This window comes from Pseudochaenichthys georgianus, chromosome 17, assembly GCF_902827115.2.
Source record: "Pseudochaenichthys georgianus chromosome 17, fPseGeo1.2, whole genome shotgun sequence".
Lineage (NCBI taxonomy): Eukaryota > Metazoa > Chordata > Actinopteri > Perciformes > Channichthyidae > Pseudochaenichthys > Pseudochaenichthys georgianus.
This window is the reverse complement of record NC_047519.1, coordinates 6,888,769-7,032,947: the sequence shown is the minus strand read 5'-3', so window position 1 is coordinate 7,032,947 and position 144,179 is coordinate 6,888,769. Positions and strand designations below refer to the sequence as shown.

The 144,179-nt window shown below is 43.6% G+C and overlaps 3 protein-coding genes across 4 annotated transcripts in view; 2 read left to right on the top strand and 1 right to left on the bottom strand.

Moving 5' to 3' along the window:
• dipk1aa (divergent protein kinase domain 1Aa) overlaps nt 1-19,207 on the bottom strand; it is a 22,198-nt gene extending 2,991 nt beyond the window's left edge. Inside the window, exons 1-6 of the mRNA XM_034104716.2 lie at nt 18,706-19,207; nt 7,102-7,236; nt 6,723-6,830; nt 6,460-6,636; nt 6,248-6,379; nt 1-97 (exon numbers count right to left, since the gene is read on the bottom strand). The exon at nt 1-97 is cut by the window's left edge and continues 2,991 nt beyond it. Of these exons, the coding sequence (XP_033960607.1) occupies nt 1-97; nt 6,248-6,379; nt 6,460-6,636; nt 6,723-6,830; nt 7,102-7,236; nt 18,706-18,759 (703 nt within the window). The 5' untranslated portion in view covers nt 18,760-19,207. The remainder of the gene's footprint in view (nt 98-6,247; nt 6,380-6,459; nt 6,637-6,722; nt 6,831-7,101; nt 7,237-18,705) is intronic.
• Nucleotides 19,208-37,157: 17,950 nt separating this feature from the next.
• Nucleotides 37,158-74,657, top strand: mtf2 (metal response element binding transcription factor 2). The gene is made up of 15 exons (XM_034104658.2): nt 37,158-37,394; nt 38,585-38,786; nt 40,536-40,617; nt 52,972-53,082; nt 54,533-54,633; nt 54,830-55,005; nt 55,683-55,778; nt 56,848-56,916; nt 57,200-57,323; nt 69,158-69,225; nt 69,348-69,500; nt 69,699-69,780; nt 69,902-69,960; nt 70,250-70,351; nt 72,555-74,657. Exons 1-15 carry the CDS (start codon nt 37,390-37,392, stop codon nt 72,928-72,930), a joined length of 1,806 nt encoding a protein of 601 aa, XP_033960549.1. The 5' UTR covers nt 37,158-37,389; the 3' UTR covers nt 72,931-74,657.
• A 7,303-nt stretch (nt 74,658-81,960) lies between these two features.
• On the top strand, nt 81,961-122,902 carry ccdc18 (coiled-coil domain containing 18). Of its 2 annotated transcripts, none has more exons than XM_034104543.2 (25): nt 81,961-82,052; nt 83,307-83,453; nt 84,039-84,145; nt 85,362-85,490; nt 85,739-85,835; nt 86,341-86,462; nt 86,601-86,880; nt 87,365-87,452; nt 89,075-89,292; nt 89,828-89,938; nt 90,458-90,589; nt 95,818-95,952; nt 96,499-96,573; nt 97,039-97,155; nt 98,643-98,810; nt 100,957-101,099; nt 102,924-103,087; nt 104,204-104,417; nt 106,163-106,262; nt 106,381-106,518; nt 116,528-116,668; nt 117,198-117,323; nt 119,084-119,485; nt 120,762-121,451; nt 122,637-122,902. In XM_034104543.2, the coding sequence occupies exons 2-25, from the start codon at nt 83,331-83,333 to the stop codon at nt 122,655-122,657; spliced, it is 4,041 nt and encodes a 1,346-aa protein (XP_033960434.1). In that variant the 5' UTR covers nt 81,961-82,052; nt 83,307-83,330; the 3' UTR covers nt 122,658-122,902. The 2 variants fall into 2 exon arrangements, with proteins under 2 accessions (XP_033960434.1, XP_033960433.1); XM_034104542.2 differs by having other exon boundaries at nt 96,496-96,573.
• Nucleotides 122,903-144,179: the final 21,277 nt, after the last annotated feature.

Below are 144,179 nucleotides of genomic sequence, written 5' to 3'. Positions count from 1 at the left end.
GCCCGTAGTGGACGCGTTCCGTCATGTACAGATCCCCGCAGAAGCCCAGGAGGCGAGGAGTGTGACCGCGGTCCTGCAGCAGGAGGCCCAGCAGCACCTGGAAACAAGACAGGAATGGTCTCACTGAAGAGCTAGAATCATTGTTTGTTTGCAGATCAGGGTTAGTACAGATCGAGGCAAGTAAGACTAATAAATACTTTTTTATTGAAATGAAATGTAAGATCAAGTTCACGATAACTCATTATCTTGGATTCCACCACCTTGATTCTCATCGTGCCAACTTCAAAAACACTTCCTGCCCTAGATACAGGTTTAAGCCATGCCTTTGAATACGGGTACATTCATTTGAATTTGCACTTTCCCATTTGCACATTCAGTCGTGTGGTGATGTTTGAGGTGAGGCAAGGACCATTAATGGTAAAGGTTACGAGAGGTCGTTGGGAAGCAAGTTCTCATTCATAACACTCCGTTCGATGTCTCACTATGGGATGCGCCTCATCACGGAGCAAACAGAAGCATCAATCTCATTACGCCAATCCTGATTGGCCGGTGATTCTTGACGTCAACGTCAGGGGAAATCACCCCCTATAAGTAGCCTGCGCCACGACGCATGCATCATTCAAACACCTCTTCTCGCTTCAGAGCACATCTCGAACGGTAGCCGGGCTAGCTTAACAGTCCACAGACTGACCCCAAAGCTAATTTTCGGTCGACGGGCGTTAGCCGGCTACCCGATTCTCTCACAGAAGAGTATTATAGTCAACCTCGCCGTTCTTCCTCTGGAGTAAGATAAGGTTTTGACTTCAAGTTAGCAACACACCAGTTGCTAACTTGTGTTTTTTCCCCTCACTGCCGACACCACAGTAGCGAGGACACTTTTTTCTTCTCTCTTCCACGGAGGAGAAAAGGATTACAGGAATATTACCATACCAGGTAATATCCTTGAGAGAAAAAGACCCACGCTGTCCTTTTTTCCCCCGGATTAACAACGTACCCGTAATGAGCAGACCCTCTCCACGCCTCACGGCGAACGAGATGGATGCCTCTCCCCCTCACACCAGAGGAGTCAGGAACTCGGAGGCTCGGCGCTGCGGTTGCGGGTTGAAAGTGTCAGGCACAGACTCACACCAGATCTGTTCGTCCTGCCTCGGGCTGGAACACGCCCAGGAGGCCATCGACAACCCCGGCTCGTGCGGACATTGTGCCCGCCTCACCGTGAAGAGCCTCCACCGAAGGTTAGCGCAACAAGTTAACCTGTCGGGACGGGACCCCCTCATGTCCACTGATCCGCCGACCGGCAATCAAGACACGGGGACGTCTGCCGCGGAGATGGAGCCCCTCACTGCGGTCTGGGGCTCACCGACAGCGGCACCCGCAGAACCGGAATCCGGCGCCATATCAGGCCGAGATCCGGTGGCGGCAAGAAACGCGGGAACGGGGCCCCACGCTATACCAAGCTGGGGCTCCCGACTGGACCTCACCATGGTTTCACCCGCGGAAGATATCCTGGAGTTAGACTACATGGAGGACGAAGAGTACACCTCTGAGTTCCTCCTGTCTGACTCGGATGAGCAAGAAGACGACGTCTTCGTGTCACCAGCTCAGGCTGCAAAGCCGGGAGCTTCGCCCTGTCTCAGTATGGACCTACAAGCCGTGTGTCAGCGCGCTGCAGCCAGACTAGACAAGTTGGCCGAGAAAATCTCCGGTTCCGGCTGCAGCTCAGGCTCAGCCAACCCAGAATTTCGGCCAGCAGTCGAGGAAGAAGAAGGGAGCGGCGTGACAGCCCCTCCTTCTCCCCTCCGTGAATGTGTTCTAGCCGCCTCGAGAGATGCCTAAACGCCATCCTCAAGTCCGCACAAACACATGTCACACGTTGGTTGATTCCTCTGTCATTAAACATTTGCCGCTGACGCATCCAGGCCGAGGGCGCAGCTCAGAAAAATGAATAGAAAATCAATAAAACCAATTTTCTCCCCTTTTGAGAGCAGCAACTGCATCTCTCAAAAGGCGGATTATTGACGGGTCTGTGAAGGCACCACGCGCAGTGCCGGCTGGAGCTGTCAGCGTGACATCTCAGCTGGCTCTAAGGAGCATGCAGCAGGAGATACTCACGACACCCAAGCTGCCTCGAACTCTGCTCGGTTTAGAACACCGAAGACGCAGAGGTCGCAGCCCATCCCGAGTCCCCAGCCCAGGCTGGAGACGAGGGCAAGTTGGCCGAGAAAATCTCCGGTTCCGGCTGCAGCTCAGGCGCAGCCAACCCAGAATTTCGGCCAGCAGTCGAGGAAGAAGAAGCGAGCAGCGTGACACCCCCTCCTTCTCCCCTCCGTGAATGTGTTCCCGCCGCCTCAACGTCATCCTCAAGTCCGCATAAAACACATGTCACATCTTTCTGTCTGAATAAACCATTTTCCGCTGACGCATCCAGGCTCCGGCCAAGGGCGCAGCTCAAAAAAAAATGAAAAGAAAGACAATAAACAGTCCGTTAACCATAAATCCCCTTCTGAGAGCAGCTACGGCCTCTCTCTCAAAAGGCGGATAATAAACGGGTCTGTGAAGGCACCACCGCCACGCGCAGTGCCGGTTGGGGCTTTAAGGGCACTACCGCCACGTGCGCACGCAGTGCCGGCTAGAGCTGTAAAGAACGGCGCGTCAATCCTTCCCCTTTCAAGAGCAGCTATGGCACCTCTCAAAGGACGGATTATTGACGGGTCCGTGAAGCCACCGCCACGCGCATGCGCAGTGCCGGCCGGGGGCTTTAAGGGCACCACCGGCACAGTGCCGACTGGAGCCGTGAGGGCACCTCCGTCACGCACATGCGCAGTACCGGCTGGAGCTGAAAAGGCACCTCCGTCACGCACATGCGCAGTGCCGGTCGGAGCCATAAGAGTGACATCCCAGATGGCTCTAAGGAGCATACAGCAGGAGATACTCACGATGTCTGCCTGGGCTTCTCAAAACAGTTATAATGTATCTGTTTTCACAAACCCAGAGAGAGTCAACCCACATTCTGGAGAGAGAGGCCCTCTCTCTCCTAGAAAGAAGGGTTTTATCTATAAAGCCCACCGAGCGGAGTCATGTCCTCGTAAAGCACCCGCTCAACATGGGCCTCATAATAAAACTAAACCCCGAACGCCACGGCTTACGGAGAGTATTGGTTATTATGTAATGCGTAGTGGCACTACACCCGACTTTTCCAGTGCGGGACGCGCCTACGGGTGCTGTCCTTTCACGGAAGGTGGTCACCACGGACGCAGGTCAGACGGGCTGACAGGGGACTTACGAAGGTCGCCCGGTGAGAGGTCTCTAGAACAGAGACTTCCAGCGGGCACGCGTAAATTACCCGGAGCTTTTAGCGGTGTTCCCCACCCAAAAATGCTTCCTGCCTTCTCTCAGAGGACTTCATGTCCCCGTGAGGATAGACAACACGATATCGTGTATGAACCGCCAGGGGAGGTTGCGTTGTCTCCAGTCACACACACTGTCACACAAACTGATCCCGTGGAGCGGCAGACGTCTCCTCTCTCTGAGAACGACACAAGTACCGGGTGTTATGCACCTAGGGACAGAATTACTGTCAAAGGGTGCACCACTCTATGCAGACTGGACTCCACATCCAAGGATCGGGAGTCCGCTGTGGGTGCGTTACGGCGGAGCTGCGTTAAGTCTGTTCGCAAGGGGAGAAAATGCTCAATGTCAGCTGTTCTCTTTAATGCACGATTTAAACGCACCGTTAGGCGGGGACGCACTCGTACACGATTGACCTCCGGGTCCTCTGTACACGTTCCCACCCCCGGCTCTGTTCCCCTTAACTCCGGCCAGAGTGAAGGAGCAACGCCACACACGTACTCTGATGTTTCCGCCCTAGCCCGCAACATACGGGCTGGCGGGGATATATCAGCTGTTGTGCGGGCAGCTGTGGCAGCCCCCACCACGCAGGGACAGATTGTCTCAGGCGGGGGGGGCGATCCTTCACCCACGCCCAGAGCACGGGGCACTATGGGCCTGACCCGTGAGTGGTACAATCTGAATACAGTGGGACTCCCTCAGAAGGTGATAAACACTATTCAGAGTGTGAGAGCTTCCTCCACCAGGTCTCTTTACGACTGTAAGTGGAGGGTGTTTGAGGAATGGTGCCTTCAAGAAGGACACATCTCTTTTCAATGTCCTGTCGGGGTGATTTTATCATTCCTACAGATCTTGATCGATAAACACAGAGCTTTCTCCACGATCAAGGTGTACCTGGCTGCTATTGCTGCATGCCATGTGGGCTTTGTAAGACGGCTAGCCAACATCCTTTGGTTTGCCGTTTTATGAAGGGAGCGCGCAGGCTCCTCCCTGTCTCCAGGTCGCTGGTGCCCTTATGGGACCTGGCAGTGGTTTTAAATGGGCTCAAAATGACCCCATTTGAACCCCTTGAAGGAGCTGACATGAAACATCTGTCACTCAAGACAGTGCTGTTACTGGCCCTGGCATCTGCTAAACGGGTCAGTGATATCCATGCACTGTCTGTACATCCCTCATGCACTCAGTTCGCCCCAGGGCAAACGAGAGTGTTGTTGAAGCCCAACCCTGCCTTTACACCAAAGGTGGTTGGTTCGTGTACCCCAATTGACATTGAGGCATTTCCTCCGCAGCTGGTTTCCTCCGGGGAGCAGCAGCAGGATCTGTTGTGTCCAGTCCGGGCTTTACACACATATATGGACGGATCAAAAGAGCTTCGTCTTAATGACCAACTCTTCGTGTCCTGGGCTAAACCTCACAAGGGTAAGCCTGTTACTAAGCAACGACTATCCCACTGGATCGTGGAGTCGATTGCTTTGGCCTATACGAGTCAGAATCTGCAAGCACCTTCGGGTCTGCGGGCTCACTCGACTCGGGGCCTGGCTACATCCTGGGCTTTGTTCAAGGGTGTTTCCATCCAGGACATCTGTGCAGCGGCAAGCTGGTCCTCGCCGCTCACTTTTGTCCGCTTTTACAGGCTGGACGTCTCCGCTCCAAGCCTGGCCCGAGCAGTGCTGGGCACCTGGTTGAGTCGGGACTCCACCTGTTAAATTCTGGTTGATCGGTGATCTTCGAGATAAGCTCGTCTGGCAATACGGGAGCTACAATATCCCATAGTGAGACATCGAACGGAGTGTTATGAATGAGAACTATAGGTTACTTACGTAACCCCAGTTCTCAGAGTAACATGAAGTGAGATGTCTCACCAGACGGCCCTCCTTGCTATGGTGAAGCGAGAAGAGGTGCTTATTTTGAATGACGCATGCGTCGTGGCGCAGGCTACTTATAGGGGGTGATTTCCCCTGACGCTGACGTCAAGAATCACCGGCCAATCAGGATTGGCGTAATGAGATTGATGCTTCTGTTTGCTCCGCGATGAGGCGCATCCCATAGTGAGACATCGAACGGAGTGTTACTCTGAAAACTGGAGTTACGTAAGTAACCTATAGTTTGCGAGTGTATTTGCTAAATGAGAATTACAGTCTAGATACGACCCTTCACCATTTTGCCGTAACTAGCAGACGAGGACCATCATACATACAGCTGTGTGAGGCTTTCTGTAAATTGTGTTAAAATAAAGAAGATACCAATTATTTGGGAGATTTTTAAATTGCATGTCAGATAAAAAAACGAAATGCTACCCACCATATCTCAGCATGTTGACTTTTGAAAGATGTATTGCAGACTTGTTAAAACATATTAAAACATATTTAAACATTAAAGGTAGGGTAGGTAATTTTGGAGAAACCAGCTCGAGTGCGCTAGAATTTGAAAATACACAGCCGGAAAAAAATCTGCCACTTCCTTCAGACTTCCTCACAGAGCCCCTCCTCCAACACACACGAACGCGCACATGACCAATGAGGGCATGAGATAAGTTTGTGCACAGATGGAAGGCTGACAGGCAGGTAGGCCATCCAGTTACTTTAGCCGGGCCGGCTCAGATGATTGGTCGTGCTTTTTACAGTACTAGAGCTTCCACTGATGAATTTTTTGTATGGATTTTTTGTCAAAGCACTTCAGATATTCATTGCTATCGGGATGTTCAGAGCATTCCATGGAATATAACAACAAGTGTATCTCGAGCCGGTTTCTCAAACTTACCTACCCCACCTTTCATTTCAATATTTTTCAAAGATCCACCAAAACATTGACACTTTTCCATGCTGAGAAATTGTATACAAAAACACCATATTTTGTGCCACAGATAACAGTTGCTAATTTCAGAGGCTTCTTATTCTACCTCATCCATCTGCAGGAGGGCCCACGCAGAGCGGGCTTCTGGTAGTGACACCCTTCCATCTGTGTTGCCGTCGGCGACAGTGAGGATCTGGCTGACGAGGCTGGCGAGGTTAGTCTGCTCTCCGAGCTTGGACTGGTGGAAAGAGAGGGGCAGAAACTTAGGGGGTCGTCCCGTCACACTCGAATGTTTGGTTCTATACGAAAGACCTTTACCTTGAGGTGATTGAAGACCATCTCTCTGAACTTCTCCACTGAGGTGCCTCTGGTGGGCTTGTCGAACACGGGGGATTCTCTCCGGGGCTCCGGCTCCTCATCCAGCTCTAAGTGCACAACCTCCCCCAGCTTACAGCGGATGATCCCATCGTGGTCCCCCCAGCTTCCTGTGTACACCTGGAGAACATTTAGCCACATAGTAAACAAGCTGAAACGTCTCGAGAAGTAGAGTTACAACTTAGTTTCCTAATTGAGCTTCCTACCTGGTTATCAGCCAGCGTTGACAGACACCTGCTCAGGTAGAGAGTGTCTTTGTCACACAGGCTGCTGCATGCAGACCCATCGATTATCCCCTTCCTGTATTTATCACACTTGGAGAAAAAGAGAAAATGTTATCATCGTGCATGTCTGATAATCCGAGAGCAGGATTATTTAATTTCTCCATTTTATCAAAAGACAAGACAAGGAGTATTCACAAAAATGTTTAGTTGCCACACACAGAAGCCAGATAAATGCATGGGGTTGGCCTTTAAACATCCTCGACCTCGGACTCGGTGTTCCTTGCAGTGGTAATTGCAAAATAAAAGCCCATTACAAAATAATCAATATAACACGGTGGAAACAAACAAAGCCATTACTCACGATGGCGTTCTTGCACTCGTGTCCTCTGCACAGCTCTGTGTACGCCGAGTACTGCACATAGAGCACCCAGCTGCCCACCAGCACCGCCAGCCAGGTCAGGAACAGATACTTCACCCGCACGAAGGAGATCCGAGCCTGCGGAGGGGGGGCACAAACAGAAACTAGAATTAAATAAAGAGCCTGATTTACAGTCAAGATGAGATTAGTATAAGAATGTTCAGCCTGCCGTGCAATCCTGAACATATCTAGTCATTGTTCAATGTGCATTGATGTATGTATCCAGACGGAGATGCACTGCATGGATTATCATGTTGGAGAAACGTGATGCTAAAAGGGATATCTCTTCAAACCGTGGCCTGGAATAAGGGGAAAAAAAAGGACACTATTTATTTTTGTATTTCTAGAGTTCATTTGATTTGTTGCGGGTAAAGTCAAACTTTCAGTAAATGCACTTTGATTACGTCTCAAAAATGTGACTTTGATCTTCACTTGGCAAATGTGCTGTGAACATTTATTCTCCTCTTTGATTCATTTTTTCTCAGGTCTTTATTAAACCCGTTCGTTTTTCCTGGGCTCTACACACAAATACTCAAGCACACAACACCCTTTCCACATAAACACAACAAACATGTGCATGTAAATTGTCCTCATAGGCAAACATCCCTTTAGGATTTCTCACACACACCCTCCCCCCCCCGCCTGAAACGCCTCCATTGGACCCCTTTGTTTTCTTCAGTAACATAGTGCCATCACTATGTAACACGCTCCAACCCGGCTCCAACACAGCCAGTTAACCAATCAGAGCAGACTGGGCTCTGGTTTCAGACAGAGGGTGAGCTTTTTGAACATTAAAGCATGGAGACATGTCCCAGTGGAGGCACTACATACAGATGTGAACCTGACAATGAGCATTAAAACGGCCCCTTTTTAGGAAAAAACAACTAAATGTATCCCCTTTTGCCTGGGCCGTAAACTCTTCTGTAAATAGTAGGTTACCACGGTGACATCATGGGGTTATCCCTGGCTGGCTGATAGGTGGTCATATGCAACAATAGCTCATTAAGCTGGAACATTCTTTGGAGGTGCTAATTCAGTTGCTACAGTGTCACATGCCTTTCTAGTTATGCCTCTTAATGGAATGAATGTAATTACTGCCGTGTCTCAGGATGCACACACGGTCACATGTCCCACAGTATGTCTGCAGACAGAGATGCTTCTAATTCAGTGCGGTATGTGATTTGTTTTCCACAGTTATAAAGCACAGGCATGCAGTGAAAAAAACATAGACTTATTTACACTTTGGAAAAAGTGACAACAGAAATCTGAAGATTTATAGAACACAATTAAAAAAACAGAACAAGACGTACACAGATAAGAGCTGCATTCAATGTGTCTGTACTGGAATTTTATAATTGAATTACCAAAAGGATTGTTTTTAAGTACTACTTTTTAGTACGTTTTCCGTTGTTTGACAAATCCCAATGATCATTTTATCAGAAAGTGTCTACAACGTAAGCAAGTAAAAAGAAATGGAAGAAGGAACGTTGTTGGAAGGAGCAGTGAAGAAGAATGTGGGTCAGGTTTGCTGTGTCAGCCACCGTCTTAGACTTTCACTTAAAACTGAACTGCAGAGAGCTTTTCTCTTTTCTGTAACTGCACTTGGGAGGATAAAGTCATTTGATTCTCGCTCTGATCACACGGCAGGAACAGCTTATGTTCTGTATATGTTGGCAGCCTGATGTTCCACTCACTTCAGACCAAGCACAGTTTCCAAATCCCAACGAAATATGGCCCAATGACGCAGGGAACAAGTACAAGCCTTTCTTTTTGTAATCTTGGATGTGCTGTATTTACTGCGCTTGGTAAACAGCTCTGATGTGGACAGATCTGGTTTTCTGATATATGTCCGACTTCAAATCCAAATCCAAATATTAAAGTGACAGAGACATATTCAGACATTCTATCTACCGTCATCGATTATTTTACCATTGTGAAGTTCTTGTTGGTTTGAAACTTTATGAAAAAACATATCATAGAATTTGTCCAGAACAAATTTGGAACACATATCCAGGTTTAGGGAGCAACGGATTACATATAATAAGATTACGCAAACATAACTGTAACTGTATTCCCCTGTAACTGTATTCCCCTACAGTTACAAAAATACGTAAACATAGACTGTCATTATCTAAGGAGTCTACATCTAATTTCTCTCATTATTTACATGTGTTCATTAACTGAACACATTTTTTAAAGTAACCCTCACAACTCTGCACATCCCCACATTGAGCTGCAGGGAGAACACAGGAGAACTAGAATCTTCCAATTCCCTTTGTTGCTTTTCATCAAACTGTCCTTCTGTTATAGCTTTAACAACAGCTTTGTGTTAGAGCCAAGCTGCTGGAGTTTTAACACCGTCTGTCCTGAAGAGATGAACAGTGGGCCTCCAGGGAGGGACCAGGAGTATCAGGGCAGTAAAGAACAACTACACACATCAGATCTGACTCCACTGGTATGCATGGGGGTGCCACATGCATAAAACGAACACACACATTCAACATGGTGGGGTAAAAGTCACATGTACATGTTGTCTATGTGTCTCAGCATGGTTGTGCAAACCCATGATAAAGCATCCGAGTTAAAGAAGTGAAACTTGAGCAACACTTTAGTAATTTACACTGCGTCCTCTTCCATGTTACGTGATACATAGAGTTTGTCTTAACTCATGGCGCTTTACCGGGCCAACAACCGGGCTGAATATGCTAAACTAGTGATGTCAACACTCTCGACTGCTGAATGGTCAGAGAGAATCACTGGCAAGGGGGCTAATGCTACAACAAAATGAACATATTTTACAGTGATTTAATTGTAATACACGTTTCAAAATTATGCCGAAGTAACAACATACTGATACCGGTCTGCATACAAGACGGCAGTTGAAAAACCTTTTTAAATGCGTGTTTTCTGAATGGAGATCGGATCGATCAGGCTAAGCTAACGCAGTATATGCTCCGTCCACACTCACAACAACGGCCTACAGATATAAATAAACCAGCGACTGTATCCGTCATGACACAGACAGTCTGTGGTTTGTACTCGTTTAACTTCTGTCTAGTTTCTGAACAGATTTGAGCTCTGAGTGTTAACAGCTAACGGCTGATGTTGGTTTTGTGTTTCGCATTGAAGATGACGTCACGGCAGTTTTACGCAGCGTCGCTCCGCCCGCCGAACAGCCGATCGTCCCGCCTAGCGCCTACACTGCGTTACCATAGTAACTACCCCAGTTACTAAACTGTAATGGAAACGCAGCTTAAAGTGAGCCTGGCCTTCCAAGGCCAAGCTGTGCTAAGTCCTGCAGTGGAAAAGCGCCATAAGATAACATTAGATAAACTGAATTGATTCCTGATTGAAGGGTCAAAATAGCAGTTTAATACTAAGTATAGTATAAAGTGTATACAAATGGCCCAGAAGTTGAACTGAATAGGTCAAGTACATAGGCTATTATAAGGAATAGAAATGTTACAATTTAAGAAAAGTGGAATACTTGAACAACAAAACCTCTTCCCCTAAAGTAAATGAGCAGTAACACAGCTGAGGCAGCAGAGCAGATAATAACACTGATGATAGAGGGAGCTTGTTAGTGCAGGCAGGAAGAATGTTACCATTGAGTTAAATGTGCAAAGCCCACATAGCACAAAGCCTGTGGTGCAAACTGTCGAGCTGTCAACAGGTAGGTCAATTTACCCAGGATAAACAAGACCTTGTGACCCCCCCTGAAGCTTTGGCAACCCCCAAAGTAGGTCCTGACCCCAGGGCCGGTCCTAGACATTTTGGTGCCCTAGGCGAGATTATGATTTGGTGTCCCCCCCCCTCCAAGCAATACACAATAGAATATATGAAGAATAAATGAAAAATCTCTACAAAAGACCAATACACTACAAATACTGAGACGTATTGACATGTTGGTTATATACTATACTGTCAGTCGATTAAAATATTTAATCGCATGATTGTCCATAGTTAATCGCAAATTAATCGCACGTTTTTTACCTGTTCTAAATGTACCTTAGAGGAATATTTTTCAAGTTTTTAATACTCTTAACATATGAGTGGACAAATATGCTTTATGCAAATGTTTATTATCATTTGAACAATGACTTTTTATTATATTAAACACAACAACCTCTGAACATTACAAATATTCGCCTCAATTCATTCTGGAACCTCTTTCATACAATACAAAGTGTGTGTGTGTGTGTGTGTGTGTGTGTGTGTGTGTGTGTGTGTGTGTGTGATGGATCGTTGGAGCTATGTGCAACTCAAGGCATATGCTCGAACGCTTCAATCATGTTGCATGCACTATCCGTGGTGAGTGTGCTGACTTTTCGTACAATGTCCCACTGTCTGGCTACCTGCATAAAGTTAAGTGCTCGGCGCAGTTGTCGGTGAAATGTCGCTCCTCTGTTTTCATTTAAACAGCTCCTTATATCTGTTAGCGCAGCTAGCTAGCACCAGATGCTAACAACAACAACAATACACGTAAGGTCTCTCTCGCGCCACACATACACACACCCTCCCGGTCCTCCTGATTGCCAGTCGGTGCCTGCCGGTGAGCGTGGAAGTGTGGTCTGCCGCAAGCGGACGGCAGGAGCCGGGCTGTCAGCATCAGCTTGTAGATGGTATTTTAAACTCGATGCGCTCTGAAACTACGGGGCGGCCGAGGACAAAAAATACACATGCGTTAATCGCGTTAAAATAATTAGTGGCGTTAATTTTTTTTTGCGTTAACACCTTATTAACCTCTTAAGCCCGAAGGTCCCCCCAGTGGACCCCTCCCACTGTTTTTTTACGAGACTATGTCTCAGGGCTTCTTAACATTTATGAAACTATTAATGTTTCATACCCTTTTAAAAAGGTAAGAAACTCCGCTAACTGACAATAAGAACAATTGTTAGCTAAGAAAAACACAAGAGTAATACCAAGCCTTTGAATTAGCATTGAGCGAAAAAATGCTAACTAATGCTAACGCTTTTTTACACAGAACTCACGGTAGAAATGACTTATTACTATCTTAACTGCACAAACAAGATATACGATTTAAAGCTGAGACTCCACAGATTCCACACATGTAATGTTATCACTGTACGACCTCGAATTCCTGGAGCTATCAGCCAGAAAAGAGAAAGTAAACAACATCCGATTTCAAAAATATTACAATAATTACGTCTTATCTTTTTTAATTTGTGATCAAAGGTTGTGTTCAACGGAATAAAAACGCCGCTCAAGGTTAATCCAATGTCTTTGTGTCACGTAGACATTTTTACTGATAATCCATCATCATATTTATGGCAATATACTGGGTATAAAGTTTTGCCGTCCAGGCTTGTACTTTCAGATATGTTTCGTTTGCTTCTCTATTACGTCCGCAATGGTAATGTTTACGTGGATTTGGGAACTGCCCATCGATTCTATTGGATGTAATGGTCACCCAAATCGACCAATGGGTTCCAGAGATATGGTCCTGCGTAAAGTATAAAGAATGCCAGCCAGCTTAAGTACATTACGCAGGAGACTTTACTTATTGTTTACTACGTAAGGAAGCAGGAATTGCAGTACCCAGAGCGCATGGAGCACAAAGCAGACAGCAGATAACGGAATTGCAGTTTTATTTCTTATAGATTATCAGAACATTTCAAAGGAGACACAGCCACATCGGATATTAACTATGGATTAACTACATCATCGTTTTAATGCCATTGAAGACCAGTTTAGACCAGCCAAAGAGGAAGGTGAGCCATGTTAGCCTAGCGCATTAGCGCCACTTGTTTTGATGTACGTTTTTGTTGATAACGTCGCGAGTTTGTATCTTTCAGTGTTGAGGTGGGCACCGTTAGATTTTGTGTCTTTACGATCATAAACAATGTGTTGGATGTGCAGCTAGGATAAGTAATAAGGGAGCGAGGAGTGGTTTTCGGTGCAGTAATAGGTTAGCATTTTTCGCTCGGGGCTAATTCAGAGGCTCACTGTAAGAGGATAACAGAGTAGGCCTATGTTTTATTTTATTTTTTTTTTTTTCACAACAGTTGTATTTGGATGGAATGAATACCTATAGTGATAATTCAAAGTAATAAAATGATTTTTACAGTGAAAAAGTTCAAATGGAACCAGGGGTGGACTGGGGGGAAAAAGTGGCCCGGGGATTAATTAATTGACAGACAGGCCCACTTAATGCGCGGCATGTATCGGCCGGCCGGCGACGAAAGTATGTTACTTAACAAAAAACCCTATGCATTTTATGTTATTTTGGACAATTATTCATATAGTAATCACATTACCTGAGCCCTTGAGTTGCCTAGAGCAAAATAGTTAGGGCATATATTTAGTGATTTTAATGTTAACAGATCATTGATGCAATAACAAGTTAAATGCATCAATCGGGTCCATTTTGAGAGCAAAATTAGGGACTAAATATTTGGCAGTCAGTAGGGGCTTGGACTGTGAGCCGTAGGGTCGCCGGTTCGAGTCCCCGACCAGACCTATTTGGAGTGTGGACTTCTACTTGGAGAGGTCCCAGTTCACCTCCTGCCCTGCCGTGGTGGCCTTGAGCAAGGCACCGGACATGCAGCTTGGGATGTGAGGACATGGCTTAGAAAGGGTGTGTCGCCTTCTGTCCTGCCAGTGTTGGCAGGACATGAATTAAAATGTCGAACTCGGACTTCATTTTAAGGACATTTCGGCCAGGGGTGTAGAGCTATATTTGTTTAAGCACCGGATTGGCAAAACAGGAGAGTGTGTGCACCAGTCTGCCTTGATCTATGAATTCATGTCTGTGAAACCTCCTTCACTTCATGAAATCTCTGCAGCACCCGGAGGCAGCGGGAGGGTTAACTCAGCCTCTGAGAAGAGGAGCGCGCAGTGCCTTTCACGCACCGCCTTCATTGTGTTTACCTTCAGAATCATTAGAAAGGCTAAAGAGCGGTGTGGCTGATGTGTTTTAACCACACACACACCTCTATATACACACACACACACACACACACACACACACACACACACACACACACACGCACGATTTAAACGCAGACTTTTGTTCCTCCATGTTACGTTGTTATTGTTTCACTGAGCGGACCCGCACATTTTTTTCAAACGCTCCCCTTTTTGGTCCATCTGCGCGGTTTTGTGCGCTGTGATGATTCGGCTGTACCTTTAGTAATGAATATTAAATGTTGGGAGGAAATCTTTCCACCAATAATTCCAATAAGTAATCCAAAATGTATTCACTTCAGGTTTACGAAAAGTAACTGTAATCAAATTACTAGTTTTTCAAATGTAACGCGAGCTGAATACAGTTACTTGATTTTTGTATTCTGATTACGTAACGCCGTTACATGTATTTCGTTCCTGGCCACACCCCACTGGGCTGGGCTGGGCTGGGCCGGAACACTTACAAATGTGGGCTGGGCCGGAACACTTACAAATGTGGGCCGGTAGGATTTAGGCAAAAAAAAAAAGAATTCTTTTTTTTTTTCTAATAAAGTTTTTTTTTTTTTTTTTTTTTTGGCCCTCCGGCCCACACACAGCACCGGCCCACCGGGGAAACTCCCGGTATTCCCAATGGCCAGTCCGCCCCTGAATGGAACTGATGGTTCCCAAATTACCCAGAGGTGAGTCCGCTTGGACTTTATTTTTAAAGGTCAAATTTCACTTGTTTTGCATCAATCTTGATACAGGGTACTTATTATATGTTATAGTTTGGATTCCTAAAGCTTTTAGTCTACTAGCCCATCATTCAAGGGTGGTTTTCACTATAAGTAATGGGTTTATTTTAGGCGGACATTAGAATTTACATGTAAAAACATGTAAATTCTAATGAGAGAAAATATTATTAATTTACCCCTGTTAGAAGTGAAGATATAGTCTTTGTCGTGTTAGTGGCATTTTCGAGCCTGAAACCTGAAAAACAGGCTCAGGGCTTAAGAGGTTAAGGCGTTAACTTGACAGCCCTATTATATACATAAAGAAGGTTTAAAATGTATTCATTATTTTTTTTAACATTTTAAAGTAAAATGCTTCAATCTGGTGCAATCAATTACTAGAGACTAGATCTAGGGGGTACAACTCTAAACACCCATATGAAAAAGATCGGTTTATATTTTAATAACCAAATAAGTATGTGAACATAACCAATAACCTACCATAGCCAATAAATGTAACGTATCTTATTTTTTGTTGATCATTTATATCTTATTTTACCTAGTTAAAATGTATTTATTCATGCATATTTTTTAATCTCTCCAGTTTTAAACAATATTTTTGGTTACTGTCCTATAGTATACATTGGAATGATTTCAAATCTGTTTTTATTTATCCTAATCATCAGTGGCGGCGCCAGAGTATTTTTGTTGGGTAATCTATGGTAGGGCTAACCCATACAGTGGTGGGGCTCAAGTCAGTATTTGCAATGCAATTACATACACACTATATCGCCCCCCTTGACAGTGAAATGCCATGAGGTTTAGATTATTTCCCTGTCTCAATCAAAATGGAACTGTATGAAATAAAACGGCACATTTGTCTTGTTGTAAATAAAAAGGGATCACTGTGAACGTATGATAGTACACGTTGAAGATCCAATGGGGATGCTTAATGGCGGTTCCGACTGATCTCATCAGTAATGCATGACGCAGACCCAACGTTTCGTTGCTCTGATTGGCTGTAGGTCTGACTCTATTCAAGTTTCATTCGGAGGCATTTTGATCCGACTGCGGCTGCGCTGATATTATAACGCCAAAGAATTTCCACACCTTTAGTGTATAAAACTCCCCCACTACTTAGACTATTCCTTGCACCCCTCTTCTAGCATAAGTCTGAATGGTCTAATCTATTGGTTCCCAAAGTGGGGGGCGCGCCCCCCTGGGAGGCGCAGAGGCATGACAGGAGAGAGACCAGGAGGAAAAATGGTTATTTAAAAAAAAATAAAAAATAAATATATATATATAAAAATCATAATTTGAAAAATTATTGATTCGAAAATAATATGATACAGTACAGTAATATTACATCTGGGTCTCTGTTTCATTACAACTCGGCTCTGTGTGTGTGAAACGAGCCATTTTGCACGAGCGAGAGCGCACCGGTACCGGAGATCGTTGTTGTTAGCTTCTGGTGCTAGCGAGCTACGCTAATGGATATAAGGAGTTTTTTCAACAACAAAGTGGAGGAGAGTCCTCTCCTGTCGGACTGAGAGACTCAGTGAGCTAAAGGACTCTCAGCGGGTCTCAAACGTTTTGGTCACTAATAATGTAAACAATTATTTCCGAGGCACACGTTTATATGATCATTATAGTTATAAAAGAATAAGAGAATATGTATGGCAGTAAAAAAAAGAATAACGTTTAAAAGGGTGATTTGTAAAATATCCATAATTATTTAACCTGTTAAGCACTGAGCCTGTTTTTCAGGTCTCAGGCTCGAAAATGATATTTCCAGAACAAATGACCATAACTACACTTTATTGCTTATGGATTATCAGAAATCATTTCAAAGTGACAGACACATTGGATTAACCTATGGATTAACTTCATGCCAAACAGGATGAGCCAAACATATATTTTCCCTCCCAGAACTACCAACGCAGCGCCACCCCAGATCTGGCGCCCTAGGCGCCGCCTAAGAGCGGCCAAAGACCGGCCCTGCTGACCCCCACATTGAGAAGCACTGATGGAGAAGTCCATCTAAAAACATCCAGGACATGGTGGAACCATACTTTCCAGCATGTGCACACAGCCCTCATTGGCCAATCGGCTCGCTTCTCCCTCACTGCGAGTGGCACCCAGGTACCCTTTCAACAAAAACACCTGTAGGCTATACTGGCCCCAAAATGGTGGAAGGAGCTCCCCATTGATAACAGGACAGCTGAAAGTCTACATATTTTCAATGCAGAGTGAAAACCCATCCGTTTTGCAAGTTGGCCAATACCAATTCTCACTTCTCTGCTATTAATGTTTGGTTTATTTGAAGCCAATGCAGTAGTAGCAATAGCAGTAGAAGTAGTAGTAATAGTAATAGTAGCTGAAGCAGAACCCGTAGTTGTAGTAAGAGTAGTTTCATGTGACTCATCAAACCCGGACTATAAAATAACTGTGGAAATCAAATGCCTTTTTGTCCTGCTTGAGTCAGACAAATGTTCAGAGGTTACGGGGACGTAGAGTTTAGTCCTGAAAATAAGTTGTAGGCAACACATGCAGGCGAAAATAGATAATGTTAGTATAAATAAAACTTGGAACACCTGATGAAATCCAGATAATGGAAATAAAACGGTCTGTGTTTTACTTTGCACAGTGATTCAGATAACCCTGTAGAGGGGACCATGTCCCTGAACACACTGATACTCCTCCTCTGCAAACACAGGTTGGTGTGTTGCCCTTAACCAGCATGTCTAACAAACTCAGCAGCAGTTTATGGAACCTACCTTACCCTTCTAGTAATGTGTATTTTACATAATTACTTTGGCTTAGAGTTTAATTTCCTTATACTTTATTAAGGTCCTTATTTGTATTTCTATTACTCAAATAGATTTTAAAGGTCTTTCCTTTCATCTATCCCAGAGTCACTTAAAATAATGTATTTGTTTTATTTATTTAACTCAATATGCCAGCACTTACTGTCTTAATATTGATTTAAAAGTCAGTAGGGAACAAAAATAAACACTTTTGCTCAAATATTATATCAACACTGAATATACTTAGCCAGATGTGTCCTTGTCCTACATACTCTGCACCAAAACAGGAACCGAAAACAACCCTAAGAAAATACGCAGCAACATAAAAAAAGAATAGTGATGCTTTTTCTATGTATAGAAAGGACTCAAATAAACCACTTCTGCAAAGAGTGTGTGTGTGTGTGTTTGTGTGTGTCGGTGTACAGAGTAGAGTAGCCTAATTGAAACCCTGGCCGGTGTAGTTAAATATTGTCTGAAGCCAGATTTAATCAGCCCAGCCATCACCTCCTGAACTAGTCCATGGACTTTAGACCGGGCACAGAGTTGTGATAGCAGTCTGTACGGTATGTTGTAATGTGGCAATATGTTTACTTCCACTAGAACAAAAGCCACCCTGTACTCGTTCATAATCTCCTTACTGTACTGGAGGAATGGCTGGCAGTAAACCACTGGAACCCAAAAGGGATTATTGCTGCTCTGGCACTATCAGAGGTGATGAAACAACTGTGAGTGGAAGTCTGGCCATCTTCTCTGTGAGGAAAATAAAAGAAAGTGATGCAAACAGAAATCCTTCCCAGGCCTGGGTAGTGGTGTTGGCATGGATTAGCAGTTCCTCCTCACATTCTATTCCCACCCTCAGTGGCAGGCCTGAACTCTGCTATGCACTCACCATTCAGGTTCTGCAGGGAGACGGTCAACTTAAGCTTTAATAAGCAGACACATTCCTCAGGTATGCTCAAACAGCCAGGCATCAGGGCGGCCCGGGGAGGAGTTGCTGCTAGCTGTCAGTCTGATGAGACCCCCACATTATACACAGGATCTCAATGCAAACACCGCCCACACCTAATCCGAATCAAACATCAATTATCAAACAGTTACATTACCTGGAAGTAGAACGACTTTTTCACCCAGGCCCGTGGAAACAGACCCTTCGCCATCACAAAAATAGATCATCTCACTGTGTGGACCTGGCTGTGGGAGATCATCCACATGAGTGCGCCCTCCATATAAAAAACGCAAAGGTCGTCTTTCTACAGAAATGGCTGCATGTTCGCCTGGAGCCCCGCTACGATCCCCTGCCCGGAGCTGTGGTGCTGTCCTCCCCGTGTGACTGGCTCTGATGTTGCACTGGGTCTGCGCCTCTGCCTCTGGTGCAGCTGCTGGTTTTAAAGCCAAGCAACATAGCGTTACCTCAAGCTGGGGGGACAAGTGGGATCACGGCGCACGCGCAACTCAGTCGTCTACATAAATAACGTTTTACGAGTTTTCAGGTAGTCATCCAAACTGGCGGAATGTGTGTCTGCGTGGATTCAGCAGTGTGCTGTTTTAATAGTCATTATGTGTGAGTAATGTGTGGTTCCTCCACTGAAGCTATGACCGGGTCAAGCTCGCACATTTTGAGTAAGACCAACTTCCGTTAGGTCTTTCACAATAAAAGCCTGAATGTTCAAGGAAAGCCCATCTACTGACCGTACAGGTAAGAATATCATTTATTTCTAACTCTACCGAACTTGTTCATGCTGCATCACTTTTAAATGTGTTTGGGCTATGTCTTCTTTCAGACTAGTGGAAAAAACGTTTTGTTTAAAGCCCATTGAGTGTTTTTTTTACCTCTATTTGCGTCTGTAGACATTCTAAATGACAACAGCCAACGTCAATTAAAAAGAAAACGTGCAATAGGTCTATAAATAAATGTTATTCATAATTATTATTAATAAAAAAGATTAGATACATTTGTTTTCTTCACCTGCATTCTCTTCTTAAAATACGTATCTTTAAAGCACGTTGACTCAAAATACGTTTTTCTTGCTCATATAAAATCCGTGTATCTACCGTCCATTTGTTTTTTTTTATTAAACAAGTAAACGGAAGAGCGTCTGAGAGCGAGGCCTTTTTGCTTTTTACCTTACTGACTGGTCTAATGGTCATTGGAGCGAGGGGCGGGGCGAAACTCACGGAAGTTATTTCAAAACAAAAGCACTCGTGTGCTTGGAACTGTGGAAATATTATAAACAAGGTGAATGTAGCGATCACAACGAAAACAGCCAAGGCACCCATTGAGCCGAGCAAACTAATGTTATTAAGGGCTGTAAATATAATAGGCCTATGTCTAAAATGGACAACATTGTTAGGAGATTTAAACTACAGCGATTCTGCACTGCGGTCACTCAGCCGTCTGTCAAGTTTGTTTTTTCAAATCAGCAGCTCTTAATTCCCCCCCCTGCTATATTCAATGAGTGATACAAACATTCTTTACCACAAGTTCTTAATAAAACGGACACTGTAAGAGCCATTTAGGCACATTTATTTTGGTAATTAATTATGGTTTTGTGAGCCAATTGAATATTCTTTAATTTAACTTAAATGAGCTGATTAACTATGAATTATTATTATACTGTTTTTGTAACGTGTCATCTTGCTTATGGACAGCTCTAGTTTATGTGTTGTTATTATTTATACAAAGCAATAGTAGGGGCGTGCTCAGGTATAAATGACGCTGCCAGCATGACACAGCAGGAAGTCTAGAGATGCAGTTGGAAAAAGTTTTTGACCGCACACATCCGTATGACCAATGGATCTTATTTGTTTATTTGTTTAAATACCGTGCAAATGTTGCACGTCGGCAGTGGGCCGCCGGCTGATCTATTGAACCTCTCAATAAAGCGCCAGAATGGAACGAGCAAGGTATCTGAGTTTTTGAATATACGCGAGTCAATACTCGAGCTCGCCTCCTAGACTAAGTGGCCTTTGAACATGGATTTCTTTGGACAATTGGCCACTACAGACACTCTTGGACTTGGTACTAATTTGACTGCTACCAGAAATAAAATGAAGTACTTTTACTGTGTACTTTGTGAGTAATCCTCTGTCAAAGTCCCCTTCATGTACATAATGCATGTTTATCTGCTATCTTTGATGAGTGATACAAATACAATTTTACCAGTAGTTCTTAATGTAATTGAAACGGTTTGACTTTGTATTAGTTAGCCTACTACTAACAATAAATTTATGTACTTTTACTGTGTATTCTTTGTGAAATCCTCTGTCAAAATCCCCTGCTGAGAACACAATCAAGCCACTTCTGCTCAGTTTGATGAGGGAATTATTTGTGTTGCCATTAGTTCTTCGTGAGATTGATCCTGTTGGACTCAGTACTACTGAAACTACCCCCACAAGTACTATAAAGTACTTACTGTGTACTTTTCCAGTAATCCTCTGTCAATGTCCCCTCCTGAGTAATGCATGTTTTTCTTTTAATAAGCATTAAAAAACATTTCTTCCTGAGACTGATATTATTGGACAGAGTATTTTAAGAGGATGGTACACTCTTAAAACTATTGGGTTAAAAAATAACCCAATCTTAACCCAGCTGCTGAGTCACTATAGGGCAGAACACGCGCTGGGTTGTCTTAACCCATCTGCTGGGCTGGATCATTTTAACCCATGTGCTGGGTTGTTTATTTGACCCAAGCTAGTGATTGAAATTGACTATATTGTTGGGATAAATATAATATAATAATAATGTATAATGAATTATCTCCAAACACACCGTATATATATAAAAAATAAATGTATTGATAATTTGAACAACATTCCATTTCCACTATAAAAGAACAATACATTTTAGCACAATACAAATTCAACATTTAACTCTTTAAAAAAAAAAAAACAGTGCTAGGGCCTTGAGAAATATCTGTGTGTATTATAACCATCACTTATGAGTAGGGTTGGGTATCGTTTGAATTTCCACGATTCTGATTCTACTTTTCGATTCCGGTTCTTAACGGTTCTCAATTCCGATTCTTTGAAGGGCAGGGTAAAAAAATTATAAATTGCTTCTTCCACCAAAAAAATTACATTTATTCGAGAAACTTTTACACAGGTTAGTTTACAGTATAATATTCACATGAATCAGTCTGTTTATATTCACTGCTATGTAACTGTAACCTGAGAACCACTGAAGCTACAACAGTGCAACAGTCCAACTTTTAAAGGAACCCCCCCCCCCCCCATTTAAAAACAGTTCTTGTTGAGAAAAACAAGCATATCTGCCTTCTCAGGCATACCGGGAAGAAATGTTTGAACATTTTAAAGTAAAATGCTTCAATCTGGTGCACTTTAAGCAGAATTACTAGATACTAGATCTAGGGGGTACAACTCTAAACACCCATATGAAAAAGATCGGTTTACATTTTAATAATTAAATAAGTATGTGAACATAACCAATAACCTACCATAGCCAATAACAAATACATGTAACTTATACATTGGAATGATTTCAAACCTGTTTTATCCCAATAATTATAAAGGAGTCCTCCTTTACCTCACTGAGCTGTAGTTATCAGCCTCAGTCTGACTGGAGAGGACTCTCCTCCACATCATTGTAGAAACATCTTCTTCTTCCGTTAGAGCAGCTAGCACCAGATGCTAATAACAACAGCGCCCTCCCTTTCTCCCTTTCTCCCTCACTCGCTCCCACGCTCACTCGCACTTTGGCTGTGAGCTGCGGGTGCCAGATAAGCCAACATCCCCCATTTTCATCACTTACAGCGCCCATCGTACAGGGCAAATGAAAAGTGTAACCGGGATGAAAAGGGTGTTACATTTACTTAATTATGAATGTTGTTACATCAAGGCCGAAAATTAGGATGAGCACCAACGGTCAAAACATTTGTTTTCCCTCCCAGAGCTGTCAGCGGGGCGCCTCCACACGCCAGTGCGATGGGCCCGATAATCCAAAAATCAGCTCCTAAATTCTAACCCTATCTCCTATTCCTTGACCTCTGAGTGAAACGTCACGGGGTTAAGGGATAGTGGATAGGAGAATTCAAAAGGATTTAGGAGAAGAGACTGCGGTACTTTAGAGAATCCGAATGCACTTTCACTATCCGACGTGTTTATGATGCGCCAGCGGACGTCATTGTGTGCGTCTGCTGCTGTGGGGAAACTACAGTTTTCTATACAGCGGACTACAACATGGATGTTTAATAAGAACGAGGGACTACTGTAAACTAGAGACTCTGCTCCGTGCTCTGATGCTGTTGTTTTATGCTTTATGAACGTGGACAACAGAGAAACATATTCTTCATGACCAAAGTTGGAATTGAAATAAAAAAGGAAAGTGAAACTTATGCTCGTCACCCTCTCCCACACACACACAAATAACATTAATACAAATGATCCCAATACGTATGATTGTATGAACTATGAAAATATCTTAAAATCAATACAAATGTATTTATTATAAACGTTAGTCCTTAACATCTATCACTGTGTATATCACCATTCAAACATCTTTTAAAAGTTGAACAAACTCCACACAGCTCAGTGAAATGTTGACTTTATTTGATAATTTCAGTAAAAACTAACGTTCATATTTCTCTTTTTGATTATAATACTGATGAACATTCAAAACAAAGCACTTTGGCAACTTACCACATACGTTTTAAAATGCTTGATAAGCACCGTAACTTTCATGATATAATTTCTCGGTCATAATCGGTTGTTTCCGTGAACGGCCGACTGTTGAGTAACGGCATATGCTGCGGCTGCAATGCATTGTGGGGCAGCATTTTCTCCTCTCCTTTCGGTTAGGGAGGTCCAGTGGTTCCTAAGCTAAAGGAGGTAATAAAGGAAGTTTGAAACCTCCTTTCCTTTCATTTGGAGAATTGGAACGGCACTTATCATGGCTGCCACTGAGGGACTTCCGGGTCATTTCACTTGGTTAGGAAGGTTCCTAAGCTAAATGGACTATTGGAACGCAACCCTGGTCTCAGGTTACGCTGTAGGAAGTGTAGGTACAACGCTACATTTCCGGCCCGCCGCAGTCATACAGTAGGCTACGGAGAGCGGCGAGAAACATTTCCTCAGGAATCGAAAAGCGGAACCGAAATTCACATTTCTAAATGATGCCGTTGGAATCGAAATGTTGGAACCGGTTCCGAACCGGAACCGGTTCTCGGTACCCAACCCTACTTATGAGTGAACACAATTTTCAGGAACAGTTCTGCGTATCAATTTAACACTTGGACCATAAAGACCCAATACATATAAAAGTATAAAACAAGATCTACGAACCGTTCTTCAACTCGAAGCTGAACAGTAACAAATCTGTCAATGAACACAACAGAACACAGATGTAAAGCAGCATGATGTAAACAGAGGAGAACAGTGTGTGTGTGTGTGTGTGTGTGTGTGTGTGTGTGTGTGTGTGTGTGTGTGTGTGTGTGTGTGTGTGTGTGTGATTGTTGAAGTGCAAGGATTAAACTGCCAAAAGCTTTTTCAGGCTCAACACCCTGGGCTTCAAGTTCCCCTCATCCAGGCCCATCAACACTTTCTGGGTGAAGTCGAAAGTGTAGCTCAGGTGCAGGGCAAAGGTCAGGGCAAAAAGCAGGATGAATGCGTCAACCAGTGTGGGGAGTTCCATAACTCCGTTACCCTCAATGACAACAGCGATCCTCTCTGGGCAGAAGAGCGTGGTGTCTGTTGACCTGGCTCTGATCATGAGAACTCAGACCGTGATGCCCTCTGTGTCTGGATCATCAGACTGCTCCACCTGATGACAAGAACAGATAAACGTTACCCAAATTGCCTTGGCTATCTCAGAAATGTGTTTTCTGAAAAATACATCCGTGACATATCACATCAAACAACCGTATGTTTTGTGCATAATGTGGGTTTAAGGAAACGCCTATTAGCATTGCACAACATAATGTTACAGCACCAGAAACGTCAGCCTCCAAAATAACCAATCAGTTGACATAAATGCTTTCAACAAAAAAACATGTATAACCTTCATAAGTGTACTATTCATTTTATCACTGTATTAGACTGTTACTATTAGCTAGTTGTACCCAATAAACTGGCAACTGAATATGTATTTACAGTATAATCTCTCCCTACTACACATACAAAAAAATATGGGGAACACTAGAGATTATTTTGTATTGAACACTGATGCTGCAGAAAAGAAAGCCCTCTCTTGATTGTGTATTTTATTAAATCACGTGAGCCCATTTTTTACACTGAAACCTAAAGAGCTTAACTTCAAATAAATCCTAAAGTAGAAATAATATTCAACACGTCTGAAGTGTTGAAGTAAAAGGAGATTATATTCAACATGTCCATTGTGTACCTTACAATAATTACAATTCTTATGGCAATATTCAAATCTTGGAACTAGAACCTGAATGGGATGTGAGCAACACAAGAGATAATGTTTGATTAACACCTCAGTGACAGAATCAAGCTTTGATGACACCAGGACAGTTCATACTTTTTCAAACTAAATCTATAATTTCTTACAATTTTTTCACTGTTAAAAATTCAAATAATTGTCTACCTGACAACAATGTAACAAGATAAACTATATTTTTGGATGATCTGTCACATACATTGAATACAGTTATTATGCTGACTTACATGCCACAGCCTCAGAAACGTGGAGTCATCTTCATGCAGATATGCAGGCAGAGCACGGAGGACAGCAGCACGTCGGACATGGACGTCACCTTGCTCCTTGAGTGTGAGAACATATCTTTGTTTTACTTTGGATGCTAAACAGTATAGCCACACAACAGCCTTCTTCCTGAACAGGCTCTGAAGACGGGGGACATGTCTATCCAACTCCGCATAGAAGTGGTTCTTCAGGTTGAGGTTTGTTATCCTGTGAAACTCTGCACAAATCTGCCAAAATATAAAATGACTATTTAATTCACAGTACAATGTATATGTGGACTGAAGGCAGCAGAGATAAACAGAAACATAACATGCTAAATCTGAGTAAACATGTCAAAGATATCAATGACAAAGGCACACAAAATAATTATATAGTTGTAATAAATAAAATATGTTCACCTGTGACTCCATTTTCAAGGCAGGCCAGCATTCTAGGATCTCTCCAACAGGTAGCTCATCATTGATGAAAGGTAGTCTGCATTAACTTTTAAATCAAGGGAATAATAATGTTATAATGTTCAAGTAACTCTGCTCTTGTATTAAAGACAGCAGCACAAAGTTTGCATCTCCAAGCCATTGGAAAACGTAACAATATTCACAGGCACCAACACAAATATAACATAATTTCAGTGTTGAGCACTAATTATTCATTCACATTTTAGTATGTGGAATAAACATGGACGCAGGAAGGGGCTTTGCTCCCACAATGCAGTTCGGCTAAGCGTGACGTCACCCCATTCAAAGTGAATGGGCAGAAGCGTCAACGCACGACCCCTAGTTTCCACCGGGTCGGCCTGCGTCGCAATGGCTGCGTCGCAATGGCTGCGCCGCGGTTTTGGTCCGGCCTCCTCCGGCGTCATACCCTACCGGGCGCGTTTCAGAAGCATTTCAGAAGCATTTCAGAAGCGGAGCGTCTTGCCTGCCGGCTCGCAGTTTCAGTTGATTTGAGCATATTTCCTGGACAGACTTTGTGCAGACAAAGTTAATAATAATTGTAATATCCCAGTTATAAACGACATGAATCAAAGATGTGTTGCTGTATTTTAGTGGTAAAATCATCATAATTATTCTATATATAGGCCTAGGCTATAATTTACACAATGCCTGTAAACCGGAGGAGAACGCTGGCATTTCTCCTCCTACTTGGACGACTACGGAGGGATAGGGTCTGCAAAATGAGTTTGTGTGTGTGTGTATATATATATATATATATATATATATATATATGCTATATATGCTCTGAACATTCCACTTCCTGCCTGCCCGACATTACCTAACCCCCAGTTTCCACCGGGTCCGTCTGCGCCGCACTGCGTTACGCCGCACTGCGTTACGCCGCGGCAGTCGTACGGATCGCGGCCACTCTAGTTACGTTACGGCTCAGACGCGTCCCAGAAGCTTCTCAGAAGCGGCCCGGCGCAGCGCTTCTCTAAAATTAGGATGAATCCTATTTTTGCCGCGGCGCTGCCGTAACGGCCCGTACACACGACAGGCGTCAGAAAAGCTTGAAGCGTGTCCGAGGCTTGGCGCTTTCTCGCGCCCAAGGCGACCAACAACCAATCAGAAATCTCCCGCCCGCCCCCGTCATACAAAGCAAAAAAAAGCCCGGCTCTTCTTCACTATTGCCAAAATGGATGCCGGTTTTGTAGCAACGGTAGCGTTGGTTTATTCAATGTCTCGCAGGAGGCCACGTATAGTGCGTCGCTGTTGGGTACATCCGATACTCAGAAAACGTCTGCAACGGGGGAATACCACGTTCTTGTCCAAGAGCTCCGCCTGGATGGTGTACTGTTTCAGCAGGATGAGCAATGATGCGTTCGACGAGTTGCTCGGAAAAGTCGGTCCACTGACGGCCCGTCTACACTACAGCGTCGACAGCGTCGAAAACTCCAATCTGCCCATTCACTTTCAATGGGGTGACGTCACGTTGCCTCGCTTTTTCGCCGAACTGAATTGTGGGTAGCAGAGCGGTCCGTCTCCGCCGTCTCCGGCGTCAGACGCCGGAGACGCCGGAGTAGCCAGCGCCAGCCAATCAAATCCCGTTTCTGAAAATCTGACAGCTGAAGCCGTAGCCAATCAAACCGCGTCTAAGCTGGGAGAGATATCCCGCCGTTCATTTCTATATTTCAAAAAAAGTTGGAGGAGAAACTAACTATCGCCGTAGCAAATCACCCGGTTTTGTATGACCAGACCCTCTTCACCTACCGGGATACAAACCGGAGGAACCAGGCATGGAGGGAGGTGGCAGAGACAGTGGGGGAAACTGGTAGGTTTTCGCATGTTTGGGGAGTTTATATATATATATATATTGCTCCCATAAAATCCCCGGGGTTTTTTGCTTTGTATGTCGGGGGCGGGAGATTCATGTGATTGGTTGTTGGTCGTGTTGCTTGAATAAAATCCCCAACCTCCAGACACGCCCAGCTCCAAGCTTTTTTTGAAGCTGTAGTGTGGACGCTCCGTGATTGCAAAGGCAAACACCCGTATGCGTTTGTCAATCGGACCCGCCGAGCGACTTGCCATCTGCCTACGGTACGTTTTGTGTATTTCTACTTCTTTAATATGACTCTGTATATAAAGAGAGAGAATGCATGCAATGGATGAATGAAGTCTGTGATTTAGTTCAGATGAATGACATTAATTAAGATAGCTAGGTAAACGCAGTATTGCTCCCCTGTGTGTGTGTGTGTGTGTGTGTGTGTGTGTGTGTGTGTGTGTGTGTTAAAGCAAACAGATATTGTTCTGAACTGTATTAAAGTAAACAGGTATTATCTTGAACTGTATTGAAGTGAACATGTATTATTTGGGACTGTTTTTAAGTAATCCTATATATATAAACCTTCTTACATACACTTTCCCAGACACCCTGACACACATACACTCCCTGACCAAGATACCAACACACACACATACACTTTCCCTGACACACACACAATACACTCCCTGACCCACACACACACACACACACACACACACACACACACACACACACACACACACACACACACACACACACACACACACACACACACACACACACACACACACACACACACACACACACACACACACACACACACACACACACACACACACACACACACACACACACACACACACACACACACACACACACACACACACACACACACACACACACACACACACACACACACACACACACACACACACACACACACACACACACACACACACACACACCCTGACACACACACACTCCCTGACCAAGATATCAACACAGTGGGGGTGTGTGTGTGTGTGTGTGTGTGTGTGTGTGTGTGTGTGTGTGTGTGTGTGTGGTGTGTCTGCCTGTGGTGTAATTGTGTGTGTGTGTGTCTGTGGTGTGTGTGTGTGTGTGTTTCTGTGATGTGTGTGTGTCTGCCTGTGGTGTAATTGTATGTGTGTGTCTGTGGTGTGTGTGTGTCTGCCTGTGGTGTAATTGTGTGTGTGTGTCTGTGGTGTGTGTGTGTCTGTGATGTGTGTGTGTGTCTGCCTGTGGTGTAATTGTGTGTCTGTGATGTGTCTGTGGTATGTTGGTGTGTGTGTCTGCGGTGTGTGTGTCTGCCTGTGGTGTTTGTGTGTGTGTCTGTGATGTGTGTATGTTGGTGTGTGTGTGTGTGTCTGTGATGTGTGTGTGTCTGCCTGTGGTGTAATTGTGTGTCTGTGATGTGTCTGTGGTATGTTGGTGTGTCTGTGGTGTGTGTGTGACGTGTGTGTGTCTGCGGTGTGTGTGTGTGTTTGCCTGTGGTGTAATTGTGTCTGTGATGTGTGTGTCTGTGATGTGTGTATGTTGGTGTGTGTCTGCCTGTGGTGTAATTGTGTGTCTGTGATGTGTGTGTGTCTGTGGTATGTTGGTGTGTCTGTGGTGTGTGTGTGTCTGCCTGTGGTGTAATTGTGTGTCTGTGGTATGTTGGTGTGTCTATGATGTGTGTGTGTGTCTGTGGTGTGTGTGTGTCTGTGGTGTGTGTGTGTCTGTGTGGCGTATTACTTTTTTCTCAGGTACCTGGCAACCGGTGACTCGTACAGGACCATAGCATTCAGCTATCGGGTCGGGCATACAACAGTGGCTGTCATCGTCAGGGAGGTTGTGGGTGCCATCTGGACCGCGCTGGTCGAGGAGACCATGCCGGTACCACAGACGGAGGACTGGAGAGCCATCGCTGCTGGGTTCCAGGAGCGCTGGAACTTTCCAAATTGCGTTGGTGCCATTGATGGGAAGCACGTGGTGATCCAGGCTCCAGCAAATTCTGGGTCCCTCTACTTCAACTACAAGTCCACCCACTCCTTGGTACTGCTGGCTGTCGTGGATGCCCAGTACCTTTTCAGGGTAGTGGATGTCGGAGGCTTTGGAAGGAGCAGCGACGGTGGGAGCCTGCGGAATTCCGCTTTTGGAGAGAGCCTCCGTGATGGCAGTCTGCAGCTACCACCTGACACCGTCATCCCAGGAGCAGAGCGGCTCGGCCTTCTTCCATGTGTTTGTTGGAGATGAGGCTTTTCCGCTGATGGACAACCTGCTGCGTCCGTTCCCTGGACGTCACCTCACAGGAGGCTGTTCAACTACCGCCTCAGCCGGGCCAGGTTGGTGGTTGAATGTGCGTTTGGCATCCTCTCATCTCAGTGGAGAATGTTCCGGCGTGTCATCACCACCAGCCCGGACGTAGCAGAGTTGTGTGTGAAGGCCACCTGTGTGTTGCACAACGTCCTCCGCAGGAAGACAATAGGAAGGTCATCACGCACACCTGTCGTCGCAGAGTCGAGTGATGAAGCTCCAACCCTGCGCGATGCACCTAGGATGGGCTCAAACAACGCCACACGCCGATCCATCCAACTGCGGGAGACCTTCTGCTCCTGTTTGAATGAGGAGGGTGCAGTGCGATGGCAGCAGCACGTGGCGTAGGTCCTATCTGAATGAGGAGGGTGTAGTGTCATGGCAGCAGAACGTGGTGTAGGGTCACCATGGCTCCTCCAAACCAAAAGCTCTTTTAAGAGCTACCCATTTTCTTTAAAGAGCAAATATTCCAAATGAGCCATTTTAAAATCAAACATTCCTAATAAACATGTTTCTTGAATTGATATTATTATATTATGATATGACTAACAACCTTTTTCTTTCAGCCCTGTTTTTACTGATAAACCACTGATAATTTCAATAGGTTTTCACTGAACAATTACAGAAGAAAGCACATTATATATACCGACATACATGAAGCTTCTGGTATGTTGCAACTGACAAACCACATGAACAAGTGAAGACACAGTATAGCCATAACATACTTGAATTTTTTTTTTATTTGAGTGAAGTGTGTGTGATGAGTGAAGTGTGTGTGATGAGTGTAAAAAAATGTAATGTGGATCAGTACGTGTGAACAAATTATAAAATTATAAATTGTCCTGCTGGTCCACGTCAAAAATGAGCTGGTGTACCCCGAGGCGGACTCTTGCCCTCTGCCCCACTTCTTTTGGCCTCTTTTTCCATATTCTTTTCCTTGCGGAACCTGTCCCTCAGACTCTTCCATCTCTTCTTGCAGACATTCTCTAATAAAATGAAATGAAATAATAAAGTGAATTTCTTGAATTTACTAAATTATTCCTTCATTAATGAATGCTATTTTTATGCTACATTCCATACTGGCTAAATATACTGTCTATGCTTGATAGCTGTGAATAAAATCAAGTTTTATTTATATAGCACATTTCTAAACGATTTTTGGTCGAGCCAAAGTGCTGTACATATAATAAAACTAGCCTACAGTAGAGACACTTTACAGCAAATACAACAACACAGATTGTTCAGAATATCAGTGTGAGAAAAACGACACCCTCTGCATGTATTATGTTATATATTATGCGTATACTTATTATATTATATATAATATTTTTTTATTAATATATATTATATGTTATGCTACATTACTAGCTGGCTAAATATACTGTCTATGCTTGATAGCTGTGCATGTATTATATGTTATGTTATATATTATGCTTATACTTATAATATTTTTTTATTATTATATTAATATATATTATATGTTATTATGCTACATTACTAGCTGTCTGTTCAATGCTAAAACGAAGTAAACTGGATATAAACTCCCCAAACAGTTGAAAACCTACCAGTTTCACCAACTGTCTCTGCCACCTCCCGCCATGCCTGGTTCCTCCGGTTTAGGTCCCGGTAGGTGAACAGAGTACAGTCATACAAGACTGGGACATTTGCCACGGCAATGATTAATTTTTCCTCCATTTTCTGACATATGGAAAATAGTCAAGACCTGCATACACGCGGTTTGATTGGCTAGCGTTTGTACTGGCGGGAATTGCAAAAACGGGATTTGATTGGCTGACCAGCTTCGAGCCTCAAAAGTTGAATATTGTTCAACTTTTGACGCCGATAGACGCCCGCGAGGCTTGCAACGCCTTGCCATGCTACCCACAATGCAGTACGGCGAAGTTTGAAAATATCCTACGTCACCCCATTCAAATGAATGGGCGAAGCGTTGAAAGCCTTTTTTGACGCCTGTAGTGTGTACGGGCCGTCAGGCAGGCAGCCCCCCCTCGCAGGAAGTGGAAAGGTGAGCATCCGGGCCAGGCCCATCCCCCACATATACTAATTTAGCAGACCCCCTCTCCTTCATCACAACACCTCCACTACGATACGCACAATGGATGACGAGGTTTTCATCATGGAAGTGGAAAAACACACAATTTTATATGATGTAACCAATGCTTACTACAAGGACAACATCAGAAAGGACAAGGCCTGGTTTTTAGTCGCTGCAGTTTGTGGAGTGGAAGGTAACAACTACATATTAATGTTTTAAAGTGAATTAATACTTGTAGGTACAGTACAGAGCCATTCAATAAACACAATTTAAACCGACTCAAAAATAAAACATTTAACTACGTAGCCTACTTACTTTCTTGTAGAAGTACAAATGTCCAGGATGCCCGAATCAATAACAAAACTGCGAGCCTGCACGCACGACGCTACGCTTCTGAAACGCTTCTGGGACGCGTCCGGTGGGTTACGGCCTGTCCACACTACAGCTTCGACAGCTTCAAAAACAGTTTCCAACGCGTCTGCCCATTCACTTTGAATGGGGTGACGTCACGTTGCCTCGCTTTTCGCCGAACTGAATTGTGGGTAGCATAGCGGTCCGTCTCCGGCGTCTCCGGAGTAGCCAGCGCCAGCCAATCAAATCATATGCCAGTACAAGCTCTAGCCAATCAAACCGCGTGCTTGTGTCCGGGGCGGGATATTCATGTGATTGGTTGTTGGTCGAGCTTCAGACAAGCCCGCCGCCGTGTGTGTAGGGGCCGTAAACTGCGAGGCTCCACTCACACCCCCCCCAGCGCGTCACAGTTTCTCCACTGTGAGGCTTACCAGATTGAAGAAGCCATATATCTGCCAGTTGCTTCAGTTTCCTTAAGAGAAAAAACATTGAAGGTTAGCTGGGTTGCAAAGTTTTCACAAAATGAGAAACACTATTTTCGAACCTAAAATGGCGGCAGGCGGCGCGCTTTTCTTCTTTTTTTGTTACAGCATGCATGTCTGTGCATGTTTTATTAACTTAGAGGCATAGAGGATTTACGTTAATTTTATCCACTAACGTTGTACCATAACCGTGCGTTCTGCATGTTTGTAAAAGCAAGCTAACTTGAAACACTAGACTATTAATCTGTTAAATCCGGCAGCCCCCGGTTCCGAGGGGTTCTTGTTCACGAAACTTTGTCTCAGGGCTTCTTAACATTTAAAAACCTATTAATGTGTCATACCCACTTAACAAAACTCAGCTAACTGAAGATACGAACCATTTTTACCAAAACAAAACACAAGTCTCACAAGAAGCGTCTAAATTAGCCCTGAGCGAAAAAATGCCAACGCACAGAACTCACGGTAGAAATACTTTATTATACTTATCGTAACTGCACATACAAGATATCAGATTAAAGCTGAGATTCCACAGATTCTAGAATTCAGTTCCTGACGGACGCCAAAAAAGCCAGAGATTATGGAATTAAACCAATAAATAAAAGCAAGGATAATTGTGTGTTATTGGTGAGTAAATAACAGTGTGTTATTTTGAAAAGAATAACAAATTAGAAGGAAAAAAAGATTTAAAAAATACAGATTTCAGTATTCTGAGGCTCTGAGCCCCATTTATTTTCCTCACAGGCGGCAACAAAAGTACGAAATTATACGATTTAAAATAAAAGCAATAATTGTGGCTTGATATTGAGTAAGAACATGTTTTTATGAACCACACAACTTCCGGTCTTCCACGACCCGACCGGAGAAAAAGACGTGCTGCAGCCTGCAGGCACGAAACACATTACCAGTAGAAATACATTGCTTTTAAAATCGTGCTGTGCAACACGAAAAAAAGGGGCAAATCGTGAACACGAATCAATAGATTAAAAATCGTGATGGTGAACACGAAATGCCATGAGTCTGGGTTGCCTCTAGAGTCTGAGTGCCAAGGACCTCATATTATGTCTGTCATTAATGTTACATCACCCATTATAACAATTTTCTTTCTTTTTTTCTCTTCTCTTAACTGAATAGTCCTGTCTTTAAGTATAATACAATGTAAAGTCCTTTTCCTGCACCATTTTAAGGTTTCAAAAACAGACATTTATGCTGTATGTGTTTGGAGAAATTACACAATCAATGGCACAGAACTGTACTTTATAAACTATAAATCTTGTGGTGCTTGAAAAAATACACACTGGCTAAGCCGGCCAGGTTATATGCCTTTTTTTAAGCCCTTTTTTGCAATATTTATTAAAATGTCACTAGTTATTTAAACAAACCACTATCTGAGGATAATACAAGCAAAAAAACGCCCTTTATCTAGAAAGCCATTGAAGCCCATGAAGAATGTATCCTTCCACAAATAGTTTCAACTGCTGTATTAATAAAGTTGCCACGTGTTTTCAAATTCAAGTTAAGGCACTATCTGTGCAGAACATTACAAATATTCTTCATTTGCAGTATTTTAATTTAAAAGTGTTCAGAAAGACTGCATCAATGATATGCTATCTATATAATATCAATATTGTTATTAACTTCAACCAAAGTCAATTTAAATAGCGGGCAAAAATGGGTTAATTGCCATGGATGTTTGATATAGTTTACGTTCAATTTGAACTATTTTAGGCAGAAAAACGTATATTGACTAAAGTTAACCCTTTTTAATAATTTACTATTTAGAAAGGTTTTTGTGAGAAATCATTTCAAAAGTAAACTTTTTTCCTTTTGTATTTAAATGTTAAATGTTTGCACACAACATTATTAATGTATAGCCTACATTTTTATCAATTTTTTTTAATTATGAATCCATTTATTTTATTTTATTTCCTTGAGGCTGGGGAAGATATCCAGCCTGTAGTTCAACATGCACATGTTCTAATACAAGTAAGTATATATTGTATAACATGGAAAAGTAAATAAAACAAGTTTAGTAGGAGGATGTGGATTTATTTTCTCTCACCTTGTAATTACACAATCAAACAATCTATAATTTAGCTCTGGCCTTTATTCACACATTTTTTTTAGTTGAATTGGACACATTTTTCGAAGCTCTATTGACAGACATGCAATGACTGGCACTGATGGAAGAATCTGCGAGGAATGAACTAGGAGCAGAGAAATAATCCTATTTAATGACAACATTGTCATAAGAGGCCAACAAGAGTCACAAGGGTGTGTCACTTTGCCGAAGGATAGTTGTGACCAGCTATCCAGGCCAGACTCTAAAGACTTTCCAAGGGGTAAAAATGCTGCTGCCGGAGTACTGACCATGTCCACCATATCCTCTTAAAATACTCTGTCCAACAATATAAGTCTCATGAAGAAAGGTGTTTTAACGCTTATTCAAAATAGCAAAGAAACATGCATTCTTGTACTCAGAGGGGACATTGACAGAGGATTACTCAAAAAGTACACAGTAAAGTACTTCATAGTACTTGTGGGAGTTGTTTCACTAGTACTGAGTCCAACAGTGTCAATCTCAAGAAGAACTAATGGCAGAAAAAATAATAACAAACTCTAGAGACGGCTGAGTGACCGCAGTGCAGAATCGCTGCATAGTTTAAATCTCCTAACAATGCTGTCCATTTTAGACATAGGCTAAATTCTCCTTTTTTATAATATTATCACAGTTCCAAGCACGAGTGCTTTTGTTTTGAAATCACTTCCGTGAGTTTCGCCCCGCCCCTCGCTCCAATGACCATAGATAGACCATTTAGTAAGGTAAAAAGCAAAAAGGCCTCAGACGCTCTTCCGTTTACTTGTTTAATAAAGAAAAAACAAATGGACGATAGATACACGGATTATACAACCTCCAGTCACACTTACATACACCAACTTTTCCAGGTTTATATGTTGAAGGTTTTACAGATGACTTTGTTCATTATAGTATTAAAAGTGGGATTTTTGGTACATTTTCTGATACATATTTTTTGATAGGCTAGATGTTCTGATATAGGGATTAGTACAATATCTAAAATCCCTTTGACTAACATGTCAATAAAAGAGAAACAAAACTTTGGAATCTGGCTTTATTGAATGTTCAAATTGGTGTTGTGAAACGTATGCAAATTAGAAAACAATAAGACGACGGCTCATTTGAATATGTAAACAAAGCGTGAAAGAACAAGATTAATGTTTTCTTAATGTACCTTTATTACCGGAGAAGTTTAATGCAGTACCTATAATATCTATTAATTATTATTAGTTAAGCTGTTACCCTATTCAGATGTAGTGTAGCCCATCTTCCGGTCTTACATCCAAAATAAAAGCAAAGATGATTTTGTAACCTTCTAAAGCGTGATAAAACATGACCTGTCAACAGTTCACTGGTTACATGATGTTGTAGTACTTCTAAGCTGAATTTGTGAATTTCTAGAATAAAAATAAAATCTGCCAAAATACCTGTTGATCAATAATGCTGGCATGTTAGTTTACATTTTACCTACACCGTGGTGGTAAAGTAAGTAGGCTACATTTACTCAACTGTAGTACACATTTGAGGTAACCTACTTTACCCGAGTATTTTAATTTTATACAACTTTATTATACTATACATTTTGGAAGACGATTTTGTAATTTTCACTCCACTATATTTATTTTACAGATGTATTTAGTAGTTGGCTTATAAATTCAGATTTTGACACAGATTGCTAATGAAACACTTTAAAATATTATTGTTAGGTATAGATTAAACCATACAACATGATATGTAAGTCGTCATAACCATAAGTGGGTTAACATTATTTGCAACAATTTTGAGAAGATGTTTTTTGTTCCAAAATATTTCACAGTTCCAGCTTCTTAAATGTGAAGTTTTGCTGCTTTACCTTTGAATATCTTTTTGGGTTTTTTCTGCAATGAGTACTTTTACTCCTAATACTGTAAGTACATTTTCCTAATCATACTTGAACACTTTTACTATTTAAGTAGAGCATTATTGATTCTATGGAGGAGGATACGGACCGGGTTGACTTTAATCTCAGAATTCTGGGTAAAAAGTCAGAACTTCTTTTTTTAAACTAAATGTTTTTTAAACTTTTGGTCACATCCCATTTTCTTCTCATATGGCCCTAATCCTCTTCCGTACAATGCAGTTATTTTACTTGAAATGTAGTATGTTTACAGTGTGGTATTAGTACTTTTATTCAAGTAAAACATCTGAATACTTTTTTCACTACTGCCTACAGAATAAGTAATGCTGTAAATATGCAGTGTTCGACTAAAAGCCAACATCTTCTTTAAGGGGCGGATATGCCTTGCTTTGTAAAGGGCCTGCCTACATTTTCAAATGTTTGAAAAAAGGTGAGCGTAGTAGCGACAGCAGTAGCAGTTTAAACGCTTCCCATAATGCACTCCCCGTTCATCAGCGGGAAACCAAAATGGCGAACGTGTTGGGGGAAAATGAACCGTTTGTTATCTTCTGAAGAAAGCACGATTCCCGCAAGTTTCCGCGACATACTTTTGAGATAAACTCAAACACAGAAGAAGCGGGATAACCTTTGTCCTTACTATTTTTGTTATTTTACCAGTGATTTGTAGAAGCGGAGGTGACCGAATGAGGTATTGTTGTCATGTTTTCCTCCTGTGTGTTGGGTGTGTGTGGGTCCGACGGTCAGCGACCTCTCCGGGGTTAACGTTGCCGCTCTGCATGCGGGTTATTCATGCTAATCCGGCTAAGATGCTAGCTGCTCTAATAGGTTTTACTTTGCAACGTTATCTCGAGCTAGCTATTTATCTTCAGAGGCTAAAATTGACCATGTTCCCCCAGTATCCGAACAAAGGGAATCCCGGGCTGACTGGCTAAATGGAAATATAAATATTAAAAATAAAGCTTTAGCTTAATTTAATAACTCAAGACTTACAGCAGAATTTAAACACTAACAAGGGCATACTTGTATTAATATATCTGACAAGGGTCGCTGACATTCAATTGCCAGTTTATAGAACGTCAGCTTTAAGTTGCGTTTACTTCGTTTTTGACGTTGAAAAGGCTATATAAACACTCAGCATTGTCCTGCAGCCATCCCACTGACTGCATGTGGTTGATTACCAATTAGCACTAATTATGAGTATAATCACCTGTTGTGTGTTTCCAATGGAGGGGAAATGGCATGCGTCTAATTTTCAGCAATTGTTTTGTTAGATCTACTGAAACCCAACAGTATATCCTTATTTTTGCCATTGAGATTATACATACAGGGCAGCACTTCAGTGGATATTCACAGATATATCGTATTGTATGTTATCCTTTTTGAAAGGAATGTATTAGATGGTCCCAATTATAGTGTGGATTGTAGTGTTGCTGTGATTCTACCAGAGTTACAATTATCAAGGGGGTTTGTGATGTACATACACTTGAGTAGTATTGGTTATAAAAAAAACAGTAGGTCAATTGTTTTTACCCTGACTTTGAATTAAACGAATCATAATGATGCATATTTATATAGCACTTTTCCCAGTGCTTAAAGAAACTTTACAAGAAAATAAGAGAACATGTAACCCCATACATTTTCATTGTTCATGCACTGTTACCTCCATCCTAAATGCATAAATAAGTTTGTATTGTTACATGAACACCCAAGCACCTGGCCTGCAGCATAGAGACTGGGAATTGTATAATGTGACGGATTTAAGTATTATCTGGAATTACTGTAAAAACAAAGAAACTGATTTGTCATTACCCCATTGGAAAGGCTTCGCTCTTCATTTAACTGCTGCCATCTTTCCCTTCACCTCCCTTTGTCTTCCAGAGACTCAGGGGTTGTGGATCACCTGTCTGTCCATCACAGAGCCCTCCCCCAGCGGCAGCAGCAGGCCGTGCCCTTGTCTCCCAGCAGCCTCTCTGCTCAGGGGGAGTATGGAGAGGACTACATGTTGGACAGGTTCACAGAGGGGCAGGACGTCTTGGCCCGGTGGTCAGACGGCTTGTTCTACTTGGGGACAATCACCAAGGTTAGTCTGGGGGGGATTTACTTATGGCACTAAATTACTTCTATTTATATACACAGTAACATCTAGGAATGGGCTGTATTGAGTAGGGCTGCATGATTTAAAAAAAAAAATACTAACTGCATTTTTTAAAACTGATATTGCAATTGCAGTTTGAGGCAATTTTCATTTAAAAAAAACAAAACAAACATTATTCACATTATCTTAAAATAAGGATCTGTACCAAATTAAATTTGATTAAATATGTATTGTAAGTCTGTCTATTACCTTTTGTAGGCTGGAATTTCTTTGCATCACGACAATACTTTTATTTTCACATATATTGCATTTACCAAATATTGAGCTTATTGCAAATTAAATATTGCACTCGCCCATATTTTGATTTTGATAACATCCCATTTAAATGTTCAGTCCTCGTATGGAAAGCATAAAAAATGACTATCTGAATAAATAACCCAACATTAATTTTATGGTTCACTATTATTGCTTTCACAAAATGATAAATATTCATCATATATGAGATTATTATAACTACGTGGGAATACGCAATTATAAGAACAGCTACGACAGCTGGGTAAGATCAATCAAATCACTTTACTAAAAACAGCCATTAAAACCAGGAAAGGATTATGATTCGTTATAGAAAAAGTCCAAAATGCAAGCAGTTTCTCACGATATCCATTATAATGATAAATTGCCTCACACTTGTACCACAACCTGCTCCAGTACACAAGATGCTCAAAACACTGGAAACAGCCCAGTGGAATAGCCCCCTAAGTAGGCCTCCAAATGCACATATCTGAGTTTCAAACCATTGTGCCCTTATTATATCCCTTTTTTTTTTTTTTACACAACTTTAGCTTAGCTTGTAGCCTAGTTTATTTTCAGCACTTTTGGTCTTAGGACGCAAGAGCCGCGTTCACACTGCGGTACTTTTCCTACAAAGGTTCATGCGAACTTAGTTCATGCGAACTCTTTAGTTCTCATGAACTAAGTACAGATCGCGTTCACACCAGAAAAAGTCCCTGGGGGTGGATTAGGCAAATGAAGCCGCTGACGTCACTTCTTCTTCTTCTGCTTTGGGTTTACTGGCAGGCCGCAACCCACTTCACGGCGTATACTGCCGCCCAAAGTCCCCGGCCGGAAGTCCCCGGAGTTGGGGACTGGCTTCAGTAGAAGCTGCTGGGAGTCCCAGCAGCTTCTACTGAAGCCTTCCGAGTAAATCGCCAGAACGCCGACACCTCCTCATCTCCATCGCTCCCATGTTTTATTTTGTGTTGCCATAAGTTAGTCTCTCTGCGTTTCTGCGCTGGGCTAATGCTAATGCTAATAATGCTAATGCGAGGATAATAAAATGGCGGCTTCACAAAACTTTTTGGGAGTTTTACGGGGCGTGGTTTGCAATCTACCCAGCCAATCAGAAATATAGCTCTTTTCTCAAAAAAGAGCCGCTCAAAAGTCCCTGCTTTCTAGCAGGGACTTTCGAGGGGGTAAAAAGGTTCGCATGAACTACTTTTAGTACCGGCTCTTTTTGGTGTGAACGCGATCATGAACTAAGTTCGCATGAACCTTTGTGGGAAAAGTACCGCAGTGTGAACTCGGCTAAGGACTCCACCTGGAGAAATCCTCAACATTTGGCAGATGTGACGTACTGGACTTGTTCAAAGATTCCAGATGCGTTGGCACTAAATAAATGCTTTAAGAACAGTGTGGCGTTAAGAAAGACATCCATCTATTTTGTTTCTCCTTCAGATAAATCGGGAGAAGCAGAGGTGCTTTGTGATTTTCGAGGATCGTTCAAAGTCTTGGGTTCTGTGGAAGGATATTCAGACAGGTGAGTTCTTCAACTTGAAGATTGACATGGACTGCTTTTATTTAACATCTGGATTTTACTGTTAAATAAAAGGGCCTTCCCCAACCATTCACAGGTAATCTAAAAGGTGCAATGTTTTATGTCCTGGAAGCATCTGGACTTTAGACTCTTTACAGCAGGGGTGTGGAACCTTTTTCCTCTCAAGGGCCATTTAAATTTTTCAACATCCTCCGAGGGCCATACAAATTATTGACCTCTGCTTAAAAATACTAAAATCACAGCCCATTCATTTGGCCTTTCTTTCCTGCTGTGCAAAGAAAAAAAACAACCTCTTAATCCAGATATCTTACCATGACTCGCGCATGCATGCATGTGCACGGTTGTGACATGACCACCCAAACAGAAAGATATGTGCAAATGTATTTAGTTTCCTATCCATGTGAACATGAATTAAGTGTGTGTGTGGGGTCGCGACGCGACCTAACCTCCTCTAGGGGTTCCGGGGTCATGCTCCCCCGGGAAGATTATTTTTGAAATGTTGAAGTCAAAAGCATCAATCTGGTGAACTGAGAGCAACATTAGGAGATCTATGGATACTAGTGCTGTAGCGACGCGTCGACAATGTCGACGCATCGACTTCAAAATATCGTCGGCGACACATTTCCGCGTCGACGCGTCGCTACACACACGTGGGTCACCCACAGCAACAAGCAGTTCTAGCTGTGGTGGCTACCATTAGCAGCTAGCATTTGATCTCCGATTTTTACATTAAAATAGAATTATGGATTATAAATTCAATCATTTTTTTATACATAGACGTTAAAAACCTATGGATTAACCGATTCAGCCGCGTTTTTTCTCATTTTAATGCCATTGAACACGTCTTTTGATCAGATTGACAGCTACGGTAGTGAGACGATCTCCCTAGAAGCTCTGTAAAGGTACGTGTTGTGATGACTGTATTTGCTTCCCCTGTCGCGAGTCCGGATCACTCAGTGATGATACTATATACCTACATAATCTGTGGAGTCTCAGCTTTAATCGGATATCTTGTATGTGCAGCTACGATAAGTAATAAGGGTACTTTTATCTTGAGTTCTGTGCCAATGTCCGTTAGCATTTTTCGCTCAGGGGTCATTTAGATGCTTCTTATGAGACTTGTGTTTTGTTTTGGTAAACATGGCACATATCGTCAGTTAGCTGAGATTATTTCCGTTAATCTGGTATAACACATTAATAGGTTCTTAAATATTAAGTTCCCCTGAGACACAGTATTGTGTAATATCAATTTTTACATTACGTTTTTTTTACATTACGTTTTTTATGAATTGAACAGAAAAATAATTGTTAGATTAGTCGACTAATCGATCAAATAATCGCCCGATTAATCGTTTTCAAAATAATCGTTTCCCCCCAGCACTAATGGATACATCTTAACACCCATATGAAACAGACCTGTAAGCAGATTTTCTTTTTCTTTATGGATATTTTACAAATCACTCTCCTTTCAAACTGTCTTCTTGTTTATTAATAACAACCTTTTTTTACTGTCATATAGTATTTTATACCGGTTTACTTTATTCTCTTATTTTTTTTATAATGATCATATAAAGATGTGCCTTTACCTCACTGGTTGGAGAAAAAGCTTCTTATATTCGTTAGCATAGCTAGCTAACCAGATGCAAATAACAACAAAGTTACTGACTGTATGATCAGTATGACAGATCAACAGATCGCCACCGGGCTGTCAACTAAAGACACAACCACGCAAAAACTGCGGCATGTGTACGGCTCCTTATGGGTACTGACATTTGTGAAGTGCCGGAGCGGCGTTCCAATGCTCTCCGGCAGAACTTCACCCCTGTCAGACGAGACATATACCACGTGATGACACGTTAGGCTCGTGTTGTGTTCAAGGACCCTTGTGGCCAGGAAAAACAGGCACTCGCTTGTTTAATTATTTTGCAGTCGATTTCTTTTAAAGGTCACATGTCATGCTTTTCCGGTTATTACCCGTCCCCTTGTGTGTTATGAAGTTTTTTATGCATGTAAACGGTGTGCAGAGTCAAAACCCTCAAAGTACACCCTGTAGCGAGTAAAACTCTAACACAGAAAATACCTCCCCAAAACGCCTCGTTGGTGAAACATCATCATCCATTTGATTCTTCTGGGGACATCTGATGTCATGTCGTACCCGGAACGAAATGGATCAATCCGTGGAGCCGTTACGTTACGTCCGCGGAGCTGTTACGTTAAGCCCCCGCTGATTGGTCCAAATGGACCAATCCACGGACTTCCTCACACACTCAGTGCATGCAGCTCTGCTGATCTCTCCTCCCTGGCTGCAGGCTGATAACAGACAGTTGGGATCGCGGCGAAATTCTCTCTGCAGACCCATTCTCACAGCGTTTATCAACCTTTTTCTTACTCAATATCAAGCCACACTTATTGTTTTTACTTCGGCTGTGACTTTGTGTGTGCTCAGGGTGAGTTTGGCTGTTTTTCGCTGTGTATCGCTAAACAAGGAAATCACACCTCCGGCTCAGCTCAGCGCGATTCACAACGTCCCGACTGGTCCCGACCAATCGGAGCACACTGGGCTCACAGGGAGGGGGGGGCAAGAGCTGCAACGAGCCGTTTAGTGGAGAGAGTGAATACACATACTTTACAGAGATGCTGTATGCGAAACCAATGTGAGTTTGGAAAATTGCACAGTATGAATCTATTCTAGTAGACCTCAACAATGGAATTATGATCAGTGGAAATGGCCATGACATGGGACCTTTAAGACATTTTAAGATTTTTTTTCTTTTCTTTTTTGCGTGCGTTTATAAATTACCTCGAGGGCCGTACTAAATGGTCTCGCGGTCCCTATACGGACCGGAGGCCGGAGGTTCCCCACCCCTGCTTTACAGTTTCTGAGGGATTTCACTCAAATTCTTTAGTTGGATTAGTTGTTTGCTCTCCAACCCTCCCCCTGTCTCCCTTCCTTATCTCCCCTCTCTTGGTGCTGGCAGTTAACTGACCACAATGTCTGGCATCAGTACAGTCCAATGTCCACATGTGAAAATAAGAATAGGGGAGAGATACACTGCACCCGAGTGGCTTGGGTCCCATTCCTCCAGATACATCAATTAGTCATTACATGAGTTTTGATGTAAAAAAAGAAACATTTTAACAAACATCCACCATTTAATTTTCTACGATCTTGGCAAGTTTCTAGTGACCGGATCCGGGCCCCCCAGTAGCACGACTGGTAGAGCCTGTACTCTGTACTTAGTTCAACGTTCTGGGTTTTATGCCAGATCTCTCTTTTTGCCCTGCCCTTCTCCAATCTGTTGCTATCTCACAAACAGAAATGTAAAATAAAAATCTCCAAATAAAATAAATCACTTGAAGAGATCCACATGTTCCTGCACAGCTGTATGTAAAGAGTTATTTATTACTTATTATTAGTGAGAATGGACTAATAAGTTTTCTCTTTAATCTTCTTCTTCTTATTAGGGCCCGATCACTAAGTGCGAGGAATTTATTGTTATTGGTGGAATTATTCTTCTTCTGCTGACGTTTCCTATTTTTGAGGGCTTTAGGACGCTTCAAAAGTTGTATAATTTTGCACGGACGCCAGGACCGGTGACAAAATTGACATTCTGGAGTCAATGGGTTCAAATTGTCCAACATGCTTGTTAGCGACACCTATATGTAAATAATTTTAGAAACATTTACATAGTCGCACCGTAAGTCAGTTTGACCAGACATTTTTCACACTGATCCGGGTGGACCTGCTCTACATATAGTCCTCTTGAACCTCTAAGCTCCGCCTACTTTGATTTTTTTTCATTACATTGCATTTAGCTGACGCTTTTATCCAAACTGACTTACAATAAGTACATTCGACCAGGAAGACACAACCTTGAAGAAAACAGAATCATATAAGAACATCAGGTTTCATAGAGCCAAGCATTTCAAGTGCTACTCAACTGGCTATAGATAAGCCAGTCCTTTATTAGTATATAAGTGCTCTGTTAGCAGTTCTTTGTTAGTAATTCTATCGCTCGAGGTGGAGTCGAAAGAGATGAGTTCTCAGTCTGCGCCGGAAGGTGTGTAAGCTTTCTGCTGTCCTGATGTCAATGGGAGCTCATTCCACCATTTTGGAGCCAGGATAGCAAACCCACGTGTTTCTGCTGATGGGAACTTGGGTCACCCTCGCAGCGAGGGTGCAGCGAGTCGTTTGGCTGATGCAGAGCGTAGTGCACGCGCTGGGGTGTACGGTTTAACCATGTCCTGGATGTAGGAAGGGCCAGATCCATTCGCAGCATGGTACGCAAGTACCAGTGTCTTGAAGTGAATTCTAGCAGTTACCGGAAGCCAGTGAAGGGAGCGGAGGAGCGGCGTGGTGTGGGAGATTTTAGGAAGGTTGAAGACCAGACGAGCCGCTGCATTCTGGATGAGCTGCAGAGGTCGGATGGCACATGCAGGTAGACCAGCCAGGAGGGAGTTGCAGTAGTCTAGGCGTGAGGTGACGAGAGCCTGGACCAGAACCTGCGTCGCTTTCTGGGTCAGCTGGGGACGTATCTTCCTGATGTTGTAATTAGCATAATGTTCAAAACAGTGAAATATTCACTTCAATTTTTAGTCTTTCGCCACCAAACTTAGTATACAGCATTGGTGGAGTGTCCCACACATTACCCTAGGAAATGAGCATGTTCAGTCGATAAATATGGCCGCCATTAATCAAACGTATTTGCAAAAAGGTGGGGCTTAGAAAGAAATGCTCATAACTCATCAACAATGTATCCAAATATCACAGATTTTGGTGGATAGGTTCCTTCTGTCTTGGGGAATAGGCACACCAAAGCATTTCTTTTTTTTAGACATACTCTTGGGGTGAGTATGAACTGAGATTTAAAGTGTTGCAACGAACGTGGGAGTGGCCTATCATTTTTTTTTAATTGCGATGTGCTAAAATGAGCTTCGGACGCAAAACTTGGGACACACGTCACAGCCCACGACCTTTTCGAGAATGTAAAAAAAAAAAAAAAAATCGTAATTTTTATGTTAAAACAGCTCAGTACCTATTGTGTGGTAGTCACATATAGTTTCTCCGAACTTCATACATTTTGGCACAGACATTCTTCATGGAATTGTGGACAAAAAATGTGCGTTTTTCATGCATTTTAAGCATGGAATTTTTTTTTTTTTATGAACGTGGAGCTCGTAGGCTAACGGAGAATGTACCACTTTTGACCATTTATATGTCAGATACTACCTTAAGCTACTGAGACCCACACACACACACACACACACACACACACACACCTACACACCTACACACCTACACACCTACACACCTACACACACACACATACACTCTACAAAACACATCTACACATTGTACAACAAACACAAACAGCTCCTAAAGCAGGGGTCGGCAACAGGCGGACCGCGGTCCGGATCCGGACGCCGATGCCGACCTATAATCAATACATAAATAGGGGATTTAAATTTTGACGGGACGATTCTATTTTAACCGCTGCCGACAGGGGGCGAAAGAGACAAGTGAGCGATACAGGGAGAGAAACACAGAAGAAGAGACGAGAGCGCGGCAGAGAGAAGCGGAGAGGAAAGTAAGTGAAGAGAATAATTAGCGATACAGGGAGAGAAGCGGAGAGGAGAGTGAACAGGCGTGTTAGCGGCAGACAGGAAGAGACACATAATTACACATGGCGCTCTCCAAGAAGAGGAAAGTGGACGGTGAGAACAGAGCTTTGAACCCTGAGTGGACTCATTCATGCTCATCCTGCCCACTGGGAGCACAGAACCAGTGTGTATCATTTGTTCAGAGACCGTGGAGCTCATTCAAAGTGCCAAAACGCCACTATGAGACAAAACACAAAGTGTTTGACCAAACATTCCCTCTCAAGTCAGAACTGAGGTCACAAAAAATAAGCAGTCTCAGAGCCCGATATGATCAGTCCACCAGGATCAAACTAAATATCGTTCCAGGGCAGGCTAACCTGCATGTGTGTGTGAGAATGGCCCTGACACCATTTCAGCCCAGATTTACAAACTCCTGGCAGGACAAGCTCAAGCTCTATTCTCACACTGAATTAAAAACAATGTGAGTGAGGGACTGCAATATAAGAGGGAAAGAAAGAGAAACTTTGAACTGCTCAATTGTTATGATGTAAAGACTGATATTGTTCTATAATCGGCTGAAACAGTTAGGTCATGATGTGAAACGGTTAGCAAAGAAAAAGGAAAACTCAAGCTGCTACGACACTTTATTTTATCTATCTAAAATTAAGCACTTTAAAGATGCACATATTTTCAAAAGCTATTTTATTTATTTTCTCTATTTTATTTTTAAATGCAGCCCGAGAGGAACATTACACATATCCACAGTATTTACTGTATATCTGTATAGTTCAATGTTAATTGACAATAAATATTGTTGTTTATGAATTGTACTTTCTTTATTTGATTGGCAGTCAGTTGTTGATTACATGCAGACGTTGATAAAGCTGCAGGCTACTTCAATATATATCACACTAATTCATGAAGCAATTTAGACATTTTGAAGTTCCGGACCTTTGCAGGGGGAGATTTTCTCTAACCGGACCTTGTTGAATTTTAGTTGAATACCCTTGTCCTAAAGCATATCATAAATATCAGGCTACAGCCCTTGTATATTTTATTATGTGACGCACTATATAGGGCTACACGATTTTGGGAAAAAAAATGTAATTGCGATTTTTCTGACCAATATTGCGATTTGATTTGCGATATTTGTTTTTATGCGACCCAACGGAAGTTTATTGTAAAATGCGGCCATATCTCCGGCTAGGAAGGTCGTATCAACTTGCTCACAAATGGCCCGCGGGCCGCCTATTGCGACCCATGTCCTAAAGCATACAATAAAGTGTGTAATGTAGGCCTGTTACATATATTATTGAGCGATATATATTATACACACTGTTCTGCTTTCTGCACTGACCTCAGCAGCTGTTCTCACTGTAAACATCGCGTCACAATGAAAGCAGTTGTATTTATAAAAAAATAAAAATAGCCTAACATCCAGGGGAGATGTGATTAGTGAGTAAACAAACGGTAAAGGGCAGAAAGTCTGATGCACATTGATCATCTTAAATAACTTATCACAACGGGAACAGTTTGCTGCCGGAGGACCGAGGAGTCGAGGACGTGAACATTTGAGAAATGACAAGCGGCTCATTTTGGAGGACTCGTGTGCGTCGACTTGACGCCTGGACGACAGGCGCATAGACGCGAGGGCCCGCTCATCACTGCACGCACAACTGTGATCGCAGTTTTAACTATTATTATTATTATATATATATATATATTAGGGCCGGGACTTTAACGCGTTAATTAAGATTAATTAATTACACAAAAATTAACGCGTTCAAAAAAAATTAACGAATTTTAATCGCACTTATTTTTGCACAGCGGAACGTTTCTCACTGGATGAGTTTCAGGCGTACCGATTATACTGGAGCACCAACTAACGTTCATGACTTCAGCATGGGACTTCAAACAACAACAAACCACGGTGAACAATAGTCAAACATGAACGAACAAGCTGATGAGACCGCTTTGGTCGGCCCCGTGGATGGGACATTTTGTTTTAAAAAACGGACGGATGGAAGCGTCGATAAGAGCACGGTTGTGTGCAAATTATGCAAAAAAGAATTTGCATATCACCGCAGCACATCAAGCCTAAAGTATCACCTAAATGCAAAGCAGCTAGCATGTAGCAGTTAGCCCGACTCCGAGTGCAAGGAACCACACCCTGACCCAACCCACACTCAACCAGATGACTGGTTTCAGGGCCAGGATAAGTAAGTCCACGTCTGAGAAAATAACCAACTCCCTGGCTCACTGGATTGCACTCGACTGTAGACCACTTGGAGTCAAATCCATGTGAAAATTGCTTCTCACTGTTCTCAGGTCAAATATGTATATTTGATTAAAAATGCGATTAATTTCGATTAATTAATTACAAAGCCTCTAATTAATTAGATTAATTTTTTTAATCGAGTCCCGGCTCTAATATATATATATATATATATATATTAGGGGTGTAACGGTTCACAAACATTTCGGTTCGGTACGTACCTCGGTTTTTTGGTCACGGTTCGGTTCGGTACGTTTTCGGTACAGCAGAATTTTTTTTCACAAAACAAAACATATATATTTTTTTATTATTATTAAACTGTGAATAATGTATTCACTCAAATAAATACAAAATATAATAAAATAAACCTTAAGGTGCAGCATTTCGATGAACTGAAATAATCTGTATTTGAACTTTACTGTACTAGTACTCACAAAACATAAACTATTAGTTTGGGGTTTTTAATTATTATTAAACTGTGAATATTCACTCAAATAAATACAAAATATAATAAAATGAACATTAAGGTGCAGCTTTTCGATGAACTGAAATTATCTGTATTTGAACTGTACTGTACTAGTACCTAAGCAGCCAGTTTGACATTATGACTGGCTTGTCATTGTATTTTCATGTTGTTTAAAGAAAGATGAACTTGTCCACATTGCTTGCTGAAAGGGCAGATCTGCTGGCACTAGCAATGTCTCCTGCTGTGGAGAACACCCTCTCGCTAGGGACAGAGGTAGCAGATACAGCCAGGTAGCGCTTTGCTAACATGGCAACATAAGGATATTTGGCGTTTGTAATAGCTTTGGCTCGGTCTGAACTTGTTGCGAGTGGTGGAGGCTTAAATGCTAGTGGGAGTTGGGTTTGCACTTCAGTCTTTTTTCTTTTGGTACTGATGATATTCACGATCGGGTGATGCCTTTTCAAGAGTGTGCAAGTTTGATGTATTGCCAGCTGCGTAACTAATTTTAGTTGAACAATGCCGACAAACACCTTTGGTTCGGTCCACCTGGCTTTGTCCGTCATCCTTGTTCGTAACTGCGAAACCAAAATGTTCCCAAACCGGAGACTTCAATGATGCTGGAGGATTTTCGAGCTCAACTTTATCTGCGTTCGCCATTAATTTTCGACAGTTCCTCAAATTACTGACTACATTTGAACGTATCCCTCTGACCACCTCTCATAGTATGCCTCTCATCCAATGAAATGACCTGCTCGCTCTATGACGCGTTGAACCCAATGTGAGCAAATTACTCTGAATGCTGCGATGCAGTACCTGAGATTACAAACAACAAAAGTTGTTCACGTTCTCAATTTTTTACGTTTAACGTTATATTCGTTCGGTACACTTCGGTACACACCTGTACCGAACCGAAGGGCCCGTACCGAATAATTTCGGTACGTGTACCGTTACACCCCTAATATATATATTATATTCCAATGTCCAGCATACTTGGAATTCTACCGAGCCCGGTGTACTTCGTTTGGAGAAATTTCGAGGCTGCACATGTGTATACTCCGGTCTTAAAATCCCCACAATGCTTTGCGCACGGACCAATTTCCCCAAATCTGTGGCGGAAAATGTAAGGCGGGGCCTCTCATATGACGCACACTTGCTCGCCTTTTCCACTCTTCGTTTTCCAAATACCAGGAAGTATTCTTGCCTCGCTTCCGAAGCAAGACGCTCGGAAAACATGTGCTACCAAGCAAGCGTACTCGACATTGAGAAACACCCTGGGTGTAAGGCGGGGCCTCTCATATGAAGCACACCTGCACACTTGCTCGCCTGTTCCACTCTTCGTTTTCTCTGTAAGGAAGTCTTTTTTTTCCGGCTGCGAAGTTTCAAATTCTAGCGCACTCGAGCTGGTTTCTCCATTCTTACCTACCCTACCTTTAATGATTAAACAAGAGCTTCATCACACAATGCTGATTAAGTCTCTGGCAACTAGTGTTAATTTCGTCAGCTATTTTTTAATTTAGTTTTAGTCTTAGTCCTGTGTTAAATTTCCTTTTTAGTTTTAGTCATATTTAGTCACCTTAATCCTGTTTTTATTTAGTCAAGATTTAGTCGACTAAAAGTCTGAGCATTTTAGTCTTATTTTAGTCGACTAAAACGGTAAACATTTTAGTCAAGATTTAGTCGACTAAAGGTCTGAACATTTTAGTCTTATTTTAGTCGACTAAAACAGTAAACATTTTAGTCAAGATTTAGTCGACTAAAAGTCTGAGCATTTTAGTCTTATCTTAGTCAAAGAAAACTAATTATTTTAGTCTACTTTTTGTCAATGAAAACTGTTGAGTCTTTTTTAGTCATCAGATTATATAGAACATTTCAGTCAAACTAGCCAAAACCAATAATTTGTCATTTTAGTATATAAATAAATAAGATTATCTTGTCCTTATTTGATGAAAAACACAGGTTGAATGATTAAGCAGCTTTGCAGAGAGTATCTGGTCAGGTTTGTGGTGTGTTTACCAGCTGTGTTTTGGCCACATTGCTTCCCTTCTGATGAAACAATGCATTCGCTTTTTATCTCCGCCTCATTGTAGCGAAAATGGGCCCAAATATCACATCGTTTCTTTCTCCCAAGCAGTGGTGGCTTTAGACTTTTTCGTTGTCAGTCATTTTGACAGGATCGTAACATTTCCGTCATAATCCATTATTATCCGTCAAGTGCACAATTTATCACTCACTCGCGCTGACGGGGGGGTATTCGGTTAACGCGACCACTGCTCCTAAACCCTGTTGTTGCCATTTTATTTTCTGTTAAATAAGGTTAGTTAGACCATGAGTTAGTTAGACCCGAGTCTTCCTGACAGTTCATATTGTGCCGCTGCCCGGTGTAATTCAAATGTACCGCCGCGCGCAGCACAGAAACAGCTGCTGCTCTGCCGCAGCACCGGAAATGGAACTGCTGGGAGAAAAACTGACTATCAGAGATGTAACGTTATCTTTGATAATATTTCGTCTCCTCATTTTTCGTCAACGAAAGTAAAGAGAGATTTTGTCATAGTTTTTATTTAGTAAACTACATTTTCGTCTCGTCACTTTTCGTCAACGATATTGCATGATGATTTCGTTACAGTTATTGTTTACTGCCGTCGGTGCCTCTCGTCATCGTCTCGTTTTCGTCATGGAAAAAAAGGTCGTTGACGAACATATTTCGTCGTAGATTTAGTCAACGAAATGAACACTACTGGCAACTCTGACCTTCAGATGGGCTCACTGCATCTCCCCAGGGAGCACTCTCTCTCATCATTAAAAAATAATTATTACTCTGACCGTTTAGTTTATTTTGTTATCTTCAGCATCTAATGTTACAGGGTTCCCACGGGGTTTTAAAAAGTCTTACATTTGATAATCAGAATTTAAGGCCTTAAATTTGATATAAAAAAAAATAAGAAAGGTCTTAAATATGATTTAGAAGGTCTTAAAAATTATCGGATTTGAAAGGGACTTCTGTGTTGCGATCGCGTCTAAATGTGTTTTGGGGGAAATGTCCGGGCTGCAAAGTAACCGGTAAGAGCCTTTCAGTTCCCCCCCAACAATTTGTATTGAAATAAATCCACATGGAACCAGTAATCACTAACTTTGTTTCCCCCGGCCCCTTATCGGAGAACACCCAGCTTGTAACCTAGCAACCAAGCTTCAGCTAGCAGCAGTCAGAAACTCAGGTATCTTCGAATCTACTTACAAATAAATATGGGGAAGTGTAAGTTCAACCGTATTTGGTTGGAAAACATCGAATTTAGTGCTTGGTTGAAACCAGTGGAGGGAACGTGTTTGAAGCCCGCTGCTTCAAACACGTTTGTTTTGCTAATGCAACATTAGCTAGTGCAGCATCTCCCGCAACATCGGGGGACCTCCGGGTGACGTTTGGGTCTACGTCAACCCTAAAAGCGGAGGTGCTGTGGACATCGTTCTTATGTTGAACATGAATACATTTACTTTGTAAGTAAATATGGGACGTATTTCTTCTTTCATAGCAATTTTCCTTCATACTTTCTTGCCGTGAAATCAGTCTTAAATTCTATTCAAAGTGGTCTTAAAAAGTCTTAAATTTGAGTTGGTGAAACCTGCAGGAACCCTGTGTTAGAAACATGTCATTTTTGTCCATCCCTAACTATCACTGCCAGATGGGAGGGACAAAGGTTTACGACTAAAGCTTTAAAAGGTCAACAGCAATTAAAAGACTTCTGATGGATGAAGTTCTTACATAGCTACACAAACCCAAGTCATTTCAGTGTTGCACTACACCCTGCCATCACAGTGTGGTGTGGTTACAGGTGGGTTTAAGATACTTTTAAGATTTCCATCTCCCATTAACTCGCGAAACAGTTTTTCAGAAACGGTGTGCTGATCAATCAGGATGATCTACAATAGAAAAAACTGTAACAAGTGAAACCAGGCACTCTGTTAGCCCTTACTCTGTCTCATCTAGCACTGTCTGTTTCAGGGGATGAAGATGATGCGGATGATGAGGACGACGACATTGTGTGCTCTATATGCCAGGATGAAACTTCCGACGAACCCAATGAAATTGTCATTTGTGACAAGTGTGGCCAAGGTAAAGTTAATTGACTCTGGTCTTTTTACCTAACGGTCAACAAAGCCGTTATAACAGTCCTTTGATATTATAATATACAGATCTGGAGAAAATTAAGAGACCACTGCAGCATTATCAGTTTCTCTGATTTGACTATTTAAAGGTTTGAGTAAAATTAACATTTTCTTTATTCTATAAACTACTGAGAACATTTATCTGTCGGAATTCAACAGACACTGGAATGTAATGGCTGCCATACATGTAGAGATTGAAATTTAAGACAAATTGAGGGGCCTCTTTTCCCAGAGCTGTATATTTCTTTAAGAGCCAATGTTTTACTTCTTATCCATTCTTTGTTCATCTACCTTTTTGTATTCTGACTTCTGGTCATTAAGGCTGGTTTCCATTCTATAAGAACCTGCACATTTGTTCTTTTGTTAAACCCTTTGTAATCACCAACTGCTCATTACATTAAATCACTTTTATAAGTCACCCTTAAAGGTGGGGTAGGTAAGAATGGAGAAACCAGCTCGAGTGCGCTAGAATTTGAAAGTACGCAGCCGGAAAAAAATCTGCCCCTTCCTTCAGATTTTCTTACAGAGCCCCTCCTCCAACACACACGCACGCGCACATGACCAATGAGGGCACGAGATAAGTTTGTGCACGAGATGGAAGCCGGGCCGGCTCAGATGATTGGTCGTGCTTTTTACAGTGCCACGGCTTCCACAGTTGAATTTTTTTTATCTATTTATTGTCAAAGCATTTAATATATTCATTGCTATCGGGACTTCTAGCAGTCACAACATCTTTTGTTAGGACTAGAGCTTTTACTGAGACACTTGAGCTTGCTTATCTTTCATAGGCTGTGATAGTTCTGGGTGGAGGACACCAGGCTAATGACATTTATTTTCAAATGTTTTTTTGTGTGGAAATATGTGAAGCTGACAATTGAGCGGCCCAGACCAAGCAAGGAGGCAGAGGCAGAACGTCCAAAATACAACCCGGTGTGGGCATTTATTACGTCATAAACATGACGCAGCATCAATCTGCTGCCCACGTGAACACAGTCACCAGCCACCACCAGGATCTCACACACACTCTCAAACAGAAAAACCCCAGAGCCTAAATGCACAACCCAATCAACCCAACAGGACACAGGTGAGGGGGGAGGAGACAACACAGGGCACCAGGTGCACACAATCAACGGCAACAGACATGGGGAAAGGGGAACACATTTCAAAATAAAATACAATAAACACTACATCAATAAATAGTATAAATTGTATAAAAATTCCCGAAGCCGTCAGTTCACAGTGACGAAGTTACCTTAGTCACAAAATATATTGCAATCTCTAATGTTTCTAGGTAACCCTTGTCATCCCCTCAAGTACCCCTAGGGGTCCCCGTACCTCCGTTTGGGAACCACTGCATTAGATGACTGCTGCATGTAAATGTGATGTTTGTCTTTTAGGCTACCATCAGCTGTGCCACTCTCCCATCATCGATGCCTCTGTCATCGACTCTGATGACAAGTGGCTCTGTTCAGAGTGTGAGCTCACTTCTTTACCTAAGGTACAGCTCTTTATTTGTATATAAATGCATCATACCTTTTGTTGAGTTGTTTTGGGAGACTCAATATTTACTCTGCTTTAACTGTGATGCAAAGTGAAGATGAGACACTAGATACTAGATAATCAGGGAAAAAACGGTTTGTGTGTACATAGTTTAATGCCTGTATAAATATGCTTTTTGTTTGTGTGGTTCACAGGGGGGGGGTGCACACATGAGGGCAGGGTCTGCTAAAGGCGTTCAGCAGCAGCAGCAGCAGCAGCATCACATGGGGCTGCACCTGACTCTCCCATACGCTCTGGAAGAACTGGTCTGGGATCAGGGCCACACGACTAACATCCAGCACTGCTACTGCTACTGCGGAGGGCCAGGAGAGTGAGTAACACAATACATACTTTAAAAAAAAAAAACCTCGGTAAACAACTCCAACTTTCTAATCATTGTTAACTTATTGTTGCCAGCATGCCAACAGCAGCTGCAGCGCTCTGCCGAACAATCATGTTATTTAATTTGTATTCACAATCAAACATTTGCTGAAAGACACTATTATTTATTATTATTGTAAAGAACTACATATTACAGAACGGGATCGGAAACCTTTTAAATGTCTGTTTTCTTAGTTTTTTCTGTTTGAAATAAATGCCATGATTTATTTAAAGCCATTCCACTTCTACAGTCTAAATGGACCAATTTGCTTAACAAGATAAAATAAATATGTGCTAATATTTAATTAGGGTTAGGGTACAGTCGTATCCCTTTCAAAAGCTTTGTAAAACCGCGTTGAATTCTTTGTGGAGAATTTTTCAAATAGAGCCTTCATACATTTTTCTTTTTCTAATTATTTGTACATTTTTATTGTAGAATCTTGTCGGCTCAGAAAACATCAAACATTGTGGGAAATTAATGGGTTGAAAGGCTTTTATTTTTACTTTAATTGCATTTTGAAAACTCAAGCAGTCTGTTTAATTGGGGTTCCTTTTTTAGAAAATAAATTGGATGCACATCCTGACACAGTTAACCCCTCTCTCTCTTCTGTTTTCCATTCCTTGCAGCTGGTACCTGAAGATGCTGCAGTGTAACGGCTGTCAGCAGTGGTTCCATGAGGCCTGTCTCCATTGCTTACAGATTCCCATGCTCTATGGAGACAGGTGCAAACACCACTATATTTATGTTTCATACTTGTTTAATTACATTTATATTCACACCAAAAGCGGTGGGAAAGACTTGTGATTGGCTGGCAGGGATCTCAGTCAACAGTTTAACCACCAGTGGCGGCGCCAGGGTATGGCTGGGGTAGGCTACAGCCATACCAAGAAATGGCTTATCCCCACCGTGAAAAATGATGTTAAAGTAAGCAAAATAAAGTCCGCCAACTCGCGCGGAGTAAATTGCACAGACAGCAGTTAGTGAGATTGATTTCAGCAGCCACTTGTCAGGAAATACCAAAGACTAGAAACGGTTTTGAAAACGTTTGTCACGTAGTGATCGTCTTCTCAATAGAACATCTTTGATAATGTCTTCTGGCCAATCAGAATCACGATAACGGGGTGGTGTTGTTGCAGGAAGTCCCGACGGAGAATACTTTTGCTGTAGTACATCTCTATATACATCGATACAACATTACGTGTTGATTTCTATCAACACGTAATGAAATAAGACCCCACGGTTTGATGATTGATAGGTGTGTGGGCTGTCTGTCATGTTGACACACAGAACAATGGGGGCTATCCACCCTTATCCACAATGTAAAGTAATTCACAGCCTCTTCCCTGTGTGGAGCAGCAGGTTCAGCTTTCAGAACAAAGTAACAAAAAACTAAAAATGGCATTCATTTTTTTTTTTTAAATGTCGTGTAGTAATAGATATATTTATTTTTCTTCTCAAGAGAGTACCAGAATGTGTATTTTATGTTAGTATTTCAAAAAATCTCAAAAAACAAAAATACTCTGGAGCCGCCACTGTTAACCACCATTAGAGAATAGAGTGCAAAGAAGATAAAAATGGCAGGTTCCAATTCATGCTACAATATAATGCATTACTGCAGAAACCATATTAAAGTTATATGTAAGAAACAACCATTTTTTGTTTCGAGATGTTTTTTCTGTTTACACTAGCTTACCTTGTGTTTTTGCTTGTATAACACAGGAAACCATAAACCCCAGGCCTTTGAATTATTGCATAATAATCTGACATGTTTTTCTGTTTGTATAACTTTAGGTTTTATCTGTTAATTTGTTCCGTTTGCAACGGTGGCCCAGAGTACATCAGCCGACTGCCACTCGGATGGTAAGTGAACCTCAAGATGTTCGTTCAGCTTTGACACAGGTACAAAGATAAACAAGGATGTGATGGCCTGTCTCCTCTTTTTCTTTAAATGCTCCTTTATTTATTCTATCATTAAGTTCTAGGCTATTGTCTCTTGCTTGTGTTCCTTTACGCTTTAACCTTTCCACTGTGCCTTCATAATGACCTTTCTTTTCCTAGACACATTGCCTTTTTCTTTGTATACTATTATTTTGTAGCCAAACTAAAAGTAGTAAAGAAAACAGCTTTTACTGAAATGTTTCAGGGAGGATGTGACACACCTGAGCCTGTACAACCTGAGCGTGATCCACAAGAAGAAGTACTTTGACTCTGAGATGCACCTGATGAGTTACATCAATGAAAACTGGGAGCTGCTGCAGCTGGGGGAGGTACTTTTAGCCAACTCTGGACACAAACAAACACACACAAAGACATCATGTATTTGTATAGCTCAGACTAAGAGGTATATCTAAAAAGAGATAATTGGTTCAATTCCCGGATGTGCCTTGACAAATATTTCTATATAAATTATGCCAAGACAGATGAAATTGCAGGTTCTTTTGTGAGTATGGTATTAAACAAACATTAAAGAACAAATGGTAGACAATCACTCCACTTGAAGCTCAAATCCAAAGATTAACTGTAACCATTTTGGAGAGTTGTAGCTCAGGGGTAAATGGGCACCTACCAATCGGCTGGTCTGTGCTTTGATCCCCAGCCCCTGCAGTCAACATTTTGAAGTCTCTCTGGGCAGGATAGTAACCCCAAATTGCTCTCGTAGACATGTTTACAGTAATGGAGTGTATGTAAATCGCTTTAGACAAAAGCATTGGCCAAATAATATGAAAATGAATGTAATGTGTTTTGGATTTTGCACAGGATGTTTGAAATGGGCAATCTGTTGTGCGTTAGCAGTTTCTATTCTAGTAGCTGCTTCATACACCAATACATCCCAGGTTGAGAGACCTGCGGCCTGTACTATAAAGCCAGTTCACCAGACCCTGGGTGTCTTACAGTTATCTGGCTTAACGAACCCTACTAAACGCGATCTCGCTAAGCGCGCCTAAAACGCTGGTTATCAACTCGGTAAGTCAACCCAGGGTTTCTCCGTCCGGCTGAGGGCGCGTTCACATGAAAGGGGAGGGGTTAGCAACATTTGACAAATCACAAACATGGAGTGGACAGCCGAGCGTTATACTTCATTAATGAACGTAACTTGTTTTCACACACATGTAAATAATATGTACACATGACCAAATATGTATATAGGTTCATTTTTAATTCATTTCTTATTTTATAGTTATTTATAATTTTTATCTTTGATTTTATCCTTAATTTTGTATTAATCTGCGTGAATCTGTCCTGTTTTTCAATCTTACCCTGTTGCTGTTAACCTACTGAATTTCCCCACAGGATTAATAAAGGTCCATCTAACTATAATATCAGTGTTTCCCCTACCAGTGGCGGCCGGCCCATAGGGGCCCTTGGGGCGCCGCCCCCCCTCTTCCCACATGTTTGATAGTCATTAAAAATAAAAAATAAATAAAATATTAAAAAGATAAAATAATTTATTTTTATTTTTAATGAACAAGGTAAATATGCATGAAAATCACTCACCTTTCGGCGAAATTTGCCGTTTTGAATCCAAAATAGGTCGTTTGTGTGATTCATGTAGATCTGCAATAAAAATATTTTTGGGGTATGGGGGGGGGTCTGGGACCCGGAGTAATCTGCGGCCGCGAGCTGTTATGTGCCATCATGACACACATGGTGTTCTTTTTTTATATATTATAATGCAGCGCGAGCTGTGTGCTCGAGTCTTCCTGCCTGTCGGCTCTGCTGCTCCGCGATGATGGTCTAGCTTCAGCAGCCACATTATCTACGGGTGCGTTCGTTAATATTAACTGTGCGGTCCGGAGTCACTGTGGCACAGACTGGACCGCTGGTGAACAGCTGTTAGAACGGGCCGTTCAGGTGTTCAGAGCAGAGCTCCCTGTCGGAGCGCAGAGCGTGATGTGCACTGAAAAGTTTTTCTGTCGCAATATTATCGTTGAGCTAGCTAGCTAGCATACATTGTCACTATCTGCTAACGTTAGCTTTGGCCTTTGTTTTCTAATAGTTTTTTTTCATAGGCTATAAACGGAGGTGGTATAAGTATAGATCTTGTACTTGAGTAAAAGTAGAAGTAATCAGATCTTGTACTTGATTAAAAGTAGAAGTACTCAGATCTTGTACTTGAGTAAAAGTAGAAGACTCTTTTAGTAAAAGTACTGCATTCAAAATGTTCCTCAAGTAAAAGTAGAAAAGTATTCTCATCAAAATATAGTGAAAGTAGCGACAGTAAAAGTAGTCGTTGTGCAGATTGGTCCATTTCAGAATAATATATATGATGTGTTTTTATAATGATTGATCATGAAAGTGTTCTCAAAGCTGGTAAAGGTGCAGCTAGTTTGAATGACTTTGTATACTGCAGGGTAGCTTGTGGATTTACTCCAGGTGGAACTAAAGTCTGATTCAACACTTGATTAGATTTCACATCATTCATCCACATCTGTAAAGTAACTAAAGGTATTAATACATGTAGTGGAGTCAAAGTACACCATTTACCTCTGAACTGTAGAGGAGAAGAAGAAGAACCATCCATCCATCCATCTTCTCCCGCTTATCCGTGGTCGGGTCGCGGGGGTAGCAGTTCCAGCAGAGAGCCCCAAACTTTCTTTTCCCTGGCGACATCAACCAGCTCTGACTGGGGGATCCCAAGGCGCTCCCAGGCCAGCGAAGAGATATAATCCCTCCACCTGGTCCTAGGTCTACCCCTTGGTCTCTTCCCAGCTGGACGTGCCTGGAACACCTCCCTAGGGAGGCGCCCAGGTGGCATCCTAACTAGGTGCCCGAACCACCTCAACTGGCTTCTTACGACGCGAAGGAGGAGCGGCTCAACTCCGAGTCCCTCCCTGATGACCGAACTTCTCACCTTATCTCTAAGGGAGACACCAGCCACCCGGCGGAGGAAACCCATCTCGGCCGCTTGTATCCGCGATCTCGTTCTTTCGGTCACGACCCATCCTTCATGACCATAGGTGAGGGTAGGAACGAAAATGGCCCGGTAGACAGAGAGCTTTGCCTTCTGGCTCAGCTCCCTTTTCGTCACAACGGTGCGGTAAAGCGACTGCAGTACCGCTCCCGCTGCTCCGATTCTCCGGCCCATCTCACGCTCCATTGTTCCCTCACTCGAGAACAAGACCCCGAGATACTTGAACTCCTTCACTTGGGGTAAGGACTCATTCCCTACTTGGAGTGGACAGTCCATCGGTTTCCTGCTGAGAACCATGGCCTCAGATTTGGAGGTGCTGATCCTCATCCCAGCCGCTTCACACTCGGTTGCGAACCGATCCAGTGAGTGCTGAAGGTCGCAGACCGATGAAGCCATCAGAACCACATCATCTGCAAAAAGCAGTGGTGCAATCCTTAGTCCACCGAACTGCAGACCCCCCCCCCCACGACTACGCCTCGAAATCCGATCCATGTATATTACAAACAGGATTGGTGACAAAGCGCAGCCCTGGCGGAGGCCAACCCTCACCGGAAATGGGTCCGACTTACTGCCGAGGACCCGGACACAGCTCTCGCTTTGGGAGTACAGAGATTGGATGGCCCTGAGTAGAGACCCCCTCACCCCATACTCCCGCAGCACCTCCCACAGTAACTCCCTGGGAACCCGGTCATACGCCTTCTCCAAGTCTACAAAACACATGTAGACCGGATAAGCGTACTCCCAGGCCCCCTCCAGGATCCTTGCGAGAGTAAAAAGCTGATCCGTCGTTCCACGACCAGGACGGAATCCGCATTGTTCCTCCTCAATCTGAGGTTCGACAATCGGCCTGACCCTCCTTTCAAGTACCTTGGCGTAAACTTTCCCGGGGAGGCTGAGTAGTGTGATGCCTCTGTAATTGGCACACACCCTCTGATCCCCCTTTTTGAAAAGGGGGACCACCACCCCGGTCTGCCACTCCTTCGGTACTGTTTCCGACTTCCACGCAACGTTGATGAGACGTGTCAACCATGACAGTCCCTCAACACCCAGAGCCTTCAGCATTTCCGGGCGGATCTCATCCACCCCCGGGGCTTTGCCACTGTGGAGTTGTTTAACGACCTCAGTGACCTCCCACCGGGAGATTGGTGTTGATCCCCCGTCATACTCCAGCTCTGCCTCTAACATAGAGGGCGGAGTTGTCGGGTTCAGGAGTTCCTCAAAGTGTTTCTTCCAACGCCCCAACACTCCATCAGTTGAGGTCAACAACGTCCCATCCTTACTGTACACAGCTTGGATGGTTCCCTGCTTCCCCCTCCTGAGGTGTCGGACAGTTTTCCAGAACAACTTTGGTGCCGCCCGAAAGTCCTTCTCCATGTCTTCTCCAAACTTCTCCCACACCCGCTGCTTTGCCTCGGCCACGGATGAGGCTGCTGCCCTTCGGGCCTGTCGGTACCTTGCAACTGCCTCGGGAGTCCCCCGGGATAACAAATCCCTGAAGGCCTCCTTCTTCAGTCGGACGGCTTCCCTGACCACCGGTGTCCACCAGGAGGTTCGAGGGTTACCGCCCCTTGAGGCACCTAGGACCTTGAGACCACAGCTCCCCACCGCGGCTTCGGCAATAGAGGCTTTGAACACCGACCACTCTGGTTCAATGTCCCCAACCTCCACAGGAATGCCCGAAAAGCTCCGCCGGAGGTGTGAGTTGAAGGCCTCCTGAACTTGGGCCTCCTCCAGACGTTCCCAGTTGACCCGAACTACACGTTTGGGCTTACCAGGTCTATCCAGAGGCTTCCCCCGCCACTCGACCCAACTCACCACCAGATGGTGATCAGTTGACAACTCCGCCCCCCTCTTTACCCGAGTGTCCAAAACATACGGCCTCAGGTCCGATGATACGATAACGAAATCGATCATGGACCTTCTGCCTAGGGTGCTCTGGTACCACGTACACTTATGAGCATCCTTATGTTCGAACATGGTGTTTGTTATGGCCAATCCATGACTAGCACAGAAGTCCAGTAACAAACCACCACTCCGGTTCAGATCAGGGGGGCCGTTCCTCCCAATCACGCCCCTCCAAGTGTCTCCATCATTGCCCACATGTGCGTTGAAGTCTCCCAGCAAGACTAAGGAGTCCCCTTCAGGAGCCCCATACAGGACTCTTTCCAGGGTCTCCAAGAAGGCCGAATACTCTGAACTGCTGTTGGGTGCATAAGCACACACAACAGTCAGAGTTTTCCCCCCCATAACCCGCAGGTGTAGGGAGGCGACCCTCTCGTCCACTGGGGTAAACTCCAACAACGAAGCACCTAACCGGGGACTTGTGAGTATCCCCACACCCGCCCGGCGCCTCACACCTTGAGCAACTCCGGAGAAGAATAGAGTCCAACCCCTATCCAGAAGTAAGGTTCCAGAGCCGACGCTGTGCGTAGAGGTGAGCCCAACCAGATCCAACTGGTACCGCTCCACCTCCCGCACAAGCTCCGGCTCCTTCCCCCCCAGAGAGGTGACGTTCCACGTCCCCAAAGCCAGCTTCTGCCGCCCGGGTCTTGTCCGTCGAGACCCTCCGCTTTCACTGCCACCCTTCTGGCAGCGCACCCGACCCCATCGATGTTTCCCGTAGGTGGTGGGCCCGCGGGACGGAGAAGCGGAGGTGTTGCCCACGTTGCCTTTTCGGGCTGGGCCCGGCCGGGCTCCGTGGCAAGCCCGGCCACCAGACGCTCGCCGACGAGTCCTCCTTCTGGGCCTGGCTCTAGAAGGGGACCCCGGGCTTCCTCCGGGCCGGGTATCCTCACTTCCTGTGTCGTCTTTCATGAGGTCTTTTGAACCAATCTTAGTCTGGCCCCTTGCCTGAGACCAATTTGCCATGGGAGACCCTACCAGGAACACAAGGTTCCAGACAACACAGCCCCCAGGTTCATCAGGGCACACAAACCTCTCTACCACGGTAAGGTGCTGGTTCTTCAGAGAAGAAGAACAAAGTAGCAAAACATTGAAATACTTAAATAAAGTACAAGTATCTCAAAATTGTACCCAAGTATAGTACTTGAGTTTATGAATTTAGTTACTTTACACCAGATGCCATAAAGATAGAAAGACTCAGCCTTGCATAGAGGCATGACAATAGATTTTCAAAATGCTCAACAGTGCTGCCAAAATGATAAACTGACTGCTACACAATTAAAATAAATGCTTTTATATATTTCTATTAGATGTGACTCTTTGGCGTTTCTGTTATTATTAACACTGCTGCTTTAGTTGTTTTGACTGCTAAAATCCTCTGTTATTCCTCATTTTAAAGCCGATATTCCGTGGGGTCGGGGGGCTTGGGTCCTTGTCACCTTTTCCATACCTGATGAGTTTGCATCCCTGATAATACTTAGTAAGGAGGCCATAATATTTTTGACTCATGGCTGAAGTTAAGTTTCTCCAGCTCTCCCCATGTTGGCAAAAAAAATGCATCTCAAAATGCATCAGATTGATGCTTTAAAATATGGAATATTCAAAATGTTCTTCCGGGGGAGCATGCCCCCGGACCCCCCTAGAGGGATAATATCCTTCTCACCTTTTTCACCCCTGACCCGTTTTCATGCCTGTTATATAGTTGGTATCAGTAAAATGTATAATCTACAATAAAATCTCGTTGAAAATTGTTTTACGATGTCTAAAGTTACTGATAAGTCACATGTTTCCTGCCTGGCCACAGCGTGCATCATTACCCTCTCTCGTCCGGGCGGTAGAAAGGAGCCCTCAGCCAGAGCAGCAGCAGCCAACAAGCTGACTGTTGCCATCTGTAAACTATGCCGCCGAAACATAATTTCAGCCAATCCGCGTCGTCAGATCTGATGCTCAAAGGGCGCCCTGGCCTGTGTGTCTGTGAGTTGTTTGGACTCGTATCCAAGGGGACGCTACAGTAGTAGGATGGCTGCGTCTACAGGTGGAGACTCCGGTGCTAGTGGATCGCCGGAGCTGTAGATTAACATTTACATGCTTATTGTAGTTGTAAGGGCAATGCTTGTAGCACTATGGAGCATATGTGTGGGCTGGACCTGTATTTTACAGGAAAGGACTGAGCAGAGGGTCGAGTTGTCGATTCTTGTTCAGTTTTCATCTTCCTCACCCTCTCAGACTTTGAATTGCGCGCGCTGCTAAAGAGACGCGCTACCATGGAAACCAAACAATGGTGTAGCTGTATTAAAGTCCGAGTGGAAACAGTCGTGAGTAAATCTGATTTTGTCAGAAATTGGTAGGGTTGGCAAGTATCACACACACACACACACACACACACACACACACACACACACACACACACACACACACACACACACACACACACACACACACACACACACACACACACACACACACACAATGTTCGTATTTAGTCTCCTGATTTTAAATGGGAATTAAATCATTTGAGTGTTCCCAAAGCACCAGTGTTCTGCAGTTTGTGTGGGCCTACTGTACTGTTGCACAGTTTTGGAAGATTCATAGCTAACCACACTGAAGATTGTGGATTATCTCATATTTTTAAGCCTCAATTTGTCCCCCCCCCCCCCCCTCTAACATCACCAGAAGTCATAATTTAAGGGGTCATATCTCAAAAATGTCTTCCGGGGGAGGGTCCCCCCGGACCGCCCTAGTATGGTTAGGTCACCATTTCCATAGGACAACACCTGACAGAGGGAAGTAAAACGTTTGAAAGAAGAAGGAAGTTATCATACCTTCATGGAGTCGCCACTTCTAGAGACCCGGGCCTGTCCTTCGTGCCCTGGCTTAATAGCGGGCGCCCAGCCCCACCACCTCTGTTTCGAGTGTTTGGGGGACCAGGATATGGCCGAGACGGTGCCATTCACGTTCGTCATTCCAGCGGGGCGGATGGCTCCGATTTCCGGGGAGGAGGATGACGAGGACTTCTCGTTGCCGGGCACTTCCGGGTCCGGCGTCCAGGTCTGTCCGCCAGGACTTCCCCCTGGTGATGACCATGGCGGCAGAGCGTGGCAGCCCATCTGCTCCCACAGGCAGCAGGCTGGGCAGAGAACCTCTGCCCCGGTGCCGTGTGACAGGGCGGCTGCAAATAAACACGGGTGTGTTGGGCGTCTCGCTGATTGCTCTTCCCCAAGATACCCCCACCTCACCGGATCAGAGCGATTATTTGGCCGCAGCATCGGCCAAATTAATATCATGGTCCACGGTGTGGCCGCCGCTGCTTGCCATGTGATGTCCCTGGCCACAGTGGGATCATGCCGGGTGGTACTTTCCAAAAATAAATAAAAAGACTGATGATCTCCTGGGAGCCCCCGTGTCTACGGAAGGGCTCTTTGGATCGATTTCCTCGGTCACGTGGATGAGGAGAAGTCGCTTCTTGGCCTATGCTGCTTCTTGCTCATCCTCAGAGGAGAGAACACTGTCCCACACTCGCTGCCCCACTGTAACTCCAGTGAAGGAAGCAGCAGGTGGGAGCGCGCGTGAGTGGAATAAACCGCAGAAAGTGCTGTCAAAGCACTGTGCAGGTTCAGAGACGCTATAAGCTGGCGTTTTGTTGTCAGAAAACACACCGCGTCTGGTATAATGGCTCCGATTTTTTGCATGTCACTGTTAATGTGAAACACAGCGTTAATGCGAAGGTGCGCTCGAGGACCTCCGCATAAAATCGGCCCTTTTTTTAATGTCGGTTCCCCATAAGCCAATCTTCCTTTTTATGGAAGGTTTGGCGGAGGAGAGGGCCACCAGAGAGTACCACAGCGTCTTAGCTGCAGCTCCACAGCTCCTTGCATGTCCCCTAAAACAGTTTTATGGGGAATGGAAGCTCAGCTGTGCACTGACAGAAGGGGTGGACAGGATACTGCGACTGGGTTACTGACTCCAGTTCTGCAGCATCCCTCCTCCATGCAGGGGCATAAGAGAGGCAAATCTATCATCCTAGGACGAGATGGGTTTCCTTTCAACAGAAATTCAGGCCCTGTTGCAAGAACGGTGGGTTACGTATTGTAACCCTAGTCCTAGTGGTGTGTGAAAAAAATGCATTCAATAAAAATGATTGCATTTATCCCAGAGTAAGGGTCATCTCTCCACATTTCCCCATAAATGTCTCGTTGAAATTGGCACGATCCGTTTAATACGATGTTAATTGGGCACCCATTTAGGGATGGGTATCGTTAAGGTTTTAACGGTACTACTACTTTTATCGATACCGCTTATCGATCCGGTCTTTTAACGGTACTCTTATCGGTTCTTTTGGAGAAAAAAATAAGGTAAACTAACTAAACAAATTGTGAACAAAACTAACATTGCTTTTTAAATGGGACCTATCATGCAAAATGCACTCTTGTACGTCTTTTATACATGAATATGTGTGTCAGGGAACTCACAAAGTGTCAGAAAATACAACCCTCTCTCTTTTCCTCCGTACCCAAATCTCTTAAAACGGGGCTGCAACGGATCTGATGCAGACTGATCCAGATTTGAATTATTTTCTATGTCACAAAAGTGGTGCTCCGCTTCGTGGTCAATTCTCCACCTATCAGGGGAATGAGAGGTTGGGCTACGGCCGGCCATTGCAGCTCGAAAGCGCTGGATACGCTGTAATACATATGCCAGGCCTGTAAGTGGTGCTGTAGTCTGCCACAAAAGCAGCGAAGAAGACTTCCCTTGCATGGTTGCCCTTCTGTTTATTCTCCGCTCTGGCTCTTTTTCTCCCTCCCTGAGGCAAGCGTTTGCGCCTCCTGCTTTAAAACAAATGAATAATTACTCTATATAATCATATGTAAGGGATAATGTATGGATAATAACACCTTCATGCCGATCTAGATCCCTCCGCTTCGCGTCGGTGTTCCTTTCCCCATAATGACCGCGTCGCTGCACATTATCCCGCTTATTATACATGGCCACATTCTCAACAAAGTAACGATATGACTCCCAATATTAATTGAAATGCTTTTATGGATTTAGAAAATGATTTTATTGATTTAAAAAAATAGTTGTATTGATTTAAATTGACATGCATCCGCTAAGAAAAATAGTCCGTTGTTACTGTATGAACTAACGTAGCAACGGCAGGAACTGCTTCGATTGTGTTTTTGAGGAGCTTTTACAGATTTGAAAACATCATTGCTTGCTTTAAAAGTAGCACAATTCATTATGTCAAACCCTGTCCCTGCCCTAATGCCAAAGTAACTGGCAACTGAATATGTGTCGCCTTTTGATGTCTATGTCTGGACCGCTTACAGAAAGGAGGGTTTCTACCCCGTTACTTCTCTTCTTACTTCTATAAGAATAAAACACAGAGGACGGAGATCTCTTTTTCTCCCCCTCTTCTGACAGCCCAGCAGCTGATCTCAAAGCACGTTCCCCTCTCCTGCAGGGGGGCGTGGTCAGCTGCAGCTCACAGAATCAGCCCCCTGCAAAAACAGGGCTGGAAAGAGCAAATGGAGTGAAATGAGGCATGGCTAAAATGCAGGATGTTTGGTATTTTGAAAAAAAAACTATTTATATAGGTATGGCCCTACAATATATTGTTCAAATATAGCATGATATGTCCCCTTTAAATTAAATACATAATGTAAGGGAAACTTCTGTGTAGCAATGCAGTGGGAGTCACCGACTCAGGAAAGAGACACGGGAAGAGCAGGAGCTTTGATGTCAAACACTGATGGTTTATTTGGAGCTTCGGCCGGAGGTTTCACATCACAAGTCACAGCAGCCACGATCTGACTGCACGGTAGAGTTGCCACGTCAATTCTGAAGAACTCTACCCCAGACCCATGTATTTAGCTAGTTCAGAGAGCATCATCAACATGCTGCATAACAAGATAAAATCATAACACCTCTATCAGCTGACGCCAACAGGCAGGAACAGGGAGACAGAACACTGAGAGCACAGCAGCCAAGGTTATGAGGTGCGTGTGCTCAGTCAGGACAGTTTGAACTGATAAACTGGGTCAAAGTTATGGGCCTTGGAAAATATTTCCCCAACACATAATATTTCACATCAAAAGAAACGACAATGTTTTAACAAATCATATTAAATAATCTGATGACAGAATTGTAAACAGAATAGCTGAAACTTTAACAAAATAAATAACTCGGTTACCTCTAGTCATTAACCCATGTTTGTATAATGTAGTTAACTCCGTGTGTTGCTGCTAGCATACAGAACACCTGACATGGAAACGTTCCTCGTGGATGGAGCTACAGAGCTGCTAGAAAGACAGTGGAACCCGGTGCATTCCTCCGTCTGGATCTGGAGCACTTTTGCTAAATGTTTAGACAAATTGCTCGTGTTACCGCCCTGACATGCTAAACTCTTATTGCACTCTTTGTAACGAGCATTGTCCACATGGAGACGGGTAAAGTTTAACCACACCTCGGAGCGTGTTCTCTCCGCCATCTCCTCCGTGTGTGTGTGTGTGTGTGTGTTGCTGCGTGTTGCAGCTGTGTGTGTGTAAACTGCCCCGCCCCCTCCGAAGCAGGCGGGGGAGAGAGAGAGAGAGAGAGAGAGATCTCTCGACTGGATTGGAAAGATCGGAAATACTAAAAATAATCATAGATGCATTTTGCTGTCTTTTTGCGTATTAGAAACGGAGTTGGCGACACTAAAACTGCAATAATACATGACATATGGTCTATGGTCAAGGTATTCAAGTAAGCTTGCTTACCGCAAATGCAGTGAGCATTTTTATGTCTAGATGATTCTTTTAATTGAGATGATTTTTTTTATTATATTTTTGCCAGACTTATTTCCTACATTTGGCCGTTTTGAACTGTTTTCTTGAGCCTGTAATATGACTTGATAGCTTTTAACTCTGGCTCTGATTGGCCAGCAGGCGGTGCTTTCACAGGGTTGATCTCTTATCTGGAACATACCTATCCAGATAAGAGACCATACTTATGCTGAACACATAACCTGCTCCGGAGCAGGTTATGTGTTCAGCATAATTTACCATGCCGAGTTACCCAGGTTAGAAGTGATCCAGCGTCGTAGTACCGAAACCCAGGGTAACTCCTGAAGTTACCTCGCTAACCTCACATCCTGCTTCGTTGTACAGGCCTCAGCCTGTCCTAGACACCAGGGTTAATTATTTTTAGATTATCCCTGGCTGGCAATTAGCTTTTGAAACCATATGGTGTTGATTTCCTGAAATATTTACCTTTTTTTCTTTGGCGACCTCCCCTCCCCCGTGTCTGCAGCTCGCCAACACTCCCAGGTCGGCGCGTTATGAAAGGGTTCTGGAGGCGCTAAACAACAACAACAGCCTGTAAGTTTGTACATAAAGTGCACAACTCTATCTTTTCCTTAACTACCATTTTTGTACCCTTTTTTGTCTTCTATACTTTTTGGTATCTACCTTTCATCACCCTCTCCCTGACTCTCTTCTAGGTTCATGTCGGGGAAGGAGGTAAAGAAAAAGAAGCACTTGTTCGGGCTGAGGATCCGTTTCCCTCCCGCTCCCCCCAACTCTGATGAGCCAACCAGCAGAGGGATGGAGAGGGCTTCACACGAGAGCTCCACAAAGGCCCTACCTGGCATGAGGTATAATGGGAAACCTACATTTCACATTAAATGTTGTAACAGTCAAGCTCTTTAATTTGACTGATGTGATGAAGTGAGAAAGAGATACAACATTCTAAAAAGCAGCATTTGTATGCACCTTGTAATTTGTTTCATAATGCATGAAACAAATATTTAGTGTAATTTATAATATCTGTGAAACTGTTGGTGTTGCTCTAGACCTTGCGCTAGTTTTACCAATGGGACAGAGAAAAAGAGGAAGAGAAAGCAAGGACCACAACGCAGTGAGCTCTTCTCCCAAGTGAGTGCACGCATATATTTGTATACATTAGTGGGTGATGGCATGATGCGTACATAGTTGTTGTGAAACCACTTAAATATAAGAAAACACAATTACAATATATTTTTCTTTTCTTAAACAGGAAGTGAGAAAGCCTCTACCACTAGAACCCCACCCAATGGGTCACTTGACCTCTATCAAGTAAGTGAGCAATCATGTTGCAGAAGTGCTGTTCCTAAACATCCAGCTTCACTGTGTAGTAGTGAAGCTAATGTACCCTCTTAAAGGTGCCCGTGTTGTACTAAAACTCAACCATTTTTTTCTTTAAATAATCTCATCACATTTTTTGTCCATTCATTATCTCTCCTTAGACTGGGTAACAGACTATTAAGCCCTATTAATCAAAAGTGTCATTAAGCACCATTTTTCTTTTCTGTCTAAATCTTTGTTATCCATGTCTGTTCTCATTTCACCGTCCCCAAAACACCAGGAGTGAGAGGTCTCTGCTGTCTTCAAGTACCTCAGATATGGAGTCCATAGAAGCCCTGAGCACCACAGAAACTACCTCAACTAGCATTTCAAGACAGTCCAGGTACGTCTACTATGCATTTGCTACATTTAACCGTTCCTCACTCTATTGGCCTGTGGAAGGGGAGATTTGGTACGCCTTTGAACCAAAGTCGTTGATCAACTGACAGAAACATCTCAAGAACTATTGGATTGGTTGCCAGGATTTTGTATAAACAATTGTATTTCCCATAAGAGGAATCCCAATGACTTTAAGGATCTCCTGACTATCCCTCTAGCAACCATGAGGTTTACATTGTGTTTTGAATAAAATGCGTAAAACTATTTTATGGATTTACATAAGATTTGGTACAGACATTTATGATGAGCTGTTCTTTGTGTTTATGTACGCAAGCATGCTTCACACTCGAATGCTTGAAGAGGCCCTATTATCCTTTTGGGGTTTTCCCTTACCTGTAGTGTGTTGCAAAGGTTTTCGTGCATGTAAATGGTCTGCTAGGCTAAAATCCCCAAACATTTTTCATCCCCCATCCCTCAGAGGTGCTGAACGTAGGCAGTACGTGAAAAATAAAGAGCTTTTTGACATTAAAGCATGCAAATATGTCACAGAAGAGGCACAAACTACGAATATGATCCTGAAAATGAGCATAATAGGCCCCTTTTTAAGTAAGATTTAGAACAGTGGTTCTCAACTGGTGGGTCGCGACCCAAAAGTGTGTCAAGGACCTGTTTCGAGAAGAAAAAAAAATTCCTTTTTTGGGGGGGGGGGGGAGGGAGGGAAAGTCGAACTTTTATTTTTGAAGGCCCAATTTTCTAATGCTGTGCATGCAGTAGGGCTGAACGATTAATCGATTTTAAATCAAAATGATGCGATTATCAAATCAGAAGTGCTGTGCTCCACATGTACCAGCCATTGTTAACCAATCAGAAGTGGCCCATGATAGAAGGTGATACAGACAGACAGATTGATCCAATCACCTGCCAAGTATTTTTGAAAGTGCCTGCCCTTTTCCAAATGGCTTCCAATGGAGCTTTCCTAGATGGTTTGGTGAAACAAACCATCTGAGTCAGGTTAGTAATGCTCCATCACATGTTTTACATCTACTACAGGGTGAATCTTAAACTGAAACTTGACTTTAAAGCAACCCAACGGAAGTTTCATGTAAGTTTAGTTCTTTCACTCGTAGCTCCGGCTGCGGGGGTGCTAGAGACGGGAGCACGTTGATACGACCTTCCTAGCCGGAGATATGGTCGCATTTCACAATAAACTTCCGTTGGGTCGCTTCAAAACAATATTTGTCAGAAAAATCGTAATTACATTTTTTTTTTTTTTTTTTAAATCGTGCTGCCCTATCATGCAGTTGGACTGGAAGTACCGGAGACCATAAACGGTTTTGAAAACTTCTGTCACGTAGTGATCATCTTCTCAATAAAACATCTTTGCTGATGTTTTTTCGAGTCTTCTGGCCAATCAGAATCAACATGTAGCCGGAAGTCCCCACGGAGAATAACTTTGCAGTAGAACTATTCTTTATACATCCATGGGTACAACTTCAGATAAAAATGAACACATAATGAAATATGACCCCCGGTTTGATGATTGACAGGTCACAGAACAATGGGGGCTATCTACCCTTACCCAGAATTTAAAGTAATTCACACAGACTATCTCCTCTTTGCTCTTCTCGTTGTGTGGAGCATCAAGTTCAGCTGTCAGAACTAAGTGAAAAACAAACGATAGCATAAAATATTATTAATATGTCTGGTAGTAATACATTTATTTATTTTCTTCTTAGAGTGTACCAGAATGCATAGTTTGTTAGTATTTCAAAAAATCTCCTGGGGGAAAATCCCCCCAGACCCCTTTCTGGGGTTGGGTTTTCAGCATGTGTGCCTTTTTATGTTACACAGTTCAGCTTTGATTCCATCATCTCATGAAACCTTTTTTAAAAGCATTCTTTTGTTCTGTGAAGGGATATAAGGGATATATGCACTGCTGAAAAGCCTATATATTACTGCACAATTTTTTGTTGAATAAATTTGAGTGGTTCAACATTTCGGGTCGCGATCTATTGACTAAGGAAAAAGTGGGTCCCGAGGCCTGACCAGTTGAGAACCACTGATTTAGAATATGCTTAACATTACTTGCTCAACATCAGCAGGTTAGCCTTTATCTCTCCATCTATTCTTGTTTTTCTGAAATGCCCCTCTGTATACTTTGTTTTTGTAGTTACACTCAGATTAAAAATGTTACTTCAACTTTTCAGCCTCTGTAGCTCCAGCAAGCCGCGGCCCACAGCCTGTGCTATGCCCGTTTCTGCTCCACCCTTAAAGAGGAAACGCGGGCGGCCCCGACGGGCCCTGCTGCCCCCCAACCCAGAGACCCCCCCTCCTAGCCACGCAGAGCTAGACCCTGCAGCCACGGAGATTCCGAGCCCGCTGCCGGGGCTTCACTCCACTGACATAGTGCACGGCATGGACCCCAACAGCCAGCTGACCCACCTGAAGAGCTCCATCAGCAGCTACTTCGGAGCCGCGGGGCGGCTGGCTGTTGGGGAGAAATACAAAGTCCTGGCACGCCGGGTCACCCTGGATGGAAAGGTGCAGTACCTGGTGGAGTGGGAAGGAGTCACCGCCTCCTAGACTTCAGCATCTCTCCTCTGACCAGCGCCTGCAGGAGGGGGCAGCTGTGCTAAGGACATGTGCACACAGCCTGTATTCAGAGCATTAACTGATCAATGCCTTTGTTTAGTTTAGACGGGAGCAAGTTGAGCTAACTGCCTACTGGTTCAGTGCACGTTTCAACATGTGCTTAAAGGTTACAATTCTAGGATCGAGTCAGGGTACTGTCATTACATCACATTTGAAAGTTTACAGCGTCCCCCATTTATTCAGTCCAAAATAATTGATCAGTGGACCTTGCAGGCTTTCAGTGAATCGTTATTGTACTTAATTTCAAATCCAGTTATATGCTCTGCATTTCCATACCAGTACAGTATCAACTATGTTTTTTTAATCTTGGAGGAAGAGGGGGCACTTTTCACACATTTTACTACTGCAAACACGAAATGAACAATTATATTTGATGGTTAAATTTTTTTTTTTTTACCATTTGGGTAAATAAAAAGTAAACGTGTTCCCTTACAACAGCATCCCCTCCTGTAGTCGCGGCTACGAGTAGCGACTTGTTTCTTTGGGCCTTCAGTTGTGTTTTGGAAAGTGTTCTGGAGGAGCTCAATACACAAGACATGTGCTGCTGCAAACGTTTTATTTTATATAGAATTATACTACATTTTGTATTACCTTTTTCCTCTTGTGTTTTCGCATATGCTTTTATTTCCATTCAGCATTTTCCTCATTTCAAAGTACAGATTGCATATAGAATTATAGTCTGTTATCTCCTTTTGAGCTGCAATGCCTCATCATTTTATCCACGGTAAAGCTCTTGAAATCCATTTTTGATGTTGGTTGAATCTCTCAGTTAAAATTTAAATATAAGATTCTGTGCATAAATGGTGGCCAAAACCCAGAGGGCTTTGAGTAAATACTTTGTTATAAGATTTATTTTTTGAGAAGCTCCACTGCCTTAGTTTAACTGCATAACCGTAAAACATTTTGATATTGATTCAAATGAATGTTGACTAAAATATTTAAGGACCTATTTAGTTTTTCTCCTCCTTTTTAATAAATGGCTGCATACCACGAATGTTCACCCAGCTCCAAAACCTAGAGTTCAGAAGTGGTTTGTTTTGTGCTGCCTATGCAAGTTAGTCCTGGATAAACAGAACCATACAAAGAGGTGCATTATTGTTACGATTACTCACTAATTTATACACTCAGGATGTGCCCAAAAGCTATACTGTATTGCAAACGGCACAATGGGGAAATATTCACTCGGTATTGTTGATCAGTGTTTTTACATCCGCTCCTCCATTTGTAACAATACGGTGGACCGTATGTATGTAATCTTTTTCTTTCTTAGCTTTGTTCTGCTTGTTTAATCAGAGTCACAAAACAATCACTGGAAAACTAACATGCTGCATGTCATTTCATGAAGTTCATATTCAGTTAAGCCGTCTCTATTTTGAGATGTTTTTTGTTAACATGGACAGAGCTTTTTGACATTATACCTCTTCTTTGTGCGGATGTAGTCGGTGCATGTGGAGCTTCTCCTCTGGTCAGCCTGTGTCTCAGCCACAGACGCAGTCGCTGCTCTCATGTTGCTACCACTGGCTTCCAGCAGGCTTCTTTAGCCAAAGAACATTCATACGTCGGCTTTGTCTCTTGAGATTCTTCTTATTACATTTTTATACATGATTATATAGGTTGACATGTTTAGTTAAAGGTTGAATAAAAGCCCATATTTTGAACTACTGTGTTGCGTACAAGATGTTTATTTACGAACTGTAGTTGATGTGTCAAAGCTTTTTAATTTATGCTGAAGAAACTATAGAATGTAAACTGGATAAGGGATTTGTTAATATCGTTATGCAAGTACCATATTTCAAACACGCATGAAAGAAATACATTTCAAAAGGGAAATTAGAGTAACTGCATTTCTTTCACTTGTTTCATATTACAAATTCAGTCTTCTCTTTCAACCTTAAAGTTATGTGATCATCCAGATGATACCATCATCTGTTTAATATCATTATTCTATTGAATATTACGGTGGCTGAGAAGTGCAAACGATAATTACAAAGTAAGCAAAACACTTTTACCAAAGAAGAAACAATTTAACATTAACAAAAACAAATTAACAAGATGCGAAACGCTTTTACAAAGCTAGAGACACATTTACATTTTCTAAAACAAAATTACATTAGCGAAACACTTTTACCAAAGAAGAAACATTAACACATTGATGTTAATTTGAATGGTCTGTTAAGTGGCCTGCCTCACAGGGTGATGGCTACATGATGTGGCCTGCCGACATGGCCACTGTCATACAGATCATCTCTGTCTGTGTGTTACTCAAGCTAACTTAGTCTAAGTTATCTCAGTGGGTCTCACGGTTTGGTCACCATTTATGTAAACATATTTCCATTTGAGGGGTGATTAGTCAAATATGCATGGGTAAAAAAATAAAAAAGTTAAGTAGGTGAAAAAAGGTAAGATCAACTTTTAAAACTTGTTGAGAGCTAAACCTAGTCTTTGCTGCTGCCTCAAAGAGGAGAAGGGAGGACAGGAGGGAGACACCTGGGTGCGGCAAAGAAGTCCATCCCACGTGGCTATAACAGGAATTACATCCCGGGTTGGGACGAGGAATGCAGCCACCTTCTGTGTGACCACCAGAGGGCTAGCTCCAGAGAAGAGGTGGATGTGACTGCAGCAGCACTGCTCAAGAAGCTAGATATCACCCGCAGGGCCAGATGGACAGAGGTCGTTGAATCAATCGACTTCACCCATTCTAGTCGCAAGGCGTGGCAGACCATCAACCAGCTCACAGGCAGAAATACAACACCCCACAGCTGCCCAGTCACAGCAAACGCCATCGCATCCCAGCTCATGAAGAACGGCCGCTTCCCGGATGCTGACAAAGCCTTTGCCCGACTGACATCGCGTGAGGTGTCTTGCATCTCGGGAGCGGCCAGTGTCGATTCCAACCTCTCGGGAGAATTCACAGCAGAGGAACTCAGTGAGGCCATGAGCAAGCTCAAGCCAGGCAAATCCCCTGGCCGTGACAACATCCACCCGGAGTTCGTCATCCACCAGAGCTCAACAACATCTGGCTGGCTCTGTGCTTTCTACACATCATGCTACCAGAGATTAAAGCTCCCAAAGACTTGGCGCCGTGCCTCTGTCATAGCTCTGCCAAAGCCAAATAAATCTGCAGAAGACCCCAAGTCATACAGACCAATCTCATTGCTCTGTGTCCCATTTAAGATCTCGGAGAGGATGATCCATAGCCGCATCGAGCCAGTGGTGGACTCCCAGCTCCCACGGGAACAAGCTGGTTTCCGTCGTGGAAGATCAACAGCAGACCAGGTAACACTACTCTGCCAGGACATCGAGGACAGCTTCCAGGCCAATGAGAAAGCTGGGGTAGTGTATTTGGATCTGACTGCTGCATATGACACTGTGTGGCTCCGGGGACTCCACCTGAAGCTGCTGAGGACAATACCGGACCGCCACATGGTGAAGTTCATCATGGAGACTCTTTCCAACCGTAGCTTTATCCTCCAGACCAGCAATGGCCAGTGCAGTAGGCTCAGAAGACTGAAGAACGGGGTACCGCAGGGGTCTGTTCTCTCGCCGATGCTGTTCAATATTTACATCCACGACCTACCTGATACAACATCCAGAAAGTATGGCTACGCAGACGATCTTGCCATCATGCTGAGCCGACCAACGTGGAAGGCGATGGAAGAGGGTCTTAACGAAGACATGGGCACACTAGTAGCATACCTCCGAAGGTGGCGCCTACAGCTCAGCATCGGGAAAACAGTCGCAGCGGCGTACCACCTTAGCACCAGAGAAGCCAAGAGGGAACTTGAGGTGCGCGTTGACAACAAATGTCTGGAGGTCCAGCAAGCCCCGAAGTATCTTGGAGTGCGTCTGGATCGGACATTGTCCTTTTAATAAACACCTGGAAGAAGTCAAGGCCAAGGTGACATCCAGGGTCGCGCTGATCCGCCGCCTCGCTGGAACAACCTGGGGAGCCTCCGCTAAGACGCTGCGAATATCCACTCAAGCCCTGGTCTTCTCTGCAGCCGAATACTGCGCCCCAGTCTGGAGCAGAAGCCCTCATGCGAAAAAGGTCGACGTGGCTATCAATACCTCCCTTCGAATAATAACTGGATGCTTAAAGCCTACCCCTGTGTCCCTCTTGCCAGTCCTTGCGGGAATAGCACCGGCCGGCCTCCGACGGGAGGCTGCCACCCTCGCCCTGGCCAGGAAGGCACAAAAGTATGACTGGCACATCCTGCACCACACCACAATAACTCCAGCACCTCCAAACAGACTCAAGTCCCGCCACCCCTACAACATAGCAGCTCAAGAGATGCTCAACTCCACCTCTGAGGACATCTCCAGAGATGCATGGTTGGCAGCAGCTTGGAAGAAGGAGTGGGTGTCAGCCGGGCCCTCCCGAATCCACCGTTACATCTGGGACCCAGGAGATGGCACCATTGGAGGAGACGACCTACCGCGCCGGCAGTGGACCACTCTAAACCGTCTACGAACTGGGGTCGGTCGCTTTAAAACCACGATGAAGACGTGGGGCTTGGCGGACAGTGCGGCATGCGAGTGCGGTGACCCTGAGCAGACCGCTGTCCATATAATCACCATCTGCCCCTTATATAGACCACCCTCGGAAGCCAGCCTCTTCGACCTAGGACCAGAGATGCGGGCATGGCTACACGACACCGAGTTGGACATATAACGTTATACGAAAGAAGAAGAAGAGGGAGACACTATAAATGAACCAAAAATAAATAAACAAGTTTCAGTGTTTTTTTCATATTAGAAATGGTATGTTATTGGTTATGGCCATTAAAATGTAACACATTTATAATATGTTATAAATGTCTATTTTGTTATTTAATACAACATTTGACATTAATAACAGGCATGATTATTACCCTTATTCAGAGTGCCTAATAAATGTATATTTTTTTTACAGTGCAGATTTTGGCTTTTTTGGGACCATCGCACATGTGTGTAAGTAACAAGTATGCTGTATAATCTGCAACAACTGTCAGGTGGTGTTATTGATTATCTTTGCAAAAGAGCCCCCACCAATATAGCTACGTCGATCCTTGCGTAATGCGGAAGTGGGCGTGGTTAAATCTAAACTGGGTTGGAAAAACGATAGACGCGTCCCTGTTCGCTCTGCCAGAGCCATATAGACCAACAGAAAGGTTAATGTTAAGGTTGTTGCACGTCACCTTCACTCAGAAACCTCATTCCAACTTTAAAATGTTACACATCTTTCTGACATTATTCATATTGCACAACTTTTAAATCAGACTCATACTTTTAGAGATATTAAACATTGTTCAGACCTTGGTAAAGAGGCCTCTTCAGATTTTAACATTAGTGTGAGGCAGAGTGCGTGATGTCACAGCTAGAGTGGGGGACAGCTTGAAATTCGCCTCTATATATTTTTTAAACCTTCCATAATTAAAGACACAGAATTTAATTTTAATTTAAATGAATCAAATGTTGTAATTTAATCTGTTCTTTTATTATTCACATAGCTGTTCTGAATGAAATGATGGTGTTGATCTGTATTGTTTGTTTATTATGCTTTTGTCAAAAGAGGCCAAAACTACCGTTGAAAAGTGACAGTTCAGCGCAGGCGCCAGTGTTCGCGCCTACTGTAATTAGCAACCCTCTCCACCAATCAATGCGCACACAGCTTCTGTTCGTCCAATCACAAAAGGTGTTGTTAAGGCGTGGGCGGGGACTTAAAATACAAATTGTTCCGGCTACATTGCTTCTACACGGGTATCCTGGAAAGTTTTGTTGAACTAGAAGTTTAAATACATATATTTTAAACGTTTACAGTGACTGGAAACATTTAATATTATACTCGGAACGTAAATGTTGTTAGTGAGGTTGTTCGGTAGGTTATAGGCTTTGGAACGATAATGCGAATTAGCTAGCCACCTGTTAAGCATCTTTGTTTACATGTATCGAGTGTAGCTAAGCTATCTGCTAGTGTGACATGCTAACTATTAACTTACCGATTGGTTGATGATATAACTTAGTTGTGGGTGTTCTTCACTTTTCCAAACATTCACGTTAGATATGTTGCAACTTAAAGCCAACCTCACCAAGTCGACAAGTTGTTGAGTAGTTGCCATGTACGCATCGTTACTCTAATGTTTGAGAACGAGAGGAGTTTAACCGAAGATGTGGTCAGTTTGAGGAATCTGCTTCTACTGACAGAGCTCAGTCTGATCAGTGTGGGGCAGAAATTGAGGTGAGCGGCACACTGCATGACATGGACTCAGACACACAGTGAACCTTCTGCTAATGTCTACAACAGCACTTCTACCACTGACCGAAACCACAGACACCAGTTCAGGATATTACGACGAGTTTTCACGCATTCATTGTATATTTATGCGAGAGAATATTTACAAAAAGTATCCAACGTTGCTCATTTGATGCTAGTGTGACAAGTTAATAATGGTTTACAACAGATTCCCATTCTGCAGAGCATACAAGACGATCACATTAATAAAACAACAAAACAAGGGAAAAACACAACAAACATAAGCAGTCACACAGACATGACAGAAGTATTAATTGTGGTATAAAAGGTAATTCAGGAATATTTCCCTAACAGATTACACAAATGTATGTTAATCAACTTTTCCGGTATTGACTTTAATTAGTTCAGTTAACCAATAATATGCATTTTTAGAATAAAAACCAGATTTATAAGGCTTTAGTTAATCTTTACAAATGATTGTTTAGTGTTAGAGGAAATTGCATTGTGACCTGTGTATGTCTTTTCATTTGTTGGTATTGTATTGTTCTTTCAGCCCCTGTACATGACCCCATAATATGGTACCTTGAGACTTGAAATAATTGTAATTTGGTTTAATAAAAAAGACAAAAACGTAATTAACATAAAGTTTGTATTTATTTTTGCAATATTTGATGTATTTGACCAAAAACGATATGATTGGATAACTTGCAATATATTTCTGAAGCTATGCTTTCTTTCCTCCCACTTCAGTTTGCTTTGTTTTCTTGTAACTTGTCTGTATATATTAATTTCAGTGAAGTGGTCATTCCTAGCATTCGGTGCCATTTAGGTCCCCAACACATTATATCATATATTTTGTATTTAAAAGGTCTAATGCTTATTTTTTAAAAGCTTGGTTTTAAATGTGTATCCCCCTCTACCATAAAACAACAAAGTTATTTACCCAGGAATCAAGATATTCAAAATTCTAAATAATTACTCAGATTTTAGCACAACTTCTGTAACAGATATATAAAAAGAAGAAATACAAAGAAGAAATACAAACAAATTCTACATTGTTGTCACTGTTGTATAACCCTTTTGCTAATATTCCTCACCAAATGTAATTCTTTTTTATTAATTCATTTTGTATTGTTTACATTTTTTTTTAAAGTGTGTGTCCCCTGTTTGAATGTCCCCCCTGTTACTCTGATTTGAATCTTTCTGGACACGCCCCTTTACTATTCTACTATTTGTATGACTCAAGAAGAAGGATACATTTTGAGTGGGAAAATCATCTTCAAGAAGCCGAGTGTATGCATTCTTCCTTCAACGTTGTTTTAATGTTAATGTGTTAAATGTTTTTATTTTCAATTTCTTTTTACAACTTTAGTGCAAAATGAACATGAATATCAACATATTTCCATATGTGCTTGTTAATATCAATTTAGACAAAGTAATTGTACATAACAATTTCACCAGGAGACTATGCTCCTATTCAAACACTGAGTAAGTGCATTGAACAAATCAGTGACTGGATGTGTCAGAACTTTCTCCAATTAAAGAAAGATAAAACTGAGGTAATGGTTTTTGGAGCCAAGTCAGAATGTATAAAAGTTAGCGCTGAGCTTCAGTCTGCAATGTTCAAACCAACAGATAAAGCCAGAAATCTAGGTGTAGTCATGGACTCTGACCTGAGTTTCAACAGTCACATTAAAACAGTTACTAAATCAGCCTACTATCACCTAAAGAACTTATCTAGGATTAAAAGACTAATGTCACAGCAGGATCTGGAAAAACTTGTCCATGCTTTTATCTTCAGTAGACTCGACTACTGCAATGGTGTCTTCACAGGTCTCACAATCTATTAGAAAGCTGCAGCTGATTCAGAACGCCGCTGCTCGAGTCCTCACTAACACTAAGAAAGTGGATCACATCACTCCTGTTCTGAAGTCTTTACACTGGCTTCCTGTGTGTCAAAGAATAGATTTCAAAATACTGCTGCTGGTTTATAAAGCACTGAATGGTTTAGGCCCAAAATACATTTCTGACCTCCTGCTAAATGATGAACCATCCAGATCTCTCAGGTCTTCAGGCACTGGTCAGCTTCCTGTCCCCAGAGTCAGAACTAAACATGGAGAAGCAGCGTTCAGTTATTATGCTCCAAACATCTGGAACAAACTCCCAGAAACCTGCAGGTCTGCTGCAACTCTGACTACTTTTAAATCCAGCAAGAAGACTTTTCTTTTTGTCGCTGTATTCATTGAACTATTCACATCTTAAACTGCACTGTAACTTTTATCCATGTATTTTTTCTTTTAATGTTTTTTTTATTATCTTTTCTTTTTAATGACTGATTTTAAATGCCATTTTCTTAATGTCTTTCGTTTTTTGTAAAGCACTTTGAATTGCCTTGTGTTGAAAGGTGCTATATAAATAAACTTGCCTTGCCTTGCCTATAACGAAATCTTTATCTTTATACAATATCTATTCACAATTATCCAGATAATGGAATTCATCACGATGAATGTATTGTGAGTTTACATCGTCCAGTGTTGGAAAGAGAGTTATTGTTTTAAATCTAAATGTCAAATATCTTTGAGTAGTTCTGACTCCTCATCCTCCTCTCTTGATCCCCTTTGGACGTGCTGTGCAGTCAGCCAGGAGGCCATGAGGACAGAGGGGAGTGTGAGCAGTGTGAGAACCTAGCCCTCCCCGACCTGCAGACACCTGATGGTCCTCCATCCCAGCTGGGCTGTGTCTGCCAGGAGAGTCCTGCCAGAGGGACGGCTGAGAGACGTGCTGCTGCTGGCAGTCTCACCCCCCCCTCCCCATCTCTCAGGTAAGAAACACCAAGCTTGTGGGTGAAAGAATAACAAACGGCCATCAAGATATGCTGTACATTGCGTATGTACATGTACATGTTCATGTTACTGTATGAGTGCAAGCGTACAACAAGCATAATTGGTCCCTCTAACGAAGAAATAGGTAGATATTAAACTTCTCTTCTGTGGGTCGTGTGGTATATATTTAAATGGTTTGGTTTGAGTCACATGGCAGATTCATATTTGACGAATTTGATTACTTTTAGACCAAGCGTCAACTTTTGAGACTTGACAAAAAAAGACTTCCTTAAACCTGCATTCTTTCAAATAACCAGCAGAAGCAGAAAGGGGTTTATTGCCAGGTCGGTTCACACGTAAGAGGAATTGACATACATAACTTTTAAAACAACATTTTTTTTAAAAGTACACAGATAGCGAACTATATTAAGAACACTGTAAAAAAAATGTATACATAGATAGCAATAAAATAAAGCAGTAATTTACAGCGAAATAGAATGCAGTGAATTATAGAATATGAAATATGTGCAGTCAGCAATATTTGAACATGTGTGCATTAATGTAATGCGTATAGAGTCTGCGTTGTGGCTGAGGTAAAGTGTCAGTGGGGGGGGGCCTTGTTTAAGAGGCCGGTAGCGGAGGGGAAGAAAGTGTTCAGGTGGCGAGAGGTTCTGGTCCTGATGGAGCTAGAGGGGAGGGGGGTGAACAGTTTGTGTCCAGGGTGGGAGGGGTCGGCCACTATCTCCCCTGCCCGCCCGCAGCAGGGGGCAATTTATTATTTATTTGCAAAAAAAGAGGTCTATGAGAAAATTAGCCTCCTTCACACTTGATTTATGAACTCGATGAACATTTAGGTAATCTGCTCATTGTCTCGATTACACGATGTTCATATTTGAAACTATTAAACCTGTTATTACCACACGGGGTATTGTCTGTGTTTTTGTCTACAACTTTTATAGAACAGTGAGTTTTCTATTCATGAAACTTAGTCGTAACATTAAAGCCGGCTCAAACTGTCAGACGGTTCAGCGTGACATTGGACTTAGACACCACTTCTTGCCTCATTTCGGGTTTGTGAAACCAAGAAAATGCCCAGTCCACACACACAGCTGATATCACGGTGACTACTTCCATTTTGTATATACAGCCGATGCTTTAGGCTTAGCTTGAGAAAATCAACTTGAGGCATAAAAAGTACATCCTTTGAAACTGCAACACATGTCTCATCCACACTGTTCTCTCTTCCCCCTCAGTCTGCCTCGTTCAAGTCAGTAGAGATGGAGTCCTTCTCTGCCAGGCTGCGTCAGGAGAACGCCTGTCTGAGCGCGCCGGATGAACAGATGCAGCTCATCAGCGACCTCGATGCCATGCAGTACGACCTGTCCTCCTCCAGGTCTCAGGTGTGGTGATAATCCTGAATGGAGGTGCTGACATCTTCTGATGGTCTATGTTCTGCTTTATAGCATATAGACACATGGATGGATGTTAATGTCACATTTAATCACTTTATTTCCCCTATTTACAATATCTCTTACATAAAGGCAATATTAATATAGGCTCTAAATATGGGGATTTACGTGGACAGATGGACGGGTCCGCTTTGGGGAAAGGAAGGTGTTCAAGCAGGTTATCAAGGCACTGCACACAATGGAACACACACAGGAAAGATATCATTATGACCAGTAGAATGGTGTGCATTGTATATACTACATTCTATATAAACGACAGGCAATATAAGTTGTAAAGAAATCAGAAAAAACCTTGGATTCTTTATACGCTAGTAAATTATGCAAAGTAGTTTTATTTATTTTCTGTCATAAGAGTTCTTAGTGTCAGTGTTTTGTTGCTAAATGCATTGCTCCATTGACTCTTCACATGAAATGTCAAGGCACAACAATGAGAACATAACCACTGTTACAGATGTGTGATGACGAGTACAACTGTAAATAAATATCCTGTGTGTTGTTGTTGTTGTTGTTTTCTAGGGCCATCTCAGAGGCCCCAGGCTGGGGGTTAAGAGCAGCTTGGCAGTCATGAGTGAGCAGATTCGTCAGCTTCGAGCAGAGCTGGAGACTCAAACTGCACAGCTAAAGTACCCCCCCTCAACACAGATCACTGTCGCTGTTTGTGTAACTGTAACAACTGCATGCCTGTCTTCTACACACTGGATACCGAATTGATGTTAAAACTATAAACCTTCCCAAATCAAATGTCAACGAATAGACTTAAATACGATTTTTTTGTTTTCATTGAGTACTTCAATTATGTAACACTTGTTAAACCTAGAGAAATCTGTAATTGACCCAAGGTGACGCAGCATTTCATTTGGCTGACTGTGTTAGAAACCTATCCTTTCTGCTGTAGTTGGCTCCCGAGCCAGCGCGTCTCGTTTGAAGGATGCGAGTCAACACAGCTGGCAGCCGCGGTGAAACTCGAGCGTTTAGAGCGAAGCGAATATTCGCATCGCGTCCGGTGTGAACGCACCATCAGGCTCGAAGCCAGCGTTCTCACAATCATAAACCATCTGTGACCGATAGTTGCCCGGTCATAAAACTGGGAACATCAACGTTTGCTGAGGCCTCATTCCTTAAGACAGATACAGACTCAGGGCTGGTCACAAACGTCATCACATGTTACATATCTTAGGAGTAAGGGAGAATGATTCTCTAACGGCATGCATTCTGTAAACCAGTGTTGTGATCTCTTGCACTCGTTCGGCAGTAGACGTGGGAGATGTACCACAAACATGAAGACAAACGTGTTCAAATAGAGAATATGTCTCCTCCCTCCTTTCTGCTGAAGTAACTCTTCTTTAAAGACCTCCACCCCGCTCGTCACAACTGTTCACCTAAGAATCTTTAGGGTCTAAGGTGCTTTCTGGATAACTCTTATATTTCCCAGGAACTAGTCTTAAGTGAATATTTTTAGAAATGTCATAAAACTTTATTTCCTCGAACAATACAGAAATATGTAACCTGGAGAATCTAATAACAAACTCCCAGGATCGTAGGCTCCTAAAAACTGCCTCCAAATTGTGTCCTTTTTATTGTTCTAAATACCATCACAGGAAGGGTCCTTCTGAGGCAGGACATGTACAAATGGTGCATTTACAGTCATGTGCTCTTGGGAACAGTTAGTCACTCATAACACTTGTCCATATATACCCTTGATGTATTCCTGTAAATACTCTAATTAGGCATGCTTAAGTGGCTTTTCATTATTTCCATTTTATCTTTCAATTATTTTCATCCTGTTCCCTTAACCTCCGATCAAACCTAGCTTGAATGTCCTGTGCCGCGTGTTTCCAGGGCAACAGAGCTGAGGGCAGACTGCAGTCAGGAAGCAGCCGCCCACAGTGACATATTGGTGGCCAATCTCACGGAGGACGTGAGCGCGCTCAGAGAAGAGCTGGACACCAAGACAGCTCTGTGCAAACGGTGAGTCCTGGTCTGGGAGGCGCACACAGCTTCATTTGATTACAGTGCAGATCAGTTCTTCAGCTTTGGGACACTACAGAAAGCTCACATGTATCTGCAACACTGTGATCTTTCTCATCAGAACTAGCGGTACCTGAAGGACACACTAGGATCTCAAGTTGAAAAGAATCACATACTCTATTGATATTTCTGATTAGTTATTGTTAGAGTTTTTGTTAATGACCTTTTCTCTTCCTCATCCCTTACAGGGCTGAGCAACAAAGGAACCAAGCACTTGAAAATGCAGAGAAACTCAAAGAAGCCTTCAAAGAGTATAGGGCTACTGTTTCTATCAAATTTCAGAGGGTAAACATTATTTACTTTAATGGTTTAATTATTAAAGGGGCCCTTTTGACTCATTGTCAGGTTCTTATCAGCATGTAGTGTCTCTACTGGGACATGTCATACTGCCTGTGCTGCAGCACCTCTTTCACCCTCTGTCTGAAACCAGAGCCCAGTCTGCTCTGATTGGTTAGCTGGTTGACTCTGTTGTGATTGGTCGACCGCTTAGAGATGTCCCGCCCCTTAGCCTATCAATAAAATGTGTTGGAGCACTAGCCAATAGAAGAGCAAGTGTTACATAGTAATGTCACTAAGTTATGATAGCAAACAAAGTCGTCCAATGGAGGTTTACATGCACAGAGACCTATAGAACACACTACAGGTAAGGAAAACCACACAAAGCAGAATAGGGCCCCTTCAAAGAACAGTATATTCATATATATATTTAATATATATATATATTTTTAAATGACTGCTTTAATGTTGCACATTAATGCCTAAAAGGCCATTCCGTCTTTGTGTTTCCAAGGTGATGGAGAGTGAGAGCAGACTGAAAGAGAGTCTCATTGGGTGTGGCGGAGAGAAGGAGCAGTTGGAGGGGAAGTGCTCTCTGCTGGAGAGGGCAAAGGTCCAACAGAGTCAGGCCATCTGGTACGTGACCTTATTTGATGTTTGTAGAAACACACAGGTGGCTTTCTGACCTTTATGATCAGTCACATCTTTGAGAAAGAAAGGCTTTGATTTGCTTGCTCACACATTCTGTCCCCAATGACCCCCGTCTGCCTGCAGCCAGCTGACGGAGGAGGCGTGGCAGGCCAGGGCTGCAGCTGCTGGCCTGCAGGCCCAGCTGGAGGAGGCCGGACGAAAGGCCTTACACCTGGAACGGCAGCTCACGGAGCGGGGCGCTGAGTTCAGGGAGCTGGCCTCTCTGCAAACAGATCTGGAGAACCTGCGCACTCTGACCCAGAGGCAGGAGCAGAGCCTGGTCCAGGGCCAGAGGGAGGCCCAGCAGAGGGAGGCGGAGCTGGCCGGCCTGGAGGCCACGCTGACCCTGCTGCATCTACGAGAGGTCCAGAGGAGTGCTATACGCAAATCAGTGTTGTTTGTGTCCCGTGACTCTGTGAAGTCTGCGACAGTGACGTCATGGTTACATCACGAGCTGTTTGCTTTGGTGGACCAGGGAAGGTCCACAAGGAGTTGCTATATTAACTTAGGGTTGGGAGGGTTACTTTCCACATGTAATCTGTTACAATTACTCAATACCTGTTCAAAAGAAAGAAGTAATCAGTAACCTAATCTATCAAAATAGTATTGAGTATCACTATCACAATATAAAAGTCATGTAATCTGATTGCTTTGCGTTACTTTTGGATTACCTCAATGTCAAATGCAAGAGAAGATAAATATCAATAAGTTGTTTTTTACTGAAGTGTTTAACACAACACAACAGAACAATGTAACCTTAGAGAAGAATACATTTTGTATCAAACATGTGTCCTATAATATATAATTCTTTGTTCACTATTGTCTAATATTGTTTCTTTTTATTTCAGGGTGTGGCGGGGACGCTGTGTGTCAGGCCCTGCATGCTTCCCCCAGTGGACTATTCAGGAACTGCACACATACTGAATCTGAAGCCAGGTATGCTGAGACCTCGGAGTTAACAGAGATGTGAAGTGTTCTGCCTCCCCTTGCAAGGACACTATATACACCACTTTTCATGGAGTAAGAATGAGAAGCTCATTCTGCATACCTTTTGCTCATGAGGTGAAAGCAGAGGTGGAAGCAGTAGAAATTGTACTTGAGTAAAAGTGTAAGTACTCAGATCTTGTAGTAAAAGTAGAAGTACCAGAGTGTAGGAATACTCTGTTAGTAAAAGTACTGCATTCAAAATGTTCCTCAAGTAAAAGTTGAAAAGTATTCTCATCAAAATATAGTGAAAGTAGCGACAGTAAAAGTAGTCGTTCAGATTGGTCCATTTCAGAATAATATATATGATATGTTTTATAATGATTGATCATGAAAGCGTTCTCAAAGCTGGTGAAGGTGCAGCTGGTCTGAAGTACTTTGTAGACTGCAGGGTAGCTGGTGGATTTACTCCAGGTGGAACTAAAGTCTGATTCAACACTTGGTTATATTTCACATCATTCATCCACATCTGTGAAGTAACTAAAGGGATTAGATACTGTCGAGGAAACTTCTGTGTAGCGATGCAGTGGGAGTCACCGACTCACGAAGGAGACACGGGACGAGCACGAGTTCTGATGTCAAACACTGAGATTTATTACAAGCATCGGCCGGAGAATCACATCACAGGTCACACAGTCAAAGGGTCTGACTGCACGGGTGGGTTGCCATGTCACATCTGATCAGCCTCGCATCTTGGTAGTCCTTTTAACCAGTTTACAGAGAGTCAACCCACATATTGGGGATGGGCGTAGACATCTACAGACACACGAGACGTCTCTCCCATCTCTGGAGCTTAGAAGCTAGCGTTCTCACACTCGCAAACCTCCCTATGCCCTGTAGGTCAAGCTGTAAAACCTAGTGTCAACATGCGACTGCATCAACACATTCCTCACGGGAGAGTAGAAGCAGGGATGGTCCTACATGTCAACACACAACATAAGGTTAAATGTCAGACTCTAAGGAGTAAAGACAAAATGAATCCCTAACAGATACATGTAGTGGAGTAAAAGTACACCATTTACCTCTGAACAATAGTGGAGTAGAAGTACTAAGTACGTAGCATAAAATAAAAGTATCTCAAAATAGTACTTAAGTACAGTACTTGAGTAAATGTATTTAGTCACCTCTAGGTGAAAGAATGAAACTATTTAAATCTTGCATGGTAATTAAATGTGTTAAATGTGTGTGAAAATGACTAGACCCAAGTTATATATTTTATACATTTACGTATTTCCATTTCCATTCCCCCTCCTGTTTCAAACATCTTTCAAACCTATAATCATTTTATTATAATCAAGGTCAATGAATTTCAATTTGTTTTCAATCTTAGTCATTTGAACTACTATTTGATTCAAATGTAGGATGATAGTAATCGGACATCTGATAATTAAAAATACAACAGAGGGAAAAGCTTATCGAGCGCCTCCAACCTACAACTTCGCCTTACCTTGTAAAGAAAAATAGATTTTTGTTGTTAAAATGTGAAAGTAAAAAAATTGCATATATCATTTTTTTCTAAAGAGTAATTCCTGTCTTCTCTTCCCCGTGGCCCCCCATGGTGGCCCCCCTGGCAGGTGAAGGCTACCAGCAGCTGCTGCGCGCCCTGCAGCTGATGGAAGCAGAGCGGAGCAGACAGAGCAGCCTGGTGGAGCAGCTGCAGGAGCGTCTCAGCAGGTCCCAGGAGGAGACCTCCACCCTGCAGAGCTCCATGGCCCAGAGAGCCTCCCACTACCAGAGCCTCCACTCAGAGCTGCTGGACAGAGTCAGCCACACCACCGACAAAGAGAAGGAGGTGAGGTGTCAGGTCCTCTCTGTCATCCTCTTCATCATTTCTTTGATATACTTGACTGTATCCAGACCTGTATTATATTAAACATGGGTCTGCCACATAGGAAATCAAATGTTCCTGTCCATGTGTAGGTAAAGGGAGCTATACAATGTCTACATACGTTTCCCTGGGGCTCTTTTGAATCTCAGACTTCAGTGCACGGACGCCACGCTCTCAGCAGGGCAACTTTAGTGACAGACTTTGGGAGATATAAGTCACTAGTCAAGGTCAGATATTTTACTGACTCTAAATATAAGAAAAACAATGTTTTGAGGTAAGGAGATCTTAAAACATTTGCACGTAGCCTGATTTCCCAAATCCAGTCACTATCATTTCAGAGCATTGATAATACAAATAGCATTTTTACGATCACTCGATCTTTCATGGATTTCACAAAAGCCACCTCGGCCATGAAAAATAAGCATATTGTCAATATAAAAAAAAGGTTAGAGCCGATTATAGGTTCTTACTCATTGTTTTTATCTCTGTTTTACTCTAGTTGAAAAGAAAAAGTGCACGTGTGGCTGCGCTGGAGAAACAGCTACAGGAGAAGACCTCTGCTTACAGTCAGGCTGCTCTGACCAACACCGAGCTGGAGAATCAGCTACTGGTAACACACACACACACTCACTCACTCACTCACTCACTCACTCACTCACTCACTCACTCACTCACTCACTCACTCACTCACTCACTCACTCACTCTCTCTCTCTTTCTAAGCCTTCCTTTCGCGTTTCACGCCTCTAGCACATTGTGTTTGAATTTGGCCAAAGGTCAAGCTCACTGAGCTCACAAAACACAATCGGGCCATTCTTCATGCGTGCTAAGTTATGACAATTTAGCACACATTCCTCATAGCATTATTAGAGAGGATGAAGTGATAAATATATATTGACTCCAACTTGTTTTATTAATGGTTTTGTTGACTCTTGTATGTATGTTTTATAAAAATATACATACAAGGTCTTTGAAAACAATCTGTCGATCTTAATGCGTTTTTTACGTGACACAGGTTATCATTTAAACATGCTAAATGTATTCTCTAACGCCAAATGTATTCTCTAACGCCATTTACATTTTTTGCCGAAAAAACGTTGTTATTTAGTGTCTTTCTTTTTGTAATTACAGGAGAAAAAGGCCACGGTTCAGCATTACCAGTCAATGATGAGTAAAAAGCAGAAGGAGTACCAGCAGTCTTTGGAGAACTGTCAAAACTCTCAATCGCACCAACTGACTGAGCATCAGCACAGAATAGAAATGGTGATCTACTTCTCCACTCTGCAGCCCCCCTGACTCTGTTTCATTCATCACTATAAACTGTGTTTCTATTTCGTCCCTAATGACCGCCAGAGGCGGTGCTTTAGCACTGGATATGTCCATCGCACGCATGCGCAGTTCGAGTACCAATAACAACAAAGTCACCTGTGACCCACGTGACTACGGCTACATAGGCCGGCGTCATTAGTGGATCGGTTCCTTTTCATCTTCTCGCTTCGCGAGAGTACCGTGGCTACATTATTGTAGCCTACAGCGTTCAGGTTTGAACGTTTGATCTGAGGGATTTCTCTGCAAGCAGCTGGCCGCGTGCAGCTTCGCGACTGACAGTCGGAGCTACGGGTTGCTAACGCGTCCTCCAGGAGCTGTGGCCGGCTGTGCAGAGCCTCGACGGACAGGTTTGTGTCAACTTGTTGCTGGTGATGGCTGTGTTCCCGCACCCTCTCCCAGCTAAGTTGTCCTGATTGCTGTCTTATTTATTGTTTGGCTTAGACTTTCTGGTGACGACAGTGTTCCCGCTTCCTCTCCCATAAAGTTGCCCTTATTAATTATGCTCTTTTGAGAGTTCTGCTTGTGGCGTTGTGCCCGAGTTATCATTAGCATTTGAGTCCCAGCTTTAGCTGCGTCTCTCATTCAATTTAGTATGGAAAGCCAAGTGTGCCATAATTTGCCTGTTTTTTGTTTAGATGCAGAGAGTAAGGTACGTACTGGCCATAGTTACTACTGTAACTATGGTCCTATGTAAGCACTGGCTATGGTTACTACTGTGACCATGGCCTACGGTTTATGCGGGCTGTTCTATTCCATAGAAGCTAATTATCTGGTCTTAACATTGTGTTTTGACTTGGTTGCTTGATTGTTAGCAGCAGCCGCTTGGCTAACACCTTGCATGTACTGTTAAGCTTCATTATTTAACTCAGCCGGTGAGGGCAGTGCTCTCGCTCCCGCTCCCGGTAACGTAGGGTTTTGATTGCAGTAGCGCTATATCGTGGTATTTACTGCTCCTAGTACTAGACTCGAGTCTACTACCACTGTACTAGGATGATATGCAGAGAACAATCTTCACTGTGTGTGCTGTGTGCTCTGCATGTGTGGCCATTAAAGAGGATTTCATCCTCCCAATATTATATTATCTAGGGTGCAGCCGTTGGCTGACACTTTTAGACGGCGGCCACAGTTACTACTGTAACTACGGTTCTAAGCCGTGTAAGTACTGGCCATAGTTACTACTGTAACTATGGTTCTATGCTGTGTAAGTATTGGCCAGAGTTACTACTGTAACTACGGTTCTATGCCGGGTAAGCACTGGCCATGGTTACTGCTGTAACTACGGCTCTGTGCTGTTCTCTTCTTTAGAAGCTAGTTGTCTGGTCTTAAACATTTGTGTTGACTTGATCTCGCTTGATTGTTAGCAGCAGCCGCTTGGCTAACGTCTTGCGTGTACTGTTAAGCTTCATTATTAACTCAGCTGGTGAAGGCAGTGCTCTCGCTCCCGCTCCAGGTAACGTATTGGTTTGATTGTTAGCAGCAGCCGCTTGGCTAACATCTTGCATGTTTTGTTAAAGCTTCTTTATTTAAACTCAGCTGGTGAAGGCAGTGCTCTCGCTCCCGCTCCCGCTAAACTTATTGTTTTGATTGTTAGCAGCAGCCGCTTGGCGAACATCTTGCATGTTTTGTTACAGCTTCTTTATTTAAAATCAGCTGGTGAAGGCAGTGCTCTCGCTCCCGCTCCCTGTAACGTATTGCTCTGATTGTTAGCAGCCGCCGCTTGGCTAACATCTGGCGTGGCTGCCCTGTTAAGCTTCTTTATTTAACCCAGCTAGGTGAAGGCAGTGCTCTCGCTCCCGCTCCCTCTGCCGGTAACGTGGGTGTAGTTACATCCCTCTGTGTTCTGCGAGTAGGAGCATTGCTCTACTCTTTCCGTTCAGCAGGTAGCCGGTGAAGGCTGTGTTATCGCACCCGCTCCCGGGTATGCTGCACCTGGCATTCGTTATGAACTCAACCAGTGAAGGCAGTGTTCTCGCCCCCGCTCCTGGTAGACGTGTTGCTTGATTCTAGCAGCAGCCGCCCGGCTAAACTGTCCTATTAAACATCTTTATTTAATCCAGCTAGGTGAAGGCAGTGCTCTCGCTCCCGCTCCCTCTGCCGGTAACGTGGGTGTAGTTACATCCCTCTTTGTTTTCGGCGAGTAGGAGCATTGCTCTACTCTTTCCGTTCAGCAGGTAGCTGGGGAAGGCTGTGTTCTCGCGCCCACTCCCGGTTACGCTGCATCCGGCTACCTATAGACTGGCTCATTCATGTCGCGCCTGTATGGCTTCTCTTGAGCCCGAGGACGGCCATGACCGCTGCCCCCCTCTGCCTTGGCCTCGAGCATTTGAGGGAGGGTCTCACGCAAAGCGCCTGCATGAGCTGAAGATTCAGGCCTCGGGCACTCAGAGTGGCTAGAGTCGCAGAGGTGGCACCTCTCCTCGTCACAACTTCCTCCAGCTCAGTCTGACCGTTCCTGGCGACTTGATGGAGGGATGGCTATGGGTTCACCCCCCAGGTAGAGGGCTAGAGAACAGGCTGTCCTCTAAGGTGGGTCGGTTAGTTGCCGTCATGGAGCAGACGAAGTCGCTCCTGTTGGCCCTTCAGCCAGGGGCCGGTGCGGGGGCTACTAGATTGCCGCATGGCCCTCCTTCGGTTGCCACACCTCTACTTGAGGATGCCATGTCGCTAGCAGCTCCGGACAAACCTCTTCTATGAAGGGGGGGCGGAGCCCAGCTTACCCCTGAGGAGGCTTCCCCCTCCTCTGCTCAGAGCTCTTTGCAGAGCACGGAGGACGCCTACATGGCGGCCATTATTCGTGCAGCCTTGTTACGCTTGCAGCTTCAGGTTCCGCAGGCCGAATCGGCTCAGGCTAGTGTCTTTTTCAGGCATAACCCTGCCCCTTTTCACTCCCACTGTTCCTCCTTCAGAGGAGTACCTGAGGGACCTCCATGCAGGCTGGAGAGACACCAGGGCCCTCTCCCACTCTGCTGCCAGGCAGGATCCGGCGAGGGTGGGGCTGGGTCGCTTGCCATCCATTGAGCCTGCCATCGCCTCCCCGATTCGGGCTCCTGATGCCAGGTGCCCTCGGCCTCAGTGCAGTGTCACAAACGAGCTGCTCTGTAGGGCCTACGACACAGCGGCACGCATCTGATACTGGCTTTCTCTACCTCTCTGCAGCAGGCGCCGGCTGAGCCTTCTTTGCTGGGCCTCAGTGATGCATCACTGTAAGCCTTTGCCCTAATGTCTAGGGAAGGGGGACGAGTTATGTCCTTATTGGTGCAGACTTGTCGCCAGGTCTGGCCTACGACCGTCGTAGGCTGCTTTCCCAGTTACAGCTCAGTTACTGGGCTGTCTGTACTTCCGACCCTTGGGTGGTCTCCACCTTAACCCAGGGGTACGAACCGCAGTTCCAGCCCCTAGCCTTTGGCCGGGACAGTCGTCAGCGATGCGGCAGAGGCCCTAGCTCTGGCCCAAGAGTTGTCCGTCCTTCTGTCCAAGGACGCAATCGAGCCAGTAGACCCTCTGCTTAGCACAGGGGGTTCTACTCGGCGTACTTTCTCGTGAGCAAGAAAGTCGGCGGATTTCGCCTGATCTTGGACCTCAGAGGAATCAACAGATTCTTGAAGGTGCTGCCACTCTATATGCTGACCACAGCACATGCACAGCTGTGGAATTGAGGGATGCCTACTTCCACGTGGGCCGGGCAACATGGTGCCTTATATTCAGTTCCTTCGGCCCTTGGGCAGCTGCCTCGGCCATTGTGCCCTTGGGCCCGCTGGCGTTGCGCCCCATGCAGATGTGGCTGAACAGCCTTCACTTGGACGCCAAGTGGCACAGGCGCAGGGAAGTCAGGGTGTCGCAGCGTTGCCTCCACTCTCGGTCACACTGGAGGGGCCTATCTCCTGATGGGCGTGCCCATGGGCACCATCCCATCCCGCCAGGAGAGCGTCACCATAGGTGCAGGTCTCTCAGGGTGGGGTGCAGTACGGCAGGGCAGGACCGTTCAGGGTCAGTAGTCTGCCCAGGAGGGTGCACGCCATGCCAACGTGCTAGAGCTTCGGGCTGTGCAGCTTGCACTCACGCACTTTCTACCCCTACTGGGGGGCAAGAATGTGTGTGTTCCTTGGGACAGCAGGTACGCTGTTGCCCAGACAGCAGTCCCTTCTAGACAGTGGGCGTTCTCACTCCACCTTGAAGGTCTATACGGCTGCTATATCTGCCCGTCATGTGGGAGTGGACGGCGCCACAGTGGGGCGCCACAGGTTATTGTCCCTCTTCCTGAGAGGGGCTTTACGGCTGCGTCCGCCTAGCACCCCGAGGGCTCCAGCTTGGGACTTGCCCCTAGTGCTGAATGCCCTGTCATCTCCTCCCTTCGAGCCCCTAGCCCAGGTGGAGCTTAAGTGGCTGTCCCTGAAGGCAGCATTTCTGCTGGCCATGACCTCAGGGAAACGAGTTGGAGAGCTACATGCCCTCTCTGTGAGTGATACATGCCTGAGGTGGAACTCCGATGGCTCGGGTGTTGCCCTCTGGCCGAACGTGGCGTTCCTGCCCAAAGTGCTTCCACTAGCCCACTCCAATCGGCCTATCCAGCTGGCGCGCTTTAATGTCCCACAGGAGAACGGCACAACTGAGTTGCTGTGCCCTGTGCGTACCCTAGAGGCGTATATTGGTGCTACGGCCCATATACGACAGTCAGAGCAGCTCTTCATCTGCCATGGCGGCACGAAAAGGGGCTGTGCTCTCTCAAAACAGCGGCTTTCCCACTGGGTTGTGGATACAATCACACATGCCTATGGGGCCAGTGGCCGCCCCCCGCCATCAGGGGTGAGATGTCACTCTACAAGGAGCATCTCAACATCTTGGGCTGCCCTGAGAGGGGTGTCCCTGGAGACCATCTGTAACGGCTGTAACTACGGTTCTATGAGTCCCGGATGACCGCCAGAGTTTCCGGTCACTCAGAATTCTTGTGTGCTCGCGAGAAGATTCTGGGAACCGATCCACTAATGACGCCGGCCTATGTAGCCGTAGTCACGTGGGTCACAGGTGACTTTGTTGTTATTGGTACTCGAACTGCGCATGCGTGCGATGGACATATCCAGTGCTAAAGCACCGCCTCTGGTGGTCATCCGGGACTCATAGAACCGTAGTTACAGCCGTAACTATCGATTTCCTGTCCTCTGCAGCTTCAGCTGTGTGTGGAGGAGGCTGAGACTCGGGTGTTGGAGATGGAGCAGAATCTAAGCTCAGTCCAGACGGAGAGAGACGCGGCTCAGGAGGTTGCTCTCCTGCTGCAGAGCTCCGTGGAACAGCTCACACAGGTCAGGACGGTCTTACACTGTGTAGAAGCATATCTGTGCCTTTCCGAGCACAGGAACCATTTCAGATGAAGCTACAGCTACTTTGACCCTTTGGATAACGCTGGGTGTCTTAATGCATATGGCATAGACTCTGGTCTGGTTTTCATTTCAATTTATTTTTATTTAGGATTTTTTACCTCAGCTAAAGTTCAATAAAGTGTGTATTCAAAATACACTTACAAAAGACCCTTAAGGTCCAAAATGTCCCCAAAATGTTTTATCCCACGGCCATTACATCATACAATCATACATTGTAATATATCAAGCTTTCCATCCAAAGCAAAGGCTTCAAAACAATATGTCGCCATCTTTTGTCCGATGGGACAACAACTTGGTATGTGTGGGGTTTCCTGAAGCACTCTATTGCTCACGGACCAATGGGCTTTTAAGAGTTCAAATGGTGATATTGATGAAAATGTGAACGTTAAAATAAGGACTGAAGTTGGTTGAAAGATTGTACCTTTTTCATCCAGGTGTTTTCTATTTGTTTTGATTGAATTGCAGCAGAGGCAGGATGAAGTGCAGCACAACGAGGAGTTGCTGAGGAGTTTGGAGGAGCAGGCGACTCAGTCTGCCACCAAGGTTTGCACAAAGACACGTTACCAAAGACAAACTGTGAGACGGAAAGGTCCAGTGTTTAGAACCTAGGAGATGTATTGGCAGAAATGGAAAACACTATGCTATGTTTTTATGTGTGTGCTGTCTTTAGCTTAGATGGGGGGGGGGGGGGGGGGGGCTTTATATCTGTGTATGGAGCAGGTCCTCTTCACAGTCTGCATGTTCCTACAGTAGCTCAGTTAGAACGGACAAACCAAGCACACTCCAGAGAGGTCTTTTCACAGGTTTACGGCACATGAAGGCCGATTCTCTACACGTTCAGAAAGGGAAGGGTGAGCGGAGGATCCCGCTGGTTACAATCTGCGACCTTGCTGCACAAGGCCACTTCCTTTGACACACTGGACCTTTTAGATGTACAAAAACATCTGGCATATTGAATGAATTCCAGCATACACACTTGTAAGCACCTTCCATGTGTTTGTACATCAGGTGAGTGAACTGCAGACGTCTCTGTCAGCGTGCAGAGAGGAGCTGGTCTTCTACCTGCAGCAGACGGAGGAGGTGACGAAGAACTATGAGAGTGAGCTGCAGAAGAACAAAGACAAGGTACAGCGTGAGCACACGAATATCTCCATCTGCTCTCCTCTCCTTTTCTGTATGCAACCCTGATCCTCTCCCTGTTCCTCCCCCTGTTCCTCCCCCTGTTCCTCCCCATGTTCCCCCCCCCTGTTCCTCCCCATGTTCCTTCCCCCTGTTCCTCCCCCTGTTCCCCCCCCTGTCCCTCCCCCTGTCCCCCCCCTGTGCCTCCCCCTGTTCCTCCCCCTGTGCCTCCCCCCTGTTCCTCCCCCTGTTCCTCTCCGCTGTTCCTCCCCCTGTTCCTCTCCCCTGTTCCTCCCCCTGTTCCTCTCCCCTGTTCCTCTCCCCTGATCCTCCCCCCTGATCCTCCCCCTGTTCCTCCCCCTGTTCCTCCCCCCTGTTCCTCCCCCTGTTCCTCTCCGCTGTTCCTCCCCCTGTTCCTCTCCCCTGTTCCTCTCCCCTGTTCCTCTCCCCTGATCCTCTCCCCTGTTCCTCCCCCTGTTCCTCTCCCCTGTTCCTCCCCCTGTTCCTCTCCCCTGTTCCTCCCCCTGTTCCTCCCCCTGTTCCTCCCCCCTGATCCTCCCCCTGTTCCCCCCCCTGTCCCTCCCCCTGTCCCCCCCCCCTGTCCCCCCCCCTGTGCCTCTCCCCTGTTCCTCTCCCCTGTTCCTCCCCCCTGTTCCTCCCCCTGATCCTCCCCCTGTTCCTCCCCCTGTCCCCCCCCTGTGCCTCCCCCCTGTTCCTCCCCCTCCCCCCTGTTCCTCCCCCTCCCCCCCTGTTCCTCCCCCTGTTCCTCCCCCTGATCCTCCCCCTGTTCCTCTCCCCTGTTCCTCTCCCCTGTTCCTCCCCCTGTTCCCCCCCCTGTCCCTCCCCCTGTCCCCCCCCTGTGCCTCCCCCCTGTTCCTCCCCCTGTGCCTCCCCCCTGTTCCTCTCCCCTGTTCCTCTCCCCTGTTCCTCCCCCCTGATCCTCCCCCCTGTTCCTCCCCCGATCCTCCCCCTGTCCCCCCCCTGTGCCTCCCCCCTGTTCCTCCCCCTGTTCCTCTCCCCTTTTCCTCCCCCCTGTTCCTCCCCCTGATCCTCCCCCCTGTTCCTCTCCCCTGTTCCTCCCCCCTGATCCTCCCCCTGTTCCCCCCCCTGTCCCCCCCCTGTGCCTCCCCCCTGTTCCTCCCCCTGTGCCTCCCCCCTGTTCCTCCCCCTGTTCCTCTCCCCTGTTCCTCCCCCTGTTCCCCCCCCTGTTCCTCTCCCCTGTTCCTCCCCCCTGTTCCCCCCCCTGTTCCTCCCCCTGTTCCTCCCCCCTGTTCCTCCCCTGTTCCTCTCCCCTGTTCCTCCCCCCGATCCTCCCCCTGTTCCTCTCCCCTGTTCCTCCCCCTGTTCCTCCCCCCTGATCCTCCCCCTGTTCCTCCCCCTGTTCCCCCCCTGTTCCTCCCCCCCTGTTCCCCCCCCTGTTCCTCCCCCTGTTCCTCCCCCCTGTTCCTCCCCCTGTTCCTCCCCCTGTTCCCCCCCTGTTCCTCCCTCCTCAGGTGTCCTCCCTGCAGGAGAAGCTCCACAGCACCACCCTGGAGTGTCAGAGCTCTGGTGAGCAGAACCTGCAGCTGCAGCTCTCTCTGCAGCAGCAGCAGAGCATGCTGACGGAGAGCTCTGCTCACATGTCGGAGCTGGAGGAGAGTCAGAGCCAGCTGCAGGGACAGGTCAGCTGGAGAAAGTCAAATGCACAACATCTCTTTTCTGCTAGGAAGTAGCGTAGCATTATGGGAGTTGTTGTCTTCAGCACCATTTAGGTCATTGCAGTCGGCTCAGAATGATCCAAAGAAGGCTCCTCGTCAAAAGCAATGCACCATAGTGTCCTTCTTTTACATTCTTGCATTTCTATTTCTTCTTGCATTTTTTAAAATGTATTTTTATGTCTCAATTATATTCTATATTGCATTGTTCGAGGTGCCTAGCATGCTGGCCAAACCGTGAACACGCTGTCGCTGAAACCTACCTAATATGGACGTTTTATTGGCTTATTTAAAAACCTGATCACATGACTCCTTCTGCTCGTGTGCAGAAGACAACAGAGCCTTTAATGTTCTTCTATTTCTACTTTCCCCTTTAGTTAGTATTCCTCCAGAGGCTTGTTTCTCTGACAGTGCACGTGATTAATGAACTGTTATCAAGTGTTTTTATCTTGTCTTTAATGATTTGTTCGAGGCTTGCAGTCGGCCATCTTTAGAGGGTGACAGAAATACTGCAAAAATGCTTTTTATTGAATGACATGAGGTGACAGACGTTCACAGAGAGCAGCACATTAATGCAAATGTCTATTCTCTTCTGTAGCTTTAAGTTCACTGATAAAAGCTGTAACTGGATCTCTGTCCTTGCTTGAGAGAATATATCTGTGTTAGCATGAGATTTATTTTCCGGCTCAGCACGTTTTAGGAGCTGGTTGTACTTTCTGTCCTTCACAGCAAACGGAGGACACCAGTCTCCGTTCAGTGCGCTCAGGGGAGTCATGTGGAGCCTCTCTGTAGAGGAGAGGGACCCCGCTAACACACTAGACAACAGATTGCCTAAAGCAGGGGTTCCCAACCGGGGGGGCGCCAAAAATCGCAGGGGGTGCGCCAGGCCTAATATCATATTTAGACTTTTTTAAATTAATTTATTTACATATAATTGTTACACAACACATGATTGTCGCTAAAAGCCTTGTCTCTACATTACAATAAAGTATAACAAATAATGTATTAATTCATTTGAATAAAAATTCAAGTTAGTAGCTAATAAAGGCATAACAAGACAGAAATGTATAATTGTTTCTTTAGTAGAAATGTTTCTTCTGCGCGTAAAGTGTCCAAACCAGGCTTTTCTGGATAAGCACATGTTTAAAACGGTCATTGTCCATGCCGGTTTCAGTTGGATTATTTGTCACAGTTGCTCCGATCAGATCGGTCTCCTCCATTTTGTAGATTACTTACGACTTTTGAATCCACAAAAACACATCGGCAAAATCCGGTTTACTTTGAGCGTGTGTTTTAAACAGTTTAATCCCTTTGCGAATTGTTTCCACTTCCGCGCCGTCCTTTAATTTCTTCACACAGCGGGAATCCAGATGAATGAATCCTGAGTCCAATAACCATCAAAATAGTGCTCCTTGATCACGCTTTCATCCTCCTTTAACAACACACTCCACATTCATCCAGTTTGTGACAGTAGCATTTTGAGACTTTGAAACTTTAATTACCGCTGCTGCCTTGTCTGTTTCCCCCCCTCCCCCCTTGTGTGTGTGTGGGGGGGGGGCGCAACCTCCAACAGGAGTAATTTGGGGGGCTCTCGTGGAGAAAGGTTGGGAGCCCCTGGCCTAAAGGCTGAGAGCATGTTGCATGCTGAGAAGCAGGATTTATTTAGCGTTCTGCGGTTGAAGCTGAAATGCTGAGAATAAATAGGAAATATTGAGAAAAAGTTTAAATACCATTCCGAGTAGAGTTGAAATAACAATATTAAAATTGTAAGTCAAAGTGTTTTAATAAAGATCAAATGTGGAAAATAAGTTAAAAAATTAGAAATACATTTGATACACCCTTTTTGAGAACGTCGAGAATAAAATACATGGTCAGAATAAATCAAACTATTTGGTTAAGCGCATATCCTGACAATTCAAAACAAATGAGAAATAACCCAAATGTTTCATTTGACCCTAATGCTCTTCCGTAGGTCTTTGTAAACAAGACAATGTTACTTTAAAATAATGAATGTTTCTTTATTGTCTTTCTTCATTTCAGTCCTTAGATCTCTCCACGTTGGGACAATGGAACAGTGAATAGTGGCTGCAATAAATGTGGTGTTTATGTGCAGGTGTCCAGTGTGGAGCAGCAGCTGGAGCGGGCCCGGGCGTCTCTGCAGGGCGAGGTGAGGAGCAGGGAGCAGGACGCCCAGAGGAGAGAGGCGGAGCTGCAGGAGGTCACCCAGCAGAACACACAGCTGGCAGAGAGTGTGGGGTGAGAAGAGCACCCACACACACACGCACACACACACACACACACACACACACACACACACACACACACACACACACACACACACACAAACACACGCACACCCACACAGGGACGAGATGTAGTTAAGATGCAGAATCAACCAGATTTTGGGACCACTAAGTGACTTTATTTCACTCTTTTGACGCTGTCCTTCTTGTTAGTACAACCTGTACAAACATGAACAACGTCACTCAGAGTGAAAGTGTGTCAGCAAAGCATCAAAACATCATCATTTCCATTCATTCTTATAATTAGATCAATCCTACGTGTCAGTTTACAGGAGTACATTTCCGCTTTCCCTGAAACATTAAGCTAAATAAATATGTTCCGGTGTTCAAAAGAGATCACAATCAGGCCGCCCCGTAGCACAGCGGTTAGATCGTGCGGCCCATGTAATGTATGTAGGTTAGCATTGACGCATTTCATGCCCTCTGTAGCGCCCTTTCAACACTGGCATCCTCTAACAAAGTGTAAACAGGCATATGCTGTATATGCATTCTGTCAGGAGAAATGGTTCTTGGTTCTCCAACATGCAGGACCCAGTATAAAGACATAATGCAGGGGGTTATTTGTGTGCAGGTTTTTGTTAAACAAGTAACAGACTGCTGCTACTGATGTTACAATCTGTTAGCATGTGTTGGTGTTAGCACAGGGGACATGAGTGCGGAAACAAACGGATCAGCTGTCATCAGAAACAGGCATTCAGCGGTGAGCCTGTATCCGTCCTTCAAAGGGTCCTATTCTGCTTTTTAGTGTTTTCTCTTCCCCATTGTTCGTGATAGGCTAAGGGGCGGTACCTCTCTCAGCAGTCATCAGAGCAGACTGGGCTCTGGTTTCTGACAGAGGGTGAAAAGAGGTGCTGCAGCACAGGCAGTGTGAGAGAGATAAAGAGCTTTCTGAACATTAAAGCAGAGACATGTCCCAGTGGAGACGCTACACACTGATGTGAACCTGGACATGAGCATTATAGGGCAGCACTAGTCTCATCTATTCCATCCACTGTGTGTTTTCCAGCAGCATCACAGTATTTGACCAAGAAGACAACGACGCCCTGCTCCTCGCCACTTAAAGCATACGATGTTCCTTTCACTTGTTTGTGTTGGAAAAATCCAAATGTAGTCTCTTTTCTATTTTAAGAAAGAAAAACAAATAGCCTGAAGGTACACACTTGTAGCGCTGAGTGTATTTCCCAGGACTACAAGTGTGGGCCTTTTGTTTGTTGCTATTTTTAACAGAATGTTTTTGTGCGTGCTGTTCTTCTTGATCCGAGCAAACAGTCTTATGACTACACCACATCCCGTTTGTCTGCAGGCATGGAGCAGCCCTCCCTCCCTCCCTCCCTCCCTCCCTCCCTCCCTGCTCCTCTCACCCCTAAACATATCAATTGAGATCTTAGTTTGAAACTGAGATAGAAGCCTGGTGTCTGTGGAGTTATCTCATCCCATAGTTCTGCTGGTTATCCCTCTTTGTGTGACCTTTTGAATGCTCCCAAAGCATGTGGTGGTTTGAACACGGCATCAGAGGGCATGTGTGCATTGCTCACTTAACACTTTCTAAGGGATTTTCCTTCCTTTAAGTCTACGATGGGGGCCGTGCTTACAGTGAGGTGAGGAGACATGTCGCCGCAGGAGCAATGCCTCGTGCGTACTGCTTTAGGCTTCATCGGTCTTATCTTCTTCCCTTTTACAGCAGCTTTTTGTCCAAAAACAGTATTTACGTCTTTTGTTTGCTGCACAAACCCACTGATGGTTGTGTGTACGTGTTTCCTCTGTGTGCTTACTGCAGCCACCTGAAGTCAGAGGTGGTGAAGTGTCGAGGGGAGCTGCTTTCTAAAGATTCGGAGCTGCATCGCCTGCAGAGGGATGTCACCGTCAAGACTTCTCAGATCAGCTGCCTGGACGAAAGCCTGCAGCAGCTGAGCAGCCTGCTCAACAGCAAGGGTGACATGGGTACGTTTTGTTTCAGAGAAGAGACCGTAGAAGCCGACACGGCTCTGGTTTTTAAATCAGTAGAACGGACCTACTTTCCCACCGGACAAAAAGCCACTAACATCAGGCGTTTGTCTGCAGTTGGAAATGTTACAATCATTCATCCCGGGACAAGTGACCCGGCTGCAGTCGTGGTGGGACAGGGATACGCTCAGTGATGGACCTCACGCTAACTGTCCTTTCTACATCACAAGGCTTTAATGACGCGCTTTGAAGTGAATACCTGATAAATCAATAATAACGACATGTTATAACCACACAAGACACACAGTCATTGCTCTCTCCACTCAGCTACCAGACTCCAGAGATAGGCCTTCTCTGATGATGATGAAACACACTTCATTTAGAGTTCTCAGGGAATACAATTAAACAAATGAAAACTATCTTTGTTCGTATTTCAAATGTCTTTACACAACAATCTCCTTTTCTGGTGAGTTAAAGAAATGTTATGGGCAGAGTCAAATGTGAGAAGAAACAGCGGTTATTGGCTGTGCCCAAAGCCACCGGCTCCTTGGACAGAAACACACTGTTCATCGTCCAAACTCAAGAGAAGCCAAAATACAACTCAATAAAACCACATTTATTTGTCTACACTTTTCTAACAATCTCACAATCTTGACAGAAACATCCATTTGACCTCAGTAATCATCGTGTCACACACTTCATTCAAACTATCGTATCATTATAAACACAACTCATCAAACCGTTCTTGCTATCCTCTTCCCGTGATATACTTTCCTCACAGTCACCAGAGTCCATTCTTTTTATCTCACGGTTCATTTTGTCAAACACAATTCAAACTCCACAGAACCAAAATAACACCCAACCAACAGCTCTGAGTCTCACGGCTCCAACAATCGGCAGCTCTGGTTTAAGGGAATGAAAGAGACACTTAAGAAGAAAGGACCATTGTCCTTTACTAGCCCTCCTTTCTGGGGCATGTATGACTCTGAAGGTGAAACAACATACTTATCTACTAGCGTGGGGAGGAAGTATATTCCTCACTTAGTGGGTTTGCGCTTGCTTTAAAGACTGCATATATGTGCATGAAGTAATGTTCCCTTCTCGCCCCTCCAGTGATGGACCTGGAGGAGCAGCTGCACCGCTGTGAGGCCGACAGGAGCAACGTCTCCCAGCGCCTGCAGGTCCTGGAGGGCCAGCTGCAGGCGGTGCGCACCGAGCTGAGCGAGACTCTGGAGCAGCTGCGGGAACTCCGAGACGTTCTGCAGAGAACCCAAAGCACCGCAGACCAGAGGAAAGCCTCCGTGGAAACACTGACCATCCAACTTAGGTGAGGTCACGCCCTCGTGTGAAATATCCTTCTGCTCACAGGAACAAGGGACGAGCCTCACGTGGACATGACGTCCCCAGGTGTGAAGCAATGTAAACATTGTCCATGTTGTAGCACAAAGTCACACACTGACACACATGGAGCCTCTCACTGCCCCAGAGCCCACTGCAGCTCACACTTTGGACGTATGACTTCTGGATGCTGCGGCTACATCTGTGTTCTCGCATGAAATCATGATGTAATATAATATGAATTTCAGATTGTTATTGTAAATAACCCCTAATACGCTTTTTGGGGTTTCCTTTTCCTTTAGTGTCATAGGTTTCTGTGCATGTAAATGGTCACAAAGGCTAAACTCCCTGTGTTCCCTCCAGAGGGAGCTTCTCTCCCACACACTTACTGCTCAATGAGCAGAATAGGGCCCGTTGTGTACGGGATTGTAATGTATTTGTAATTTGCTGGGTGAGTTTTGGTTTTCTATTTATTTAAAACAACATCAGATAAAAAAAGTGTATGTTTGAATTACATACATTGTGTAACACACTTTGTGCAGCTATTGTACACCAAGGATTGAAAATGTTTTATAGAAAAGAAAATATTTCACAAGTCCCATCATTCATTCCCATATTAGTGTCTTAAAGAGCAGTCGTTCTCAACCTGGGGTTCAGGACCCCCATTAGGGTCCTAAGGTAATTCCAGGGGTCTCCATATAGCAGTGACCATCAACTGGCACATCCGGTCCGCCAGACATTCTCATCCGGCCCGCACGACGGGGGTGACTGTGGCGTGAGTAATGTGCAGTACCGGAGTCCAACAGAGAGGCAGCAGCTGCGGGACAGTAGCCTGCGTACTGCGTTGCCTTCCCTGCCCTGAAGAAGAAGAAGTGATCCTTCGTTTGCGTGAAGAGTCTGCTTTATTCCCTCCGCAGAAGTAGCCCCGCTGCGAGGCTCCGGCGACTTCACTGTACATGCAATCCCCCCCCCCCCCCCCAACCGTGTGCAACAGAGAGGCAGCAGCTGCTGCTTTATGCGCCCTGCAGTACCTGAGCGTGCTCCACTAGCCCCCCCCCCTCCCCCCCAGGGCTATATATAAAAATCGCTGTTCCACGAAAGTGTCTATTGGATAAATGTAGTTGGTGATCCCTGCCATATAGCATTGAATAAATACATTAAATAACTTAAACATTTAATAAAAAACCCACTGCAAAATATTGTTATATATTTATTTTAATATTTATATGTTATACGTTTTTATAATAATATTTTAGAATGTGAAATGACTATTACATTACATTGCCTTACCAGTGATATCATTTGTTGAAAATAGATTTGTAAAAAGTGTATTTCTGAGAGTCAAAGTGTGCTGCACATGAGTTTCTGACAGCGGACTACAAGTGAGTCAGGAGTCATCAAAAATCAAAGTCACATTATTGCTTAGGAGTCGTGTCCTTAAGCACTGCTGTTTTAGAGGACACTGAGCTCAGGCAGTAGCAGGGACATGCTGACGCTCAGTACAGAAACGCCCTCTAGAGAAGAACATAAGAGTTGTAATAATCTAGGCTACTGTCATGAGTTTCTTTGAAGTCAAAAAGGATCCTAAAGTGATCCCTTGTTCACGTTGTAAGCACTCAAATCAGCCTAAAGAAAGGCCAACAATAGAGTCCCTTATCATGAAATAATGCATTCACACACTCACTTACTACTCAGTGTGCACTTTGTTTAATTAAAGTATGTGTTGCCTTACAGTGAGACCCAGAGGGAGTTGGAGGAGAGGACTCAAGAGGTCTTAGACATGGACCATGCACTGAAGGAGAGACAGGAGGAGCTCCAACAGAGAGCACAGCTGGTACAACACACACACACATTGTTCAGTGTATTACATTTTATTTGGATATATGTTTTTATGTCATCCCTTTCCTCATTTTCCCTCTGTGGTTTCTTGTGTCCCGCCCTGGACTCCTCAGCTGGGTCACCTGGAAGTGGCCATCAGGGAGCGCAAAGAGGAGATGGAGAGGAAGGTGGAGTCACTGCAGCTGAGCCTGGAGGCCAGAGAGAGAGAGCTGAGAGACACACAGAGGGAGCTCACACACAGTAACATGAAGGTCAGAAGCACATACAGTCAAAGAGCTGAACATTTGAGGAAAGGTTGTGTAAACCCGGCCATAGTGGACCGTTTAATTCAATTCACTGAAAGCAAGAAAACAACTATGTGCAATGACTTTAACAGAGGGTGGATCAGTCAGCAGCTAGGAGTAATACATTTTGTAAGCTGGTGTGGTAAAAGTATTTTCAAAGATTCTCTTTCAAAACAAACACTGCAAACTATGAACAGACACTTACCTGAAATGAGTTGTGTTCTAATTGATAGAGATTTTGAGGGATAACTTGTCCGCTTTCCAAATCTCCGCGCGTCCCTAACAAGCTGGTTATCATACAGGAAGGAATCCAGAGCATACAAGTATCCGTTAAACAATAATCTACTTTAATGGTAATATGACAATGCAATACAATCAATACATTACAAAGCCATATCATATGCGTAATGTCAGGAATATGCCTACTCCTGGCCCTTGTTCACGGGCTGCCACGACCTTCCGGTCCGGGCCGCACGAGAACAGAGGCAGAACAAAAAGATGCATGGCTCTCAAATACCAACAGAAACAGGAAAGGGTGGAGTTTAACTGGTCGTCTTTTCCGGTCATCTCAAACAAACACCTCTGGCATTCACTGTCTCCTATTTCTGCAGCCTCCACCTCCCCCATAGAGCAATAAAACCCTGTTTACTCTAACCAGCCCTTTGTTTATAGCCATTTTAGTCCTCACATTTATGAAAGGATAAAACAGAGAAATCAATATAAAACACAAACACAGGTATTGTTTGAACAGTATTCACTTAACTGCTACTATTGATAATTACCAGAGAAACTCAAGGGACCTCTTTTAATATCTGGAAATTGCAACAAGACTTTCTGCCATTTCAAATGTAACACACTTCTTAAATATCAGATGATAATACCCTGCAATCCCCCTTTTTATCTCCTTCTCAAGAGATAAACTTACACAAGGCATTTTGAAACGTCCTGATGTCGTCCCCTGGTCCTAGCAGGTGGTTTCCCCGCCGCACACTGGCTCCCGTGGTACGAGCTGTCCCCCTTTCCTCCTATGCGGACGTCATGAGAGATCCGCTGGGTCACTCGGTCGGGGCCGGAGAGCCTGGGGTTGATCCACTTTGTCCTGATGACCTTCAGCCAGACGAACTCTGCTGTGTCTCGGGTCCCCCTATTGGCGTCAACAACCTGTGTGGAGTAATCTGATACAAATCCCTCAAGCCTACGCTCCGGGCTCTGGGGCCCTCGGCTGTTTGACCCACCACTGCGTGGCCACTTGGAGCCTGTTGGTGGGGTGTCTTAAAACAACAGACGTCTGTGAACAGGTTTTCTAAATTAATTGTGCAGCTTCAGAATCTTAATACTTGGACTGTGCCAACTAAATAAGAACCCCAACATCTTTAGGTAAACTAAATAACATATTTCAATAGCTCTGAATTTCTGACAAGCATCTGTGTTTATTTTTAAATGAAATCCTTGAGATCCCATTAAAAATCTAAATATGATTTGAACTGCTAATGTTTCTGGTAAAGAAACACACTAATGTTATGGATTCAAAAACAACCAAAATCACGATACTAACAAAGTGAATGGCTTCCTGGTGATACTGCTTCTACCCGTCAGTGCTTAGATATTATCCCGCTGAAAAAATGAATACAGAATTCCAACAAACTGTCATCAAATGTCTTTCTATTATAAATGTAGATGAAATGTATATCCCCATAATGACCTAAACAATAAAGTCTATGGCTTTTACTTCTTTACCAGACTAGTTACATGATGTTGTCTAAATTAAATTGTGTCTCATTACATTACTATGTTTTAGCTTTAACTGTAAATATGTTCTTTCTACATTTTAAACCTCAGTTACTTTAATACCTGTTGAAACATTAGTTGAAACATTACTCACAGGTCAGCTTCTTCAGTATTCCATTCTGGACTTACATCTCTCTGGTAGCCCCTTGGCCACTGATTCTTTATCTGTGTTACCTGCTATAACTCAATCAATATTAGAGACATGTCAACATTCATCAAACAGTATCTTATCCCCAGATATGGAGCAGGTCAATTCTAAAACTGTCAATCAATGGTCAGATTGAACAATCGAGTTGGGGCAGCAGGTTCCTTTCAGTCCCTACATGAAAAATGTACATTGTGAAGTTTACACTCCCCCTTTTTTACACATTAACTCATGTGTAAACAAAATCCTGTATGGGAAGAAAACCTTCAGGTAATAATGGATTATAAGAAAATACCAAACATTTTTCCCAAATGTACATCCATCATTTCCACAGTAAACACTTCAGTGAAATTAAGTGTTTCTCTCCATCTTTCAGTCCTAAAAGAAACAGAATCTTCATGTTTTAGTTTGAGTTTCACATTCTGCAAACCGCCACCTCCTGTGGGAGTGAAATATCAAGTAGGTTAGAAACGGGTCACATGTGCGGTTTCCCCTTTTGTGGAATGTTAGGAAACCTCTCATTTCACACAGAGCCCCAGAAATAATGTGTTGGTCCAAAAACATGCTTGATTAGTCATTGTTTTAAATCATGCAGTTGCACTGATCAGATGCAGACATACACTCACTCACACTCACACTGTCAGGTTGTAAAGTCAGGTTTGGTCAGTCATTGACAGTGCCTTCTCAAGTTACCCTGTCGGTCAGGGTCAAAGGTCAGTTGGTCTCAGTCTTTTTGGCCATGTGTCGTGCTCTGCAGAGATGTTCCAGCACAGGCCAGCATCCTCCGTCTATAAAAATCTATATATATGGAGCACCATCATTTATTAATTCACAATTACAACTATAATGTTCAAGATATCTCCAACCCCTCATTGGAACAGCTGTTTCCCACATTCCCTGAAAGGTGTCTAGCCAAAAAATGTCACTTCCCCATTGTACACCACTGCAGTTCATCCACATATAATCCACATCAAAATGTCCAATAGATCTATTTCAGAAACTTGTGCACACAATTATTATCTTGAGTCAAACCTCTACTACGACCTGTGTAGCTCTTCATCGGTCACTATACCCATGTATCTTCAATTCTGGTATACCTAAAAAACAATGTTAACGTCTTTAACCGTGTGTGGAACCCTGGGTGTCCTGAACATGTAACAATCACTCCTTCCTCTATCAAGGACCTAAAAACAGAAGTAATTTCATCAATGGTTTGTAGCTGAATTTAGGAATTATCCCTCATGGTAGGTATGTTTTTACTTTTTAACATCTCTAAATGTCAGTTAATTACTAACTAAATGAATGTCCATTAGGAGGTGGTGACGCTAGTCTTCTAAACTCATAATCTGGTGCCGTGCGCTTCCTGTGAAGCTGCAAGTAAGATTTTAAAAACCACTGCAGGGTGGGTCGAGTGACCCCTCCTCCCTATTGGTCGTCAATAATATGCACCATTACTGGGTGATTGAAGGCCCCACATTATTTTCCATTTCAGCATCAGCCTTCTTTACTCTAAAATTACTTTTTAAATAGGAATATGTAGAAATGGAACAAATATTCAATCTTCAGAAAAGTTCTTAACCAATGTCTATCTAGTGAATAGCCAACATATTTTAAAATGTCAGATGTATAAAAATAAGCCTAAATACTCCCTTACCATCAAAGTCCAAATCTAGACACAAGGTGAACAGTTTTGGTAACGGACAATTTAATCTAAAAACAAAACAAAATCGGACATGTGTCCTTGTTATTTGTTCTTCAAAATACATTAGCAAATACCCTGCGAAGTATTCGCAACATAACTAACCCTCCCTAGGATATGAACTCCATTCATCCCTTTACTCATAGTTAGTTTATATGTCTAAATTATTATGTGTGACCTAATAATCAGATGTCTTGTTTGCCAAACAAGGATATTAAACTTTAATCTTTTCAGTATTCCAGACCATCGTTTAAACAATCAGCCTCCCTTCTCAAACACTAACCCTATTGTTCTACACCACCCTCTGGAAAACTCTTGCACAGTTATGCTGTCAAATCATCGCATAATTTCTTCAGAGTCTGAACAGTCTGAGACCAGCCTGTCTCAAGATCTTGTCTTAATGTGAACAGTCAGTGATGCGTTGTCCTCTGCAGCTGTAGTCAATAGGATCAATGAAACTCTTGTTTTGCACTGGGATGTCCTGAGGGGGAAGGAACCTCTGGATCAATGTGGTCCAATCAGCAGACACACGTTGTCCTCTGCACAGCAGGAATCCCCAAAAACTGCTGTTCCTCTTCACACCACTGTTGCCTTGGCAACGAGGTACACGCAAAATGTCAAACCCTCCTCAGAGATGCGTTCTTTGCACAGTTCTTCTGTTTCTGTAGTGAGCAACTCTTCACCAACACACTGATTCAGAGTACAACCCAAAGGTGGCGCACAACTTTCCAGTGCCGCTGTAATCACAATAAATCAGCAACTGGAGAAAAACTCAATTTAAATCTCTCCCCCAAAGGGTTACAAAATAAAACGGCTGAGTGTCTATATCAGGGCTATTCAATTACACATTCAGTTGGGCCAGATTTTATAACTACAAAATTCAGCTGGGCCAGACATTCAACGACCTGTAAAAAGCGGGTAATGACACATTTTAAACCAACACATATTACTGCGATGAAAAACATGCAATTTTTATTCATTGTTCATCTAACAAAGGTACATCAAAAAGTGCATAAAAACACAACAAATTAGCATTAATTTAACAGAATCTGAAAAAAGTGCACAGTTATAGCATGAGATTTGTTTGCTTTAGAAGTCAAATATTCAGGTTTTTTTTTTAACCAGGCACATGACAAAGTGCATTTAACTGAATACAATAATAGCAGTCTTAATAAATGTCCTCACATACAAAATAAAATTGGATACATATGACACATGCACATCAAAAAGTGCATTAACAAACAGTTAAAGAGCTCCAATGTAACAAAAAGAGGTAGTACTATAATTTTTTCACTTTTCAAGTAATAACAAAAAAAAATCATATGTTTTGGTCACAATTGACCCAGACACATTACAAAGTTCATTTAAATGAATACAAAAAGAACTGTCAAACCCTGCACAAATCCATAACAAGGGATAAGGGTAAATAACATGAATGAATACTACACGTTTACTATAGTAAACTAGCTGCTTACTATCACCTCATTTGTGATTTGTCATCGCTGACTTTTTTTTTTTTAACAAGAGCAGTGATTTTTGGCTCATAGGATGTCAATGCAATCCTAACACATTGGTGAAGAGTGCTGTCAGTCAGGGAGCAGCGAGTGCTACTTTTTATTGAGTTCATGTGTGAAAAGCTTGATTCACATGTGTATGTTGATCCAAACATACTGAGCACACAGATCGCTACTTTCTGAACGTTAGGGAACTGCTGTTTTTTGACATCACTCCAAACCTTTGCTGGCCCGTTAGTGCGCTGCTCTTGTGCCATGGTTACGGATGAATGCATGGGACCACTTCCTTTGCTCTGGTTGATACGTCCCCCTCTATTGCAACAGTGAAGGAGTCTCTGACAAAGCCCATCACCTCTGTGGGCAGAGCAAGTCCATCCAATCAACCGGCAAAGTTATCTTTCAACCTCGCAATGAAATCTGTCATCACATCCGTGATTTGTGCCGGGGATGTGATGGGGATGTGATGTGTTTGCGGAGCGTCGGAAAATGCAGCATCCGACCCGTACTCAAGTCGGTCGCGAAAAGGTCCAGCTTGACTTGGGCAATGACTCGCGCATCTGCTCCACAAGATCAATGACCGATTTGTCTCCGTTTACGCTTCAGAGTTCCGAGAGACATATTTTAGAGTTGCTATGACCACCGTTACTAGCACCACTAGATGCACTTTCAAAAAATGTGCTGCGTTGTGGTTTAGTGGTTTCTATGCAAGGCGGAGTGTTGCATTCATGGTCTGTAGCCTACTAGTGTAGGAATTTGGCTACTGGAGGCTGGGCCACTCGGGAGTTGGCTCTGGGCCGCATCTGGCCCGCGGGCCGCCATTTGAATAGGCCTGGTCTATATGGCAGGAATGCTGAAACATGTGAATGTTAAAACAAATCAATGGCAGTAGTCTACCCAGATTCTTTACTCCATTAAAAGTAGTAAAACCACATTGTAAAATCTCTTTTGTCTAGTTGAAGTCCTGCTTCCAAAATTCTAGTCAGAAAAAATAAACTTCATCTTTAAAATCTTCTTTAATTTGGAACCAAAAAAGGTCTTCCTTCTCCACCATGATCCTATCTCTACATCAAAGTCCATACAAACTGATGATTTATCTTCAGAAACCATGAGGAATGACAGTTCTCATAAAACACTATTCTTCCTTACTTCAGTTCTAAATCAAATGAGCCAAACAGGGAACCCCCTTTAACCACTTGCTTATTCTATTCTTTAACTGTTTATCTAAGTTGTGTTACAAGCAGGTTAGATCTGTAACAAATAACACAATTAATGTCTACTAATGATATTACAAAAACTCCCTCTAATTATCGTTTAATTCAAAATGTGACAAAAGAACAATGATTTGTCTTACACAAGATTGTGGTCTAACAGAATGACTCTTGACCTCATGGGGTGAAATGACTTGGATGCTGCTCCTCCTGAACATGTGGCCTGAAGAACAAAAGGACCTCTTACTCATTAACCCAATGGACTCTCAGAGATGAGATCTAGCCCTGAGGGGGCTGACTTTAAAATGAACTGTGACAAATACACCACATGCTTGTGGGTACATCATATTTGACACAATATAACACAAAACAACACTACATTAAGACAATAACCACTCAAATGAGCCTTGGTGAAAAGCATGAAAGACAAAACAACTAAATCTACTCTCATTGTTCGTTCCACCCTCAATATGCCAACTTGCTGGCCCACTAGTTTAGCCTCACTGTTGCATGATATTTCTCACAGTGAGCTCGCCATCCAATGCCCAACAAATTATCATCTCTCCATGTCCAATCTAGGTGGAATAATCCACTATTATGTTCAATTTGAATCAAACTTTAACCTGCATGTACTTCATATACTCAGCAAAACCCATTCTTACTTCCCCTCAACGTTCAATTAATTGCTCTGAAATATAAGTAAAATTCTCAGTAAATGACGAATACCACGAAATTCACAATGCAATGTTTCTTATTTATTTAAATGTACAAGCCTTTTCTTTAGCCCCCTGTTTGATTCCACTTAAAATCAATCTCTTAATCTGTTCCCATTGCTCCTGGTAACTCCCTGGAATTTCAGAATTGTCTTAACCATTCTGACGTTCCATATTCACTTCGCTTTTATTTATCTGACTTAATTAATATGTGTTCACTTTGTCGTTGTTCCTATTAACGTGCTTCCCTTCTTCAATCCCGGCCAGCAATGTAATACAAAAATGTCAAGGGTGTGTTACCCCCTTTCAGCCACTAGATGGCAGCAGCAGACCACAAATGAGCTTCACTCTTTTGAGTGCATTGTCTGAGTTCCACAGACAATCGCTCACACAGGTATGTTAGGTAAAAATCACACAGATTTATTCCCCGTACAGTTTGTCCAGCTTGATAATGTGATGTTTATTTCAACAGACAAGCAAGACCTCGAATGATGCTTCGGCATAAAACCCAGGTCGTAACGAGCCCTTTATCACACGTTAGCTTTTCAAATTAAGTTTACAGACAAAGGGAAACGAGAGCCGGTCCCGTCACAATTTCGGTGAGGTTCGCGTTCTCTTCCCCCGATTTAACATATAACAGACCGCTGGCATTTAGCTTTCAGCCTTGGTCTGTTATTTAACCCCAGTTTTAAACGGCGACCCGATCTAAAATATCGAGTTACCAGGTTTTGTCGTGCAGGAATAAAACCTCGCAACCCACAAACTGCACCGTTTCCACGCCACTCAGGAATAAGCTATTCTGCTCTATTTACGTTACGCAGGACTTTCTGTCTACCCGGCGATCAACGTTCACGTTTTGTATATAACTTTCTTAACATAGTAAAATATGCATTGTATATTCCATTTAAACTTTAAAAACACTGTGAAACGCCTACAGACAATCCTAAAGTTTTAGCATATCCAATTACAGACAGTTGATTTTCATAGCAGGCGTCTGCATACCTTATTTTGTGCAGGGCCCTGCTGATTGTCTGAGATGTTTGAAAGCGTTTGTTCCCGACCCATTCCGGTCGTCCGGATTCTTCCACAGCTTTGTTTATCAGGCACGTCGAGTCACCATTTGATAGAGATTTTGAGGGATAACTTGTCCGCTTTCCAAATCTCCGCGCGTCCCTAACAAGCTGGTTATCATACAGGAAGGAATCCAGAGCATACAAGTATCCGTTAAACAATAATCTACTTTAATGGTAATATGACAATGCAATACAATCAATACATTACAAAGCCATATCATATGCGTAATGTCAGGAATATGCCTACTCCTGGCCCTTGTTCACGGGCTGCCACAACCTTCCGGTCCGGGCCGCGCGAGAACAGAGGCAGAACAAAAAGATGCATGGCTCTCAAATACCAACAGAAACAGGAAGGGGTGGAGTTTAACTGGTCGTCTTTTCCGGTCATCTCAAACAAACACCTCTGGCATTCACTGTCTCCTATTTCTGCAGCCTCCACCTCCCCCATAGAGCAATACAACCCTGTTTACTCTAACCAGCCCTTTGTTCATAGCCATTTTAGTCCTCACATTTATGAAAGGATAAAACAGAGAAATCAATATAAAACACAAACACAGGTATTGTTTGAACAGTATTCACTTAACTGCTACTATTGATAATTACCAGAGAAACTCAAGGGACCTCTTTTAATATCTGGAAATTGCAACAAGACTTTCTGCCATTTCAAATGTAACACACTTCTTAAATATCAGATGCTGCATAATGTAATCCTCAAACTGTGTGTGTAGGCCTGTCGCGATAATCGATAAATTGACTTATCGTACGATAAATAAAAATGGACTCGATAACTTTTCTGAGCTCGATAAATTGCCGTTTACATAAGGATGTGACCAGCATTTTAGCCAGGAGCGCTGTGTGCACGTGCAGCAGCGTAGCAGCCAAATTAATAATATAGCGACAAGCGGGAGACAACGTGTGACTTACTCGCGGGGAATTTAAAGTGAGATGGAATTGGTTACAAAACCTAACCACACATCTCGATTCTCCGGTGTGGCAGCATTTTGGATTCAAGCCAAATCAACGAGGCGAACCAACGGACTTGAATGAGCCGGGCGGTGTGTCGCATTTGTTTAAAAAAGGTAGCGACAAAAGCAGGCAATACCACGCGTTTTAAACTACACCTAAAACACAACCACCCCATTCCGTGTTCCCAGCTGGGAGCAAACACGGCAGCTGGAAATGGAGAGCCCCCATCTTCCCGACAGTTTACAATCAAAGATGCATTTGCCCGACAATGCAAACATGTTGGTGTTCCTGGCTCGAACACTTTGAAAAACAGATTTGGATATGGCCTGTTGAGGCATCTGGGTCTTTGACAGTTGTTTTAAGGAGGTTTTTTTTTCTTGTGAGATAATGTGTGCTCATATTTATTTATATATATATATATATATATATATATATATATATATATAGAGAGAGAGAGAGAGAGAGAGAGAGAGAGAGAGAGAGAGAGAGAGAGAGAGAGAGAGAGAGAGAGAGAGAGAGAGAGAGAGAGAGAGAGAGAGAGAGAGAGAGAGAGAGAGATGTTTTCCAGCCTGACTCCATTTAATTTATTGTTTTAGTTGTGTGTGATTTATTATAATTTAATTTGTTTTATTTATTATATATGATTTATATATTTTAATATTATTTCACATTTGATTTGCAATGTTGAATGTTTAATACAAAGTTGTGTTTGAAAGGATGTACTTGAGTTATTATTATATATGATCATTAAATGGTCTTACAACGGTGCCGACAATATTATCGTTTATCGCAATCATTTCCTGAAAAATGTATCGTCCAACAAAATGAATTATCGTGACAGGCCTATGTGTGTGTTTATTTATGGTGTAGGAATCCCAGGAGCATGATCAGCAGCTGCGTGTGTGTCAGCAGCAGCTTCACACCATACAGCAACAGCTTGAGGAAGCTGGACGTCGATGTGAGGATTCGACCAGAGAGCTGCACGCCACCAAGCTGCATACAAGAGAGAAGGTGAAGCAAAAGCACCATTTATTAGTATTTATCATTTGGTGTTAAGGGGAGACACTACATTTAAATGAGTTAGAAAATGTTCACCACTATATATCATAAGATAACTTGGAGGACAAGTTATGCTAATTGTTAGGTTTAACTGTATATTTAAATACACAAATGATAAATGTCTAATGCTTGCTTTTTTGCAAATAAGAAAAATCTGCATAGGCAAATAATCACATTTGAAAAAGATATACACCTGAATGTATATTTTTGCACGTTTTCTCTGCACTAGTCTGAACTAGTCGGAGATGGAATGTCTTGTTGAGGCGGACATTTTTGTTACTCTGTGTGTGTGTGTGTGTGTGTGTGTGTGTGTGTGTGTGTGTGTGTGTGTGTGTGTGTGTGTGTGTGTGTGTGTGTGTGTGTGTGTGTGTGTGTGTGTGTGTGTGTGTGTGTGTGTGTGTGTGTGTGTGTGTGTGTGTGTGTGTGTGTGTGTGTGTGTGTGTGTGTGTGTGTGTGTGTGTGTGTGTGTGTGTGTGTGTAGGAGGCCCGGCTGTGCCAGCTGGAGGAGGAGCTGGCTCTGAAGCTGCAGTTGGAGGCCGGGCTGCAGAGCATGGTCACGTCTTTAGAGCAGGAGCTGGAGCAGGAGAGGGAGCAGCACAGCAAGGAGGTACATCGGGGAGGGGGCTTCATACATGCTGTCCTCGGCCTCCACATAATCCCTTCCCTGTTGTGTGTTCTGTAGGTTGTAGTGCATGTAAATGGTCTGCAAAGGCTAACATCCCTGAGTTTCTCTCCCCCACACTCCCCCCTGCCTGAAACGCCTCCATTGGACTCCTTGTTTTAATTCTATAACATTGTGACATCACTATGTAACACTCGCACTTCTATTGAATAGCGCTCCAACACAACGCACATGATATCTAAGAGGCGGGACATCTCTAAGCGGCTGACCAATCACAACAGCCGGCTAGCTAACCAATCAGAGCAGACTGGGCTCTGGTTTCAGACAGAGGGTGAAAAGAGGTGCTGCAGCACAGGCAGTGTGAGAAACATAAAGAGCTTTAGAACATTAAAGCATGGAGACATGTCCCAGGAGAGACACTTGATACAAATAAGAACCTGATGTTGGTATCAGGTTCAAGAACATGTGAAGCTTTAAGTCGTTCTTTAATGGTTTTTGTGATAAGCTTCACTCTCACACATTACGTCATCAGACGCCACTGGAAACCCCCAGCATGTCAGTCTGCTCTCCGTTCCTCTCCCCATCCACGCGCTGAGGGCTTGTGTTGTTCCCGTTTCATCGGTTTTCTTTCCTCTTTTTGTCCTTATAAACGTCAACTACCATTGTTACCATTGTTCCTGTAGCCTTATCTCTCCGACAGCTGATCATAACATTAATCACTGCTGTTAGTTAAGATAGTGCTGTTTTCACTTCCTTGTACTGCTGTGACCTTTGGGGTTACCTGGTAACTTAGACAGGAAGTGGACCCATAGAGTGTATGAAAGGGAAATGGTCTCTGGATCAGTGGAAGTGTCCTTAAACCCATGCCCACGGAGTGCTCGAACACTAGATGCTGCAATGTGTTAGAAATCTTGACACTTCTGGAACAGAAACATCCCTCTCATGAATCTAAATCCATTCCAACAATGACCTATATTGAGAGCCATTCACTTTTCATTTAGATTTAGAGCTTGAATGTGATATCTTTTCTTTACATATTCCAAATACATTAAAACACAACCAAAGAAGATGAGTATACCCGGCTGTTTATTCTGGCCAAGTTATGTTTATATGTACTGTACAATAAGATGTTAATGTTAAAAACATGTTTAGGTCGTGTCCATATATGGTACGATAAATCGTAAATGTAAAAATGAATGGTCATGTTTACTTTATACAAACGATTAAACGAAAGCCTAAAAATTACACCCGTTTTGGGATTTATTTAAATCTGCGTTATTTTGTAAGATACGTTCTAATTCAGAACTATCAAGGTCATGTCCATACATCATACAATAAGTGAACAACATCCAGGTCGGGTGGGTATATTGTAGGATAACTAGATAACATAAAAATCTTTGAGGTCGTGCTCATATACCGTACAATAAGTTGGTATTGTACAAATAAGGGAGTGGTGTTTATACATCATATTAATATACAATAAGTTTAACACATTGCAGCATGTTCATATAAGTCAATAACGGAAAGAATGATTGAAGTCATGTTTATATTTGTAATGATAAGTGGATAACGTTGTGTTTGTGACAGGCCCTCATCTTGCTCCGAAGAACCAAGATCATGACAGGAAGTATACCAAACTAGAGGCTTCCACAGACGGGGGGGCATCACGTTGACCCCGTCTTTAATGTGAGAGCACATCAAGCGACTAGTCCCAACTTGTCTCACCTTGTTCTTCCTTCTCCCAGCTGGAGTCCCTGCAGCAGACCCGAGGTCAGCTCCTCAAAGTCTCCTCTCAGATCTCCTCCACCATGCTCTCATCTCAGGAGCAGCTCGCCACTAAACTCCAGCAGAGCCAGAAGCAACTGGACCAGACCAACGAGGAGCTGGGTCGCGCCCGGAGCCAAGCCGGCCTCCTCCAGACTCAGAGAGACCAGGCTGAGACGCAGCTCTGTCAGAGTGGAGCTCAGCTGGAGCAGAGCCGGGTCCTGTACCAGCAGACCCGGGCCCAGAACCTTCAGCTCCACACCCAGCTGGAGCTGCTCAGCACCCAGCTACAGCACTCCAGAGTCCAGGCTGCCCAGCTGCAGGCTCAGCTGCAGGCCTCCAGGAGGACCATGGAGACCTCCGACGAGTCCCTGCTCATCAAGGTACAGTGCTCCAGTGAGAGTGATGGAAGCTGCTGTTCCAATATGTACCTGATCTGTTAAAGTCCCACAAATGAAGAATCTGGTCATAATGTCTGAGGATGGAAATAGGCTAAAGAAACAAGTTAGCCCCAGACATCTAGAAATACATATTTTTGGTCACCGGAACTAACAAAATTGAATATTAGAATTGGTGATTAAAATAAGATGATGTATTCTGTATCTCCCGCAAACAATGATGGTCCTTGAATTTGAAAGAAACTGGCCTGGGTCTTTGAATTTAGTCTTAAGAATGTTCAGGAAAACGAAAAAGAATTGAATTGTCTGTACATTTATTTTCAGTTTAAAAAAAAAAAAAAAAAATTATTCCAGTGGATCCTTGAAATCATTAAAAGCTTGTGATCTTAAGGAGGTGGGGTCAAGGCCTTGGACGTTTTTGAAAATGGATACTAATTCTAACTCTTTGGCAATAAAGTAAGTTTACTTAAAATGTGTTAATATGCCATGTACTGTCATCGTATCAAACGCTACATTACACGATGTCATGTGACAGGAATGAACTGTGTGCAGTGTTCAATCGTGCTGTCCTTGCATTTCAGGGAATTGAGCCGAATATTCCTGTGAAAAGTCCTTGAATTTGACATTAAAGACGATGTGGTGTTTTCTACCTGCAGAAGTCTGAAAGTGGCATTATGGAACTGTCAATTATATTCACAAAGAGACATGGTTCCCACAGGTCATGAAATTATGAAATAGTTTTACTTGACATTTCTCCCATAACTCGAGAATTCCTTTTCATGCGGCCGCCTGCAAAGAAAACACGTGACAGGAATTAACATTCCTTCGTGTCTCCATCTTTGAATTACAGTGAGTTGGGCCTGAAAAGTATTTGAAATATTTGATGTTTAAGAAAACCCCTGAACAAACCGGCTCTGGTCTACCTGCAGGAGTCTGAGAGGAGCATTAGCAATACGTTGAACGCATTGCGACACAGTGCAACAGAAGAAAAACAACATTAAAAGATTATAAAAAAATCTAAGAAAATAATAATAACAAGCTGAATTCTTTAATTCTTTTGTACGCCTTCTGCAAGTATCTCCCACATTTGTGTAATTTTCTCATGCGCCACCTGTTGCGACAAAGGGACGTCATTAACTTTGCTCCATGTCTCAAAGTATACTGTTTGCTCCTTCACTGGAAAGACCTTCATAACCTTGACTGTGATGTTTAAGCAGCTGTGGAACCCTCGGATAACCCTTGTGTTCTGGTCTGGCTGCAGGAGTCGGAGGTGACCCGCCTCCAGGCCAGGATCTCCAGCCTGGAGCGAGCTGCTGAGCGGCAGCACCACCTGTACACAGTCACACACTCCTCAGAGAGCTCCTCCCCTCCTTCCTCCCCCCATAAGACTCCAGCAACCCTCCCCTCTCCTGAGCATGCTCACTTGCCTCGCCCTCGCTTAACACCCCCGCCTCACACCTACCTTCCTCCAGCCTCCGCCCCTCGTCTCTCCATCCAATCATGCGACTGGCTGAGCAACAGTGTGGACTCCTCCCTGGATCTCCCCCTGAGCCTGAAGGAAACCCTGAAGGAGGCTCTGAGCAAGCATCCGTGGGAGTCCCCCCCCTCCGGCTCCTCTTTCCCTAACACGGTGGACCACAGCTGGCAGGGTCTCAGCGCCATGGAGACCACCGTGACCTCTGACCTCTCCTTCAACCCTCTTACTTACAGGGTGGAAACGCAAGAACATGGAAGAGACACGGAAGCTCCCTCCATGCAGCTGGGAGACGACGAGGAGCAGATCAGTGAGTCCAGGAGGGAGTCTGTGAACACCCTGGTGGGGGAGGAGGTGGAGGGGGACATGAGTTCACTGACAGGGATGCTGAGGTTTGTTAACAAGACGTTAGCCATGCAGGAGGACGCGTCTTTATGGAGCTCCACGGGGCCGTCACAGAGCAGCCTCACACTGCAGGTAACAACTCCTCCGGTCTGAGATATACAGAGGATGACTTTCAATACGTTATCCAGCTTCAGTGTTGACTTCCTGTCTGTCTTCTTCTGCTGTTCCCGTTAGTGTTGACTTCCTGTCTGTCTTCTTCTGCTGTTCCCGTTAGTGTTGACTTCCTGTCTGTCTTCTTCTGTTGTTACCTATTGTGTTGACTTCCTGTCTGTCTTCTTCTGTTGTTACCTATTGTGTTGACTTCCTGTCTGTCTTCTTCTGCTGTTCCCGTTAGTGTTTACTTCCTGTCTGTCTTCTTCTGCTGTTCCCGTTGGTGTTTACTTCCTGTCTGTCTTCTTCTGTCGTTCCCTTTAGTGTTTACTTTCTGGGTGTTTCTCAATCGCGAGAATGCTGGCTTGGTAGTCGCGTACTTCCAAGTCACTTTCTTCAGAAACGAAGCAAGTATACTTCCAAGCCACGGCTACGGAAAACGAAGAAGAATGGAACAGGTTAACAAGTGTGCCACTCTCTCTAACGGTTTCAACATAAACTGTACCGAAAATAAATACCTCACGATGTCTATCTAATTATGAACTTGCTTTACTTTCACGGAACACATTTTTGGTGATAACAAACAAATGTAACAAAGTAACATATTTACCAACACATGTTCTACGCCACTACATACTTACATTTCAATGTGTGCTGCGTCGGTTCAGCCATTCTCCGCAAGGGTTTTTGAAATGAGTCCGTGCACAAAGCATTGTGGGGATTTTAAGGACGCGAAGTCTACCCATGTGCAGCCTCGAAATTTCCCCCAAACGAAGGACGCGGCCTCGGTGGAATTCCAAGTATGCTGGAGATTGGAACAGTCCTTCGGCGGCACTCGATGACGTAGCATTCTTGAAATATTGGCTTGGAAGCCAGAATCCTCGAGATTGAGAAATGGCCCCAGTCTGTCTGTCTTCTTCTGCAGTTCCGTTAGTGTTTACTTTCTGTCTGTCTGTCTTCTTCTGCTGTTCCCTTCAGTGTTTACCTCGTGTCTGTCTTCTTCTGCTGTTCCCTTTGAACCTCTTTCTGTCTCTTGTTCACCTTTTCTTTTCTTGACTGGTTAAACGATTAGTTTATCGATATGATTTGCAAATATTTTGGTAATTATTTGTTTAATCATTTTAAGCAAAAATACAAAACAACTTTTTATTTCTTTTCCATTTTTAGAGGGGAGTCGAGGAGACATGAAGCTCTGTTGCCAAGGAGACGTCAGAGAGAAAGGCTGTTTACACTGGTGTCAGCGTACATGTAATAAACATCTAATTGAATCTGTCCTGTTGGCGTTAAATCTGTCAATGAGTTAAGATGACCACAATTTAGTCTGTAAAATGATCTACTGTGATGTTTCATACGTATAAATGTAGCATTTCATTTTGTATCTCTTCCGAACTGATATTTATATATTGTGTGAATGTGAATAAAGAGTATTTTTATCTGTCTACCACAGTGATTCTGAGTTACTCTCCGGAGATATGTTAAGCCTGCTTTCACCAACATCTGTTTGGATGTTCCCATGTTGTCAGGGAAGGGGGGGGGGGGGGGGGTCGTGTTACCAGAACTACTGGCAGCTTCCTGTCCATGAGAAGAATATTCTGAGAGTCTGAGGATGGGTCCAGCTGGGTGAATTGGATTTGGTACTCTCGTTTGGTTTAGATAACAAGAACATCAGATATGCTTGGGCTGTGTTTTTTGTTTTGTTTTTTTAAATCACATTTTATTCACATTGATTATGACATTGTCCATCTTCTACAGGTCATTTATAAACGGTGCGTACGCTCAAAAGATGGCGTACGCCAGTTTCTAAGCAATATTTGCGATTTATAAAAAACAAACTTGACGGGAAAATGTGCGGTCCTCCACGCAAACACTGATCCATCCGTACGCGGTACGCACAAAAACGGGAGAGATGAGAAACTGCGACACCGTTGGCAGAAGGAAGAATGGAGAGAAATATGTGAAAATAATACCATAAATAAAATGTTACTTCATGTGTCATGTATGAAGAATTCATTTGCAAACATTAATTAAAGCCAATCTTAAAGGTGGGGTAGGTAAGTTTCAGAAACCAGCTCGCGGTACACTTGTTATATTCCATGGAATGCTGTTAACATCCCGATAGCAATGAATATCTGAAGTGCTTTGACAAAAAATCCATTAAAAAATGTCATCTGTAGAAGCCGTAATACTGTAAAAAGTACAACCAATCCGTTTAGCCGGGCCGGCTAAACGGATTGGATGGCCTACCTGCCTGTCACCCTTCCATCTGTGTGTTGGAGGAGGAGCTCTTTAAGGAAGTGGCAGATTTTCTCCGGTTGTGTATTTTCAAATTCTAGCGATCTCGAGCCGGTTTCTCAAACTTACCTACCCCACCTTTAATATCCCATCTTTCTATTTCCTTAAATCATTTCAAAGAAAAGGGTAATGATCCACTCTGGCCCCTAAACCTTTTCCCATTGATCCTCAATTTGTTTGCCTGAATATAACCAAACGCACCAAGACATCATTATCAACAAACAGATCTCTTTTTCATAAAAGGCTGTGTACTGGCACAGGACTTGTGTACGGCACATCCTACGCTGGTTTCCCTTTATAAATCACAATCAACTCGAAATGCGGTGCCGCTTTTGCGGGCTTCACGTAACGCCCATATGTGCCTATAAATAGTCAAGGAAACGCCCATTCATTCATTCTGACTGACTGGAGAAGATCGCAGGAAATGACGACAGAACAGCTAAAAAAGACATCTCACACCGTGTCAGATGTTGGTTATTTTGGGGAGGTCGAGATAAATCATATTGTTTGGTGGATGCAGTTTGAACCAGTGTAGCAGCATGGAGGTCGGATCGTCACCAAAATAAATAAATAAGTGTCCCGAAAAAGGTTAATGACAAAAAAAATACACATAGCCTTCCTCAGGCAGTGTGTTTGTACCGGGGACAGGAGACACCCCCATGATGAGAAACTGTAAGAAAGGATCGGGGAATCCCTCCGGAGTGGAGTCATGACGACTGGATCTGAATGATTTGCTTGTATTTGGTGGTTTGTGTTCCAGCTGTCGATCAGCAACTCTATAGGGCATTGCGTTCCAAGAATGCAGGGTTGTTGGTTGTTCCTAGAATCTTTAAAAGTACAATGGGAGCCAGAGCCTTTTCTTATCAAGCTCCACATTTGTGGAATCAGCTTCCAGTTTGTGTTCGGGCGGCAGACACCCTATCCGTTTTTAAGAGTGCGCTTAAGACCTTCCTTTTTGATAAAGCTTATAGTTAGGGCTGATTAGATTCAGCCCCTAGTTTTGCTGATATAGGCTTAGTTTGTCGGGGGACATCTTACTTCTTCCTTCTCTCTGTCTATACCCGTGTACACTCATGTTCCCATTAACCCAGCTTCCCCAAATGTCTTTCTTTTTGGTGTCTATATACACTGGGATCCGGAGTCATGGATGATCCTGCGGTCCTGTGTCCTGGATCGCGAGCGCTGGATCGCGAGTCGTGGCTGTGGTCCTGGATCATCGGTCCTGGATGGATATCCTCGTGGATTCATCTTCCTATTATACACACATGCATTTCCAAACATTTGGACTACCTATGTTGCAAATGTATTATCTTTTCAATTTACACACGGCATCTATTGCACGTCTGTCCGTCCTGGGAGAGGGATCCCTCCTCTGTTGCTCTCCCTGAGGTTTCTCCCATTTTTCCCTTTAAACTGGGTTTTCTTTGGAAGTTTTTCCTTGTACGATGTGAGGGTCTAAGGACAGAGGGTGTCGTATTGTCATACTGATATTCTGTACACACTGTGAAGACCACTGAGACAAATGTAACATTTGTGATATTGGGCTATATAAATAAACATTGATTGATTGATTGATATATCCATAATCCAGCGTCTCCACTGCAGCCTGTGCGTCTCAACCATAGACTGTATATAAATGGACGTAGGGTCCGTGACGTCACCCATAGGATGGGAGCCTGCCTGCAGACCTCCACTCTCAGGACAGTTCCGGTGCAGACCTCCACTCTCAGGACACCTCCACTGTCAGTACAGGAAGTGACGATTCTGACGATTCCGCCCACTGAAGGACTCGTTTGATGGAAGTTTTCAAATCACAATGGAGACTCATCACGGAGGTGATGAGTCCGACCACCGTGCACTTTGGGTCGGCCTTGGTCAAGCCCTTTTGACCCCCCCAGCCTGGTTCTCGTAAAAGTTTTTAGCTCAAATGACACCATGGAGGAATGTAACGGGAGTTGACAGGGGACTCTGCCCTCCTCACGAGAGCCTATTTTGGGACACTTTTTTTCACTTTTCCCCGGTTTTATTATTTTTTTGGCTATTTCACCCGGTTTCTACCGCGGACATTGCCCGGTATGGAACGCCCTTTGCGCCACAATTCGCGCGGATTAACGGGAAGGTCCGTTTAAGTTCAAATCTCAGTAACCAATCAGTGAAGAGCAAAACCAGACCAAAGCAATCTGTAGATGAAAAGTTCCTGACATTGTGAGGCTGGAAATTGTACGTTATTCCAGATTCAGGGGACTATGTATTAATTTGGCTTTCAATATAATAAATATATCAATCAATATAACCTGCCTTCATTGTCTTTTAAAATAAAATCGCCTTACCTTATTTTACTGAAGTGAAGGGTATTTGTCTCCTTAAATCACCTTTTAAATGTACTTCTTATAACATGGCATGGTGTAACATATCAAAATGTTCAGTCTCTGGTCTTGCTAGAAATGCAATGTCACTCACCTTAGAGCCACTGTCTTATGAGATACTTAGCTTAGAAATCAGATTTTTGGAAAACTTAAAAACTTGTGAAAACACAGATGTACTCATGTCATCCTCATCCTCAACCTTGACAAAACTGAACTGCTTTTCCTTTCGGGAAAAGATTGTCCCACTCTTGACCTGACTATCAACATCGGCACCTCTGTTGTTTCCCCGACTCAGACTGCAAGGAATCTGGGTGGGATCCTAGATAACAACCTGTCCTTCACTGCAAACATCGCTGCTACAACCCGTTGCTGCAGATACACGCTTTACAACATCAGGAGGATACGTCCCCAGCTGACCCAGAAAGCCACGCAGGTTCTGGTCCAGGCTCTCGTCACCTCACGCCTAGACTACTGCAACTCCCTCCTGGCTGGTCTACCTGCATGTGCCATCCGACCTCTGCAGCTCATCCAGAATGCAGCGGCTCGTCTGGTCTTCAACCTTCCTACATTCTCCCACACCACGCCGCTCCTCCGCTCCCTTCACTGGCTTCCGGTAACTGCTAGAATCCACTTCAAGACACTGGTACTTGCGTACCATGCTGCGAATGGATCTGGCCCTTCCTACATCCAGGACATGGTTAAACCGTACACCCAGCGCGTGCTCTACGCTCTGCATCAGCCAAACGACTCGCTGCACCCTCGCTGCGAGGGGGACCCAAGTTCCCATCAGCAAAAACACGTGGGTTTGCTATCCTGGCTCCAAAATGGTGGAATGAGCTCCCATTGAAATCAGGACAGCAGAAAGCGTGCACATCTTCCGGCGCAGACTAAAAACTCATCTCTTTCGACTCCACTTCGAGCGATAGAACTATTAACAAAGCACTTATATACTAATAAAGGACTGGCTTATCTACAGCCAGTTGAGTAGCACTTGAAATGTTTTAGCTCTATGAAACCTGATGTACTTATATGATTCTGTTTTCTTCAAGTTTGTATCTTCTTGGTCGAATGCACTTATTGTAAGTCGCTTTGGATATTAGCGTCAGCTAAATGTAATGTAATGTAATGTAACATCTGTTAAACACCTGAACTGTTGAAACAACATCCATAACATTCATCTGCTACTTAGTAATTATGTATCTATTTCTCTAATATATCATTCCAATAACTTGCATATAGACTCTTATTTCACTATTTCACTTTTTGAAACTATTTTCCTTTTTGTATTTACTATTTACTTGCACTATATTTTTGTGTTTTTCTGTGTTTTGTGTTTTTCCTATGGACGAGAGCTCTAGTTAGATTCAGGGTCCATAATGTTTAGTCTCACTGATGAAGTATGTTGATTATTACACTCCGAACTAGTTAAAACCTCGAGCTGCAGAAAGAGTTCTTCAGAATTGGTTTGGCAACCGCTGTGTCAACTCGTGACACACCACATGTCTTGTGTATTCTCCGACCGAAGCTCCAAATAAACCATCAATGTTTGCCATCAAAGCTCCAGCTCTCCTCGTGTCTCTCTGAGTCCTGTTTCCAATTGCTTCAGAAGTTTCCCCCACAAGTATTACGACATACTTATCTCATTAGTCATTTTAAAAGGTTTTATCATTTGTGATCTTAAAAAGCATTATTGCTTATATGCTTTTAACCATCATTTTTAAATCTATACTTATATACATTATAGAAAGGGGTCATAGAAAGGTACCCAATACAACAACCGTTATTATTATTGCTTATTTTAATTATGTAGAGAGGTTTCCTGCCTATTCAAGGGGACTGTTCATATTTACATTTCCTCACCACAGGCCTCCATATGCAGGTTCTGTCCTTTTGTGTGTTTGAAAGCTATAGAAGGTTTATTGGTCTGTGTGTGTGTGTGTGTGTGTGTGTGTGTGTGTGTGTGTGTGTGTGTGTGTGTGTGTGTGTGTGTGTGTGTGTGTGTGTGTGTGTGTGTGTGTGCGTGCGTGCGTGCGTGCGTGCGTGTGTGTGTGTGTGTGTGTGTGTGTGTGTGTGTGTGTGTGTGTGTTGCCACAGGAGACACATTTTTATTTTTATTTATCCTTTATTTATCCAGGAATGTCCCATTGAGATACAAGATCTCTTCTTCCAGGGAGTCCTGAAAGACTGCAATCCTTTGTGTCTGCATCCAACCTGCCTGTTTTACACTCAATGGAGGATGTGGTTTTCTCGGCGGTATGTTGCGTGCAAAGAAGCTGTGCTCTACTTCCTCCATGGACTTCTCTAAGTACAGTTTGACTCCACAGCAGTCTTCATATATCGACTTGTTTTTACAGCTATCACTATAGTGTTGTTGAAGGCATTGTTTAATGTATTCAACCCACTTTCCCCTTTTGCTTTTTATAGACACAATCTTAAAACATGCTATATTGAATGTTCGAGTAGTAAATGTATGCAGAAGTATTAGAGCTCACATTTATATTTGTGAGTCTTTCAATTGAGTTTATAAAACATCCCAATGATTGTATAAGACATATAACTGGCCAGGTTTCAGTCAAAGGTTAAAGAAGAAACTCGTTAAACATTTGCAAACATTATTTGTTTACCCTCATACAATAGAAAATGTTCCGTTAATAATTATGTGAGACAGCACTGCGCTGAAATACATGTTTTTTTGTTTCCTGGGCTGACTCACCCTGCGCTTGCTGTTATTTTCCCAAATATTTCTTGCCAAACATTTTTGGAGGTTTTTCACATACTAAAGAGATGCGAAAGAGATCCACCAGACAATTAGCTTTCCACAATCAAATCAGTACACAACATCAAGTTACACTAAACCCAGCCTAGCTTCATTGAGAAAACATGACAGCAGTGTTTGGTTTTATTAAGAACATCGACAGAGTTAACAAATAAAGCTAGTGAGACATAGCAACTAGAATATAAAGGCAAACCAAAATGGTATTAACCAGAATCATATTACTTGAGTTGTATCACTATTGGAGAGGTCTAAAGTATTACGTTTGAAAAGTTACATTAGTTCAAATTGCATGAGCACAATGGTAGTAGGCCTCAGCATATGCTACAGTTGTGAGCGTGTTGAGGTTGAAAATGTTCTCCCACCAAAGTATGAGTACCCTATATCTTCATTACAATGTGTGTATTATCGACACAAGATCGATATATATATATATATTTACATTTTTTATTTTTCAGAAAAAACAATGTCTGTTTATTTAGAAGAAGTTTCATGTGAGAAGTATAATGTTTGCACAAAACAGGACCCAACAGTGCGGTTGCAATTCTAGAAACTAGAGTCTGGTGTGTGTGCCCAACACAGTCTCACGGCATTTCGTGTTATAGTCACGAAATTAATCTATTGATTCGTGTTCACCAACACGATTTCGCCATTTTTTCGTGTCACACAGAACGATTTTAAAAGCAATGTAAATAATAACAAATTAGAAGGAAAAAAAGATGACAAAAAATACAGATTTCAGTATTCTGAGGCCCCATTTCTTTTCCTCACGGACGGCAAAAACACTCCGACATTATACAATTTAAAATAAAAGGGATAGGGTTAGGCTGAGGGCAGTGGCGGCTGGTGGAAAATATTTTTGGTGGGGCTGTTGATAGAGTGAGTAAAACATTTTTTTTTGGGAGAAATGACCCCTTAAATTAGGACTTCTGGTGATGTAATGGCGCGTTTCCAGTGCAGCGCGGAGCTCGCTTTAATGTTGCGTTCAGACCGGACGCGATGCGAATATTCGCTTCGCTCTAAACGCTCCTATCGCATCGCTCTAGTCGCTCGAGTTTCACCGCAGCTGCCAGCTGTGTTTACTCACATCATTCAAACAAGACGCGCTGGCTCGGGAGCTACAACTACAACAAAATTAACATATTTTACCGTGATTAAATTGTAATACACGTTTCTAAATGATGCCGACGTAACAACATACTGATACCGGTTAGTAAAAACCATGAATTAATGCTTTGACAAGTCTGCAGACAGACGGCAGGCAAAAAACCTTTTAGAATGCTTGTTTTCTGAATGGAGATTGGGTCGACCAGGCTAAGCTAACGTTGTATATGCTCACTCCACACTCATAACAACGGCCTACAGACATAAATAAACCAGCGACTGTATTCCTCATGACACAGACAGTGCCGAGCCGTGCGGGGCCCGTTTTTGGTTACATTTCCACTTGGCCTAGTACCGGCTAGCGGGTCCTAATTCACAGTTTTTCTGGCCCCATAAAATCGTGGTTCTAGGGCCAGGAACAACCAGGCTGAGTCGGGCTGAGCATGCTAAACTAGAGAGAGAATCGCTGGCAAGGGGGCTACAACTACAACAAGATGAACATATTTTACCGTGATTTAATTGTAATACACGTTTCAAAATGATGCCGAATTAACAACATACTGATACCGGTTAATAAAAACCATGAATTAATGCTTTGACAAGTCTGCAGACAGACGGCAGGTGAAAAACCCTTTTAAAATGCGTGTTTTCTAAATGGAGCTTGGCTAAGCTAACGTTATATATGCTCCGACCGTCCACACTCACAACAACGGCCTACAGACGTAAATAAACCAGCGACTGTATTCTCCATGACACAGACAGTCTGTGGTTTGTACTTGTTTAACTTTTGTCTAGTTTCTGAACAGATCGTATCTGTCCCCGGCTGTTTGAAGAGCAAGCATGGGAAACAAAAGACAGCATTTACCTGTTTGCATCCAGCTAGCCTTTCTGGTGTACCAGCTACGTGAGAAGCCTCGTTGATACGTTTTGTCTTTTTCACGAGCTTGCTGCGATATATACAAATCGGGTTGGTCCGGTCCAAGGTCTTTAAGTATCAATTTATCTCCCAAACTTCTCCTTTCGAAAGGATTGGAGAGTAGCTCTTGCACGAGGTCGGGCGACTCCACCTGCACACGAAGCCATTCTCATCCAACTACTGCGTCATCTTGGTCACTCACGAGTCTAAAAAACAACTCACGTCAACGCACGTAAGCAACGTGGGCGCCAACGTGGGCGCCAACGTGAGCGCCCTCGTGACCAAAATCTTTGCCGGCGCTGATTGGCTGAAATTATGTTTCGGCGGCACAGTTTATTATTGAGACTTTTGCAACGTGCTGGTTGCTGCTGTTTGGCTTGGGGGCTCCTTGCACGGCGCCCAGTAATGATAAACTAATGCCACGGGCAAGGCCAGGCAGGAAACATGTGACTTATCAGTAACTTTAGACATCGTAACACAATTTTAAACGAAATTTTATTGTAGATTATACATTTTACTGATACCAATTCTATGATATTTACCTTGTTCATTAAAAATAAAAATATAAAATATATATATTTAAAAAAAAAAAAAAATTGTATGCGGGAAGAGGTGGGGCGGCGCCCCTAGCGCCCCTATGGGCCGGCCGCCACTGGCTGAGGGTAAGATAATGAGTAAGACACATTTTTTTTAGGAACCACACAGCTTCTGGTCTTCCAAGACCCGACCGGACAAAAAGACGTGGTGCAGGCACGAAACATACTACCAATAGCAATACATTGCTTTTAAAATCGTTCTGTGTGACACGGAAAAAATGTGAAAATGGTGTTGGTGAACACGAATCAATAGATTAAATTAATTTCGTGACTATAACACGAAATGCCGTGAGACTGGGTGTGCCAGGGTTACTTCAGGTAGGTGGTAACCACAATTGTGTGCATACACCAGAGCTGTGATGGTGGGGGGGGGGGTAAAACCCTGTCTGGCACACGATTTAACCACAGCTGGCAATGCATGATCTACAGTGTGTATCAAGAATAACAGGCTGTACAATAAAGTAATAATGGTACAATAAAGCAGCAGATCCTTGTTGGCTCATGGTGACATCAGGATGTTGGCTCTGTGGTTTTGTGCAGCTCGGCTGAGGTTCATGCATGATACAGTTTGATTCTGTTTATTCTGTACACAATGATTATGCTCCATATACTGCATCAGTTCTCTATGTGATCTATTCTGAAATTAATATTTAACTGCCTTAGATGTCTTTATCCCGTGGAAGAGGATTAGAGCCACATATGAACAAAGTATTTAAACTCAGGGATAGTAACCCAATACATTTCTTAAAATACATTTCTAAAACAACCTTTGATTTTAATGTCAGATTTCTGAAAAAAAAAAAAATGCCGAATGAGCCAAACTTAAGCCGCTCATAAATGTCTCCAACTCCAGCAGTGTTGCACAGTGTCTAAATAAATAACCCATATCCTACGACTCAGATTTCTAACTTATACACATTTTTCCTCATCCTCTTCGGTGTTATTCTGGGGGTCAGTGTGGTGGACAATACTTCTTATCTGTGTCAACGCCCCTGGCGGCTTCCTTCTTAGCATTCAGATGCCTTTTAGAGCGGGAGCTGTGCAGCCTTATCTGACTGTCCACACCCAGGAGCACTATGATGTGCTTGTTTCTAACAGAAAAGGAAGATGAAGCTCCATAAATCAGAGGCAAGCGGAGATCTGAGATCTACAGGAACACAAACTGGCCACACTTTTTTGAAGCAACATTTTTCATGTATTCAATGGATTTTGAGTTTCGGGGGAGGCGCTGTGCTTTGGACTGCGCCCAATGTAAAAACAACCATTATTGGTTGACATTGATGAAAGGTCATTGCTATCTCCTCCCACAGCATTCACAATCACCAAGGTGCAGCTCACTGATTTTGACCTTTCCCTCATTCAAACTGAACCTTCATACGAGGGGCTGGGAGTGGGTCTCCTAGTTATGTCTTTTATGACAACCCAAGGTCAGAGACATTTCCAACACTTTTGGTCATGGGTTATTGAGCCACCCCCTCCTAAGGTCCTGCTCAGTGTCATGTCACGTGTTGACCCTCTGTGTCCAAACCAGTTCTCTTGTCCAAACTGTAACAAGTGCCAGGATGACAACGAGGGTGGACAAACCTGCTGGAGACACATTTCTGTCACTAGTGCAAAGGGAGGAGTTTGGGGGCTGATACCAACAAATGTTTTTCCTACATACGTATAATAACATATTGAGGCTTGCCAACAACATTATATTTAAACCTAACCTGTTTGCTCTGTAGGTGAACTGCAGGGGGTCCAGGAGGGGGTCTGTGATTGTTTTGATGTGGGACAAGACAAGGTGCTCAAAAGACTTCATGACCACAGAGGTCAGGGCGACGGGTCTGTAGTCATCAAGTTCTTTAATACTTTTTTTCTCAGGGATGGGGATGACGGTGGAGGTTTTGAAGCATGCTGGTTCACTGATCAGCTGATCAGCACAGTGCTTCAGGGTGAGATGTTGTCCGGGCCAGCAGCTTTTTCGCAACTTGAGTTTCTTAGACTCCGTCCACACAGAGACGAAACGGGTTGTATCCAATCCAGAAGACGATGTAAAGTCACCAAGCCTAACAGAGAAGGATCAAATAGGACCGGGACCACTCTAAGGCAGTGCCCCTGATACCCACACAGTGCTCTAGACGAGAGATAAGAATGGTATAATGGCAATTTCAATGTTCCAATGTCCTATATCCTTTTGCCATTACTTCACAGGAGGGTTGGAGAGTGATCCATGAATTTCTGGTCCTTTGCTGCAGTTTATAATTATGTTTTATTTAGCGTTTACATACCAAGGTTTTATGACAGTCAATAGTTGTGGTTAGCATCTGCCGGGCTGGTGAAATCGGTATGCTCTTTCCTCCTGTGTCCCCGTCCTTTCCTGTCACCTATGACCCCTTTTATACACCCGGTGCCGCTAAACCCTGCCACCAAGTGTTCAAAATAGTATTGCACTATACATATAAATAAAGAAAACAACACCCATAAAATGGCTCCTACAAATGGAGTGGTCAATCGTATCGAAGGCAGCTGTGAGGCAGTGTTGTAGTCAAGTCACCAATTCACGAGTCCAAGTCACCCTCGAGTCACCACTCTTCGAGTCCGAGTCCAAGTCCGAGTCACCAAGGGAGAGTCGTAGTCGAGTCCGAGTCCAAGTCCGAGTCACCCAAGGAGTGTCTAAGTCGAGTCCGAGTCCGAGTCATCATTACCTGTGTTCGAGTCCGAGTCCAATTCCGAGTCACTTAAGAAGAGTCCAAGTCAAGTCCGAGTCACAAGTCTTCATGTATTAATCTTCGTGGATATATGTTTTGAAATGTAGCTGCTCCTCTACATTGCTGTTATCCTGTCTATTGCACTGCTGTGAAGCGAGTTTGGCTACAATTCTTGTAATAGGTGCTATACAAATATAAAGCTTATTTATAATATTCATATTATTATTATATATAAATAAACTATATTTAAGTGATTATATTTGTATGCCAATATTTTCCTATGGTAAAGTTTTCGTTTTGCACTTTTATTTTGATAGTATAAGATTGGGACTCTTATTTTGAAGGAACTTTTACGGGTTAAATCAGTTTACCATAAAGATTTAGCCCCAGAAAGCACATGGCTACTTAGCATGCAAAATTATGTCATTATGCATGTTAAGTATGTGCTTTCGTGTTATCGGCTGAATCTTTATTTATTGATTAGATCACGTTACTCTGATGATAGTGTTCAAGACAGCCTATATGTCTGAACTCGACCCTTAGAGTAATGTGTTACGGAGCCTTCTCTTCTATATTGTTTCCACATAACGAGCATTTTGCGCTGCTCTTTTCCAATGTGGAAGCAGAATGTGTGAAAGCATACAGCACGATGCGGGGTGTGTCTGTAGACATCTCCAGACTGGAACAGCGGGGCCCAGTACGTGAACTCGCCATACAGGATAGAGGACATCAGACTCCAGAGAAAATGTGCTCGAGTCCGAGTCCAAGTCGGAGCGTCAATGTACGAGTCGAGTCCGAGTCATCGTGGGGGGGGGAATTCACGAGTCCGAGTCCGAGTCCAAGTCATCCTGTGCGAGAATTCACGAGTCCAAGTCCGAGTCGCGTCAATCAGTGCGCGAGTCCGAGTCAAGTCACGAGTCCCGAAAATCGGCACTCAAGTCCGACTCTAGTCCGAGTCCAGGACTTGAGTACTCCATCTCTGGTTCGGGTGAACTGGGAACGTCTGGAGGAGGCCCAAGTTCAGGAGGCCTTCAACTCGCACCTCCGGCGGAGCTTTTCGGGCATTCCTGTGGAGGTTGGGGACATTGAACCAGAGTGGTCGGTGTTCAAAGCCTCTATTGCCGACGCCGCGGCGGGGAGCTGTGGAAGGAGCACTTTGAGGAACTCCTGAACCCGACAACTCCGCCCTCTATGTTAGAGGCAGAGCTGGAGTATGACGGGGGATCAACACCAATCTCCCGGGGGGAGGTCACTGAGGTCGTCAAACAACTCCACAGTGGCAAAGCCCCGGGGGTGGATGAGATCCGCCCGGAGATGCTGAAGGCTCTGGGTGTTGAGGGACTGTCATGGTTGACACGTCTCATCAACATTGCGTGGAAGTCGGAAACGGTACCGAAGGAGTGGCAGACCGGGGTGGTGGTTCCCCTTTTTAAAAAGGGGGATCAGAGGGTGTGTGCCAATTACAGAGGCATCACACTACTCAGCCTCCCCGGGAAAGTTTACTCCAAGGTACTCGAAATTAGGGTCAGGCCGATTGTCGAACCTCAGATTGAGGAGGAACAATGCGGATTCCGTCCTGGTCATGGAACGACGGATCAGCTTTTTATTCCCGCAAGGATCCTGGAGGGGGCCTGGGAGTACGCTTATCCGGTCTATGTGTTTTGTAGACTTGGAGAAGGCGTATGACCGGGTTCCCAGGGAGTTACTGTGGGAGGTGCTGCGGGAGTATGGGGGGAGGGGGTCTCTACTCAGGGCCATCCAATCTCTGTACTCCCAAAGCGAGAGCTGTGTCCGGGTCCTCGGCAGTAAGTCGGACCCATTTCCGGTGAGGGTTGGCCTCCGCCAGGGCTGCGCTTTGTCACCAATCCTGTTTGTAATATACATGGATCGGATTTCGAGGCGTAGTCGTGGGGGAGGGGGTCTGCAGTTCGGTGGACTAAGGATTGCACCACTGCTTTTTGCAGATGATGTGGTTCTGATGGCTTCATCGGTCTGCGACCTTCAGCACTCACTGGATCGGTTCGCAACCGAGTGTGAAGCGGCTGGGATGAGGATCAGCACCTCCAAATCTGAGGCCATGGTTCTCAGCAGGAAACCGATGGACTGTCCACTCCAAGTAGGGAACGAGTCCTTACCCCAAGTGAAGGAGTTCAAGTATCTCGGGGTCTTGTTCTCGAGTGAGGGAACAATGGAGCGTGAGATGGGCCGGAGAATCGGAGCAGCGGGAGCGGTACTGCAGTCACTTTACCGCACCGTTGTGACGAAAAGGGAGCTGAGCCAGAAGGCAAAGCTCTCTGTCTACCGGGCCATTTTCGTTCCTACCCTCACCTATGGTCATGAAGGATGGGTCATGACCGAAAGATAGAGTCATGATGTGGTTTTATGAAATGTGCCAAGTGCTAGGACTGTCTTAGGGAAGAAAGCTTTTAGATGTGCAGCTCCACTAAATTGGAACTGTCTGCAAACCTGTTTAAAACTGAGCACTTTGGTTCCCCTGCATCACTTTGAAACTCGGCTGGGTGACATGCTGTTTGATACTCATGGTACCTGTCATTGTAAATAGAGTTTTGTAAACTGTACCCTGTACATTATGTTGTATGTCATCCTTATTGTTGTTCTGTTGTTTTTATGTTACATGTGTAACTAATGTCCTGCAGGTCACCTTTGAAAAAGAGATCTTTTGATCTCAAGGGGCTTCACCTGGTTAAATAAAGGCTACAAACAAACTTGCCTGCTAATTAACCTTTTTACGATTCTAATTATAATGTGTTAGTGAAAATGCATGTGTTTTTGTTGTAACCACATGAGTACCCATTAACTTGAATTTGTCAAGTTTTTTTGCCGTTTCAGAATTCTTCATTCATGCAATAAAAAAAGAAAGTTGACTTCAAGAATTCAAGGCAACATTAGGCGAGTTACTGATCATGTTGTGGGTGAGTGCAGTTTTGCCAAAAAAACTCAAAATATTTATATATTTGAAAATGACATGTAGTATTCAGTATCACTTTGTCCATAATGCAATCAGAGAAGTTCCCACTGTTGGTGTTGGTCATTCTTTAGAAACAGATGTCTCCAACAGCTGCTTATCAGACGATCACACGTCACAAACCACACCATGTGACATTTCCTCATTTGTCTGATGTTTGTGCTGATGTGAGTGCACGTCTTAGTAACCTTAACACTCTAAATAAGATTACAGACGCTGAATGGATCAGTTAAAAGAGGAAACATCTGTCTCCGTGGTTTCTATCCCCTGGAACAGATTCCCAAAGCTCCTTGTTGAGTCTTCAACAGACGTGGATCCTTCGTTAATTTCTGCATGTACACTTTTCTTTGATAATTCGCTCAATATTATTTCCCGTCTATGTAAGCTACACCATCAGTCTGTTTATCTGTGAGCACTGCGACAACACTGGTGCCAGACTGGGGGATGTTTGAGTCTTATCATCAAATAGGATGTGACATGTTAGCCTCATTGTGCCACACACTGACAGCTGACTGATGCACATCCTCACTACAATACAACCAGCACAAAATGGATTAGACTCTTACAGTGGGAGGCTTACGCTGGGAGAAGAGAGGCTAGTTCACTGGAGCAGAAATGTCCCCCACTTTAACAAGGAAGCTAAAGGGGCCCTATATGCTCATTTTCAGGGTTATCCTCCTGAGACCCAGCCATTCATTTTTGTCCTCTGTGGAGCACATTGGGCTTTTGGTCCATTACTTTGAGGTTATACATGTCACAGCTTTAAGTCCAATTGTACTCCACAGAGGACATCCTGGGCTTTTCAGACATGTGACATATGTGGGGGTGTGGCTTTGAAAAAGATAATTTCATTGTATTTCAAAATGGCGTCCATCAACACAAACACTATTTATAGAAAGATAAATGGTACATTTGTAATTTTGTCATTACCAGTGTTGTGAGGTCAATAGTTTTATTTAATTATAGTAAGGGAACATCTTAGGAGTTAGTGTAGTGAGTTTCAGAGCAGTGTAATAATTATTTGACCTACAACTAAATGTTTTTATGAATGTCCTCTACATTAATGAATTAAATTGATGTTAATCCATGTGTGTGGATGTGGAATTAACGGACGTGACGTTGTGCGATCGCGTTGCCATGCAACAGCTTCGGTTCATGTTCATTTACAAACTCTTCAACCAAAACCGTAGTTATATTTAAAAACATTTTAGAAGGCCTCACGAAATACTTTAATGTAAATTTAAATTTAAATGTGAAGGAATGTGTGTATAACAAAATACATCTGTCATAAAAAATACCGGAAACAGACGTAGGCAAGGTCCTCAGCTCGGTGATTCGATGGTTTAGCCGCAATGCACGTTGGGAAATGGTGTTTATGCTATGTGAAATCCGAAAACATTTTTTAAAAATAATACTTTATTCCGAGTGTTCTTGCTTTTCTCTTTGAAAGTCATTACATAACGGCATTGTAATACACGGTTCGGCTGCATTAAATATTACATATCTGCTGTAGTTCTCTATGTATAGAGCCCTGATGAGAAGACTTCTAGACAAACATGAGGAACTGCCGCCAAAACTGAAAACGTGACGTGGATCATAAATATATCAGCAATTAAACAACATCTTACATTTCTTTTCACACAATGCGTCTCCTTGCAGTATCAACACTAATTCGGCTGACTTTTATATTTGATCCAATTGGTAGATAGGCGGTATTTACACCATAATGGTGCACAGCTGATAGAAAGGGACACCTGGTGGTTAAAGCATGTTATTGAATTTCATTATTTTTATTATTAGATATTAATAGGATCCCTAGTATATTCATTACTCGTTATTCTCTACTAATAGTTAATTAAAAACTGTATATAATGAATATTTTGCACATCCCTTTCAAGATTTCAAGATTTTCAAAGGTTTATTGACATATCATATACATAGACACATGAATGAAAAACTTGGGTCACAGGTTCCTCAACAGTGCATTACAAGACATCTATCAATGTGTGTATACTTCCACCATTACACTGTCGTATTCTGCACATTTCTTATACTATCTACATACATAAGATAATTAATGTGTATAATATCAGTTAAAATAAGTGCTTCAACATTGTTAACATTGCAGGAAAGTTGATTGTCAAGTTCCAAAACAAACCATGCAATTTAGACTTTGTCAGGCTTAATATTTATCTGTAGATAGATACCCCCAAAGCTTTTTTGCTATTTAAAAGAAGACCTTAACCTAAAGTATTCTTTAATGTTTAAATAAAGCCTTAGTTAGCACATCCTCCTATCAGGCACTAAACTGTTTTACTCTAGATATCATTTGAGTATCTTCTTGATATTTTCTATTCTATATTTATATCATTGACCTTCTACTTTCCCACTATTTTGTATGTACTCTTAATATTTAAATGTTTTCATAAAATATAACACATTCAAAAGTGCTTTACAAAAATGAAAGACATTAAGAAAAAGGCATTTTAAACAGTCATTAAAAAGCAACACAATCTTCCTGCATTGCAATTACTCTAAACGTGTAATAACGTGCTTTAACCAGTAGGTGGTTTGGGTTAAAAGCATAGGTTAAAAGGCTGTCAAGTTTACAGTGTTAAAAAAATATAATATACTGCTGTTTCCGGTTTAGTTTACGACGAATATTATTTTGTTATTGTTTTGATATTTGTAACACAAAAGCGATGGAAAAAACCCATAGCAACAAAAAAAAGATGGTCTTAAGATGACCCAGAGGTCTAGCAGTTAATAAAAAACAATAATATCAAAACAAAATATTACTACTAACTTTATTGTGAAATTAAAACAGAACGGTAAAAGAATAGTTTCCGGTCTATTCTGATGCCCGATCTCTGTAGATAAATAAAGAACTATGATAGATGTGTAATATTTAATGCCGCCAAACCATTTATTACAATGCATTCATGTGATGACTTTCAAAGAGTAAAGCAAGCACTGCTGAATAAAGTATGATTTTCTCTTTTTTCATATGGAATGCAGTTGGAGGTCAACCAATCAAAGAGCTTGAGGACGGATCACGGGGTTTGTCAAGCTAAGCACATGGTGTAGTCCCAAACGATAGCTGAGGATTCTGGGTAGTGTAGTGTCTTCTGCCATCCAAAAACTCAGAAAAAATATTTGTTTCTCCGAATCGAAGGGGGAAAATACAAAAGCATTGTACACAATTCAAACCAATCAATGTTGTGTAATTAAGAAGGATAATCTGGTGTGTTTGAGTTGATGAGTAGTTCAGATATCACTGTAAAATCAATCGACAGTAAGGAGAATACTTACTTCCGGGTGTAATATTCTCCGTTATTCAATGAGAATGGACGCTCGTAATACAATACAGGGGACATGATCATTATCTTTTAAATAACGTTAACTAAAGGGAACAATCTATTTGACACAGCTGAAGCTCTGGCCTTCCTTAAAAACTAACTAATTTAATAAAAATCACAGTTGCATTACACACAATGCACTGTTTTTTGAGAACACAAATTCGTAACTAATGTAATTTTTACATTCTGACGAAAAATTAAAATAATTATGAATACAAATAAAATAAAAGAAGCCTCCCGTGAGTTACTACAAGCTATAAAGTAGATTTAAAAAACGTTTTATAGAATAAAAGCTCACTGCGGGACGTTGTAGAAATGCGTGTGTGCACCACGACAAAGGAGCCTCATTCACTTTACATTGGGGTTGTTTGCGTGGTGCCGACACGTAAATGTAACAAAGTTCGTGACTCCACCACGCATTGTGGTGTTAAGAAGTCGTGGTGGAGTCACGCATGTGAGGTCTAAGAGCATAAGAATAGCAGACTGTGAAGTGCTTTAAAACCGGACTGAAAAATATTAAAGATATTGTGTGCATGTATAAAAGACTGCAGCTGTAAGAGTACGGTTTGTAGTGTCCCGTCAATTATGTTAAGTTTTGTCATGTTTGTGTTCGTCATGTTCATGTTAGTTTAGTTTTTGTTCCACTTCCTGTTTTATTTTGTACTCACCTTGTCTCATTCCAGGTCCCTTTACTTCCTGCTTTGGTTCATTTTCCCGCCATCAGTGTCTGCCCCGCCCCTGATTGTTTCCACCTGTGCCCACTTACCTCATGTATTGTCTTGTCTCCCCTTGTTAGTTGTCGGTTCGCCTTGTTCATTGGCCCAAGAAGCCAGATCTAAGCCATTGCTTAAAGAGATTCAGTGTTTTGCCTTTTTCCCTCCATGAGAGCGCTTTACTTTTGTCATTTTGTTATTTCCTCTAAAAGAGTGATTTTGTTTTTTGCAAGTAAAGATTATTTTTCTTCAAACCTTTTTTGTCTCTGGGTTGTGCATTTGAGTCCTCCAAGCTATTGAGTCAAGGTTCCTAACACGGTTTTCTCCAATATTTTTGAAATAAAAGGAAGCTTCGAGATGGGTCTGTAATTAGAGAAAACAGAAGTGTGTTTTTTATCAGGGGTGCCACAACCGCTTGTTTAAAATAAACTGGCACAGAACCGGACTCTAGGCTGATATTTATAATTGTATGGACATTAGATCCAATAGTGTCCATATCTCTTTGAAAAGTCGAGGAGGGACTAGATCTGTGGGACAAGATGTGGGTTTTAATTGAACAACAATGTCACTAAGAGATGACAGCGACACAGGTCCAAACTGCTGGAAGACAGCAGTGCATGTGATGTCAATGGAGGGGTCAAAAGAGGGTGGAGATCTTGTCTATAAATTAGCAGACATTTGTCACACACCTCAGTTGAAGCTTCAATACAAGTGGATAAAGGAGACTTTAACATAGCATCAATGGTTTTAAAAAGAACACAAGGTTTGTTTAAATTACTTGAAATAATATCATAAAAATAACTAATCTTTTCAGCTTTTACAATGCTCTGATACTTTCTCCAACTCTCTTTTAAAATGTCAAGAGTTACATGAAGCGTGTCCTTCTTCCACCTGCGCTCAGCCTGCCGGCACTCACGCCTGGCAGCACGAGTGACGTCATTGAGCCAGGGTTCAGATTTTGCACTGGGGCGCATGAGTTTCAAGGGAGCAACAATGTCAAGAGCTCCAGTACAGCTAGAGAGAAAGGCTGAGGTTAATTGCTCAGTGTCTAGGGAGTCAGAGGACATAGTATCAGACTGGGCTAAGTTTAAAAAGGCAGGGGAGAAACTAGCAGCAGTGGAAGGTTTCATCATACGACGTGACGGACAGGAGCGCATGATTTAAGACTATGACAGGGCAGAATAAAATAAAATAGCAGGCAAGTGATCTGATAAAGCTACATCACACACATTTACATTTGAAATGGGCAGACCATGGGATAAGACTAGGTCTAAAGTGTGCCCATGCTCTTGCATGGGGCCAGAGACATGTTGTATGAAGTTAAAAGCATCTACAACATCAAGAAAATCTTTAGCTAGTGGCTTAGAGATACAACAGACATGCACGTTAAAATCCCTGACAATTAAAACGCTGTCATAGTTTGTCACGATACCGGCCAATAGTTCAGAGAACTCCTTTATCCTCTACAGTTCTCTATCGTATAGACGGGTCGTCCACACAAGGCCGACACGGAAACACGGATAACGATAATGATAACGGCTCCCAAGGTGGGTAGATTTGCGGACGAAATGCTCTGGGGGGCCAAACTGCGCCGTGTGTACGCCCTATACGATCATTTCCTGATAACGATGACGCCATAGCCCCGCCTCTCCCCACCTCTGCTGCTCACCCCCGCGTCACCCGCGTCATTGCTGATGTGTTTCGCCAACAACAATGGCGGATCACAGGGTTGCGTTTGTGCTCCAGACGCTACTGACCATGCTACAGATGTTAGTGGAAAATCTACAGCTCCTCTACCACAACCATCAGCAACAAGTGGACATGGAGAACTACATGAACTACATGTTGCTAAATCCACCGCGGAGAATAAACAGAAGGGCAACCAGGCAACCATGGCAACCATGATCGGGGGGGGGGGGTCTTATTCGCTGCTTTTGGTGTATTTTGTGGTGGAAGTACAGCGCCACTTATAGGCCCGGCATATGTACTACAGCGTCTCCAGCGGGCTGAGTGGTCTCGTGTGGACGGACACGTTTCTTGAGCCGATTCCGTGTGGACGGAAGACTTTTTTGATATCAAATTCGGTTCGTTTTCATCTCTGTGTAGACTGGGTCTGTAGACATCTCTCTTGTTGACAGTTAGAGTCCTTGATGTGTCTGGGGAGAAGGGCTCCTCTATGAAGGCCAGTAGTGGGGGGGGAGCAGGTCCCTGATGTGCTGGGGGGTTTAGAGACAGGAGCAACCTGATCTCACCAGAATCCCGAACTACACGTTTGGGCTTACCAGGTCTATCCAGAGGCTTCCCCCGCCACTCGACCCAACTCACCACCAGATGGTGATCAGTTGACAACTCCGCCCCTCTCTTTACCCGAGTGTCCAAAACATACGGCCTCAGGTCCGATGATACGATAACGAAATAGATCATGGACCTTCTGCCTAGGGTGCTCTGGTACCACGTACACTTATGAGCATCCTTATGTTCGAACATGGTGTTTGTTATGGCCAATCCATGACTAGCACAGAAGTCCAGTAACAAACCACCACTCCGGTTCAGATCAGGGGGGTCGTTCCTCCCAATCACGCCTCCAAGTGTCTCCATCATTGCCCACATGTGCGTTGAAGTCTCCCAGCAAGATTAAAGAGTCCCCTTCAGGAGCCCCATACAGGACTCTTTCCAGGGTCTCCAAGAAGGCCGAATACTCTGAACTGCTGTTGGGTGCATAAGCACACACAACAGTCAGAGTTTTCCCCCCCATAACCCGCAGGCGTAGGGAGGCGACCCTCTCGTCCACTGGGGTAAACTCCAACAACGAAGCACCTAACCGGGGACTTGTGAGTATCCCCACACCCGCCCGGCGCCTCACACCTTGAGCAACTCCGGAGAAGAATAGAGTCCAACCCCTATCCAGAAGT

What these genes read in the sequence shown, in the direction of transcription:
- mtf2 (XM_034104658.2), top strand. An exon ending in ACTTGGGGACAATCACCAAG is followed by an intron (nt 38,787 to 40,535) that starts GTTAGTCTGGGG and finishes TTTCTCCTTCAG; the next exon opens with ATAAATCGGGAGAAGCAGAG. An exon ending in AGCCGACTGCCACTCGGATG is followed by an intron (nt 56,917 to 57,199) that starts GTAAGTGAACCT and finishes GAAATGTTTCAG; the next exon opens with GGAGGATGTGACACACCTGA.
- ccdc18 (XM_034104542.2), top strand. Translation starts at nt 83,331, where the DNA reads ATGGAGTCCTTCTCTGCCAGGCTGCGTCAGGAGAACGCCTGTCTGAGC. An exon ending in CAACAGCAAGGGTGACATGG is followed by an intron (nt 103,088 to 104,203) that starts GTACGTTTTGTT and finishes TCGCCCCTCCAG; the next exon opens with TGATGGACCTGGAGGAGCAG. An exon ending in AGAGCAGCCTCACACTGCAG is followed by an intron (nt 121,452 to 122,636) that starts GTAACAACTCCT and finishes TTCCATTTTTAG; the next exon opens with AGGGGAGTCGAGGAGACATG.